Source organism: Trematomus bernacchii, unplaced genomic scaffold, assembly GCF_902827165.1.
Source record: "Trematomus bernacchii unplaced genomic scaffold, fTreBer1.1, whole genome shotgun sequence".
Taxonomy (NCBI): domain Eukaryota; kingdom Metazoa; phylum Chordata; class Actinopteri; order Perciformes; family Nototheniidae; genus Trematomus; species Trematomus bernacchii.
This window is the reverse complement of record NW_022987662.1, coordinates 2756804-2881814: the sequence shown is the minus strand read 5'-3', so window position 1 is coordinate 2881814 and position 125011 is coordinate 2756804. Positions and strand designations below refer to the sequence as shown.

The 125011-nt window shown below is 40.7% G+C and overlaps 3 protein-coding genes and 1 non-coding gene across 4 annotated transcripts in view; 2 read left to right on the top strand and 2 right to left on the bottom strand.

Annotated features, from left to right (window-relative positions):
* Window positions 1-3478: 3478 nt before the first annotated feature.
* On the bottom strand, window positions 3479-90250 carry sipa1l1 (signal-induced proliferation-associated 1 like 1). The gene is given in 27 exon segments (XM_034135597.1): window positions 3479-7068; window positions 8750-8828; window positions 9327-9438; window positions 9692-9868; window positions 10938-10968; window positions 10970-11127; window positions 11130-11172; window positions 11682-11850; window positions 12926-13123; window positions 14635-15251; window positions 15934-16031; window positions 18450-18583; window positions 19977-20126; window positions 21627-21917; window positions 22472-22647; window positions 23122-23220; window positions 25757-26336; window positions 32684-32841; window positions 33091-33194; window positions 35909-36083; window positions 36725-36913; window positions 38850-38980; window positions 39449-39671; window positions 40362-41972; window positions 42296-42426; window positions 61465-61518; window positions 90077-90250. Coding segments are annotated over 24 exon segments (5724 nt in total). The 5' UTR covers window positions 41850-41972; window positions 42296-42426; window positions 61465-61518; window positions 90077-90250; the 3' UTR covers window positions 3479-6924.
* An 11548-nt stretch (window positions 90251-101798) lies between these two features.
* Window positions 101799-115198, bottom strand: rab15 (RAB15, member RAS oncogene family). The gene is made up of 7 exons (XM_034135641.1): window positions 114919-115198; window positions 108026-108086; window positions 106886-106946; window positions 105688-105765; window positions 105031-105120; window positions 103863-103928; window positions 101799-103570 (listed from the first exon to the last, which is right to left on the bottom strand). Exons 1-7 carry the CDS (start codon window positions 115040-115042, stop codon window positions 103409-103411), a joined length of 642 nt encoding a protein of 213 aa, XP_033991532.1. The 5' UTR covers window positions 115043-115198; the 3' UTR covers window positions 101799-103408.
* Window positions 103651-103723, top strand: trnat-ugu. The gene has a single exon. It is a non-coding gene; the product is annotated as a tRNA-Thr (tRNA).
* A 1235-nt stretch (window positions 115199-116433) lies between the features above and the next one.
* The window catches only part of fntb (farnesyltransferase, CAAX box, beta), a 21515-nt gene continuing 12937 nt past the window's right edge, over window positions 116434-125011 (top strand). The window contains 6 exon segments of the mRNA XM_034135711.1: window positions 116434-116683; window positions 117844-117908; window positions 120389-120461; window positions 121427-121518; window positions 123562-123595; window positions 123597-123709. Of these exon segments, the coding sequence (XP_033991602.1) occupies window positions 116585-116683; window positions 117844-117908; window positions 120389-120461; window positions 121427-121518; window positions 123562-123595; window positions 123597-123709 (476 nt within the window). The 5' untranslated portion in view covers window positions 116434-116584.

Sequence of the window (125011 nt, the reverse complement as noted above, 5' to 3'; positions counted from 1 at the left end):
GAACATTTGCTTGAAGATAAAACAAATATTCGGAATTCATCCGTCCATTTTCTGCTACTACTGGGTGGTGGTGCAGTTACAGAGAAAGCAAAGTAGCCCAGATGCCCTTCTTCTCCCTGGCTCCTTCCTCTACCTCCTGCTGGGCGATCCTGAGGGGTTTCCAGGCCAGATGGGATGTGTAATCCCTGTGTGTTCTGGGTCTGCCCCGAGGAAATCCTTCCAGTTGGATGTGCCTCCACAGGCGTCCTGCAGCACACAAACCATTTTAACTGGAGCCTTTCAACGCAAAAAGGAGCTCTGTTAGACATCCTGCATATAGAAAACTCATCTCAGCGGCTCATGACCTACATCTGAAGGATAGTGCAGAATTAGGATGAAAACGTAAAGAGTGTATATGTCAGAAGAGTGAACTCTATCCAGCAAAAGAAAGGGGGTCAAACAGGTGTTTTTGATGGCTTTATCCTGCACTTCATTTCACTTTATTACCAAAATAATACAATTCTGTAGCAATTTTATCAGATTAAACCTACAGAAAGCATTTTAAATGATTCTTGTATCAAGTGTATCAATCCCTTTTTTCAAGAGGCATTCAAAGTCCTTGTTAATAGACAAGTCAGAGCTTTTCACAATGCTTCTCCTCTTATAAAAAGTGACTAGTGATTAGTGGAGATGACAAAGTGTGTGTCATTAGGAGAGTCTGCTGAATACACACAGCCATCAGAGACAGTGATGCATGCAGACAGTGTGAAATGGACAGATGAAGGGACTGTTAGCATCTGGAATGACAGCAAACCTCAAAGCCGTGCCTTCCGAAGAACAAAACACCTCGACTTTTCTCTGACTCTTTCCTTGAGTGCCTGATAAGAGCAGAGCAGAGACATGAAGCTGTGTGTGGGCTGCTGGAGAGCGTGGGATAAAAGCTTCGAGGGTCCACACACACAACACACACAAGGGAAAGAAAAGGGATGACCACACGCTGCCGGTAAACACAGAGGTTTTGTTTTTGTCCAGTCACCTGGCAGCAGTCTAAATGGAGATGAAGCCATCTTAGAATAAAAGTTGACAACCAAAAGTCAATATGTTGTGTGCACTATCAAAGTGTAATCTGCAAAGGTTTACAGTGATAGTGACAGATCTTTTTCAGCATTTCTTTTCAAATGGTTTGTGATGTTTTCGGTTCATTTATTGTAGCTTTTCCAGGTCAGATTGTTGTTTCCATCACTGATCATGGCAACAAAAAGTCTTACATTGCTAATTCTACTTACAGTGTAATGACTCTACACCATGTTATCTGTTGAATTATTTACATGTACATTATATACGTTGTTTCAAATTGGAGTAACTTAAATCAGGAAAGAGACTTTTGAACGATTGACAGAAATATTTTTATTAAATCATTTGATATTGACTTGCCATTTGGACATGTTCTAAGATTGGCTACACACTACACACTTGAGTCTCACAATATTACTGTTGCGCTACTGTATTGATTCTCAACTTTCATTTGTTACTATGCAAAGATCTGTTGCATACAGTAGCAGCTAAATAAAAAGTCAAATCTAAACAGTTCACACCTGTGAAAGATTTGTATTCGTCCAATCCTGCTGTGATGCTTTCGGCTGGCTATCAGCACAGGATTGCCCTAACATGTAAACACAGACAACTTCAACATGTTCAAACCCAAAAGAACACATTTAGCTCTTTGCAAATAAACTCTTTAAAGGCTAAAAAAGACCTAGCAGGCTCCAGCTCTCTCTGATCAGGCTTTAATTCAGGCATCACACACTTCTCTCCGTAGCCAAGCCTTGAAAGGAACCCCAGGTGATTCAGCCCACACATTTTCCACCTGTAGCAGAGATGACTAATCTGCAGCCTCCTCTGCAGTGAAGCCCTCCTCCTCTGCACCCAGACTGCAGTCACTGCCTCAAACAGCCTGAACATCGCTGCAGGAGGACAGGGAGCAGCACAGGGCGAACCAGGTCACAAACAAACACGTCCCATCAGATTTCTCTCAGCTGTACTTCGCCTTTCCCCCCAAATTAGGCAGACATTTATTCTTCAACAGTTGCATTGTAAAGCCTTATTTGAAGTGATATTTGGAAAATATTTACTTCAGGGGGAATCTAGGCAACTAACTATGTATAACTATGTTATCAATGTGTTGGTATTAATGAGTTACTATGTGATTATGGCAGACTATACACACTAATCCTCTGGCTGGTTAAATCCTCCATTGTTGAATTCCCTGCCAACAAAAGAGACGATTAACTTATTGTCGTTGTTTGGTATTAGCATAAATACCAATATCTTTTTTGTCTTGATAATAAAGGAGCAAGGATGTTTTTGTCATGGGGATTATTTCTATACTTTCTGTTCATGTGTAAACACAAAAAGTAAGCATCCAAGGTCATTATTGGTTGTGGAAATAGTATTGGACAAATATAACAAAAATCAAGGTACATTCAGTAGTCTTTTATAACTGTATCGCACTAAATTGAGTTTACTCAGATAGATGGATGGACATGTGAGCTCTAGCTGTAATCCACTGCACTTCTAGAACATTTGGAGCCTGGTAATATCCTGTAAAACAGTGATGCAGTGTTGCACGAGAGTCATTCAGGCTGAGCTTTTCAATAAGTTCATGTGAACTCTAGAATAAAATAATACTATATATGTTCCTATCTTCCTTTTCAATCCTCTCTTTCTGTGTGCCAGAAGTGACCAGATACTGCTCATTGGTTGTAGAACAACACACAGGATAGAGAGGAGTTTGTGTCTCCGGCTGTGAGTTAAAGTGCAATCAGGTGAGTCAGAGAGATCAGGAACAATGGGAGCCTGAAGCGAACAGTCCTGATCCCAGACCTGCTCACTCTGCGGTTACTCACCGCTCAATACTGTCAGACAACGCTCTGCACGAAAAATCAAGTAAACCCACTCTGACGAGAAGCTGTAGTCACTGTATGAGAAAAAACATCATGACAAATTATATTGTTGTCTGTTCACCACGCAAGGCTGGACACATGAGCAATAATTGAAGATCAGAAGAAAAAAAAAAACAGCTGTTAATTTTTGAAATGATTTTTTTTAAATTTTTTAAATGATTTGCAAATGAGGTGTGTAGTTTTCTGGCGTTATGGCAATTGAATTCAGTTCTCAATAGTGGATTCATTAGAAGGAAAAACATGTGTTTAATATACTGTCATATCACATATACCATAAAACATATTATCTTTAATATTTGATATAACCATTTTCAATACATGATGGTGTGCTTCTCTCCAGCATATCTATCACTATCCCATTGGACTCAATGGTATGGCAAAACTGCCAGAAGTAGCTAAAATAAGCCTTTAAGATGTGTGCTTTATATAGCTTTCTAATTTATAAGAAGTATTTTAGTTTGTATCCTTGTAGCTCAAGATCATTAACATATGTAGCCTACAGATCAGAAACTCACAGAAGTCAAAAACTCCACAAATTGATACGGCATTTATTTATTTCAGAAACTTTAATACTGTGATCACTGCAAATGTCTTTTTCATACCTTTACATTTTACAAAGACAATGGACCCAGGATGTAAACAGTATTTCTATTCTATCAAACGCTTGGTCCTCTTGAAGGTTGTTAACCTCCGGTCAGAGCCAACCACTTCACGGGTTAGTTTGTTCTTCCAACGGATCAGCTTCGTGAAACCTTCCAGCAATCACCAAGCTCTCAGGCTGGAAATCAGCATCCCTACAGAGAAAACAACCTCAGGCGGCTCTGATCAGTGAAGCTTGAGGAAGAGGAGGGTACACGTGTTGAATAAAGTCAAGCACCTTCCTCTTGTCAGCTGGCAGGAAAACTACGGAGCAACACCAAGACACGACGGCACAGGAATGGATCGATTCACCTTTCTCAACACAACCCTTTTTATAAAACATTGTGCAAAGATTCTTAAAAACAAATTACAAAATGGAACATTTGAACATTCACATTTCCCTCTGAAAAGCACCAAAAACAAAGCGAACGGAACAAAATATGCACTGTGAAATAACATCTTTCGCTGGAGTCACTGGTTTGTTTATGTCTTTGTATAAGGTGGACAAATGTATAACATCCCACTCGATGCACACTTTTAAAGATGCGAGCAAAACATCTACTGCACAGTTCGTCATGTGGCCATACTTCATTTGAGATACAAAAACTAGAGCACTTTCCATGTACAATAAAATACCAAACATTAGTCATCATTTAAGCAAACTGTAGCTCTGAGCAATTCAAAACTTCCACCTATATATCTCGTTATATTGTGTGTAAGGATTTCACATTATTGGATGACTACTAGACTGCTTTTCACAACTGGCCGACTTCTTAAACTGTTAAAACAACTATATAATATCACCAAGCAAAACTATTGGGATGTTTTTTTATAATCCACAGATTTATATGAGATTCTTAAAACAGAACCGTCTTTTTTGTTATGACATGACACTGCTAAACTACAAAGCTGAATGTCAGTTATAGTAAACATCACATTTCTTTAGGCTCGTTTATATTCTCTTTACATTCAGACCGGGTGGCGTTCTGGGTTTAATTACATCGATTTAAGACACAAATTTACTTTTAAGAGATTCAAAAATTGGGAGCTTTTTATCAAACGTTTGATAGCACAGGACAGGGAAGGAGTTAAGGCTTTAACACCACGTTTGTGATCCGCATTTCCAACATAGACGACCTGAAGTAACCCCAGCATGCACCTGGCTGAGGAAACGCGCTGTCTCCTCGGGGTGTAAGTGGCTTTGTGATTTAGGGGGAACATTTCTATCAACACACTGTTATTACAGGGGCCAGCTGCCCTGAAAGATATACTGCATGTAGCTGAATGCAAAGGCACACACACACCGTCACATTTCCATACACTTCACACACACACATTCGTCCCTGCGTCTGGAGGCTGACGCGCCTGATTGTGTTCGGTGCAAATATTCATACGAAGAGAAGCCTCGCACCACAGACATTTATGAGGTCTACAACTGTGAGTATGAAGCCGATTAAAACTCAAATGTGTTTATTTTTCGGGATGAAAAAGACGAGCCTTTCCCTTTCATCTGTTCCCCAGGTGCTGTTTCAAAGGCACGTCCCTACTCTGAGAAAATGGCCTAAATAAGTGAGTGTAGGCATGGCTGATGTACATTCACACACTGACAACACACACTGCCACTGGCTCATCATGGGGCTTTATAATCTCACCATAGAAATACTTTTTGTTAAATTACTATTCCTACAAATACTGAACCTGAGGAAAACTATAGATGTTAAAATGTAAAACACACCTACATACACACACCTAAGGTTTGCTTCCTTTTATCTAAAATCCACCTTTGATTGTCTGTCAAAGCTGGCGTTTGTTTCCTGTTCTGCTTGTGTGTGTGTGTGGCCTCCCGATATCTGACTGATTGTTGGAGAGGCGTGGGGAAAATACAGAGTGACTGGCGGCACATTTAATAATCATGACATTTCCACTGGTCATCACTAGAGGGCACTGTAAGCAACACGACAGCAGGCTTGGGCACCACAAAACACAACATAATACAGAATAAAAAGCATATAATCAGAATTGAGAAAGAAAGCCATTTAAATAATATAGCTAGTGACCGTTTTTCTTGAGGAACTAAACACTGATGTCAGTTGTACTTTGACGAATAGAACAACTTGTTTATTTGAATTATAATACAATGAAATAAATTAACATAGGGGGAAAAAGTCCACTCTTACTTTTCCCTCCCAAAAAATGTCTCTGTCATTACTGGCTCTGTGTATTCCAGATGGGACGCTGCGCAGAGTCCTCTCCGTCCTTTTTCCTAAAGCATGATGTCTTCTGCTTTAACAGAAGAAGATGGAGGCTCTTGTGCAGCAGAGTCTTTTAAGTGTAACCTTTAAAATTTCTCCTCCCACATCACAGGTCTCCCTTATTCTTTTATGAGAGAGACAGGAGTCTTCCTATTGCTTTTAAGACACATACAATTTGGATGGACCAAAGCACTCTGGATTTCAGTCATGTTTGATGGCACCACTTGCCGATGGCTTATAAATACACTCCTCCGTCAGGTGTGGGATTGTGCTGACAGACAGGATGCAGTAATCCAGATCTGAGGGACGAAGAGGAGGAAAAATGCTGTACAAATCCATGTTTCCCTCGCGATCAGAGGCGACCTGCTTCCACGTCGGTGGCTGAACTTCCACCATCACCCTTCAGTGGTCAGAAACTTTAGGAAATGAAACTTCTTTACATGTGAAGACAACAAAAAGCTCTCCTTCGTCCAGTCAGAGGTCTTGAGGCTTCGGATTCATTATAGGTGTTTGTGTTACAGCAAACTCCAGCTGGCAGATTTGTCGCGTAGTACCTGTCGGACTCCGAGTGGCATTTCAGAGACGTCTTCTCTTAAGTCACATGGATCTCTCTGCTACCCTCTGCTGTGGCACAAACACTCTCCTCACCTCAGAGGAACAAAGATGAAAAAGCCAGATTTCTACTGCAGCTAGGTACGGTCCCTAAAAAGAGAAACACATCGAAGTGAGAAAGCATTTCAGGGGGGGGTCCACATCAGGAGGAGGTAAGGCTGACCTCTTCTGAAGGAGAAGGGAGGAGGAGAGCTTCCTCTTTGTCGCTATTTTATAAAATGATTTTGGCACAGCATAGTCTCTGGTCCCATTGGAGAGTAGAGGACAGTCCTTCATATTTACTTATTCTCATCCTGAGAAGTGTGGAGAGGGAGGCCGGTCACCAAATATCAGCTGTTGATGTATGAAGCCAAAGAAAGATGGGCGCATAAATCACGTCCAGGTTCTTCCCCTCTGGTCTCTGGCCAGTGTTGATGTGTGCATTTGTGTGCGTGCGTGCAAGAGTCAAAGTGTGCAGGGGGAGGGGGGGAGGAGGGGGGTCAGTTCATGTCGATGGTGTTGAAGACCCACTCTGTGAACTTCTTCAGCTTGGTGGCGGATGTCTGCGACTCCTCCTGCAGCCTCTGGTTGTCCTCCCACAGCCTCTTGACCTGCCCCTGCAGCCTCAGCTTCTCCTCACGCTCCTGAGGAGGGAGGATGGGGGACATTTATACAATTGAAGCAGTTTTTAAGCAGTGCAACCACTACTATTTAGAGATATTTATGGCTATTTTACTTGCATCCTTTGGTTACTATATAACGCTTTATGAACACACAGTTAGTTATACAGTTTTGTACATTTAACGTTTTTAGACTGTAAGTGTAAATATGCACATTGAATTTTATCTCGTTGCACTGTCATCGCTACTACCTCTGCTTTTACCACTCTTATTTCTTTATTTGTGTCTATTTTTTACTGCAGTGAGAGTTGCCAAAGACATTTTGTTGTACTTTGTATGATGACAATAAAATATATATTCTATTCTATTTAGAAGAAAACAATATTGCCGTGACTGAAAGGAGTGTCTTACAAATAAAATCACTGAACACTCAATATTTAACATCATCTCCCTACTCTGTTTAAATATAATGAACACTTTAAGTTTAGTGTTTACATAAAACGTCTCAGGTCTGCCGGCAATGAGTCGCACAGCAACAAGTTTTCAGATTTTATCACTTGACATTTTGAATACACAGAACAGAACATACATTTATATCCAGTTAAAGAAAACAATGAAACCCTCTGAGTTGTGCTTCTGGCTTCGGGGTGGTTGAATGAAGTGTAGCATACTAGTTTCCCAGTAGAAGCGGTTTGTTTGTGGAGCCTTTTCTGAGGGGATGGTTGAAAAGGACAGAGGGTGCTGTACGCTGTAAAACCCCCTGAGGCTAAATGGTGATTTGTGATAATAGTAAATAAAATCTGACTTGACTTGAATTTCCTGGTGTCGAACTGATCTACCGCTTACAACGTGAAAAATGCAGACGGGTTAATGCCTCCCAGTATTTCAAAGACAGCAGAGAATTTACTAAGAATTGCGTAAGAAATAAATCACAACCAGACTGCAGTGTTTTTGAGAGGGAAAAGTCTTCACTGTTTAGAGGTCGAAGTAGTTAAGAGGCGACAAAGTCTGCAACTAGCAGATGAAAAACATCAAACCTTAAAAAAAAGAACGTGACCTTCAGTTTTCACTCCTTTAGCTAAAAACTGGAGGAACTTAAAAAGTGTTCACTGCGGCTGCTTTTGATATTAAAATGCTGTGTAAATATCTGCTCTGGGGTCGTCTTTTGAAAAGTAAAACAAGATTTTTATAGCATAAATGAGGCGTCAAAAATAAGCAAGAATTGTTTGACACTGGAGAGTTAGTCTATATTATCATAGGGAGGTGAAACGCATCAAAAAACACAAATTGAAAACAAACAACAGGTCGCTTTTTAACACTCTGGACACAGTGATGGAAAGACAGCATGAGAGGATGGGAGACCATTTGCTTAGCTTTAACGATTCTGATCAAAAATACAAGAGTAAAATGTCACTCATTCTAGTGAGTCGAGTGAAAGGTAGCACCAATGAGCTGTAGAGCAGAAACAAATAAACAGTGGCAAGACCAAATATCTATTTACACCCCCTGCTGTTCCCTGTTCCGCTGGATGCAAATAAAGCATGGACTTTCATTCTTCATTCCTAGACAATTCTCTTTTAGCACAGAGTGAAGGTTGTACACATGCAGATAACATATCTCCATGAACTGCCAAAAAAGACAAATCTATAAATATGTATTCGTGCAGTAAGTGCATATGTGTGTGTGTTCCCCCTCACCCCCTCACCTTCTTCAGGTCCTCCTGCAGCATCTTCACCGTGGCCTCCAGCTTGGTCACCTTCCTCTCCAGCCCTATGTGACCCTCGCTGGGGATGAGAGAGACACAGAGAGGCATCGTTCATACTCACACTCTCTCCTTTGTGAATCTACTTATTTCTTGTGCACTTTTCTAGTTTTTAAATGCATTTCCTTGTACTGGTACTCACTGCGTGCCATGACAGTTAACAGCAATTTGCATTCAATTAATTAAGACCCAAAAGGACGTGAATGTATATGTATATGCCATTTTCTTAATGTCTTTCATTTTTTGTAAAGCACTTTGAATTGCCTTGTGTTGAAAGGTGCTATATAAATAAACTTGCCTTGCCTATAGCTTAAAAACACGATCAAATGAATGAATACAGTGATTTTTGCAGTGGTTTACTATGATAAGATTAAGTAGTGATCTATGTACTGTATTTTATTTAAAAAGAGAAGGCAAATCGTTTTTAATTTGAGTCTTATTTGGCTGCAAAGTGAACAAGCTGCAGTCTTGAGGTCACATGTGTACCCTGAATATTTCCTGTGTGTGTGTGTGGTGTTACCTGGACGAGGGCCGGGACAGAGGGGCCGGCTGCAGCTCGATGTGGGACTGCTGGGGGCTCGAGGCCCCGCTGCTCCGGTGGTTTGAATCTCCAAACACATAACTTCTCTGGACTGGAGAAGAGAGGAATAAACAAAAGGTGAAACCAAGACATAGTTATTTATACAAAAAATAAGTAGCAGGCGAAGGCAAATGCTTAACAAATTGAAATAATAATGAATGTCTATGCGTTATATATAAAACACATACATTGATATCCCACAATCAGGACTATCTAATCACTCTCCCTCTTGATTGACTCTCTGTTAGGCTGGTTTATATACTTTAATAAAGACAATGTGTGCATTTAATAGAATTTGTTAATACCGTAGTGTGGGTTTCTTTCAGTGTCAAACGTACTGGCCACGTCCACCAGGTGAGTCCACTCCAGAGGGCTTTCCCTTTCCTGGCCCTGAGAGGGGAGGGGCATCAGCTCCTGAGGGAGGGGGCCGCGGTGACGCTCCACCAGATCCACCAATGATGTGTCAGATGCTGAAAGGTCACCTATAAGCAGAGAGGAGTGGATGAAAGAGCTGAATGTTAAAGAACTTATTTTGCCATTATGTTTTTTTTACTCAAAGGGGGGCAGGCAGAAGGTACACATCCAGAACTTAAGCCAAAAATATTTACTATATTTATTTTGACACGACTTATTGTGCATTAATTAACCTCCTTGGGTTGCACTGTTGTCACAACATGGATACAATGGCCACACAATACAGTCTTTTAAACAATGATATAAAAATAAAAACATAAAAACAGCTGTTGAAAGTTAATAATGCTGCAACTAATGATTATTTTCTTTATCAATCAATCTGCTGCGTATTTCCTTAATTCACAGATTAATCATTTGGTGTACATAATCAGGGTTCCTGCAGGTTTCACCAACTCAAATGTAAGACTTTTTAAGACCACTTTGAATAGAATTTAAGACCTATTTCACGGCAAGAAAGTATGAAGGAAAATTGCTGTGAAAGAAGAAATACGTCCCATAATTACTTACATTAAGTAAATGTATTCATGTTCAACATAAGAACGATGACTGAACATAACAGCACACTGAACTGTGTTAGCGTGTTAGACAAAAAGTGTGTGTGTGTGTGTGTCAGTCAATAGTAAAACATTTCCCAGTTTCTAAAATCCATGTTAATTACTTTAGATCTGATGTTGTGTCAGTCTCAAATCCCAAATAGCTATTTTTTAATGATATATAACAGAGAAAAAAAAAGAAATCCCAGAATTCTAGTAATTTTTTGGGGCATTTTTGTTAGAAAAATTACATGATGATTATTTTAAATAGCTGGTAATTTGTCAATAGTCTTACCACTTATCACTAATTTGGTCAACTACACGCTACAGCTGTAACTGTGATGGATATATTGTGATTTTAAGGGTGCCCATTATCATCTGGCCGGGGACAACAGCTGGAAATTAGCAATGTTTGCTAAAGCTTCCCCATTTACTGTTTTGTGTGACAGTTGATCAATGGGGACTGTCCACGACACTATCAACAAATAAACTAAACTCCAGCTGCTATACCTACTTCCACTCTTCTAGAAACCTACACACTTACCGTGGAGTTTGACGCCCAGTTTATAGGAGGGGCCGTCGCAGGGGAACCCCGCGGGTGGTGGGTGAGCGTGGGAGGGTGGAGCAGCTGAAGAGGAGGTCTGCACCGAGCGCCGGTTCGGGCATGGAGTCTAAGAGGGGGGGGAGGCGCTGGCCCCGATAGATGCTCTCGTCTGAGAGGGTTCGATGCAGGGGCGATGGCGGTTCAGAGGCGGGATCTGCTGGGGTTTCTGCCCGTGCTGCACAGGGTGGGGAGGTGATGGGGAATGTTATTGTATTATTACTAAAATAGGATCCAACCAAATGCAATATGTGGATGAACCCCGAAAGAAAACAACCGCAGAAATACCTATTAGAAAACATAGTCCAGGTTATTTTTAAGCTATTTCTTTGTGAGTTTAGTAAGTAAAAAAACGTGTTGTCTAATTTTTACTTTGATATGTGCAAACTAAACCTAACATGTATGGTATGTAAGACGGATTGACGAATGTGGGGTAACTTTCTAAGTGAACCTGTCCTTTCGCAAATATTTAAAAGAGACACACATTAAGTGGTATTGTGTCAGGAGACGACTTCATTTACCTTGTCCAAATTAATCAACTTTACTCATTTTAAAGATTCACTGAAATATAAAAGGTGAAGAAACCTGATTAGCAACAGTTTTGTTATTTTAGGATTTGGTTATATGTGTCCATCAACCAGTTGTTCTTGTAAAAAGATTTTGGGATGCATATTTCTGCAGGCGTACCTTTTCCTTATGTCTGCGTGGTGGTGGAGGGCTGTCGGGGGAATTGTGTCTCTTTATGTCTTCCTCCATAGTGGATTTGGCGTGAGGCTGGGGCGAATGCATATCCCGAAGAGAGGGCCTGGCTGCTGGGACGGGAACAACCTCCACCCCCCCCTCTCCTGGAGACTTCCTAATACACACACAGACAGACAAGGCCGCACAGATTAACCCTTGTTTTGCACTTTCAAAAAAGTGACTCAGATTACATTACATTACATGTCACTTGTTAGACGCTTTACCCAAAGTGACTTACATACTCAATACTGTGGACAATCCCCACAGGAGCAATTTGGGGTGAAGTGTCTTGCCCAGGGACACAACGACATGCTGACTGCAGTGGGGTTTGAACCTGTGCCACACGCCTCCCTCAGATGTCCTTAGAAGACTAAATAAATTGTCCAAAACACTGCCATAAAATTATAAATGAAAAATATTTCCCCCTTTCATCAAGGTAAACTTTAACAAACTAAATTATCCTAACTTCCAAATATTCTGAATTCAAACCCCAATTAGCATTTTATTTACATAACGGCACTGTTGTTTGGTAACACACAAATGATAACACTGATAAATAATAGAGATATGTGTTCATTCAGCCTCAACAGCAGAGCATTTCACCACCAACTTGCATCCAGGTCGTGCCATTAATGTAATATCCTCTTCAACCACAAGGGGGGAATAGAGCAGTATGCATTTTCTTCCAGAAGATATTTAGTGCAGTACAGGGATTAAGTCATGTGGGTGGATAAGCAATGGGATCAACGCAGTGTTATGTCGCATCCCTATATTGAATACTGTCATAGTAAAGCTAGTAATGTTCAATTCTATCCCTCCTATATACATGCAGTGATGAAGAGCAGCACAACAACACTGCTTCATCACCATCACACGAATGCTACATTATCAGCTTTACAAAAGCCAATATGGATCCAGCATTGTTTTTGAATTAATTGGAGTATATTGTCCTTGTGTTAATTTTCCCACACCCTGAAGATAATGCTAGGTAAACCTTTTCAAATCCACTAGGAGCCGCTTGCTTGGAATATTGAATGTTTTAAGGGGCCACCTACTGAACCAATTTATTATAAACGTTGCCCAAACTTGTGGCAACATAAAAGTAATATAACTGTGTGTACAGTTTAAACCCACTGCCGTACTGCGAACAATAAATAAAGACCAACTGTATTGTCTAAATTCCTCCTTACTTGCGTGTGTCTCCAAAGTCGACAGAGTTGATGGTGGATCCGGGTTTCCTCCAGCCGATCAGGTACTTGGACTGAGCTCCCTGGCGGGGGTAGAAGCTCTTGGGCCCCGGGGACGAGGAGGAGGAGGACTGGGACGAAGGAGACGTTGTTGAAGAGGACGACTCGTCTCTCGGGGAGCTGTGGCCTGAGTGCCTGGAACTGATGGACCAAGGAGGGGAACACAGGGGGGGGGGGGGGTTACTCAATGCAGCTCAATACAACTTTGAGATACATGTGCTTTATTATTTCCATTATATGCCATTTCAAAAAACTACTCGACTACGCTAAGAGGGGGGCAAACTTTTTTTATTTTTTTTTAACTGAATTATAAGATAAGATGAGATGGAACTTTATTTATCCCCTGGGGGAAATTCAGGCGTTAATAGCAGCAACAGGGTCAGAGTTAAAAACAGGATTCACACAAGGTAAAAAAATAAAAGAATAATACAAAATGTTTTTAAAATAAAATGATAATGTGATAAAGTAACTGTTGAAACAAGATATCAAAGTAAAAAGTTGAGCAATTATGTTTGTCTGACAACATTAGTAACTAGATACAGACGCTTAATACCAAATATTTAACCACTCATAAAGTATGATGCATAATTGAGTAACATATCATTATTAGGCATGTAAAGTAGCATAAATTGCAGCTTTACCATCCGTAACATTCAAGAAGTAACACATAAATGCATCAGTATTATTAATCCATTGTAATATATATTATTCTGAAATAGGCCGTTTAGCATAATGAGTACTATTACTTTTGGTACTACAAGTACATTAATCCCCCTAATCCCTGCTCCGCCACTTTAGCAGAATACAAATGCGTTTGAAATGCCGGACAGATGACGGGTCGTGAACTGTAACTCCATCTGAAGCTGTGAATTAAGACTCGCTCAAACAGGAAGCGCGTGACGCTGGAGTTCTCTCGGCTGTGGACACCAGTTCAGCTGTGAAATGTTGGACACGTGTTTCACATTTCCTGAGGCCTAATGTGGAAAGATAAGAGGGAGTACAGAATTGCTCCCGCACTTGGTTTCCAGGAGAGACTTAGTGTGTGTTCTTCTTGGGCCAAGAAATATTGGCGTAATGAGAGTTGGAAACATTCAGCAGAGGTCAGGAAAACACGGCACGCCTGTTTGTTTGTTCAACAGAATATATCAAATACCCAATTTGATGGCAACTTGGTGGCAGGGGTCAAGGAAGAAGGCAATTTTGGAGCAGATCTGAATCACATGGCAGATACACAAAAAAATGTTCACTCATGGAAACAGCCTTGGTCTGCACAATAAGTGCTATTCTCCTTTTTGTATGAATCACATGTTTTTTTTGTTACTGCCCAAAAGTATGTTTTCTGCTATTATTAAGAAATGATCAGATGGCTGTTATTCAGTCTGACAAGAAATAGGCTTATTTCTGACGTTTTTCATCATATTTTAGTATTAAGTTTTAAGTATTTTATTTATTTATTCAAAAGCTTTTGATACTGTTTACATCAGCCTCAAGCTAGATACTGTTATTTTCAAGGTGAAAGGTAAAGTATAAGTAATGTAACCGAGCAGTTGGTCTCAAGGAAGATACATGTGTTACTTCATATAGGATATATTAGAACCACTGAACACTAGAAGTAGTGAACCATACTTTAAGTCTCAAACCCACAGACTGACCTGGAGTGTGACCCGGCTTCGTTCAGGCTGAAGGTGCTGCTGTCTCTCACCAGGAGGTGAGTGGGGGGGCTCCGGCCGGTCCCCTCCAGGCTCCTTTCTCCTGGAAGGCCCGGGGACTCTGCTGCAGCCGGAGACCTCTCCAGCATCCTGCGGCCCCCCTCGGTGGGGCTGTGCCACGGAGACACTGATCTCTCCCTGCTCTCCCTGCTCTCCCTGCTCTCCCGGCTCTCCCTGCTCTCCCTGCTCTCCCGGCTCTCCCTGCTCTCCCTGCTCTCCCGGCTCTCCCTGCTCTCCCTGCTCTCCCTGCTCTCCCTGCTCTCCCTGCTCTCTCTCCCTCCGCTGGGGGCCAGCAGGGAGGTGGTGCTGCCGTGATGGGAGTGGGGGTGTGTGTGGTGGGAGGCTCCAAAAGAGCTGGTGTCGATGCCGCTGTCGGCCGACGCCCCCTGCAGGTAGCCTCCTCCCCCCAGGCCGTTGGGCTCCGGCTCTCCTGCCGGCTCAGTGCTGGTTCCTCCACCCGCTCCCATCTCGTACCATTTGTCGCTGTCGCTGTGGCCCCCGCTGGAGGCGGTGCTGGACAGAGTGTTACTGCTGGAGTGCCCGGAGTAAGGGCCGTCCGACTGCCAGAACAAACAGAAAGGAAATGAGTGAGGGAGAATTCCATGTGTGTGAAAAAATCTGTTTTCTTTTTATTTGGTGACTTTAAGATTACAATGTGACTAACTACAACAATTACATTTTTCCCATATGCCAGAAGCGATGCAGAAAAACCTTAATAAAAACAAACAAGTGATCTGAGCCCCAGAGGATGATGGGTACTTGTTGGGAAAATACTGAATGTTCCTTCTATATCAGAGTAGCACGTGATAACAGAGGCCCTACGTAGCTGTGTACGTAGCCGGATGTATGACTACATGGATGACGCTCATGAGACACTGTGTTGAAGTCATGATAGCTATGTTCCTAAGATTGGTGACACAGCCCCTAGAGAGATAGCCATATGACTGTCATGTGTATTGCTTACGCAGGTCTTAGCTAATCTTTACTAATGTCAGAATACTGCTTTGAACCAGTATTCTTCCATCTTGTTGACTGTAACACCCTCTCTTGTATATAAGCATATCAAGGACTCTACTCTGGGAACTATTTGTCCCACGCAGCCCTGTGTGTGATGACTACTTCCATTCTTGCAAGGATAATAAATACATGTATCCTGATATTGAAAACCAAGCCGGTGACGAGTGATATTTTTCCAACAGTACTGTACGATCAGAGTGGTGGTGTAAGTAAAAGTGTCCTGACCTGGCTGCCCTTCTTCGGGGACACGTGGATGACCTGCTCCTGCCTCTGGATGCGGGGAGCTCCAGAGTAGCCCTGACCCGACTTGGAGACTGGAGACTCTGCAATAAATAGACCAAAAAAACTGATGTTGGTGAAAAACACATGAACAAACCCTGAGGTACAAACAGATGTTTTCCTCTGTGCTCACTTGAGTGTATTTTGCTACGACAGAACTCTTGCTTCCTTGAGGTTTATAACGATTGTTGTTTTAATCGTGTCTCTACCGTGTGCATAGAATAAACCCAGATCACTTGTCACCTAATGCAACGCACATCAAACAGAGCATTTGTCCACAGACGGCTGGCTCTGTTTGTTCTGGGCAGGCTGTTGACGGTGGGGTAATGTGACGAGGTGTCCTGAAGCAGAACTGGGGTTATAAATGGTACTGTTATGTAATTGTGTACATGTTATGCAACAAAGACACACAGAATAAGCAGCTAATGACCACAGCACCATTAGAGTTAGAGCTAAGGGGGGTGTCGTAACATCTGCTGGGGTGAATCCAGAAATATAGTGACTCCCCACCCTTCACGTAGAATATTCATAACCTTGCTTGGCTTCCTCTTCATCGCAGCTCAAAGGGCTCTGCACTAATTAGAGACAGTTGCATGTGTGCATGCCTGTGCATATGTGCATAATGTGACAACAGTATAAAATACATTCCCAACACCTTGGTGGATTGTTGTGTGCACTCCTGTGAGCATTGTTAAACTAAAACACCTTTAAGAGGTCGCAAATCTCTGCATCTCACTATCCAAAGCATGAATGAATCATAAACGTGCCAGGTTAATAAAAGAAAATGAAGTACATTGTTTATTTAATAGTAGAGGAATAGACATATCGTGAATAGTTGCACCTTTAATGGCGACGTAATCCCTGTGCTTGCACCAGCGTTGAGGTTGTCTGTCAAAAAGCAGTATTCTTACAATACAGTTTTTATATCTTGGCCGAGCTTTCCTGCAGAAACACTTATTTGTGTCTCCGTTTACTTTCTTTTGTCAATGAAATTAATCACCGGGTCTGTTGTTTTGGAGAACCGGAGACCACCGGTAATGTTTCTACTCCTGGTAAAAAAAAACCTCCGTAAGAAATCCTAACTTTAATAGGTTGACACTTGACAGCAATGACAAACTCACACTACTCCACAATTTCATTAAACATCTTTTGTAATTATTTAGATTGAAAGACCACCAGTGGCAGAAAACGACATATTGTGAGTTAGCGTCAAGTAATGTCCCATTCGAATGTGACAGGAATTGGGAGATCAAAAGTGAGTATTCTGCCCTCTACATGACTTGGGTTATTTCTGGACGGCGCTCGGCCACATCATCATTGCTCCGGACTAACGGGTCAAGGGGGTAAATGGGAGGAAGAGGAAAGGACATCATCTCAAACCACAGAGAAAGCAGAATAGGGCTTGACAGTTGGCGAGCCTACATTGTTCCACCCTGACCAATAGAGACATAAGTGCTACAAACAACCACAAAATGAGAGACTAAAGCTGTTCTCTGGGATTTCGGCGGTCAGAAACAGGTTAAGGCTGAAATTAGGCCGGTCAAAAATCAACCAGAGAAACATCCGGCTGGGATTTAGAGGAGCGGCAGAAGAGAATGTGTTTCTTGTGGCTTTCAGAGAAAACAAGAAGAAAACTCCCAGAAAACATTTCATGCGTGAATACTAAATGAGAGCCAACGTACAAGAGAATAGAAAGATGAATGAGAGGCTAACATAAGTGGCATTTGTGAATGAGGAACAGCCTGGAGGAAAAAGAGAGGAAAAGCACACAAAGAGAAGGTTGGCCAACTGTGTTGACACAGGAAAGAAAATAATTTCTCCCCCTTTCTCTTCCTACGTTAGTAATATAGAAAGGAGTGACAAGTGACAAAGAGAAAGCCATTTACTTTAATGAGATCACTACTTGATCTCAATTCCCCCATTCAATAATTTCTTTTCGCTGCATCATTATCTTCCCACCTTGCAGAGACATTAAGACCCGCTCTGTGACGGCAACATAATTCACAGCCTGCAGAGGAGGTGGAGGAAGAGGAGGTGGAGGAGGAAGAAGAGGGGGTTGTGGATGCTGTCGGCACGCAAAACTGTCACTGGCAGACGAGGAGGCACACACAAACTCCATTCACACACCTTTCTGGCTACCTGTCACATCAAAGGATTTACTAATATGGATGCGATGTGCCTCCCCTCCCCCGCTATTCTAAAGTCAAGTGCCTTCATCACACACACACACACACACACACACACACACACACACACACACACACACACACACACACACACACACACACACACACACACACACACACACACACACACACACACACACACACACACCACACACACACACACACACACACACACACACACACACACACACACACACACACACACACACACACACACACACACACACACACACACACACACACACACACACACACACACGTCCCTATTATAATCACCTGTTGACGTTCGATCAGCTCCTCCCCCTTCCTCCATTCTCGACCAATTAGGAGTAGACTTTCCACTGGACCCGCCCTCTCCAACCACATCTCGTCTGTCCCCGGACATCGGAGAGTGGCGGCTGCCTGCAAACCTGTTGAATAAGCAGACAAATATAGCTTTTATTCTGCTGTTTTATCAGCTAAATGTGTGTTTCCAGCTAAGAATAACACGCTAACAGATCATGAAAGAGATTACATTTGACCAAAGGCTGTAGTGGGTGGAAGAAGAAAAGAAAAAAGGGCATTAAAATATACAAAGACACCATCGCTATCACCTCACTCTCCTACACTGTTGTGTGTAATACAATGTTACAACTGTGGAAATTAATAAACCAGCGTCATGAATTAAAACTCTAGTAAAAATAGTGTTACAAAATCTGTGAATTCATTGTATTTTGTTAGAAATATATTATGCTTTATTAACCCTTGTGTTGTGTTCAAAAGCTGTTACCGGCGTTCATGGTGTTCGTGGGTCAATTGTCAAAATTGGGTCAACCATGATTTATTTCAGTCCAAAACACACACAAAAAATGACTATCATCCAATATTGTTTTAACTACATGTTATGGCCCCAAACACACTACACCACATATTGCACACGTGCATGTGTGTGTTCAGGTTCAAGTGTTAGTGTACATATTCTTTGAGAAAGGTGGAGTTCCCGTGGGGGGAGGGGGGCAGAGGGAGGGGAGACCAGGTGCATGTTGCAAAAAAGTATTGTTACAGTGGATGAAGGGGGTGGGGGAGGGGTGTCTGAAGTCAAAGATGAATCTTGATTGGGCCAAATTTGACCCCGAGTGACCCACAACAATTCTGCTGGGTCTCCCCAGACCCGAATACCAAATTATACACTTTCTTTTTTTAAGAGACCTTCAGACTTGGCAAAAATGGTCCAAATCAGTTTTGTAGAGTTTATGTGGAGGATATCATGAAGCCTTGTTCCCATAAAAAAAAACTAGAGCGTAGTTATTATATCATTTTAACTTGAAACGGGTCACGGGAGACCCGAACACAACATAAGGGTTAAAGGAACAATTATACTGCACTGTTACATTTATATTTGTATTTCGTATAAGTCTTATCCTATTTGAGCTTGTTTAGCTTGTTCTATCTTGGCTGTTTTGAATTTGTTTACCGGTAAATGTAATTTTATAATGTGTTTATTTTTGCACTTTGTCTTATAGATTTCTTAAATATCTTTTGTAAAGCACTTTAATTGCCTTGTTGATGAAATGTGCTAAGTAAACTTGCCTTGCCTCAAATTGAAAACTGAGTATATGTCTTTGTAACACTTTATTGCATCAGCTCATGAACACGCAATCATGGAAGTTAACAGATACATTCCCTCAAAAAACAGGAAGTACCTCAAGGCAGCGTTATACTAAGGGAATTAGTGGCTAAAGATATGCTTTTAACGATATATCTTAATTAGCATAAAACAATACTGAATCCCAGCCACAGAAACCCCCCCCCCCCCTTCCTTACTGCTCAGGCATGGACTTCTGCCTCCAGTGAGCAGAGCTCCCCGAGGCGTCGCTGGAGCAGGACAGGTTGCTGGGAGAGCTGCGGTTGTGAGGGGAGCGACCCAGCGCCATGGCGGAGGCCAGGCTGTAACTCTCACAGCCCGGAGACATCCTGGAGGAGAACAAACACGTGCACATACAGGAAGTGTGAGAATCTACAGGCATGTGGAAATGGAGGATAAACACAGCAAAGCGTTGAAGGAGCAAAATGTTCCAATTTGTTCCTTCAGAGGAAATTCCATTGATTGCTACTTCCCACGCATTCTGGAGGACATGAATACTTAACACCCGGCGGCTGAAAAATCAGCTTCCAACCCGACGGCTGGCTTTTGTGTGCTTTGTTGATACACTAGCTTGCAGGATTTGCTTTGAATGTTTCATTTCAAGAGGTTCAAAATGTGTTATTTTAATGAAGAAATAAAAGCAGTAACACTTTAGTTTGTATAACTTGCCTACAAATGGTTTATTTATAACATCTCACAACCATACCTACTTATATCGTCATATTTAAGATATAGATGATCTGTTAAACCTCTTCAGGCAAAGCAACACAGTTGAATCGATAAGCTTTTAGAATGTTAAAAATACTAACAATAAATGATGACTAAAAAGAAACTCACACAAATACTTAACCAAGGTTTAGCTGATGAGACTTCTGGCATAAAAATCCACATTTTCCAGCTGAACTGTACATTGTAAATCAGGGGTGTCCAAACCTTTTTCACTGAGGGCCACATACAGAATAATATACAAAGGGCTGGGCCACTCCCTAGAGGTGAGGTTCGTGTCATTAGTTAAGTTAAACTCTCCGTAGGGTTCCATTGGTTTTGTTTGCAGCTCATTCCTTGAAACAGAAGCCTCAGATTGTTGCTAATAAGTGGAAATGGGAAGGGTGTGTTTCAAGCTTGTTCTGCAAATAAGTGATTCGGCTTTTTCAATATCATCTAAGATTTTATAGAAAATCTTCTCAACTTTAATGTATTTGAAAATGTATTAGTAACACATAAAATATATTTAAGCAATAGCTCACGACAGGCCGTGGTATATGGTCATTATATCACAGCTAAGGGGCGTGGTTTGGCCCGACGCGAAGCATGCAGTTTGTTTTTCAGCCCAACTGTATACAGTTAAATCGACCGGACTTCTTTCTGCAGATGTGAGCGTCCTTAACAACGGTCAATAAGTCCTTGCTGCACATTATCCCTTACATGTTTCCATCTTAAGCGTTGTTAGTTAGTTAGTTTCATAACGGACGTAATGTAACAGTTGTAACGGTTGTAGCTTTTCTCAGACGCGGAGGGATACTGACTTGTTGTGAAAAGTAACTACAATTCTACCCGTGATATACGCTCATTATATCACGACTAAGAACCAATCAGATTGCTTGATTTGACTTGTCCGTTTTATAATTTTAGATATATTTAAGATGTTATATATAAGACAAGCACCAGTTTGGGCCATATTCCATTTTACTTTTAGAATTTCCCTGAGGGCCAATTAGAAATTGACCCCGGGCCATAGTTTGGACAACCCTGTTGTAAATCCTCTTCCCCTTCTCATATCAATATTTGTATTAAATGAATCAGAATCTAGCCGTGGAAGGGGCTCTGACCTCTTGGTGTCGAGGGGCCGGCCGTCACTGCTGACGCTGCGCGGGATGACGGCCCCTCGCTCCAGCCTCTCTGCAGACAGGGTCTTCCCCCCGGAGCTGCCCAGGCTGATGGCCCGGTTGGGGGTGTGCGGCTGCGGCGAGGCGGTCAGGGACTGCTGGGGGCTGCTGGACGTCCGCTGCCACTTGTTGTTGTTGTTGCGGAACGGGAACTTGTATTCGAAGGAGCCGCTTTCGCCGCTGCTGCTGCTCTTATAATCTGACGCAGGCATCCGATAGAGCTCTGAACAGCCCCTGTGGAAAGAGAGGGGGGGGGGGCGTTTCGTTTGAGAAGACAGTGATGTGGGTTTTTCTAACATTGAATGACAAAAATAATGCAAAGAAGAATATTTGCATATACATATATTTCTTAATTTCTGGGTACCCTGTTTTTTCACTTGGTCCCTTAAATGAATGTGCCACTGAACTTCATGTATAAAAAGGTGAGCAATCATGTTAACTGCACTCCAGATAACTGAGAAATTAATTAAGAAATACATGGTAATTAAAAGTACTTAAATATATATTTATATTTTTAGGAGCCAGCTCTTATTTGGATTGTATTTATTCTCATTTAATTATTGTAAGATTGTTTTATTCAGTGCTGTGTTTATTGACTTCTGTTGATGTTGAGTGTTTTAAAAATCACAAAGTTATGTTTTGCCCTGTTTATAAACCGGATGAGCAGTGAGTATAGTTTTGTATTGTTTGTTTGTTTGTTCACTTTGTGTTAACTTTTCAGTATAAAAAGTGCCATGTAAATAAAGTTGACTGATTGATTAAAGCAAACAGCTTGCGTCCCGTCCTACCTGCGTGGGGTGGCGTCATCATGTGGCGGGATGATCACAACCCGCACTGCCACTGAGGTCCGCAGGACGTCAATCATCTGCTCGTGGGTCAGCGTTGCTACGGCAACTTTGCAGATTTCCACCAATCGGCTTCCTTGCCTCAGTCCTGCCTGCCAGGCGTATCCATACGGCTCCACCTGTTGAAAACAAAGTTTGATTGCATTACAGCTGTCGGGGTGGGAAGCTTCATTATTCAAACAGTGATATTTAAGATAGTGAAAGGGAAAATGTAGTTTAAGGTAATGTAATAAAGTGCAATGATAATGTTTCTGTCTCCACATAATTGCTTGTTATATATCATGGTGTAACACCCTGCAATACTGATTATTGTTATACTGATTTTGAACGCAACAAGGTGGCAACAAGGCCACTTTGACTCTCTGCACTTTGCAACAAATGACTCATTACCAATACAACTCTTTAAAGATAAAACAAGGAATTAATCCAATAAAATAGCAATTAAAAAGGACAGAACATCCCAGCAACAGGTGGAGTAAATCTAATTAAGCATATCCACTCTCTTCAGGGTAGAAATGTGCTTCACTCAAATTAACTTGATTGTTTTATAGTTCATTTTCAGAGGAACATCTGAGTTATGTGCGGATAGATACCTCAGCCACGATGCCCTCGTAGTTCACGTGGAAGCCGAGCTGCCCCAGGCCATTTCGACGGAGCGTCATCTCTGATGTCTCACAGCCTTTAGTCAGGAACTTGACACATGAAAGATGCACAAGGTAGAGATCAAAGATTAATTAACACATATTAGATAAGAGAGATGATGAAAAAAGAGCAAAACAGGTCAAGAGGCAGGTGGAGGAAAAGTGATCTTAATAGGGTAGATAGCAATAAAGCTACCAAACACAATGTGCATATGTGCTTCGACCTACAAGTTGAAAAAGAGATTTTTTGAATAATTTAAGAGATCCCTTAGAGATTTATAGCCATAAATAAAGAGTAATTAGTGCTCCAGCTCACACACACACACACACACACAACACACACACACACACACACAACACACAAAACACACACACACACACACACACACACACACACACACACACACACACACACACACACACACACACACACACACACACACACACACACACACACACACACACACACACACACACACACACACACACACACACACACACACACACCACACACACACCCACACACACACACACACACACCACACACACACACACACACACACACACACACACACACACACACACACACACACACACACACACACACACTTCTTTCTTGCTGAAACACTTTAGGAGACCCTTTTGGACTTCATGTTGTTTCATGAAGGGATGCGATATTCAGGCGGGGATTGCTGTGAAGTGGCTGTCCTTCTGGGACAGGGAGTGAGGTAGAAAAGCTTAAGATGATTATTTAGGGACTAAGAGCCCAAATCGCTTGTCAATCATCATCTGACAAAGAATCTGTCAAAGCCAATCATAATTCCAGACTCATTTTAATTATGGTAACTCACTTATCCCTCTCTTCCTCCCTCTAATGAGTCTCCTGGCGACTTCAGGGCACCTTCCTTGCATTTTTTCTTTTTCTTTACACAGCCTTAGCAAAAGCTTTATTGAAGTCAAACTCACAAGGGTGCGTGAATAAATCATGCTGAAGACTGGCAGCTGATAGGAATTGTTATGATGCTCTCTGATGTTTCTGAATGTGTGCGTGGGAGAGAAGGAGTACAAGAAAAAAGGGAACGATAAAGAACAAACAGCGTATGAAAAGAGAGCAAAGAGAGGAGAAGAGAGAGAGAGGGAGACGAGTGGCCCAAGGCCTTCCCTTTCTCTCCCTGGCACCGAGGTAGTCCTAACGATTGAAGATTAACGCCAGATGCAGAAAATGCAACATGAAAGTTATACATTTCTGAGTCCTGAGCCAATTAACACTATGTGTGTTTTTAAATTATGTTTGTATACTTGTGAGCGAATCAAAGAGGGTGGACTCCATCCAGGTTACGTAAACATTGTAAAAAAAAACATCACACACACACACAATTTGAAGATAGGAAGAGGCTGGGGAAATGAATGTATTCTAAAGCACTGATGATTGCATAAGAATACACCTTTTTTTTCTAACCAGTTTCCATGGAAACAGATAAGGAAGAGCTAGCACTACTTCAGTGTGTGTGTAGGTGTGTGATGAGCCGTTAGGAGTATGATGTCCAGAGGTGTTTCTGAGGCCCCGGCCACACAAGGACGATAACGGTCGTATCTGCTACAGTTCACTATCAGATAGACGGTTCGTACAGGTTTAGGTACGTGATCAATGGCAGCCAACGGCACTCTTACACATTCAATTGGTTTTCCTCAGTATTTGGTTTTCACACATGAATGAAAGTATTTTTAAATAAACTTTTACCAAATCCTCCTGACAATGGTGATATGATGACATATATGTTTTTCTGCCTCACCCCAGTGCCACTCTGAGCATATGCAATTTTCTATGCAAGGAAAACAACCAATCAGATCCGAGGAGTCTCAAACACAGTGTCAATCACTGCGCCTGAACTCCCATCAGGCCATGTCGGCCTCGTGTGGCCGAACCGTCTATCTGATGTCAAACTAGGCAGTGCGAAAACATGAGTCAAGATTATGTTTTATGTTTATGACTCAAGCATTGTCTATTTTTCACCTCAAATGTTTTCAGAAGCATATTTAATGTACTGTTAAACTGTTAAATTAGCAAGTTTGCTCTAGCCGGTGAACAGTGCTTGGTTTCTAATTGTATATCCTAACAGTAAACTCAAATAAGTTTCGGAAAACTTTTTAGGAGAGAAATGCACGATGCAGTAGTCTATCAGTAAAAGTTTACTCTCTAATGCACTCACGTCAGGATATAGTGACAGCTTCAGCAAACCCAACAAAAACTTATTTTTAATAAAGTCACTAACTCGAGTCTGCATGTTTGTCAGAGCCTTTCTTTTGTGTCTTCAGTGTCTCAACTACATGGAGTCTGGTTAATTTGAAATTGAAAGTGGAGCAACCCATAAGCAGGTAACAGAGGCCAAAAATGTCAGCACTGAAACTATATCATGTTAAATCTCATGTCAAGTAAACTTGGCACGAACTGAGAAAGTTTTGATTGACGGGACCACCAATACATGTCAATCATTGACTTGAAAATTGTTCAAACAACTACTAATTTATCATGCAGAAAACGCAATATCTTGGCATGCTAAGCCGGCATGCTAAGCTAACGTCTCACCTCGAGACGTTTGACGACCTCTTTGAAATCCTCCGTGTTGTTACTGATACTCCTCAGAGACACACTTTCCCCGCGCTCGTAGAATATCCTCAAAGACGCAGGGCTGCTCGCCGTCCAGCCGATCACGTCCTTAGCGGCGCAGTTAAACACCACAGCCTTGGCCCCCTGGTCCAACAGGATGAGGAAGTCATTGGAGACGGCCAGCAGGGCCTCCAGCTCCCCCCCCGTCCCGTGGTCCTCCACCTGGACGAGCCAGGTGACGGCCCCCAGGCTGCGCAGCTCTGCTCCTCCATACGGCCGGCTCTTCTCCTTTTTCTTGTGCGCCAGCGAGATGAAGGGGAACTTTCCGGAGGGGTCGATGGGAGTGCTGGTGGTGTGGCGCTCGGCCAGGTCGCGCAGGTACTCCTGTCGCGTTCGGGTGGCCATGGCGCGGAACTTCTGCGACTTGTGGGCGGCGTTTTCTGCATTGATGACCTTGGCCAGCAGGAAGTCCCGGAACACGGAGGATTTGGGAAAGGTCACGTCTTCTGGGATGGGAGGACCGAATGAGGGCACATCTTTGGAACGAGTGACGGCCACACTAAAAGAACAGAGGATCAAACCAGGCAGAGAGAAAGAAGAATAAAGAAAAGATGGGAGGAGAGAAGAGAAACATTTTTTGTTAACAAATCAGTTGCAGTATTGACCACTAATGTGGATAACTTAGGGTGGGTATTTTGTTCTGACATCATAGATTATGGGGTTAGGGTTAGGGTGTTTTATTACGCCGTAAATCTTTTCAGAATGTCACATCTCATCCAATCAAGTGTTGTGTATATGCTTGAGTTTTAAATAAAAAAAGATGAAATATCAAACAGAATTTATGTTTGATATAAAGTCTCATGCTTTGTGCTCGCTCAAGTATGGGAACCTAACGGCCCGTCCACACAGCGGCGTGCGTTGAAGCTTGCTCCATTTTTTGGAATATGAGGAAATGACCTGCGGTGTGTCTCTCCCAGCATACACGCGGTTTGATTGGCTAGCGCTTGTACTGGCAGATTTGCATAAACGGGATTTGATTGGCTGACGCTTCCACCGAAGCTTCAGAAGCTTCAAAAGTTGAACATTTCTCAACTTTTGCAGCGAGCCACGCCAGCAAAGCTCCGCTTCGCTTCCCACAATGCAGTTCGGCGAAAAGTGACGTCACCCCATTCAAGTGAATGGTGAAGCTTTCAACGCACGCCGCTGTGTGGACGGGCCGTAAAAGGCAAAATCCTTGACAAGTATTTATAGTAAATAGATTTTAAATGTGAAAAAGGCATGTTTCGTTACTGCTTTAAATTGGCTGTCTACTCTCCTGCTCTCTTTATCTGTTTAAATGTTGTTCAAAATAAGTCGACACATTAGTAGTGTTAAGGCCTTGTACATTTCCTTTTTCCTAATACTGCAGTATTTACTTCAATTTCATTTCCTCCCTGTTTTCCTGCTCTCCACCTCCCTTCTCCAAACCCCTTTTTCCTTTGATTAAGTCTCTGGAATGGCTATCTGAGGCTCTGTCTGGTATGTCAGGAACTCAGTGGAGCAGCCGTGGAGAGGAAGGAGAGTCGAGGAGGATGAGGGGGGAGAACTATTCTAAACCTCCTGCCCAGAGCCCCAGTCTGAGGGAAAAGGAAAATGTGGCTGAGAAAGAAGGGCTGTGTGAGAGACTCTGAAAGGATAGGGAAAGTATTGCTTACTGGAAAGAAAACAACATGTGTGTTGTTATGTGAGACAAACAGAGGTACACAATGATCTGTTGAATGTCTCAGTCTGAAGCAGTTAACCAAAATAAGCACAATATCATATTTCCTCGTCTCAACCTCCCCATGACCAAATGAGCTCAATCAGAGCTCCTCTCTCAGGTGATAATTAGCAGCTGAGAATGCAGAGCCTTCATCCCACACGCTGACATGCATCAGCACACCAGAATTAATCGTTTTGTCTAATTATAAGCAACTAAAGTCAAAATGTCACCCACATATTTCTAAACATACACCCGAGACCCCCTGTTCTCTCCGGAGACGTGTGGTGTTCAATTATACTAACTGTCAAATGTGTTGACACGTCATTTCCCACCTTTCCTTGCTGGTGACAGACTGAGGTATGAGTGGAAACAACTGTTGACATTGCTTATGAGAGTGCACGCACATACTTTTATGGTACAGTTGTTGATAAAGAAAATGGGAATAACCTCAGTTATGATGCTAGTAAGTCAAAATGTGGCTTGCATTTCCCACAAGGCATATGAACTGCTCTCAAGGACATACACAAGGAGCAGGGAAGGAGGTTGTGTGTAGGTGGAGGGTCATACAAACATTACATTTCTCTGCAACTATTTGGATTTGTTTTCATTTAACCGCTAACGTATGTTCAATATGAACCATATTTCCCCTATTTCTACGTTAATGCATTACACGGTCAGTTCATGGTTCATCTGATACATTTCAAAGTTGTTTACTTTTCACGACACAGAGGAAAGGTGTGATCCCTAGAAGTTGAAAGAAGTTTAAATTGAGAATAACGTGCAACACATACTACATGCAGTGGGGGCAAACCATTGATTATGTTGTAATGTTCATGTGTAATGCCTTGAACAGACAACATCAGTCCTCCTTATGTTGACATCATTTCTTACCTCCCCAATTATAGGAAATTGTGGAGCCGTAAAGACTCAACATAATTGACTTATAATTAAATCAGCAGGTTAATACAAACTGTATGCTGTTCGCAGGTTGTTTTAAAGGATTACCTCACCTTAAAAGCAAAGAACATGCAAGTACTTGAATGTTCTACGTCCAGGTTAAAGTGGATTTCTTTCTAGTTAAATGGGCTGTGATAAATATTTTTTGATTTATGACATTGACATATAACTATGTGTATGTGAAGTTGCTCCTAGTGATGGGCCCCGTACTATCATCACCGGTCTTTGAGCTCCAAGAAAGAGCTCGTTTCAGCTTGTTGTTTTGGTTTTTTGGTCCACAGCGTTCACTCTTACTACTCTCAACAGGGTCATTACCAGCAGCAAAAAGAAACTGCATGCAACGTCGCCAGCTGAGCCCCAAATGAAAGATGGACAGTCAGGCACTCACTCGTGAACACGGAGCAGCATTAGGGGGTCTAAAGAGCAAAATCATTTTCTCAAGAATTGATGGACCCAAACTGAGTTACACAGAGACCGAATATTAGAAAAGTACATTCTTTGGGTGGCCAGAAAGTCGACTGATGATAATGGATAATAGATGTGTAAATAAGCATGTCTGCTAGCACGTTTGCAACATCATTTTATAAGTGATATTTGAGATTTTTGATAGGCCCAAGTATCCAAAAGTGTTAATGGAGGTTAAAATGGCACATTATATGAGAATACAGTGCACCGCAGTTTCACACTACTGATCATTTGTAAATCAGATCTAAGCAGGTGTCATGGCAGCAAGAAAATATCTGTGATAATGAGCTGCAAATGGCGCTCACAGGTTCACTATGTTGCCCGGGTTGAATTGCAATTGCACTGGAAGCCGGCAAATTGTAAGTACATTTCTCAGAAGACTATATCACAAGTACAGTATGTGAAATAAATAAGAAATTACCTAGAATTGAATTTTCCTTTTGCGGCGCTAGCATAGAAAAGCTTAATTTTAAAACGTGACAGCTCATATGAAGCACCAAGTAAACGACTTAGTCTGAAGGCAATATTCGTCAACGCTTTTTTTTGCAGATGACAAATGAATCATGCAGGGTATTTCAGAGAGCAGCAGCTGAAGTGCTTATAAGCAGGGCTGAACAAATGGTACAAATCAAATGTGACCTTTTATTCTTATTCTTCTCCATCACTACAAACATCACTCAATGCATTAAACTGGAGCTCTAAAAGCACTTGTACTGATCTCAATAACCTGTGAGCCAGTCAACCAATCGCCTGTGACTCACGCAGGACACAGAGCGGTGACAGAGAGAGAGAGAAAGGTGGAGGTGTGAAAGCCAGAGAATAAGACAGAAAAGCATGAAAAAAAACTGAATGACATAAAAAAAAGAGAAATTGAATGAGAAAAGAGGGCGAGGGTGAGAATAATAGGAGCAATAAGAAAAGAAGAATGTGGTGCAATTGAGGTTTCTGTGCAGTGCGGCTGCTGTGTGATCCGCGTGGCAGGAGGTTTGGAAAAGTACATTCCTGTGGTTTCTGTGATTTGTGGTCTTATAAATATCTACTGTGTGGGCAGCGCCGCTCTTCCAGTATCCCCGACCTGCTGCCCACTGAGACAAGTAAGAAAAAGAACATGTCAATACGTATTGGAGTGGGTGGCTAAGAGGTGTACTGTGGATGTATGCGGATGTGAGGAAGGTACATCAAATATGCTTTTGTCTATTTGTGACAATAAGTCCTAGGGAAACAGTATGTAGGCTCGCAGAGTGGCTTTTCTGGTGTGCCCTATCCATGTGTTGTATGTTCTAGACTAGTGAGACCTTTTCGAGTGGCAACCCCCCCCATCATAATGAGGTCAGTGTTCGCACCCCATACAAACGCATTGATCGCTGATAAACTGGTTGCACAAAAAATTGTGAATGCACTGTGTGCTGTTAATGCTTTCTGGTGTGTCCACATGTTGGCATATGATTACTGTACGCTATGCAAGTGGACGTTTGTGCTGGAAAAGAGGGAGTTGTGTAAATGTGTCACTCGATAAAATCTATTTTTATATAAGGCTATCAGTGGTAAAGGCGATTGTAATGTAATATCCATGCCCCAGTTGAATTAGGTTATTCGTTTTTTTGCTGGAGTACCCTCAAGGATGTTCTATCAAACCCCTTAGCGTACACTAAAGATGTCACATGAAATTCACAAAGTGAAATATAATAATAATCTGATCTAAATCCTCCTGCGTAAGGTAGTGAGTAATTATTCACACCATATGAAATGTGTACACTAAGAGTCACGTTCAGTGTCACCACATGGTATATGCTGCTTGTGTGTTTAGTCTAGCAAAGGTCTCATAGCTGTGAAGATGTGTTTGCATTCAGCAACGAAGACACCTGTAAACTGGTTGAAATGGTGCTGGTGATTCCAGTCTCCAGCAAAAGATGCTATTTTGTTAAATTGCATTGTTCATTAAATTGCATTGTTCATTATTTCATTAAATTGCATTGTTCATTATTTCATGGATAGGTACAATCGCTGCAGTGGTTTTCTTGGCCTCCACTGTCACCGCAGAAAAAAACATTTTCCTGTAAATGTTTTTAAACAAATAGATTTATGAAAATGTAATGACATAAAAATGTCTTATTATCATTTATGGTTTGAAAAATATAGACTTTTTGCAATTCTTTTTACTTTGAATTTTGTATTTGATTATATATGTTGCATTGTTGGAGGAGCTCAGGTCAGAAGAATTTCATTGCCATTTCTAAACTGTAACTTTGTGCATATGACAATAAAACCTTTGGATCTTGAATTTGAATTGAAAAAAAAGGAGTTTAGGTGCTGCATTAGAGGGCAGAAGATCAACAATGAAGAATAAATGACTTATATGAATTTCTGTACACCTGATGTTTCACCTCTACATTTGCAAGAAATTAGTATTCACCTCAGAAAACATTACAACGTGTACCGTATTTGCTCTATTGCTGGGCTCTTTTTTTAGCACGTGTGTGTTGTTACTCAGTAACGAAGTAGCCCCATGGGGGACAATTAAGACCTCACACAATGTGCCCAGACAGCAATTAAAACAGTCATTAGTGAGCGAGGGAGGGAGAGTCGTAGACAGCAAGATAAGAGAGAATGACAGAAAAGGAGATAACAAGACAGTTAGGAGTACACAGAATGAAATTCAGAGCCGAACAGGCAGAAAGTCCATTATTTCTTAAAAATGAGTCAGGGCTAGCACATTGCATTTCATATTGCACATCTCTGACAACGTGGTAATACATCAGTGAGCTACACGGAGGACTCTCAACTCTCTCAGCCTAATCACTGATGGAGTAATGGAACGGCAATCATTCGAAGCAACAGCATTATTCGCTCAGCAGTGATAGAAAGGGACTCATGAAGAAAAGTAATCTGCATAACAAAGACCAAAGAAGACTCTGCATATTTTAACCTGGCTTCAATAACACTAAGATAACAAGAGAGCTGTCATATTACTGAAGGGTTGCCGTGAGCAAAACAAAAAAAGATTGAATTATTAAAACAATTGCAATAGCTCTAAAAGGAAATAGGGAAGTAGACGGAGAGTAACAAAACTCACAAAAAGAAAGAAACTGAAATGATTTAAGAGGCAGTGGATTACACAAAATGTTTAGGATACATTAGGATTTTATAAATACTGCATTTTTCAAAACATCAAAGGTCATTATTTATAATCACCTGTATAACGTAACAGCCCTAGAGGAAGCATTAGAAAACAAATGCCTGTTAAATAAATAAATAAATAAATAATAAAAAATTAGGAAGACTTTATCAAACTATGTTTTAAATGTTTTGAACAATTGTACAAGTCAACTTTTTTTTCAACTCTGCTGCTTATTATAAAGTCCATTAAACAATTCCCTAAATAGCCTACTGTACCTTATTCCATTTTACCACTTCATAGAAAATCAGCATGAACCACTTAATTCAGCTTTAATTGATTTGAAACAATCTGAATAATTGGTTGGATAATGGGTATTTCCTAATTCCTTTTCTCAGTCACCTACACGCATTCTCTCTCGTCATTCGGGTGGATTAAGCATTGGCTTTTTTTATAAATAATGTTATAAAAGACAGCAGATATCCCCAATACTGAAGGCGAGAAACCAAGGGATGAAAACTCACTTTGTAACAGCTGGATATAGCATCGATGTTTGGGACCAAACAACCACAAAATTCAACACTCATAAATACGGTATATACACATACAGTATATGAGTATATCTCACCTGTAGGAGCTGTTTTCGGAACATGGGTTGTGAGCTCGCACAACCACAAAGACGTGCTGGAAGTGTGAGCGAATGTTTTTGGGGGTGAAGGGGAGCGCGCCAGGTTCCTGGAACACGATTGTAACAATATCGTTCCCAATATGCCGCTTTCGTAGTAACTGGAAAAGCACAAAGAAGGCAGGAGAAACCAGATTAGATATTAAGTTATACTAAATAAGATACCTGGAAAATACAGAAAAAACTATGCAAGACTTTTGAACCACAGTCCATTTGATATGTACAGTGCACTGTGAACATAGACATTGCTGGCATTATCTTATCTTATTATTATTATAGGATAAGTGAAACCGCACTATTATTATTTCAATGGCATAGTCAAAGTTAAAAATGCTTTTTCGTGAACCTACCTGTTGCTTATTGTTGGGTGTGTAGGGCAGCATGGTGGACACATGGAACATGATCTCATAGTCCTTGTAGGTGGTGTACATGGAGTGGGTGCCCGTCGAGTCAGCTGAGGGGAAACAACTACGTGTCAATTCTCATTTACACAGTTATTATAACCTGGATTGACCCAAGGTGGGATGGTTTCTGGAGCCAAACCCCAGGAATGTAATTGGCAAATGTCCAAAACCCCATGTGAATATAAAAGAAATACCACTTCACCGTGATCATATTCCACTCTCCTAAATTGTATTACTTTTTTTGTTTTAGTGGAACATTCAAAAACCAATCATTCTTCCACTCTAATACCACACATAGGGATAATTATAAGATGTATCATAATGGTGGTGGGTCCTCACTTAAGATAATCAAGTTTTTGACTTTGAAATTCCACATGGCTACATCCTCACAACAGATAATGCCCGAGAGCATTAAAACAGAATTGTTTTAGTGCAAAACATTTTAATAGCTTAACAATGTCAAAAGTATTCAAAATAATTGACTATAACATCTTCACTAAGTATAATTGTATAGTGTATGTATGGTATAATTCTAACTTCTTGTTTCCATACTATAAAGGTGTGTATTAAAGCATCATCTGTATGTTGTCCAGCCTTCCTGTGAATGCTGATAGGATGTGTTCCCTGAGCTCTGAACAGCCTCTGGCCCTAAAGAGAGCCCCTGCATGTTAATAACCACCACCAGTCTATTGATGGGCTCTACTCAGAGAACAGAACAGTCACAAGGTGTTTAAAACCTTGCTAAATTACCTGAATTAACACACTCCTTCTAATAGGAGTGTGTAGCATAGCTGTATTTAATTAACTAGAGGGTACTGAGGGTGTTAGTACATCCCCTGAAAAAGTGAAAGGGAGTGTCTGTCACAAAGAGCATTACTTGTATTGTTATAGGAATAGTACAGAGTTAAATATGACAACATGAAAATATAAACCTGGAAATTAGCATTAAAGGGCCCCTTTAAAGTAAGGTTTGTTTTCAGTAAATGCATAAACAGCAGAAGAATCAGGGAAAGAAAGAAAAAGGAATTAAAGCAGTCTTGGGCGCATTCACACCAGCCTTTTATAGTCCGGTTGAATCGAACCCTGGTGCGTTTAGCCGCTTGGTGCGGTTCGTTTGGGTCGGTGTGAACACAGTCCGAGACCTCTTAAGTGAACTAAACAACCGGACTCTGGTCCGCTAAAATAGGTGGTCTCGGACCGCTTGCTAGTGAACTCTGGAGCGGTTCATTGCTGGTGTGAACGCAGTCCGCACCAAATCATAGGATGCGTAGTATTTACGTGTCACAAGAACGCGGGGTGTCTTCAAAAAGAGTGAAGCAGAATGAAGTGTTGGACAGTGTCGTGTAAAGTAAAAACAACTATCAAACTAAAAACTATACATAAAAGTCAGAGCCACCTGCTGTCGGTGAAACCCCATCCTTACTGCAGAACGTCTCTCATTATATGTGTTACAATGTTTTGTATCGCACGTTGTCTGATTATATAATCATATGCGCCGTTGCTGTTGATCTGCTCTCCAGATTAACAACAGCATGAAAATAACCTGCCGATGCTCCATGGCGGAGGCTCCGGTGGAAATTGCCGGGATTTGCGTTTTTACCCCCTTAATGTCTGACCAATTGTTGAACAGCATTTCCGAGCACATGACTTGTGTTTAAAGTTTATAGTCCGTTTGATTTTTGCCCGTGTGAACGCAAACCGAACCTTCTGAAAAATGAAACAATGTAACAAACTGTCGTCTGGTGCGCACCAGAGAAGCGGACTATTAGGTGTGAATGCACCTTTAAACTCAGGGGAAGAAAAGAAAAGCAGAAGTTTCAAAAGTTTTTTTTTTAATTCATAAACACTGCAAAGGAAAATAAATGGGAAGATTTGTGCAGCACTTCAATCCACTTGAACATTTTAAGAACTTCAAATGTCTGCCAAAACCAATGCCAATGTAGTGAAACTATCCTAATATATTTCATTACAGTTTAGTGCTTTATTTTACTCCCCACATTACACAGCCTCCTTCTTCTGTGTAAAGTGGTTTTAGATTATTTTAGAGGGCATGTTCAAGTAGTACTGTAGTCTGTGAAGTGAATATTTTCTGTGTGCACACTTAGCTGGTTTACCCACAGCGGTTACTTCACCACAATAAAAGAGGTTTGTTTCAGCTCTGAGCAAACGGGTAAAACCTCTCCATCTTCCCTCAAATCAGACCTCATCGGAGAGGTCACCTATTAGGTCACCTATTATGCAAAATCCACTTGTTCATGTCTTTTCTACATCAACATGTGTCCCCTCTGTGTAAAGAGATTCTGAAAGTTTCAGGAACAAAGATTCTCTCTCTTTTTGTCCTGATCCATTTATATAAAAACCTGAAAATGAGCTGATCAGATTTTGGCCACTTTGTGATGTCATAACGATTTTTTGGCTTGTGTAACCATTAGCCAATCACCAACCAAGGTAACCCCCTCCCCCCACCTTATCACCCGAATCTCTTCTTTGAGCACCATTCTGTTTTTGTTCTTTTTAACCAAATATCTCTCAGAGGGGCGTGGGGAGGGGCTCCTTATTTTCATCTAAAGTAACAGACTAATTAATCAGCACTTTTGAAACAGGGCTGAAACAGAGGGGATTATGGGATGCTGCAATGATCAGTTTGGTGTTTGGAGCCAAACACTTCAGAGACATGTTTGTATATATCTGTGACCTATAAGATATTGATGAAAAACAGTATAATAGGGGACCTTTAAGTCTCTATTTCTGTGCATGTACGTACTCTTGGCGTCCAGCTGGGCCCGGTACTTGCTGAAGCCTTTGAGCCGGACCCTCTCCCCCAGCAGATGAAGGAACTCCTCCAGCGCAGGACCAGCTGACTCATTGTTGTACATTTCCTCCTCGCTGCTCTGGCCGGCCATGCAGTACATCAGCCCCACTTTCCGCTGGAAACTCAACTATGGAGAGATTGTTGCAATGAGAAGGGGAAACTTGTGTGTTACTGTGCAGAAATCATGTCAGAGTCACCATGTTGACATTTAAGGGAGAACTCATGTTGGCATTTTAAGAATCAGCACCTTGGGTTGTCATGCGGTGATCGCGGTGCCATTTACCAGAGAAATGATGTTGACATTTTCAGAGGTTCAGCTTTTGATGATTGCATCAGGGAGCATGAGTATTAAAAGATGTTTGGCATTTTTCACCTTTTTATGGTCAAGTTGCGTGTGAGTTTGTGTGTGGGTGTAGACAAATAAGGGAGGTAGTATCTCCACTTAAATCCCAAGTAGTCTGTGGGAGTGAATGGATAAATTAAGCATAAGTATAAAAAGAATATTGAAAATAAATAATTCTGCCTCACAGTGAAACATCCACTTTTAGGACAAATAACACCTACACATAAAATGATTAATAAAAAAACCAAAAGGAAAGATCTTTAGTTCATAGAATTATCAAATATGCTGAATGGATAACATTTTGAGGACTGACAACAAGAAGTCTGACTAATACTAAATAGAAAGCAGTAATACAAAAATATATATCAGCAATCAAAAGAATTAATCAGCCAGTAAATCATAATTGTTCTCACTCGCGTCCTTACCCCCTGCTCGTCCAGCTTCATCAGCTGCTCCGTGACCTTGGGCGTGTTGAGAGCGAGGCGCAGGCAGTGGACGTTGAGCTCGGGCACCAGGTACTCCAGCACCTCTTTGAGGGGCAGACCCCGGCCCAGACCGTGTTTGGACGTGGAGGGTACTGCATCTTCCAGGATGGAGCCCCTCAGGGTATTCAGCTGGAGATGGCAAGGGAGGGAGAGAGAACAAGAAAATAGGAAACATCAGATTATTGAGTTTGAATAAATTCTTTCTTAATTCTGATTCCTCTAGAGCTTGAATGTTTTTTGGTGACCTCCATTATCTTGGTCTGTGGTTTTCTTTATGGCAGTTATGTGGCCGCATCGTCAATTAGCAAAATCAGTCAAAAAGCTTCACAGTGAAAACCCACTGATACTACAAACTGTACTACTAAATAATTTGCTGTTGGAGATATGACAGCAGGTTGGATCCAAAATACACTAATGACAAGGTTATTCCTTTTCTTAATCCAGTACAGTATAAAAAACGACATGATTTTTCTTGGTAAGTTTTGTCACAACTACTGAATACATTTTAAAACTCTACAGTGGGACTCTACTGTATCTTAAGAGCACATTACACTGCAGTGCTACAGATAATAACAGATTCAGATTTAGCCTAGCTAAGTTGAAGTTTGTAGCTTAGATAATTATTGTGTTTGTTCTCAAAATGTTTGTCTGGTTTGGTTTCTTTCTGCTAAATATCTTTCCAGCCATTCGAAGAACACTAATTTGTTAGTCTACGTTTGGGAAAGCTAAAAGTAAGCCTGTGATAAGACCTAAAGGAATCTGCAGTTAAATACAATTCACAGCAGAAGAGGGCTATTTAAAAAGAATGCATCATGGGCTTAAGATAACTCATGAAATCAATATTTTTTTTATTTCAAAATCCAGGCTAAAAGTTGAACATGTTTTCTGCTTGTACAGGGAAAACAAAGTGTGGGGAACTGTCTAAGCAAGCACACACATAATAATGCTTGTAGGGTTTTTTGCTGCTACTGTTTCAACTATAAGCACTCTTAGGCTCGAGGCTAAAACAAACTGGAAGAGGACAACCATGAATAAATCAAGAGGACTGCAGAAGGACCAGGACCTGAAAATCCATCATGAACAAATAAACACAGTTGGATATCCTTAGTGGTCCCATGGCTCTTAAGAATCACTTATGTGTTGTGTGTCTTCAGCAGGCTCAAGGTCAGTGCCAACAGCCTCAGGTTTAAACACACTGGAGAGAAGTACTCTTACTGAGGAGAGGACAACAGCTGTCCTCTGTGGACACTGGACTTATCTCAGTGCATCCCACTCACTCCCACACACATATGTCTTTACCTGCCCACCTCCCCATTCTGAAAATAGCAATTAGAGAGCATAGAGGGAGTCAGGAGAAGGGAAGAAAAAGAGAGGAGAACACAGCACAGTAGGTCGTGCGTCATCCCAAGAGATCGGAAGGGCTATTACTCATGGTGCTCTTCAGTACGAGAGCAATGCTTTCCCCTCTCTACTCCAATCTCTGTGGCACTATTTTAGTCTCGTTTAGCTGTGAAATGGCACGGCTCAGTCCTTCACAGATGAAGGCTGACAAAGATGGTAGGTGGGTGTTCAGCTGAGAGAATGAGGACATGGATCTGTGGCTCTAGTCTCTATAGGAGGGGAAGGCAGTAAAGCTGAAGAGGGATTTATACACAAGCTCCAATCACTGCAGTTTGAGCATAAAGAATTGAGAATATGTGTTATAAATAGGATAAAACATGCTATTATTTGAGGTGGTGTTAAGGAATGGAGGCGGAGGCATCTAAGGTCTTGAGCCATATCCGACAACCTTGAGCCGATGCTTTTATAATGTCACACTCTGACTGGGTTTTTCAATCATTTATTACTCCTACACACTTTGAAATCATAGCGCTTCTCAGTAGCATCCCTCAGTACAGAGTGTACTGAATATTGACACGTTTGTGAACATGAACATTCATAGCTCCGGAGGGAACAGCTACAAATAGATTGTATCCTGATGAATGGGAAGATCAATTAAAAAACAATCAAGCAAAAAAACACAGAGTATAAAAGAGTGTAAATCATTTGGCCTTTTTCAATGTACCTCACTCATTCTGAAGATGACCCTGTAGTTGTATTGCTGGCCGTGGTCCTTGTGTTCGTCCAACTTCTCCCTCCTCAGACTCACTGCGACCGGGCCCAGGTTCTCATCCACCCCCAGATAGTTCCAGTGTTCTGGTGGAGAGAAGCAAAGGGATTTGAGTAATGGATGGAGAGAAAGGGATTGTGTGAAAGAGAAGAAGAAAATACAGAGAACTTGTGAAATTAGACGACGATTTTGTTACCGTGCATATTTTAAAGGTCAATTCTATTGGTAGGAAGGAGGGAAAACCAGAAACAAAAATACCAAAGCATTAAAAGAATAACTTTACTAATGATCCTCCACTGATTGCCAGCTTTTTTCTTACTCCTAGCGAAATACAGGATGCTGCATTTGCATGAATACTGAATATTGTGCCGTCTAAGGTTGAATCTTGGCTGGTAGCAGAAGTTGGCATTTTCTCTGCCAATGAGCTTCTTTTATCAACTGTTAAGAAATATACATCATACAGTCAACAGCATTTAAGAAAGGCAGCTTCCAGACCAGAACTAAATCAAGAACTATGAATTTAGAAAAGCCCTAACTATCCCCTTTACGCTCACCTCTGAGGTAGAAGAACTTCCGGTAGTAATAGGTGCCGAGGTCAACATGTTCCACGATGTAACGTTTGGACCTGTCAGCATGTTGGCCTGGCCCGTCCTTGCCAGCCTCCAACACAGCCACACCAGCGTTGGTAAAATGAGTAGTTAGGGTGGCATCCAAGGGTCCTTCCTCTGTACTGCCTGAAGAACTGCTCGAGGTCTCACCACTACCTATGCTGCCCGGCTGGGGGACGGAAGACCAGGAAAGGTAAAGCATAGCCATTGTGTAACACTTTGTTTACATTTAATCTTTAGGGTGATTTTTTATTTTGGTTTATAGTAGCCAGAAGGTTCATGAATTAAAGGTCCCCTATTATGCTGTTTTTCATCAATATATTATAGGTCTCAGATATATACAAAACATGTCTCTGAAGTGTTTGGCTCCAAACACCAAACAGATCATTGCAGCATCCCATAATCCCCTCTGTTTCAGCCCTGTTTCAAAAGTGCTGATTCTCTGTCTGTTACTTTAGATGAAAATAAGGAGCCACTCCCCACGCCCCTCTGAGAGATATTTGGTTACAAAGAACACAATGGTGCTCTAGGAGGAGATTCAGGCGATAAGGTGGGGGGGGGGTTACCTTGGTTGGTGATTGGCTAATGGTTACACAAGCCAAAACATCGTTATGACATCATAAAGTGGCCAAAATCTGATCAGCTCATTTTCAGAGTGAGCGAATCTTTTTTCCTGAAACTTTCAGAATCTCTTTACACAGAGGGGAAAAAGTGGGTTTTTTTTTCATAATAGGTGACCTTTAATATTTCAAACTGCTGTGTTACGTTTAAGATTGGAGAACCTTGATATATTTTGAGAAAAAATATGGGTTATTTTTCTTAATTGAAGTCTAATTATCTGTTCTGGCATAAAACCTACCTGTTTAGCAGAAGAGATGTTCCTCTCTCCCTCTCCACCAATCTCATTCCTGAAACAAGGGCAGCTGAGCACCAGGTCATTGGTCTTGTCGTCCCCGGGGTCCAAGGCAGGGTTGGTGCCGTGTCCTCCGGTCCCCTCCTTGCTCAGCTCCTCTTGTGAGCCACATGGTGAACCATATATTGCGCTCTGATTGGACGAGAGGGAGGATGTGGCTGAAGCGGAGGCAGCAGCAGCAGCCGAGGCACCGGTAGTAGTGTTCTTACGTTTGGACCCAGACTGCCTGCTGTGGATTGCCTCATTGAGGTCAAAAAGTAAAGACTGGATATCAAAATGGGCAAAGCCTTTTTGGCACGCCCAAGGTTTGGGAGGTGGGCTGCTCTCATCTGCTTTGCCCCCATCTTCAGCATCTGATCCAGCCCGAGATGAGTCCCCCTCCACCTTCACGCTGCGCAGTTTACGGAATATTGATTCTCCACCTGTCTCCGACTTTGACCTCCTCTTTAAGTGCTTCTCTCGCTCCTTCAGCCGACTGGCAGGACTGCCTCTTGCTGAACCTAAAGCACCATCAGGCAGGTCCAGGACCGCCTGTTTCGTTGGGGCCACGGTAAGCAGCTCCGATAGCTTCTCTGGGGCTGGGCTTCTCTGATCAGGGGCCTCGAAGGACTGGTATCCCTTTAGCATGTCAAAGAAGCTCTCCCCTGACACCCCATGTTTATCTATAGACGAAGTGCTGCCATACTCTCGGTGCATGGGGGTCCACCCGGAGAAGGACCAGCCCTCGTTGCCGTCCACATCCAGCTCGCTGATGGTGATGTCGCTGTTACTGCGCTGACGGATGCGCCTCATGCCTTTGCGAGGAGACCCCAGGTATCCATCCGGTGACAGGAAGCGGTTGTCCTTCCCCTTGCTGTGCATCTTGTTCTTCAGGGTGTTGTGGATGTTGCGCAGCATGGATGAGTCCTGCGGGCTTATCAGGTGGCCCAGCTTGGCCGACAGATGGCTGTGGGCTGTTACTGCAGATCCCCCTCTTTCTCCACTACCACTGCCACTGCCACCACTACCACTACCACTACCGCTCCCACTACTTCCTCTTCCTCCTCCTCCTCCTCCTCCTCCTCCCCCACCACCACCACTTTCTCCTCCTCCCCCTCCTCCTCCTACAAGTCTTTCTCTATCTCCACTTCCTGATCCTGAAGAGCTTGTGGTGTTGGTGGAGCTGGGTGAGTCTGTTTCCACCGTTATGTGCCAAATACCGCCTCCTCCCCCGTCTTTTCGTGGCGGCCAATCAGCCACACGAGCCCGAACCCCCATTTTCGGTACGGCAGGGTTGGTGCCGGTAGTGGAGGAAGAGGAGATGTGGGCGCTCTCACTGCGGGGGGGCGGGGCCCCTCCATTGGGCAGTCTCAGGCGGCGGGTGTAGAACTCATCAGACGCTGGCACTGAGCCCCCGACCGAGCGCTCTGTCTGAGAACGCTTCAGACTGGTCATGGTGGAGGTGGGAAAGGGAGTGGGGGGGGGGAGGTAGGGATGGGCTGCTGATGGGTTTAGATCAGGGTCAACATTATGCCCACTCAGTGAAGTGACGAGAGACTCTCAGGGAAACATTTGGTGCTGCAGAAAAAAAAACATGAATTGGTTGAGTTTAAAAAAAATCAAAGGTCAATAAAGAGCTTTTGGATCAATGAAAATACCAGTAATGGAAAATATTTTTAAAAAATAAATAAAAATGTACAGCTTAAGTGATGTTGAGAAAATGTCTGGCTTTTAACATTGAACATTAAACATTGGCATCAATAATCTACCTACATCAAATAATATTTGCTACTGCGACAGCTCCAAGTTTAGCTGCGGCAACCGGTTACTCTCATGAACACACTCAGCTCAAGACATTTAGTTTGCATTCTTTTCAATAAAAAATGACGGAATATGCTTACCTTGATGGGGCTTGATGAACAGAAGTGTGTTAATGGTAAGCTTTTTACAGCTGAAGTCTCTAAAAAGTAGTCTGCATTGCAACCATGTAAGAAGAGAACTCCATTCAGTCTGGATGGGACCAACTAAGGAACTGAGAAAAACAAAGAAAAGGGATAGGTAAGAGTAAGTAAGATATGAAAGAGAACATCACATGCTAGATAATATCAGATCTTTCATTAAAGGTCACCTATCATGCTATTTTTAGGCAATAGCATAGGTCTCAGATATATAAAAAGATATAAAAAACATGTCTATGAAGTGTTTTGCTCAAAATACCAAACAGATCACCCATTCTAGCCATGCCTCATATCCCTCTATTTCACTTCCTGTTTCAAAAGTGCTGATTTGGGGTATAAAGCTTAAGAGGTAGTCTAAACTAAATACTGCCGTGATGAAACGCCATATCATGGATTATCAAGGATTATTTCTGAAACAGTATGGAGCTCAAAGGCTTTCTCTTTTGCCGGTTATACCACAAGGTGAGTTCCTTTTTATTTCCTGCTTCTTCACACACATGCTCTCCAGTACAGGTTAGCTCTGAGTGTTAGCGATGCTAATGTAAACAAACACCGACCATATTACGTCCAAAACAGTCGGGCATTGTTTCTGATCACAACTTTCTGATAGGGCCGTGGGTGTAAAGCCAGCCTACATTTCAGATATTACGTCATCGGACGCAAATCTGGATGAGCTCCGTTGTAGCCCCGTTTTTAGAGATTTGGGTACGGAGGAAAAGAGAGAGGGTTATTATTTTCTGACGCTGCGTGAGTTCCCTGACACACCGGGGACACATATTTATGTATAAAAGACATCAAAAAGTGCATTTTGCATGATAGGTCCCCTTTAACTTTTTTAACAATAATTTATTCTGGTGGAGTATTGGTCCATCATTTTAAAAGACCTTGTACGTACGTACAGATGCTTCAGGATTTAATTCTCGCTGCCTTCCCCCGAGGGATCTGTGTTTTTTTCTTGTCTGGATTTCACTTCCTAACATCAAAGGATCCATGTCACACATGACCTAGCTGTTAAATACATTGCACAGCCCACACATGGTAGAAAGGTGTTCAGGAGATTAATGTAATGTAGAACCATATGTACAACAACAACATCTCAACCAACTGTAAAAGAAAAATATTGGACAGATTTTTCCTTCCTGAGCCATTATTGTAATAGCTGAGAAAAAAACTTCAGTATGCTTGAGTGTTTTTTTCTACTCATTTGTACATAACAGCGAACTACTTCTCTGTGCCAGACCATTTTGTATCACCATGGAGATAAGGACTTGTACAGTACATATTTCTGTGAGTGTGAGAGAGAGAGAAAACAGGACGATTGATTCCTTCCCTTCCTACAGACCCCCCTGTGAACAGTTTCTCAACACATTAGTATCGAGATTTTCAAATTAAGGATTTGAAGACTTTGAATCTCCAATAAAAAACGAAAGGAATCGATCAAAGCCACAACCTTTTTTTATTACCTTGGAACCAAATCTGAGGTATGTTGTTGCACCATCTGCATCTTTGTGCAGTACTCTACAGTATCTCCTCCAATCTAACTGTGTTTAAGGTCTGTTTGAGCAGCACAACATCCTAGTCTTTAGTTCGGCTTTAAATACTGAGCACAAACCTTTGAAGACTAATAAGTAGAAACACACACACACACACACACACACACACACACACACACACACACACACACACACACACACACACACACACACACACACACACACACACACACACCACACACACACACACACACACACACACACACACACACACACACACACACACACACACACACACACACACACACACACACACACACACACACACACACACACACACACACACACACACACAACACACACACACACACACACACACACACACACACACACACACACACACACACACACACACACACACACACACACACTGCTAAAGACTAGACAGGAAACACAATGTCAATTTATCTTGAAGCCTCAAACAACCTTGAGAGCTGGTGTATTAAAAAAACAGACACACAATTATAGTGTGTGAAGAAATGTTAAACACTTTCAATTCACTTTATAAAAGAGATTTTGGTATTGTGCAACTGAAAGGGCATTCATTTAGATGAGACTCTTTAGAGAGGATTTCTTCAATGCCACCAAAGAAAGCTTGTCAAACCCTTTTACTTCAGAGCAAATCAAAAAACATTACAAATCAATGAAGACTTGTTAAGTCCCCACTCTTTTTAAAGCTTGCTCGATTGGACTAAAATCAACTAATTACCACAAAGTCATTTGTACCCCCTTAAAATGAGACTGCAAAACTTAAGATGAATTCAGAAATATCTATTCAGACCTGAAGAAAAGTAAAATAAGGGTAGGATAGCAACACTGCAATGCACTCAAATTCAATGACCCCTTTGAAAACTAACTCCCAAATAAAAAGTGTGTAGTCCTGAATAACTACCTGCCTGCAGCTGCCTCTCTGATTCTCTCCTGAGGATCGGTTAGTGCTCTCTAATGAGAGTTTTGAACCGATGAGGAAAACAGAAAGAAAGAAAGCAATAGGATTATACTGTAAGTTTTGTAGGGAGACAGGGAATTGAAACAAATGAACGTGGAGCAGCATTCCTCTCTGCAGTCGCAAAGGACCAATTACACTGACAGATACTCAGTAACCTTTAGCAGTGTCTAAATGAGGTCGATTCCTGAGGTAAATATGTAGCATCTCTGCTCAACGTGCTGCAGAGGTTCTTCTAACTCAGTCAACGGGGACTTTCCATCTTACAGATAAAAGTGGCTTAAGTACGACATTAACAAAAAAACATTTAGTGTTGTAATTCTTAGATCTTGTAATTCATTGGAGACATAGTTCATAGGCAGTTCTCTTCATATGGATATTGTGCTAAAAAGACAACATGTGGGTGACGCTTACATAGTTTTATTAATACAAGATGCTCTGAAGAAATACAAATGTTGCACAACAGCAGATATGACACGAGTCCCTATTTGCAGGAGAAACAAAGTCCTCCATTGCATTGTTAAGACATACTTGATCCGATGTGAACATATCCTTTAATATATTTAAATGTGGCAGCTTTACAGTATTTTCTGTGAAGCCTTCTGCGAGCAGTATTTCAATGGAAAAAGAACAACGTCATTTCCAGGCAGCATCTTACTACTCCAATTGTACCTCAGTTAATATAATTCGTTACCAATTAAATTATTATTATGAGTGTAAATTGTTTGTTCGCCTCTTTACTCTTAAACTGACCTGCTGTGCAATAATGGCTAAGAGACAGGCTTTGCTAGAAGCTAATTAAAAATTTATTAATTGAAGTGTACCAACTGAACAACCTCTCAATTTTTCTTTTCTGGGAGCCTTCATATCATTTTCCTTAAAGGGCCCATGTCATGCTTTTCCGGTTATTACCCGTCCCCTTGTGTGTTATGAAGGTTTTTATGCATGTAAACGGTGTGCAGAGTCAAAACCCTCAAAGTACACCATGTAGCGAGTAAAACTCTAACACAGGAAATACCTCCCCAAATGCCTCGTTGGAGATACGTCATTGTCCATTTGATTCTTCCATTTCGTTCCGGGTACGGCATGATGTCAAGCCGTACCCGGAACGAAATGGACCAATCCGTGGAGCCGTTACGTTAAGCCCCCGCTGATTGGTCCAAATTGACCAATCCACGGACTTCCTCACACACACACACACTCTATGTGCAGGGAGCAGGCAGCTCAGCTGATTTCTCCTCCCTGGCTGCAGGCTGATAACAGACAGTTGGGATCGCGGCGAAATTCTCTCTGCAGACCCATTCTCACAGCGTTTATCAACCTTTTTCTTACTCAATATCAAGCCACACTTATTGTTTTTACTTCGGCTGTGAGTTTGTGTGTGCTCAGGATGAGTTTGGCTGTGTTTCGCTGTGTATCGCTAACAAGGAAACAACACCTCCACGGAGCTCAGCGCGATTCACAACGTCCCGACCAATCAGAGCACACTGTGCTCACAGGGAGGGTGGGGGCTGGAGCTATTGGAGCTACAACGAGCCGTTAAAGGCAGAGAGTGAAATTCAGTGAATAAACGTAGTTTACAGAGATGCTGAATGAGAAACCAATGTGAGTTTGGAAAATTGCACAATATAAATCTATTCTAGTAGACCTCAAGAATGGAATTATGATCAGTGGAAATGGCCATGACATGGGCCCTTTAATACAATCATAAGAAACAACAGAATTGATCAAAAGAAAATAGGGTATAACCTAAAATGTTGATGAGGAATACATTGATAAATTCAGGAACAATGTCTTCAGAATGTCATCACTGTTACTATGGTCATCTAAAACTATTTAAACCTCTGCTAACGCTCGCTGTTGTGTTTCTGGCAGCTACAGGTTGTTGTGGAGCTCCACAGGTGTGCCAGTATGGGCGCTGTGTGGCCATTAATCTGCTCCATGCACAGTGAGTCATGCACACCTGAAAATTACACAGCAGACGAGCTCGCTGACTAACTGACTGCAGGAGGCTGCTGCCAAACAATGAGAGGTGACACAGTCATAGAAATAATCAGAAAACAGAATGCAAAGAAAAGTTGAGGAAGATCAAATGTGTGAGTGCGAAACCCTTTATCTTCAATGTTCTACATTATAATTAGTAGGTCTGTCATTTGGAACCGGACCGGTTAATCTTTGTGAGACAATTGCCAGTAAGAGAGTGTTCGGTGTTCATTAATCAGATAGTATTGTAGTCGAAGAATACGGATCATTTGTTCCCAGGCCTGTGTTTAGTGAAGATCTCCACTTTGCAATCACACACAGGGGACTTGGAAAATGACAACCTTTTAGAAAAATTGTGTAAGAAAAAGGTAGTGTTTGTTAATCATGCTGTTTTTCATGTTACATAATGGACAATGGCGGTTTACACCTGTTTCTGCAACCAGACACTATTACCACACTGACTGGTGAGTCAAGACAAGTCACGTCATGTTTATCTGTAAATCCAGACAACATGAACAACACAAAAACTGTTTAATACCCAGCCCAAATTCTTTTAAGAGACATGGAGGAAGTACCAAAAGCCTTTGGACATGAAGAAACTAATAGATGGAACCATCTTTTAGGAGGAAATACACTAAGAGATTCCACCTGCTATGATGGCTGGAGGTGCAGTAGAAGTAGCATGTGGGAAAATGGCAATTATAAAAACTGAAAGAGAGACACCGACTTCAACTTTGACAGCTTGTCCTCTCAAACACCTGCTGCCAATATGCTCCTGGGCATGGATGTGACGTATACAGTGTGTGTGTGTGTGTGTGTGTGTGTGTGTGTGTGTGTGTGTGTGCACATGCATTTGTTTACAGCTGTAGAGCCACTGCAAGTCACACAAATAGCATTGGTATAAAAAAAACATGAATAATCTCCAGATAGTGACTCAGACATTAAGTGTGTCTCTGTCTTACACACTAATAGAAACAAACAAGGAATGTTGCATTACATTATTTTTCTCACCCAAGTGTTACTTCCCAGGAGCAGTGAAATTATTGTCTTTATTTGGTATTAACTTTATACAAGAAAGTATGAGAGTTATCTTAAAACTTCATTGAATATTAATGTGCAGCAAGAAGTCATGACAGTTAGAAATATTCTCTGGGATTTTCAAATTCACAAAAACATTAGCAATGACTGCTCTTCACCAACACTGTATCCAAAAGAAAAATATTCAAATGTAAGTTTTTCAAACCTTTTGTGTGTTAAAAACGTAGAAACGTAATGTGCTTAAATGCTTCACAGCCATTTCAAAGCCAAACAGCTTATCATATCAATTTGTCTGAGTGTAGATTAAGAAATGGCAGGCCAAGACACAGAGGAAAGATAAAGAGGGGGAAAAAAACAAAAACATTATTCTCTTTGAAATCTGCCAGGCAGCAGCAGGCAGTCCAATGTGTCGGAGTTTCAGCTCAGAGCATTTCAAAGTGAAATTGTAATTGTGTGGAAAGATAAACATGCTTTGCTTTTTCCTCTCCACCTGCAGAGCTGCACAGTGGGGAGGGGTCTCCTCTCTGGTTCAGTGAAATGTAAAAAAAGGGGCTTTTTGGGTGCTCTGGGTCTGCCGATGTTGTCTTTTTCTCTCAAGTGTGAAAAGGCGTTCTACAGCGTACACTCCCATTTCCCCAGCCGTCAAAGAGTAGCAATGGAGGCAGAGAGAGGAGATGAGCATAGGAAGCAGAGTGAAGTCTCTGTGAGTGAAGCACTACGTAGATGTCACTTAATAATGGGAAATATTAACTTGTGATAGTTTCAGGCCTATAAAAGGGTTTTATGTAAAAACATGAACGTCTTTAAAGTTAAAATATCACTTTAATAAGACCCCAGTCCTTTAATACTGGCAAGGGTATCTTAACTTAAAGGGGACCTATTATGCAAAATGCACTTTTTGATGTCTTTTATACATAAATATGTGTCCCCGGTGTGTCGGGGAACTCACGCAGCGTCAGAAAATAAAACCCTCTCTCTTTTCCTCCGTACCCAAATCTCTAAAAACGGAGCTGATCCAGATTTGCGTCCGATATGACGTAATATCGGAAATGTAGGCTGGCTTTACACCCACGGCACTATCAGAAACGTTGCTATCAGAAACAATGCCCGACTGTTTTGGACGTAATATGGTCGGTGTTTGTTTACATTAGCATCGCTAACACTCAGAGCTAACCTGTACTGCACAGAGCATGTGTGTGAAGAAGCAGGAAATAAAAAGGAACTCACCTTGTGGTATAACCGGCAAGAGAGAAAGCCTTTGAGCTCCATACTGTTTCAGAAATAATCCTTGATAATCCATGATATGGCGTTTTATCACCGCAGTATTTAGTTTAGACGGTCGCTGCCGGGTCCCGCATGAGCTCAGCCCCCTCCTTTTTTATTGTGTATCAATTTTTTTAAAGCTTTATACCCCAAATCAGCACTTTTGAAACAGGAAGTGAAATAGAGGGATATGAGGCATGGCTAGAATGGGCGATCTGTTTGGTATTTTGAGCAAAACACTTCATAGACATGTTTTTTATATATTTGTATATATCTGAGACCTATGCTATTGCCTAAAAATAGCATGATAGGTCCATTTTAAGATTTAATGTTGTACATTTTAATTTTGAGTACCATCTCGGTGAGCTACAGAGAGCTGTAGTCTAGTTTATAGGCTTTAAAATGTGTATGACCTCTGTGTTTTACACCTCCATTTTAGCAGCCGTTTTTGTGTGTCTGTCTCATTGCTTTCAAAAAGTATGAGTCACGAATATAAAACATTGCATTTCCATATTTGTAACTAATGTCTTCCCGACTCCATTGATTAAGTTCGTTGTGACTCATGGTTCATTTCTTGTATTTGACTGAAAGCTGGCATATGTACATTTATTTCTATAAACATTTGAAATATTCAAACCTGGCCTTGACGAGAGATGAAAAATAAAGCAGCTCTCCTCTGACTGCGGGTGTGTGGATCTCTTGTACATACAAAGCATCTAAGAGATGAAAGGAGGAGGGAAAGCTTCAGTGCTGCTAGGATCAACCTCTAATGGTTTAATCTAAAAGAAAGGTGTATTAACTGAGGGCTGCAATCAACCTAAAATGACCCCCACCTGGTGTTAGCACATTTTGTAATGTGTTTTGAAGATGTTTATTGAACCAAAGTAATAACTGTATGCAGGTTGTGTGCTTTTGGTTTGAAGAAAACAGTATCGTATCGTGTGAAGTTTATTTGTCTGTGAATAAATATGACTATTGCTGAAGATCGCCTGACTTTAAACATGGAGGTTAGCTGTGAAGCTAGCAGCTGCTCAAGCTTAAGAAGTGCTGACCTTTAAGGTGGACCAGCTGTTCTCATGTGGCACGCCACTTCACTGCACTTTGAAACGGTGTCATTCCATCATTATGGAGGCGTGTGGCGCAGTGGCTAGAGCGTTGGTGTTCGGATCAAGAGAGCACAGGTTCAAACCCCACTGCAGTCAGCATGTCGTTGTGTCCCTGGGCAAGACACTTCACCCCAAATTGCCCACAGTATTCAGTATGTAAGTCGCTTTGGATAAAAGCGTCTAACAAGTAACATGTAATGTAATATAATTATGCTTCAGAAATTATGAAAAAAATTACAATATTATTGTTCATTGTTATTATTTCTGGTACAATAAAGTCTATCGTCCAACACAACTAGAGGGAGACAATAAGATGGCTCACAGATTTAAACACTTCCTACTGTGTGTCAGGTGTCCAACAAAACAAATGCATAAAATGACGGTGAAGTACCAGTGTGAAATGCATGTCAATGTCATTTACCAAATACAGTAATAATAGCAACACCTTTGCAGCAATCCAATATAATAAGCATTAGATGAATAGATATGTTGTTTGTATACAACTGACATGAGAACTAAACTTGTAAATACTGTTGATCCAGATTCAAACAAAACTCCTATGAATTATTGAACTGCTGTGCTCTCCACCATCACGTTGGCTTCAAACCGCTCACACAGGAGGTATCTGGGTCGAGGGTGCTCTGATAAATCAGGTCCGTACAACCAATTGGCCTCGTAACAGGGTGATTTATTATTTATTGCAAGCAGAGAGGATTTTGGGAAGGTGGGGGTTGGTCTGTTTGTTGGTAGATAGGTAGAATGCCAGCCTGATACATCCTTTATGGACTATTTGAAGTCACTTTATTACACACAATTGACTTTCCTGCTAATTTAAACATCGCTATGCAATGCATGTTTGAGATGTTGCTGACACAGATAGCTCCACATTGCACTGGTTGATTTGGGAATAGAGTATTTCATTGATCAAATGGAGAGCTGCTGGTGGTGGTGTAAGATACTTGTTTTTGCATCTGCAGCCCTGATTTTACAGAACACTAATTGTGCATGAGGTTCAGCTATAGCATATGTATTGTTAAGATTTTGGGATATTGTGCCATGCCGTTCTACTTAGGAAACCCCATTCATTTCAGGCTGTCCATCCATCCATCCATGAGACAGGCAGGTGGCGGCTAAATGGACACAACACATGTTCAAACTATTCCTGGATCACAAAAACAGTGGGCATTAAACATCCATGGCACAAAAAAAAACATTTGTCCTAACTGAAATGTGAGGTTTTATATAACTGGTCTGTTTTTGTCAAAAGCTGCAGGGGTGAAACACTTTTACGCAATGTTCTGGCCTAAGCAATACTATAATTGGCCTGAGTGGAGTGGTATAAGGTCAAATTGAACATTGAAAAGTCACAACTGCTGCTCCACTGCTCCAATTTTAAAGAAACAGGAGGTATGACACATGACGCATGTCGGGACTAACCAGCCCAAGGGTCGCCAGCTGTTTTCTTTTCTGAGGACAGAGTGTGTTATGATATTTGATATCAAATATATGTGTACAACTGAGGTTCCTTTCTTGTTTTTACTTCCCTTCTGAATTGCTTGTCAGATGGATGTCTGTTTGGATGTTCTGCTCTGTGAAATTAAGCCGAAGCTGAAAATAAAAGTTTGCCATTTTTAGTCACCTTACATTTTCAGTAGTTAAGATACTATGCAGTTATACGTCAGCTTATTAATCACAATGTGACATAAAAAAAGCTGATCTGGATTCAGTACTGACTGCAATAACAGCCATATTTTTAGATGTGACTAATGAAACATTTGACTGTTTGCCGTCCTTTTTTTTTCTTAAATGGTCAAAAGTAGCTGCTGCTGATGGCAACTAAAAGCTAGGAATTAGTTGCCAATTTCTCCAAATGGATGCCAATGACAACCATTACTGTCCAAGCCTGAATGGATATTTAAATATAAAGATATAATTGATTATTACAGTAGCTTCAACTTCAGTAAACCCAACCTGCGACAGACACAATAGTGAAGAGTCTTCTGAATCTCTGCATTGAAAGCCTGACAAGCATACGTATCTTTCTCTGGAACACCTGGGCACTAGCTGACATTTACTTTAAAACGCATGCTGTCACACCTTGTTCAGTCTTGGGTGTCTCCATAAGACAATGTATGAATAAGTAAATAGTGGAGAAAACACACATGCACTCAGGCACACACAGCATGAACGAGGGTCCTATCTGAGAGGATCCAGTCCATTTGCCACTGCTCTTCCATGCCTAAAAATAAGCGACTGAAACTAACCGAGCTGCAGGCATCATATTGAAAGATCCTCAGAGAGATTTGTCGCACTAATTCCATTCTCAGCTCAAGTATTGGTGTAATAATAGCTAAAGATATTAGGTACTGAAATAGCAACAATTCAATTAGGACGTGATTTTGCAGCTTATACAGTATTTTCTTAACAAGTTGATTCATCTTGGTTAACTCAAGATCAAGGAGCAACATTTATTTTGCTTATAAACCTCACGTTCACTCAGTAAAACCTTTTCCACAAGGTTTATGAAAAAATAACCAGCCAGACAGAGGCCGCCAGCTATGGAAGATGGCAGATGACAAACAAATTGCCTTAGGGGATGTACAGAATTACAATTAGCAAAACTGTTTAACAGATAATTGCATTGCGCCTGTCAGGGCTGAAGGTCTGACAATGTCGGGTTGCAATGGTAAAAAGAAAACCATTAAATCGGATAAAAATGTAGCTTCATGTAAGCACTCAAACCATTAATATGTCTTCATCAATCAGGGGGTATAAAGGAATCCTGAAGTCAAATGTAAAACCTTTTAAGACCTTTTTTAAGACCCTTTCCATACATTTTAAGACCTCATCGCCACTTCGAGTTCTAACCGGTTACATTGGCGACACACCTTACCTCACATTTACTATATACAGTATTGATTGTCCTTCCTCCTTATCTTCCAACCATTTGGACGCAAACTTGCATTTCCCCATAACGATGTTGTTTAACAACCGGCGTAAACGGACCTTCGCGCGCTATCAAGCAGTGAGCGTGCGATGTCCTGTTCAGATGACGTCAAATCCAATGGGATGCCATAAATAAACTACACAGAATCACACTACACACCTACGCAATGATTACATTCAGGCACACTGTAGAATACAACCTCTTTGGACAATTTATATACTTATTGAAAACAAGCTACAAAATGTAATACCTTGGAAAATGCTGTTTAATACTTTTTAATAGCCTTAATTTTGGCTAAATTGACTTATCAACTTTTAATACTTTTTAAGAACCCCGCGAACACCCTGTCAATCCAATCACATTCAATAGAGCAAAATGTCAGTAGGATAATAAAGCCCACCCTCAGTCAGCTGTGCTCAGGCAGCAGCGATGAAGCCACTTGGTGCTCTGCGAGAGCCACCTCCGCACCGCCACCTCTAATCTGTGCCAATCAGATGATGCTAAACAGCCATTTGTTGTGGAGTTAGGCAACAGTGCACGCCCCCTCCTCATTCCAACAGCCAGTGCAGACCCGAGCAAAATGCTGGCAACGGAGCAGAAAAGCAAGGCACAGCAGTGATGGTGACAGAAATAGCAGAGTAGTGAATAATAGAGAAAAAGAACTGTGGTGTAATTAACACGGGGGCTCTGGGCTGATGCACTGTAGAGAGATAAAGAAAAGAAGTGAAGAGAGGGCGGTGAGGGAGAGGATGGAGAAGATGTGTGCAAGAAATTAAATAAATAAAGAAGTGGGGAGTTTAGGAGAGGAACATTCTGTAAAAAAAGGAAAACAAAAAGGCAAACTGAGAGGAAGTGAGAGAGAAAACTAAATTACAGCCCAGAATATGTTATAGGGCCTATTCAAATTACATTCTATGTTTTTAGAAATCAATATATACATAGATGATAACATATAACCCAGAAGCAAGTACATCTTAACACCTCACTAGCTCGGTTTCAATTCTGTTCTACCTAGTGACAGGGTACTTTTTCATTAATATGAAACAAGGTCTCAGAGTAAATGGGGATGTGTTGTTATCCATTGCCCCAACGTACAGGTGACTTCTTTAGCCACTGAGAGAAATCCATGGATTACAGACTTTACAAAAAGAGCTGCAGATTGTCAAAATGGCGCTGCTGTGCGTGGGCAGGAGCAGCACTGCAGTAAGGAGAGGAGTGAGTAGGAGAACTGAAAGCTGCTCACTCTTCAATGCGTGTGTTTGTGTGGCTTCAATGCCAGAGGACAGAGCATGTATCTAGACAGACAGCAGCATGGACAGCAGAGGAGAAATAGCATGTATGAAAAATGACAGGAAGTAAGGAAAGGATATGAATGAATGAAGCCACAGAGGAATAATACAGCTTCTCACCTGAGCTGTCAATCTTAGTATATGCACATTAAAGCTGAATAAATCTAGAATTCTTTTCCAACCGTTCCTTTTCTCAAACAATAAAATAAGCTTTTCCCCAAACATTCACTAGAAAGAATGGTTTGTTGTGTGCGAGGTGAAACAGAGATTTTGCAAAACAATGATGCATCCCTCTCCAGTCAAGTAATATTATTCTCGCCTCTAACCGTCTCTGTAATGTGTCTTGAATGTCAATATATATACAGTATATCATAACATTGCAATCATAAAATAATGATTTTATCAGCACTGCACACAGCAGTCATATAAGCCGTCAACAAATGCCAATGTTTTACCTTTTCCCTTATCGGATAACGTAACTTCTTGTTATTTATTGGTCAACATATACTCCAAAATGTCAAATATGCTTGAGGTCATTTTGGCCCGCCTATTTATCTCTTTGGCTCTGATGGAAACTATATTGCTTTTGGATCAGTTGATCATTAATCAGTCTGCATAATAGCAGCAACTCCATTACAACCTTAAAAGGAGCATTTCTTTTGACTCACAAGATGCAAATGGATGCATCTTATCAGAAGGGGGGGAAAAGACAAACTAAAGTGGCTTATTGTAACTGTTTATACCTTGCAAAAAGCTGTAGATAAAGTAAAAGTGTAATACACGTGGCTGTGACGTGCAGTGAACAATTAATAAGGAAACCTGGTTCCTTCCTGTTGCTTTCCAACAGCCTTTGCTTCAGCCAAGAAAGCGGTCTCACATCCCAACAGGAAACACATCTCTGCCACTTCCTGTTTCCCGTGAGGAAGGGACAGGGCAGACAGGGAATGGGTAAGCTTGTCAAACACAGGATTAAGTCTTGGTAGGCGTGACTTTCAAGAAAAGAAAAAAACACTTGCAAACTGGTTCTGCAATAAATGGCAGATTATCTGCTTAAGTGTTAATGTGTGTTAACACTACTCTGCTGTTTCTACAACACATGCTCTGTTTCCATTAGCGCTACCTGCTGCTGCTATTCTTAACTTGTACTACTGTAACTCAGAGAGACTTAACATTAAAGTGTGACTTATTAATTGTAAAAAGGAGGTTCCTATACTGTATGTTTCACAAACTATTTTTGCTTATAGAATCTGCGTTGTCTACTTATTCCACCTTTTACTGTTTAGCCCTACGCAACATCTGTATGCGACATCTATATAAATAAACATAGAAACATGGTAGAGGCAATAACAGGATGTACCATACCTGCAACAAACGTTAAGCCTGGTTTCACAAGCTGTGCAGGTTTAACTGCCACACAAACCAGTTGTATTGTAAAATCACAAGCATATCCTATCACAGTAGAGTTGTCCAAATGTAACAGTGATATTGCACAAACGTGAGACGTCATTCTTGTCATCATCTATTTAAGAAGGCATTTTAACAGTAGCAAATAATAGTGTTAAGCTTTCTTAGCCAAATGTTTTCATAATCATTCATTAAATGGGCCATCTGTAACAAAATAAAGAGTACCATGAAATTGTATTCTATGAATTGTATCTTTTTGTCCATGTAAATGTTATCTGTATTGAGCCTATCTATCCAGAACATTCTCCAAACACTGTGGGGAGAGCCCTGCACAAGATCATCTGTCCTGTCACGCCCCCCCCCCAAACAAGCAGCCCACGTCTTTAAAATTGGTCAAAAGGGAAAGAATTGCAATAATGAGCCGCAGAATCTTCCGGCTTGACCTAGAAAGCTGGCAAAGCAACAACGTACATGTCATACTTCTCTCTCTCTCTCTCTCTCTCTCTCTGTCTGCAGCTATTAGCCATAAGGCAGCAAAGGTGAATAATATCCGACTCCACATGATGCACCATTTACTGAAATTGACATTGGACAGCGGTGACCCATGGTGAGTCAGAGGCCATTGTCAAAACCTACACACTGATAATAGACCCTGTGGAAGTACGGAATACATTGCCGTATTTGTATTAGTGCTCCTGCTGACAGGTAGGCAGAGGTTTTTGCCCAATTATAGAGGGAAAGGGATGAAGCTAGATAAGGCGGGCCACTAGAACAGAACCTAATGAGGACGTGGTATGATTGCTACGGGACTGGATAGACACGCGCTCATTTTGAGCCCACAGTGAGCGCATTCGATTGGTAGAGAACGGCCGAGTTGAAGTGGCACAGAGCGATAGAGATGGATGGGGAGAGATAATGGAAGTGAGAAGGATTGATTCCTCACTCAGTGTGAGAGCATGTGGGAGGAGATGAGATGTTGAGACTGAAAGTGGGAAAAAGAGAAATGGATACAGAAAGTAAGTGAGTAGTCAGTCCATCCAGTCAACTACCCTCGCTCTCGCTTTTTTATCCGTCCATCCATCCAACTAATCACGCCGCAGCTAGCAGAGGCAGCGCTGGGGGGAAATCGTCCATAATGATACAAGTCCTCAAAGTATAGTCCCCCCCCTGCATGCAACACATTAAAGCCTGTAATACAACCAACACTTTGTGAAGGCCGTGCAGTGTAGCGTTTCACTAGAGAGAGAACAAAACCTGGAAAACAATGCCCAACACAAAACGGCAAGGGAGTGCTCAACGAGAGACCATTTCCATTCAGACATTTAATGGATCCGTGTGGATAGCTGTTCATTGTACCAGACTGAAAAGAGACATAGCTATCCTTTACATCCACATATAGGAATACATCCTTACGTAATCAGTGGTGCACTTTGTGAGAAAGGTTGGTCGGTGAATCCTACAGAAGCAGTACACGATCCATTTAGCGTATATCACTGTACACAAAAAAACATGGTCCTTGAAAAGGTGTTTTTTGAAGTTTGAGGTACAATTCCACTCCCTCCTGTTTTGACTATATAATACAATATGACTGGAAATGCTACTTTGCCGCAGACACGGTGACTCGATGCCATCTGAACTGACACTCACTGCCCGGTGCTGAGGGTGTCTGAGTGTGATTGGAATATTTTATACTGCAGTGCTCTCTGTCCAAGTGCGACACACATGTATCTGCTTTTAAAGTACAAAGAATACTGCAAATACATGTTTTAGGCGGTTTTTGTTCAGCCTTATGTATCAGTGCAAAATACAATCTCTTTCCATAGCTTGAAAGTTTCACGATAAAAAACTAAAATGCTTTTAATAAGCCTGAAACTGAACATGGCCTCTGTTGACTTTGCATGTAGAGGGACACATGATATGGAACCATCATGGATTTAAATTGGATCCAATGACAAACATGTTTAACTGAAATCAATATATCTTACTATCTAAGATCATATCTGGGCATAAATACTTGGTTTGATCCAGTGCATTCCCACAATTTATATAAAACATTACAAATAAAAACATATATTTAAGCGCAGTGTCATTATTCTCGCAAAATATTTGTTTACTGTACAAAACAAATGTGGATTTCATCTTCTTTGAGTGACTTCCAGACATCCACTGACTGTGATGACCAATGGCGTTACTTGAACCCCGGCAGCGTTTAATAAAAAGCACTCAAGCACTTCATTTATTTTTGATCTCTCATTATATTCCTTTCTTCCACTTGCTATTATCATCTCCATCACTCTTCCCTGGTGTGTTAGCATCACTCTTTAAACTATCTCTCCTTCCTGGTCTCTCTCCCCCTCCCTCTTCATACTTGTGTGAACATAGTAGTGTCTGTATCTGTGTGTGCGTGTGCGTGTGCGTGTGTGTGTGGGAGGAGGGAGGAGAGCAGCATCTCTGGCTGGAGGAGGAGGTGAGAGAGAAAGAAGCGACAGAGGGAAAGAGAGAGAGAAGCACAGAATTTACTGGAACAACACACGCCGTTTCAATCACATAGATAAGAGCCGCCTACTCACCATGTTTTATCTCAAAGCAGATTACTCCTCATTTGAACAATATATTACATTATAATCCCTAAGTATATTGCATTATTTATAACCTGGGACCACGAGAACATTATCATTTCGATTTTGCCACCCAAAAGGAACTACATTAGAGCTGCTATTCCCACCATCTGTCGAGTGTCTAGATAGATTAACTCCATATCTCAAGTAGGTGGAATTCACTTTTTAGTTACTAGGAAAGACCGGTTTACTTCATTTTGGATAATAGTATTAACAAATTGCAGTGTTTTTTCCTTGTCAACAGATACTAGTGATTAAGGTATATAACAAATGCTCAATAAAATGGGAGGGAGTTTTGATTTCTTATGGGGGTCAAGTGTTTCCCCTAGGATGGAGTCATAGCAGCGGTGCTAAGGCACGCGGGCCCAGCAAAATGTGAGCACGGAGCGTGTGGAATTTTTTAGTGTGTGCGCGTGCGAAGTGCGCCCTGCCAATATGTTTCTATGTGTCTGCCAGCACAAGAAAGGCTCTTGAGGCCTAGTACATACAGTGGCAATGTCTCAAGATTTAGCAAAATACACCTTTATTGAACATACAGTAACACAAATACTACAAATCCACATAACAAACAATCAAAAAGGGTCTGCGCCTCCAACCCATGCATTTCCCCCTTCTCCACCTCTTTACTTCCTTCCTTAGTCTTTTTTTTTTTTTGGTGGATGTGGTCATTTATTAGCTGCAGTTACAGGGGAATACACACACGCAGGATAATTGAATGCTCTATGGCAGGGGTGCCCAACCAGTCGATCGAGATTCCCAGTCGATCGCGAGATGTGTCTAAAAATAGAACAACAATATTCTGTTTTATCGTTAATGTCCCTATAACATAATCTTCCTGTGCCAGAATAATGCACTTGAACGCATCAAAGCTTTGTGATTGGCCGGCGTGACCCCACGTGTCGGGGCGTGGCTGGTGGGCAGTGGGCACTAGTTCGCTGACGTTGTCCGTGGCAACAGGAGTGACAGTCCGCACACACACAAGACCACAATTATGGCAGAAGCAAAAAAGCCCAAAATATATAATTTTCACTCCGAGTGGGAGGATGATTATTTTTGTATCTATTCCAATTCAAAGTCCATCTGTCTCTCATCTGCAATGCGAGCGTGGCTTTATCGAAGAAGGGTAATTTAGGAGTGGCATTTCAAAACAGTGCACAAACGCTACGAGACGGAATTCCCTCCTAATTCTGCCCTACGCTCCCAAAAGGTGAGGGACCTGAAAGGACAGCTAAATGCACAGCAGTCCATTTTCACCAGGCCCAACAACAAGAGCAAGGCTGCTACCATAGCATCTTATCGTGTCAGTCACGTTCTTGCGAAACACATGAAGTCTTTCAAAGACGGCGAAGTTGTGAAAGAAGCATTCCTGGAGGCTGCTGACGCGCTTTTTGGGGACAGTAAAAATAACAGTAGCATTTCAACAGGTTTTTGATATAATAAAAACTCAAGTTAGATACCGTTATTAATCAGCTGTAAGTTTTAGTTTGTTTGAACTTATTCATTATAATTATTGTACAAAATGGTATAAGAATGCAAACATTAAGATCTGTTCTGTTTAAATTGATTATAGTCTATTATCAATTCAGGTTAAGAAACTAGTGTTGCTTGCATCCTATTTTAAAAGGCATTTCTTTAAAATGCAACAAAAAAAGGGTTTGATTCTATTAATTTTGTCTTTTTTATTGCACTTTGGCAGCAGATCCCTGTGTAGCTTCAGATCTGAGTTGTCTTATTAGTAAAACTAATTTATACTTTTGTAGCAACACTATTTTTATATAATGGCAAAGAAAGGGTTCAGTGTCTTTTCTTTTTTCCTGTGTCATATGTGGCAGCACTGTTCAATGTTTCTTGAAAACATTACCCACTGTAGTATGTGACGTGTGAATAAACTCCAACTCTGTATCAACAACACTGTCGTGTAACTTCAGTTAAATACTTGTGTGTGGATTAGAAAGAGGTAAGATAAAGGATCTGCCGTATTTTATGAAGTATTAATCGTACAAAGGTCAGTTTTATACAAGTAGAAGTGTGTATTTACCTGGCTGTCAGTAATGGCTACGCCTCTCTATTTGGACTGGTAGATCTCGGCAGACTGGCAACTTTAAAAGTAGCTCTCGGTTCAAAAAAGGTTGGGCACCCCTGCTCTATGGGATCGTACAATTCTCCGCCAATCTCCAGAACTGCTGTGTAGTACAAAATAATAATCACTGGACGCATTTGGCTAGCTATACAGTTTAGTTACAGTGATTGTGTAGTGGATTAACTAATAAACTATTTTAGAAAATAAAACTTCCATTTCGAATTACAAAAACCTATAATTAAAAGAAACTATACTTGAGGTGATTGTGTCCAAATAAAGTTATCTGTCTGCTTCAACTTGCTGTTGTCTGTCTTGTCAGGCAGCTTTCCTTCAGCTGTGAAATTGACAGCTTTCCCGCGTATCGGTGGCGCGCAAAGTTGCCGCGAGCGCTAGGGGGCGCCACTTATTATTGCGCCGCCGCTATTTGTATATAGGGGAAACACTGAGGTCACTTTTTCAATATACTACGACTACACATGCAGAGCTACAGGTGGTTTGATGAAGAAAAAAGCAAGGAAATACATGTAAGAGATATAAAATTGCATGGAAATAGGAAAAAGTGGCTGGTCATTAGTTCAAGAGGGCATGTAAAAAGGAATGTCTTTCGATAAAAATGTAACAGTAGCCAAATGTCTATCGTCAGCAAAATTCAACCAAAGGTGGAAACAATGACACAGACTAATATTGGTGTTCTTTCTCCTGTAAACGCTCTGTAATAAAGGGTAATTTACTTCAAAAGTGGTCTTTTTTGGAAAGAATAAGTGCATCAGAAGAACAGTTTCCTTGACAACTACAAGTGCCACCTGACGAATGTACCCCAAACTAGGAAAATCCAGCTTATTGTCAGCAGACCCTCAAACCCAACTGAGGCATTTGGATACTCACTGATGATTCCTTGTTGAAGCCAGTAAACTCAGAGACACAGGCTCCCAGGTGACCCTGAAACAGAGACAGGTACTTATTAAGATTAAAATACAATAACATACAATACATCCCTTTGTATTCCAAAATGTTCTATATCTTGGCAGATACGTGCATTTTTTTAAAGGATTGGTAACAAATTACAATCCTTTTCTCCAACAGAACTCGACACTCAGGGGGGACTTGGTTCAGAGCTAAACATCTTCTCTCGAGCGATCACATCACACCAACTGGATTGATAGTAATAATCAGCTAATAATAATACTTTCAGCTCTAAAATAAGCAGAAACCTGACCAGTCCATGGCTATCCGTACTAACTGTGTTGCCTGAACTATAACATCCAGCCTAGACATATTACAATGCTAACAGGCACTGTGCATACCAGGACAGATTGTAATATTCCTCAAGACAAAACCTGTCCAAGTCAGAATTTGGTTTAGGTTTCAGGAAATACGTCAAGACTTTGGAGACTGGTTTTATTTGATACCCTTACCTAAAAGGCTAAACCCCCATGAGAACAATGTTCCACAACAGAGTCATGATGAAAAACATGAAAATAAGAGCCAACAACAACAAGAGCCTTTGGCTTTCCCTTTCAGATCGCAAATTCTGAACTGTAACCCATGGAAAAGTGTGCATGACTAAACGACTGCCTGCTTTTGTTACATTTCATCTTGTTATAATGGCTGAACGAGACACTCTGCATATCCCTACAACATATGGGCCACACTCCCTATCTTTTGCACAGTGACATAAGATCTCTCAGCTTGTTAAATCAGCTTTAAAAGCCTCTGAGAAAACATATCAGTGGCAACTTTGATGGAGTATCTAAAAGTAGTTGTGTTTATCCAAGTTCAGAGACCATCACAAGTCCACTAACAAGACTCTGAAACTCATCCTCATGACTGTAATGATGCATAGAGCCTAATTGTCACGGTCTAATGCATGTCATCCATTAGAGATGATACAGAAGGAACTGGTGCTCATAGCCAGCTTGTGTGAAAGCACAAAAGAAAAGAAGAGTGTGCAAAGTGAAAAAACACAAACCTGCGAGAAAAAACATGCATGCTAACCAGAACAGTTGGTGACAAAGGTTGACAAGAGTGCAAAAAAAGTGTATTCACAGCTCAAATATCAGGCAGTTCTTTCGAAACTCACACCAACACACACTTTTTTTTATCCTTCGCTCTTAGGTTGGCTACATTTCCTGGATAGCAGCAGCAGCAGTCGTCAACTCTTCAGACTTGATATACGTTTCATCTGTGAGGTCTTGTGAATTCCTTTAATTTGTACTCATCACAATCAACTTTAATATCTTGCTTTCAACCAGATATCACCAATCCAGTAACTATCGTGCTGGCCACAATCAGTGTTTCCGCCAGACCAGGGCTGAGAGCAAGAACGTTGTGTCACGTGACTTGAATTTTTGAATTGAGCCGTCCCTTATAGATACTATCTCTTTACGTATGCACACACACACACAATAGACAATAGTAACGTGTGTCAATACATGATACATCATTAACCTAGTATCAAATCACTGCTGCCGACAGGTGCGTATCGGTGGCGCGCAAAGTTGCCGCGAGCGCTAGGGGGCGCCACTTATTATTATTTTAATAAAAAAACTGCCCCCTAGCAGCGGTGTGCATATTTCAGCCGCCATTTTATATATCAAATGGCGGCAAGACCCCGGTTGCGTTCGAATACTCCAAAAAAACAGCTCCTAAGTTCTAACCCTATCGTCTATTCCTTGACCTCGGAGTGAAACGTCATGGGGTTAAGGGATAGTGGATAGGAGAATTCAAAAGGATTTAGGAGAAGAGACTGCGGCACTTTAGAGAATCCGACTGCACTTTCACTATCCGACGTGTTTATGATGCGCCAGCAGGTCATAAATGTGCGCCTGCTGCTGTGGGGAAACTATGGAAACTACAGTTTTCTATACAGCGGACTACAACATGGATGTTTAATAAGAACGAGGGACTACTGTAAACTCATCTAGAGACTCTGCACCGTGCTCTGATGCTGTTGTTTTATGCTTTATGAACGGGGACAACAGAGAAACATATTCTTCATGACCAAAGTTGGAATTGAAATAAAAAAGGAAAGTGAAACTTATGCTCGTCACCCTCTCCCTCCGGTCCACATTAATACAAATGATCCCAATACATATGATTGTATGAAAAGATCTTAAAATCAATACAAATGTATTTATTATAAACGTTAGTCCTTAACATCTATCACTGTGTATATCACCATTCAAACATCTTTTAAAAGTTGAACAAACCCCACACAGCTCAGTAAAGACTGTGAAATGTTGACTTTATTTGATCATTTCAGTAAAAACTAACGTTCATATTTCTCTTTTTGATTATAATACTGATGAACGTTCAAAACAAAGCACTTTGGCAACTTACCACATACGTTTTAAAATGCTTAATAAGCACCGTAACTTTCATGATATCATTTCTCGTTCATAATCGGTTGTTTCCGTGAACGGCCGACTGTTGTGTGACGGCAAATGCTGCGGCCGCAAGGCATTGTGGGGCAGCATTTTCTCCTCTCCTTTCGGTTAGGGAGGTCCAGTGGTTCCTAGGCTAAAGGAGGTTATAAAGGAAGTTTGAAACCTCCTTTCCTTTTAATTTAGAGAATTCGAACGGCACTTATCATGGCTGCCACTGAGGGACTTCCGGGTCATTTCACTCCGTTAGGAAGGTTCCTAAGCTAAATGGACTATTCGAATGCAACCCCCATTTTATATATCAAATGGCTGCAAGACGCCATTTTATATATCAAATGGCGGCAAGACGCCATTTTATATATCAAATGGCGGCAAGACGCCATTTTATATATCAAATGGCGGCAAGACGCCCGCCTGATGGAAACGCTGGCCACAATGCTGGGCAACATGGCTGACATATCTGACAAACATCATTTGTATGGACTGGACTTGACTTGATGTGATTGACAGCTTAATTGAACGAGCTCCATGAAAAACTAATTAATAAATACAGAAAAATTAACCGGTTAAGTATTATTAACATAAACTGGGCTGGCATAATATATTTCTTATGGAAGGTCAAGTCTCTTGTTTGACCAACCTTGAAAAAGGTCTTAAATTGGAGATTCTCTTCAGCGTTTTCTCTTCATTGTCTCATTCAGTAACTGAGATTATAACACACTTGAGTTACATATTTAGTTCCGAGGATATCATCTTGGAAAAAAGTGTTTAACAGCTAGTCTCCAAAGTCATGCCCACTTGCAATTTCAAATCATAAATCAACACCTGGTAATGATTCAGGAAATTGTTTAGCAGAGGTGGTAAGTGACGGACACGTATAACAAATCCCTTCCTGTCATCTGCTGAGATTAATTGGACAAACACTGACAAAAGTCATTAGTTAAGTCACTGGAGGAAGGAGTAAAGAGTTTTCTGAATCAATACATGTGTTTATACTTTACTGATTGATAGAGTGCCTCTGCCCTTTATTCTGAAGGTTAATGTCATATTTTGTAGAAGTGTAATTATTTCCTCTGACGTTAGCGAGGAGGGCGTATCGGCAAATACCAAGATACAAAGTTCTATGTATCGAATATGCTGTATATTCAAGGTCACCTATTGAGCAAAATCCACTTTTTCATGTCTTTCATACATCAACATGTGTCCCCTCTGTGGAAAGAGATTCTGAAACTTTCAGGAAAAAAGATTCTCTCACTTTTTGTCCTGATCCATTTATAATAAAAACCTGTCTGAAAATGAGCTGATCAGATTTTGGCCACTTTATGATGTCATCATGTTTTTTTGGCTTGTGTAACCATTAGCCAATCACCAACCAAGGTAACCCCCCCCCCCCACCGTATCACCTGAATCTCCTCCTAGAGCACCATTGAGTTCTTTCTAACCAAATATCTCTCAGAGGGGCGTGGGGAGGGGCTCCTTATTTTCATCTAAAGTAACAGACAGAGAATCAGCACTTTTGAAACAGGGCTGAAACAGAGGGGATTATGGGATGCTGCAATGATCTGTTTGGTATTTCGAGCCAAACACTTCAGAGACATGTTTTGTATATATCTGAGACCTATAATAAAGTAATGAAAAACAGTATAATAGGGGACCTTTAACATACTATACTACGTTACTCAATGATATGCCTATAAAAAAACTGTGCTGAAACTGCAAATCAACGTGTTGTCCAATAAAAAGCAGCTTCAGGATGATCACCCATTTGAGACAGAAAAAACTGCATTTCCTCTACTCCTAACTTCCTATTATAAATAAACGTATTCTAATATTCAACTCCTGAACTCGCTTCGTAGTCAGATTGATTCTCCAACTCCATTTGTATGTTGTTATTCTAAACAGTCGGCTTCATTACTATCTCTCCATATGCCAAGCTATTAGTACAGCCTCCTAACCGGACCTTGGACTGCTCGTAGTCTGCTATCCTCAGGCTGCGTTCAGCCTAATGAGGCTCGCTAATGGTCCACCCATGTCAATCTGGAGAAAACATTCTCCTCTATGCAAACTGGAACACAGTTGCTCAGTACACTAACTCACACTTTCCACCATCATCAACATTTGCTTAGCTGATGTAAGGACACACATAAGAAAAGCACAATTCAACTTTACGCAATACGTCTGTTTGTCATCCTATCATGCTGTATATTACACTCTGCATTCATCTTTCCCTTATCATTTATTTTCTACACCACTGCTGATTATATTCTTGTGTTTTAAACCTGTCTTGTTATAGTTCAGCTTGTTTTAGATCCCTATAATGTTGGCCCTTAAATAGCTGTATCTTACACTCTGCATTCATCTTTCCCTCAGCTTCCTTTGCACATTGTCTTAATGCTTTTGATGTTTTATGTGAAGTACTTTGAATTGCTGTGTTGCTGAAATGTGCTATATAAATAAACGTGCCTTTCCCTGCTCAACAGATCTGTAGATGTTAACTTGTGCTGGTATATCCTGTTTTAAGGCTGTTAAAGATCTCTCTTTTTAAAGGTCCCATGTCATGCTTTTCCGGTTATTACCCGTCCCCTTGTGTGTTATGTAGCTTTCTATGCATGTAAACGGTCTGCAAAGTCACAAACCCTCAAAGTACACCCTGTAGCGACTAAAACTCTAACACAGAAAAGACCTGTCTATGCTGCCCCAGAACGCCTCGTTGGAGATTTCTCTTTTTCCATTGTTTACTTTTTGGGCATAGTGACGTATTTCGGGTATAGTGACGTTACGTTACACCCGCGCAGCCGTTACGTTTGGACCAATGCGCGGACTTCCTCACACACACACACACACACTCGGCAGGACGTTGCGAGACTCGATGCTGCGAGGAGCGGGACAATGTGAGCTGGCTCACTGGTGTGGGGTCGGCGAGACAGCGAGACACCGCGGAACTCAGCCTGGGCACACACACAAACTCCCAGCCAGGCTGCGGGTGTGTGTGTGTGCCCAGGCTGAGTTTCGCGGTGTCTCGCTGTCTCGCAGACGGCCACTGGGCTCACAGGGAGGGGGGGGGCAGGAGCTCCAACAAGCCGTTTAGGACAGAGAGTGAATACACATACTATACAGAGATGCTGTATGAGAAACCAATGTGAGTTTGGACAATTGCACAATATACATTTATTTGAGTAGACCTCAACAATGGAATTATGATCAGTAGAAATGGCCATGACATGGGACCTTGAAGGTAGTGATTAATGTTAAGATGGCCAACAGTTTAAGCATTACTGACTGACATTTGTAGGAGATAATAGGAAAGCATGTAATGGCCATGCGCATTTGAACTGGAATGAGACATGCAGTACTGTAACTACGTGAATTACCTTTTGTTCAACCCCCCTTTTGTCCACCAGTGGTGACTAGTGCAGCATGGCCTCACTTCGATTGGCTTCACAAGGCCACACACTCACAGGGACTTGTCCATTAGTCATGCTCTGTTAATGTTACTAGTTAATGATTGTGAGCCCTGTTTCAACACATTTATAAAGTGTGACCTGTGTGGGTGCTCATCATGGCAAAGGGGAGTTAAAAGCACAGACTCCAGTTTGCAAGCTGTTTTATAGTTTAAAAGAAAAAATAAATATATGTCTGTGATTCTGAATAGCTGATTGCTAAGCTAGCTAGACCAAAAAGAATACAACATGGTCTACATTTTCTTTCATTATGCAGAACCTATTGTTCACCATCATTATTTTTTAAGAAATGTCTGGAATTACATATTTTAAAGCAACTGCATAATGCAATCAAGTTTGTGTGGGAAAGTACAGGGAGCTGCAGCTATGAATAATAGTGCTTCTGCTATTTAGGATAAACGAAAAAAAGTTTAGGACACAGACAGGGCAGACAGATGACAGAGAAATGAGAAGGAGATGTGGGTTTTGGAGAGCAGAGAGAAAGGAGAAAGGAAGAAAACGAGGAAGGCAAAACAGGTCGGAGCTGGTAAAGCCATTGTGTGGGCTGGCAGGACTGTTTGTGTTTTGGGCCAAAGCCACAGACTTCTCCAGAGTCTTTAACACACCCTGGAGCTACACATAGGGCTGTTTACTGTAACGTTGAAATAAACAAATACAGATATAAAGTTTCGAAAGGTGAGGGCTCTTTGAGAAGTCTGTTGTGATTCTCAACATCATCTTTCTCTTGTAAGAGGTTACGCAACACTTGCCTCTCAGTTGGACATTAAGAGATTTTGTCCATCTGGCAAAATCAAGTACTAAATGTCAAGTTCAATCAGCAAAACATTCAATAAATGCAAAATGTACAAGACCAAAGCTTGATTTCCCTCCTAAAATACATTCTTACTTTACATATTAGGCATGTTCCATCCATTAGCCATAAAACAAAATCCAATATGGCCGAATTAAACGCTTTGATTAAGAAGAATGTGTGCTTTGGCAAGATTTTTTAGGAGACAGCTTGACAATACAAATCATGCTGTGGCATACGGGACTCAGAGAGAGCATTAGCTCAAGTTGCAGGTCGTAAAAGAGACAACGTCCAGATGTCTGGCAGGATGCACAAGAACGCAGAAAAGGATTTACGGAGTTAGTTCTCTTCCCAGAAAGCTACTGATGGCTGTGGTTCCTCCTGTTTGAAAGATCAAATCTTTCTTGGGAACCATAATAAAAAAAAAAGCTGAAGCATTTAAAGGAAATTGATACATTTGGCATTGTTGAATATTTGTCTTGATGTCAACAAACCCCATGAATAGACCGGAACCAACACTTCCTAATACTAGTTTGTTTCTTCAACAGCTGGGCATTGCTGTTCTTAGTCAAATGTATGTTAATTGAAAATAAATAGCAACGTGTTGGGACCGTTCCTAGCAGCAGATTGACAAAGTATCAATAGGCGCTTTCACACCGGAGTACTTTTCCCAGGAATAGTTCCGATAGTTCCTGGGATTTTGCGTTCACACCAAAAAGATCTGGAACTAGAACTTTTTTTTGCGAACCTTTTCACCCCTTTTTAGTCCCTGCTAGAGAGCAGGTACTTTCCTGGGGAGAAAAAGGTTCCAATTTCTGAATTGCAAACCACGCCCCATAAAAACTCTGCGAAGCCGCCATTTTATTTGCTCGCATTCGCATTATTAGCATTAGCATTAGCCCAGCGCACCAACGGAGAGAGACTAACTTATGGCAACACAAAAGAAAACATGGGAGCGGTGGAGGGATGAGGAGGTGTCGGCGCTTCTGGCGATTTACTCGGAAGGCTGAAGCCAGTCCCCAACTCCGGGGACTTCCGGCCGGGGACTTCGGGTGGCAGTATACGCCGTGAAGTTGTTTGCGGCCTGCCAGTAAACCCAAAGCAGAAGAAGAAGAAGTGACGTCAGCGGCTTCCTCAGGGACTTATTCCGGTGTGAACGACTATTCTTGGGGAAAGTACTTGGTGTGAAAGCGCCTAATGGCACTGTATATCGGATTGACAGTGAAATGGTTTGGTTCTGTTTCTGGTCCTTATTGATGTATCAAGCTATAACTATTAGTATAAATAATTATTAGTTTTTCATGGAATTTGCTGACTTTAATGTTTCCCCCAGACACGTGTTGAAATATGTGAAACAAAACTGAAGCGGCTGGAAGAACATTTACTCCTTGTCCCTCATTGAGAATTATGGATGTGCCCTAGCTAGGTTGAGTAGTTAAAGAGCAGTTTGCATTACATCATAGTTCAATCAAAGGTTTATGAAGCTGTTTTTTACAATACTTCAGTTAATTTATCCAGACATAGAGAGATTTGACTGAATTCTTGCACTTTAATATAAATATGGTTGCTAGGCTGTTGTGTGTCATGTCACCATAGTCTCTTATAAATCATGCTGTCAAGGGCTCCGAGCGAGGAACAAAAGATGGATGACATGAGAGACTGGAAATAACCTTCCCCACAATGAGACACTTTTTTCCTCGTCTGGTCTAATCATGAACACTGATGAAAGCATGTGCCTCATGCAATACAGACTTGGGGGAATTAATAATCCTGAATATTGCCTTTTGTATTCTTTGACAAAGAATTCAATTGACATGAATTTGGTTGAAACCGAATATGCTTCCAGAAACTGCTGTTAATAACCCCTCTTCTTAGGAAACAAATGTAAGTGTTGCCATGTGTGTTCACTTCCTGTCTTGTTGAGAAGAAGCATTTAACCTGGAAATATAATTAGCACCTTTTAAGTTCTTCTTTATGTAACCTGAACTATAATCCTGCAATAGCAATGCTTTAAAGACAGTGGAAAAAAACTGAACTGCAATGATATTAAATCAACACCTTTTTTAAATGACCCATAAAAATACAAAAACGCACATCACACCCAATAGGAAGAGAATGCTAGGGCTGTGCAATTAATCGTATTTTAATCTCGATTACGATTTTGACTTGCAACGATTACGAAAACAATGTAATCGTAATATAACAATTATTATTTTTCATATTTTTTTTTTTTTTTTTAATTGGTTTTTCAGTTGAAATATACTTAAAGTTCAGGGTAATCAACTGTTAAAAACATATAGTTCAAAAAAAAAAATTCAATAAATGGATGTTTTCAAAGTAAATGGATAATCGTTTTTAATAATCGTGATATCAATTATTGTCCAAAATAATCATGATTATGATTTTTGCCATAATCGCACAGCCCTAGAGAATGCCCCACATGTTATGAGTAAGTTAATAAAGTATGAAAAGTGATACACAGAAGGAGTGGAGCAGGATACTCTATAAAGCCCCGTGAAGGTGTATGGGGAAGCTGAGGGAACTTGCAGAAATTTTAAATCTCCATGGATTTCATTTCAAAGCCACTGCGATCCAGCATAAGCAGCTTTGTTCCTCTGCCACCTATCCTCACTTTCGGCCCATTCTAAACCTATCTTTATTGTTTTGGCCAGCGCTCTCTACCAAGTCTCAGCTGCCTGCTTTTCACATTCCTCAGTCATGGAGACATAATCTTCAGTTTTTCCTCTCCCACACTCCTCAACCCCTTCAGAAAACGGGGATACAGCCTGGCGTAACCGCTGTATCAAATCTATTTGTCGTTTAAACCTTCTTCAGACTGGAGGCCGGATTAGGCTTGCTGCTGATGCTATTCAATGAAACCTGGCCAGTGAGATTTGAAGGGCCAAGCTTTTAGTAAAATGTCTGATTTGCCAGTAGGAGTTCACCCAACAGCCACAAAAGCCTCCGATTTAATATCATCATGGATATATTCATCAGAAGTGCGTACTCATGGCTGCTGCTTACATTAGAGGGTTTATGCAACTATGTTAAGTCAACACACTGAGAGCCTATCGAGAGAGTTGATGTTAATCCAAAGAGTATAGAGGAGATGTCATTTAAGTGCAACGGCAGAGATGTGTTTGCTTTTTTTAGCCAACTATCAAGCCATTAAGATGAGTAGAGCTGACGATAGAGGAGAGAAAGGGAGCAACAGAAAATAAAAAAGTTTGTGTGAGTCCCAAGAAGTCTGGGAATCATCTGTGCGAAGGGAAATTGACTAAATGTGGCAAGGAAGAAAAAGCATGACCAAAGTAGCAGATCCTCTGCTTCGACTGTAAATCACATCAGAGCTGAAGTCCAAAATGAAGAGACAGATTTTTTGGGATAACACCAAGTAAGAAAGATGGGTTGAGGACCAAAGAGAGTTCTACAGATAGAAATATAAAAAGTGAGTTAGAAGAGAGAATATTAACGGAGAGAGAAGAGTGTGAAGTCCCAACTTGAGTTCATAAGTTCAACTGGAAAAAGCTTTCCATTCTCTCCACTCCTCCCTGGTCTTCACTTCTCACAGTGAGCTAAAGGAAAAGCACACATAGGATTCAGGTAGCCGAGGAAGTGTGTGTATCTGTGTGTGTATCTGTGTGAAGCCTTGTGTTTGTGTGTGATCTCTAAAAGCCACCTGCACCTCGGCCCTCAAACAGACCTGGAGAGGCATTCATATTAAATCCTTGTGGTCAAAGCCTCACTTGAGGGAACTTTTTACTGTTCAGCACCTCTGTCTCACCACAATCTGGCTTAGTACAAGCTCTCCCAGATTGTGTGTGTGTGTGTGTGTGTGGTGTGTGTGTGTGTGTGTGTGTGTGTGTGTGTGGTGTGTGTGTGTGTGTGTGTGTGTGTGTGTGTGTGTGTGTGTGTGGTGTGTGTGTGTGTGTGTGTGTGTGTGTGTGTGTGTGTGTGTGTGTGTGAGTGTGTGTGTGTGTGTGTGTGTGTGTGTGTGTGTGTGTGTGTGTGTGTGTGTGTGTGTGTGTGTGTGTGTGTGTGTGTGTGTGTGTGTGTGTGTGTGTGTGTGTGTGTGTGTGTGTGTGTGTGTGTGTGTGTGTGTGTGTGTGTGTGTGTGTGTGTGGCATCTATTGGGAACTGATGGGGTGTTAAAACCTTGATAATAAAAGTTATAAATCACAGCTACCATATGCCCAGCCTCGAAGCTCATAAAACCCCAGCCTACAATAGCTTGACAACAACAACATGCTGTTTTTAGTTTCTTCTCTTTGTATTTTTTAGCATTCACACAATTAACAACAGCAGTGGAGGGGTAGCCATGGCATAGCCAAGTTAACGTAAAGACTCCTGCCTCTTGCTTCACTCCACATTTCTCCAGACACTTGGGGAAGTATCTTGGTAATCTTTATGTAAGCATTTTCACAGCACAAATTAGCACATAGATCCTTGTTGGGTTATTTTTCAACAAATGTCATATGTATTTCCTTTCATTGGTTATTTGATCCATAACTAGCCATACCTTTGCTATCTATTTTGTATGGTTGCCCAGCCCTGAAATGTTGCTTTCCACAAATCATGATGGGGTTTATTGTTCATGCATTCATGTGTGGATGTTTGCCTACATTTGGGTTGCTGAGTCATCCAAGAAGAATTGTATAAGTATATGTCTGCAGACTTTGTTCATTTGAACCACATTTATTGTTCATTTGTCTATTTCAAGTAATAGACAGATCTGTATTTAATTGACATCCAGAGGAATCATCTTTGGAAATGAATCCAATTCTGTTTCTTCACAAAATGATCTGATTGTTATCCTACAATTATAATCAAATTCATTGTTATTGAATTAATGTGTCAATGATAGTGAGAGTGCCGAGCAAATTCACAAACCACAAGCATACCTTGGCAGGAATAAAAGCTCCTAAACAAAACAGGCACAACTGCAGCTCCATCATCAAGGTAAACAAAAGACGGAGAGAGACAAGTGTTTTCTAAAGCTTTTAATCCTGACATCTGAAGACACAAGCCCAGTATTTACAGCAATTAGCTCTCTCCTCAAGTTATGTGTATTGTGCCAACAGTGTAAAGTATCTCAGAGCACCAGACAATGTACCAGGTAACATCACCGACAGTCAAAGCCAAAAAACGATTTAAGGATCTGTGGGCAGACTTTTTGATTGGCTATGTAGTAGGGCTGTGCAATTAATCGTATTTTAATCGCAATTACGATTTTGGCCTGCCACAATTACGAAAACAACATAATCGAAAAAAACAATTATTTAGCTTTGCTAGGTTGTGACAGTGCACTGCAACATATTTGATCTAATTAATTTTGGTCTAATTTATTTGTATTTATCATATTTATATATGTTTAGTAGCTTGGGGAAGTGCGCTCCAATCTTGTTTATTGGTATTTATTATTTTGATATTATTTATTTAAATGTATAATTTATTTTATTTATTATTGTATTGGTTTTTCAGTTGAATTATACGTTCAGGGTAATCAACAGTTAAAAAGATACTGTTCAAATTATTATTTGTATTTGTTTTAAAGTTCAATAAATTGATGTTTTCAAAGTCAATGAATAATCGTATTTAATAATCGTGATATCAATTATTGACCCAAATAATCGTGATTATGATTTTTGCCATAATCGCACAGCCCTACTATGTAGTTCTTCCTTTAAATTATTGGTAGTCACATACAGTATGAAGGTTGTGGGATTGTGTCACTAAAATCGCCAAATAATGAAGAGCCAGCTATATTTCTCAGCCAATTGTCGATAGTAAATACAGTTTTCCAATCGCCCAACCATGAGCCATGAGTACTTGTTTACATTTTTTTATTCCAACACAACTCAACAGCAGCTGAACTAAAAGGGTCATAATAACTAGAATAGAAAAACGTCTGTTAAAAGGCACATGATTGGAGACCACTGAGGTAGAAAATCTGCTCTTGTATCGATAAGGCCTGAACCAGCTGAGAGTCAAATGGCTGTTAACCTTCAGTCACAGGCGCGGGGAAGATTGACAAGTGCATGTTTAATGGCCGTGAGAAACAGTGTGCAGGGGTTTCTGGGTAATCGCTGTTATAAGGGAAGGGAGCCGGATAGGGCTGCAGACAGCAAGCCTGTGACACTTGTGAGGCTGTGCCCCTCCTAAAGTGGGGAAACAGCCTTTGAATAGAATACCTACTGCTAAGCTTTCTGTGCCCTCAGCCCTGCAGTTCACTACCAAAGAAAGGGTCAAGCCGTTGCTTGACTTCAGGCATTTCAGGCTTTTCGTGGCAAAACAAAACAATTAAGTGCGGGGGGGCTGGATTTGCTTGAGGTCCACCTTTCTCTATTGTGAGCTCATCGTTCTGAAACCTCTGCTCTACTAGTATTTCCCTCTGCCTTTTCCCCCTGTTCTGATCGAATTCTACATTCATTCTTCTCCACTAAACTTAACTTGTCTGCATCTATCTTTCCCTGCTCATCTCTACCACCTTGTTCCTAACTATGTATCATTATGTAATTTGAGTTGCTAATGTGAAAGGTGGGGGAAAGCCAACATAAGACAAGTTCCTGTTGGCTGTTTTCAGGCAGCTTTTAGCAGATTACTGCTACATGGTTTATCCATCTATCAATCACTTGAGACATGTCTGTGTTTAAGTGAAATTGTGTAAAGTGCGTTTTAAATAACAGTGTGTTTCATAGCTGCTGGCTTACAGCAATCTGATAATGTACTGGCATCCTTGAACTTTTTTCCAGCCAATTAAAATGTTATCAGAAATAGACATATTACACTTAAAGCTTTTCACACAACATGTCTACCAAACATCAAAAGCTAAATATCCTATTATTTAGTTAGGACAATGCCTTTGGATATCACACAGAACAAAATGCTATACAACACGGACAGATCACCACCGACGGTGCTGCAGACATTTCTTTCAATTTGTTATATTCCCTTTATGGCTGATGTGTATGAAGAAGTTTGGGTTTCAGCGTGTGTTTGTTTAAAACAAACTTCGAATAAATGGTCAATTCTAGTTTGTTTGTGTTTCTAGCTGTAACGCAGTATCAGAGACGCAAAGTTTAAGATAAACTCAGACGCCTCTTCCTTTAATTACAGAGGACTGGGAGGGCAACATGATGAGCTTTTAATGATAGTGACTCTGATATGGGCTTTTTAAAAAGAGCTTGCGGGGTGATATGCCCGTTCCTGGAAGACACCTGCAGTATATTATTTAAGTTTATATTCAAAGTTTATGCTTCTTGCAAAGTCTGCCAAAACAAGCACACCAGCCAGCTGTGGAAATGAATCGAGTCTCCACAGAAGTTCCTGTCCACAATCACTGTGTAGCAACATGAGCAGAGAAGATAAAACTAACTATAAGCTTCCTTTTTCTACAGACATGATGAAAGGATATATGTTTCCTTGGTGCATTGCTCCATGGAAGGTAGCTTTGGCAAAAGAAAAGGAAATTCTAATTACCGTTGTTAAAAACCTGCCTTATCATTAGACTCCAAGGTTTTGTGACAACACAACAACTGTGCTGCCATGGCAACACACTGATGGAGGACAGGATGTTGGTGCCGCCGATATTTCACCCATTTTTTATTCCATATTTTATTCCATTCCATTGCAATGTAAAATACTGTTATATTTTACTATATTTTTTATTATTCTTAATATTGTTCTAGTTCTCTACCTGTGTTTTTAATTCTTCTTTTACTTGTATGTATGCACCACGACACCAAATCAAATTCCTCGTATGTGTAAACCTAGCTGGTAATAAACCTGTTTCTGATTCTGATTCTGATTCTCTCTGATGCAATCAGACTACATGTGATTAGTCTGGTCAGGGTGAGTCTGTTTATGGAGCCGTCCCCCCACTCAGAGCGCAGGTGGACTCATCAGAGGGCTCGGCTGGCACCACTTCAGCCATGGGCTACACAACAGAGCACAGCTGGGTTCATCTGATATTATGTAACGCGGTAGCAGCAGCAGCAGCGCCACCCCCGCAGGCCCTGTTCACACCACACTACCCCTCTCCTCCCACTCCGCCTCCCACCTCTCTGACCGGGCAGCGGTGCATTGCGAGAGGAGAGTGCTCTGACACAACCTGTTGGGAGGACTGTGGGAGATTCAGCTTTGGAAAACTACAATAGAAAGGTTCATAGTGATGCATTGATCAGCGGCTCAGTGTAATCGGGTTTTTCATGTTTAGTGGCTTGTTACGAAGGTTGTGTAACAACCATTGATTAACACTTCTATCTCTTAGTTAGACTATTTAACTGTAACCCAATCTGTAAATAACAGTGCAATATATACTTTACTTTCACTACTGTTATCTGGCTGCTATTACACTACTTCTACACTTTACCCTTTTTTCCCCTTTGTAAAAAAAAATACTGTTTCTGTACTTTTAATACTGTAATGGATTTTTCTAATATTTGATGCATGCCTCTGAATTCATATTTTGTCTCTTTACTTTGCTGTGACAATGTAAATGTCCCCTCTGATGGACTAAACATGCACTATAGTATAATAAACGTCTCCTTTGGTTCATCAAATCTTTGCAGCATCTGAATGCAACAGGACACATATGTTGATAAATCTGCAGGCTCCTAGAAGTGACGCCAGAGCGCAGCGCCGTTACGCACGGCCCTTCACTGCATTATTTCATTAAATCGGCTGAAAACGACACCAGATGGCCACAGCAGAACCGTGCAGACCTCTTCACATCAGACTGGTCGCTAGTAACTGGATATTCTGCTTTTAATGAAGAAGACGTACAGCAGGGTGCATCATGCTCTTCTACAATTATCTTTTTTTAGCTAAAGTATCGCAGTTCCACTTTTAACTGTGATTGGCACAGCTGTTTTAGAGCTATGAGACAGATGATGTGAATGCCTGAGAGAGCATAATGATCCATACATGCATATATGCACCATCTACATATTGTCTCTCTTGAAACTTTCCTTTATTATAGGAAAAAGTGCACTACACATAAGGTATTCTGTGGGGTGCATTTATTCCCTTAGTTGAAAGCCTCAAATGGGTGATTAGATTCCAGGGTTTTTATCCGTTATTAATCCCACCCGTGATTCTGCCTTTACTTCACGGACACACATTTTGTTACTAAGCAATCCTTGCCAAAAGTGGAATTGCACTCGTTGCCTGGCAACATTCGCTTATTGAATCTCGTATCAGGAAGCAGTGAAAACCCAGTGGTGCTTTGAGCTACTGTACAAGCCTCGAGATACTCTTTTCATCCCGGGTACATTCTGTGATGTCCAACTACAATCGTGCTATTCATGTCATCTGATAAGCTATTACATCTCCACACCTGGCCTCTCACAATCATTCATGTAATCCTACACACATGCAGAAAGCTGATACATAAATTCATAAAGTAATTTATGTATCATAAAGTCCATTATTTATTTTGTGTGTGACAACCAGTATACAAGCAATGAGACGATACAATACAGATAGTCATTAGGCGCTTTCACACCAAGTACACCAGAAGTCCCAGGTAAATCGCCAGAAGCGCCGACACCTCCTCATCACTCCCACGTTTTATTTTGTGTTGCCATAAGTTAGTCTCTCTCCGTTGGTGCACTGGGCTAATGCTAATAATGCTAATGCGAGCAAATAAAATGGCGGCTTCACAACATTTTTTTTTTGTTTTACGGGGCGTGGTTTGCAATTCGACCAGCCAATCAGAAATTGGAACCTTAGTCCCTGCTCTCTAGCAGGGACTAAAAAGTGGTGAAAAGGTTCCCGAAAAAAAGTTCTAGTTCCAGATCTTTTTGGTGAATGCAAAATCCCAGGAACTATCGGAACTATTCCTGGGAAAAGTACTCCGGTATGAAAGCGCCTATTGTTTTCCCCAAGTGCGCTATGGGATGTTAAAGGCAGTCTCTTCTTTAAAAAGCACTCTGTGGGCCCTTATCGAAGACACTTTACTTCTTAGCCACCTCTCCTCCCATGCACCAGTAGCTTCTTAATGAAAAACAGACCTCACATCTACAAACGGAGCGTTCCTCCTCCCGGTTGGAGAGACTCAGCGGAGGCATTACATAGAAGTTGTCAGAATGCCACTGGAGTGGATCAAAGCTCAATGTGGTGAATTACCTCCAATGACAATTTTAAGCACTCTTAACGCCAGAGAAGCCCAATCTATTTCAGTGACTTGTAACAAGGCAGTAACAATGTGTTGTGATGGGGATGTGATGGGGATGTGATGGGATGGGAGGTGAGACGGGAGGTTTTGTGACAGACAAGGTCACCGTCACTTGCTCCATGAGTCAACGTTTCCTTTCAGCAGAATTGAGGGGATGACAGCCGATTACTCTTAGGTGACAAAAAAGCCTGGTTTTGAGACTATTCGGAAATAAAAATAAGTTGGATGAAACTATACTTTTTCTCATTACTTATTAGTCTTGATTAATTGTTTGGATTATACATTGTTTAAAACAGTAGAAAACCAGGCCGCCACAATTTATCTGAGCCAAAGATTATATTTTCGAATAGCTTGTCTTGTCAGAAACTTCAAAACTCAAGGACTTTCGGTTTACTATCGCATCATAAAAGCAGATACATTTCACATTTTATGATATTGTTCCTGATTATTATACGGTTATTCAAATATACTATGCAGGCCATCCTAACTCAACAAGTCTTTGTGACTGGAAAATAAAGCATTCAAATAGATTTTCCCTCAGTGAACCGTTTATTTGAACAAAAGTTCATAAAGGTTGTCAAGGTTAGGACTGCATTCACTTACTGACATCAGGAACAAAGCCCATTGGAGCTGGCTTCTCTGAAACAACATACCAGAGCGTGTGTAGCCCAACACTTACAACCCTGCCTGTCCAAATAATCATTAACCAGTTCAGCCCTGAGTAAATATTAGAAGAACCCCTGTAAACTACAATGTAAATACACACCCGGGATAGGGACGTAAACACATAAGGAAGGGGAGGCTTGGGTATTGTGGCATGCAGATTTTATTGTTCTTGCCATGTAGATACAGTTGAAAACAATGAGGTCATCTCTATTGAGAACACACAGCATTCTCACACATTCTGCTGCATGCCATTGTACCCCCAGCTGAAAGCATGGTGGGATAAACTAGTGAAAGGCTCTTTTTTGCACTCTAGCCAAATATTTGGTACGTACTAAGCCATGAACCTGAAATATGTTAAAGCTGAGGACGGAAATTTGACTCAGGCTCTCAAGGCCATCACCTTAAATGCCAAAACACTCCCCCCTCTTGGATGAGCACCGCGAGCAGAGAGGAGCACTACAGATCGGACGGGCCACTTTCCTGTTTTGGTGAATGCTTCTACCACCTGCGAACCAGATGTTTTATTCCTGGGCATTGTGACCTCATTTTTACTGCTTTTAAAGAAAATAGTCTGCAGGTCTTTAAGCTGGTCCAAACTTCTAGCCTAGAATGTGTCTATGGAATATGCAGAAGAATAAATGAGTTGATAAACAGACAATTCAGAGAAGTCTTCAATGAAATGTGAATTATCTTAATTACCTTTCATTGAAATTCCAACATAAGCCAGTTCTTCTTTCTTACTATATCATTGGGAGCCTTTGTGTGAGTGTCTGAGTGTTGAACTAAGGTCAGAAAATCAAACGACACAATGCCTGAACTGAACAGGGTATTTCTCAGAATTGTTTTAGATTGTTTAAACATTACATTAATAACAAAATAAACGTATTGCTACAAAGAAGCATCCTACCCAGCTCCTAACAAGTGACAGAGAGGAATTCACTGCCATCAGCATTATGTCTGGTTGTGTGTCAGTACAAGGATCTGCCGAGCAGGAAGACTGTTGAGGGTTCAGCCAAAAGCTGCTGCTGCTTAACGATGGATTTATACGTTAACTCCTCTGGCACAAACACTAGGACCTCCTTGGAACCCAAAAACCCAACAAGATGACTTTCATTATGAGGATCCACCAGAGCTGTATTTCGTTCGCACGAGGCAAGAATGCTAAAGCCTTATTCAAGATTCAAGGCTTTTCTTGTCATACGTACATAGCTACAGTGTAGTTATGTCGATGAAAATCTTAGGTCACAGGCTCCTCCAACAGTGCAACACAATAAAACAGATAGAATAGTGCAGGTAAATACAAATAAAATAGAATAGAAATAGTGCAAGAATAGTCTATATAAGTTACTCAACCTGATAGCAAGATTACACCGATGAAAATGCACTGAATATGCCTAACTGTTTACCAAATACAACTTTTCTTACAGTTTTCTAATGCAGATGCAAGCTGCTTTGTACAAGACTTTCATACCACTCCGAACAGGGAGTTGACACACGTCGCTATTTATCTTTAAAAAAATTAAAAATGTAATGCCCTTGGTTTTTCTCCAAGGTATTAAAAAGGTATTTGTATAAATGTTCAATTTCAGAATTGTGACTATGCCATTCTTATATTGAATTAGATTTATTGAGAAAATGATACACACAGACATGAAACCACCCCTAAAGCCTGATCTCAAGCAAGAACCATCTATATCTAACTATTTGCTGACTACTCTTTGCAAGGTCATAGGCTGGAGTCTTTACTATACCCTGTTTATATTCAGTGCATGCTCGGAAAAGTTCAAATTCATACTGGGATACCATTTTTATAATCTGGTATTATAAACCTGTCAATCAGATTTGATCACAACACTTAGACATCGCGCCAAGGGACAACATTGATCCACTATGGTAATTATAGTATGTTTATGTAGCATCTATAGTATTATAGTCAGGTGGTGTGTCATTACTGTCCACTTTTTTTTTTTTTAGCTGTTGACAGACTCCCAATCCCTTTTCATGACATATTAAAGGATCTTGAGCACTAAACCTCATCTCTGCTTAAAATGTGTGTTCAAAGTGTCTTAACATAACTCCTTCCAGGCAGCCGCATTACCAGAAACATAAACATGGCCACAAGATTATCTGTTTGGTTTGCTGTGGCTCAGTGGGGCATTATAGCCCCACTCAAAGTGACAGTGAAATCACAGAGACTGTCAATTACAGCACTTTGGCTCGACCAAAAATGTGCTATATAAATAAAACTTGATTTGATTTGAATTACAGCTCACTTATGGCGCTTTTCCACTGCAGCACGTAGCGCGGTTTAAGCGGGCCGTGCCAAACCCGGTCCATTTTTTTTTTGCTTTTCCACTAGGGGTAGTTCCGGTTCAGGGCTACTTTTTCACCTTTTTTCTGGCCCTCCAAAATCCAGGTTCTTACAGGGTCAACATTCGGGCTGAATATGCTAAACTAGTGACGTAAACACTCTTGACTGCTGAATGGTCAGAGAGAATCGCTGCCAAGGGGGCTACAACTACAACAAAATGAACATATTTTACCGTGATTTAATTGTAATACACGTTTCAAAATGATGCCGAAGTAACAACACACTGATACCGGTCTGCAGACAAGACGGCTGTTGAAAAACCTTTTAAAATGCGTGTTTTCTGAATGGAGATCGGATCGATCAGGCTAAGCTAACGTTGTATATGCTCCGTCCACACTCACAACAACAGCCTACAGACACAAATAAACCAGCGACTGTATTCACCATGACACAGACAGTCTGTGGTTTGTACTTGTTTAACTTTTGTCTAGTTTCTGAACAGATATGAGGAGCTGTGAGCTCTGAGTGCTAACAGCTAACAGCTGATGTTGGTTTTGTGGTTCGCATTGAAGATGACGTCACGGCAGTTTTACGCAGCGTCGCTCGGCCCGCCGAACAGCAGATCGCCCCGCCTACACTGCGTTACTATAGTTACTATAGTTACTATAGTTACTACCCCTGTTACTAAACTGTAATGGAAATGCAGCATAAAGTGAGCCTGGCCTAACAAGGCCTACCAAGGCCTAACCATACCGTACTAAGCCGGGCTAGGTCCTGCAGTGGAAATGCGCCATTTATGAATCAATTCTAAGGACGGGAGAAAACTTAAAAGCCTGTTGACTTTAGAACCAGAATTGTTTTCGCTCTGAACCACTTCTTTACGCAGTGGTGGATCTGCAATGTGTGGTATGACAAAGAAAAAGACAGCAGTGCTTATATCATCTTCTTCTTCTACAACACATAAAAGGGCAGCCGCTTCAAAACTTGATGATAGCTTTATACATAGCATGGAGCTTTAGATCAAAAAAGAAAACGTACTGCCAACAGATGACAGCCTCCCACTTCAAGTAGTAACAATTTTCCTTTAGATCAGACAATATGTTTTTCTTTAACCCTCTGTCTACACATGTGTGCTTGTCGGAGGAGGAGGAGGAGGAGATTTGCGGCGTGAGAAGAGCAGTTAAGGGGATCTCATATTTTACAAAGTAAAGAAATAAAAATGTAATAATGTAGAATTCATAGCCTAATGATTAATGGACTGAAAGTAAAAACTCCAAACTGAATTGCAATTGCCTGATTAAACTAGTCCTGCTTGAATATATGAATATATCTCAAGTTATTCAAGAGGATGATCTTATTTTTGGAGCGCTCTCCTCCATTTCCATCGATTTTAAAACAGGGGAGCAGACTACTGTATGTGTCAGCTTGTACTCACGTAAAGAGAGATATTACATGTGACCACAGCCATTATTATAAAGATACCGTAGCATTCATCAATCATAACATAGTCAGAGTCTACAACACATGCAGAAGACATGTTTTTGTGCCTCTCCAAATATGATTGGGGAGTTTAAATGAGTTTCTTTTCACTTAAACAAAATATTCACTCAAATCTTTCTTTGCACCCTACACAACTCTGTAGAGCTGATGGAACACTTAAAATATATTTACAAAACTAGATGTCTAGTTAGCCTTCCCCTAATTATCTTAGTTGAAGATCCACTAATCGTAAAAATGTTTCACAGTAGCCATTTAGGGCTCGACTTAACACAGAGAGAAGAAAAAGACTGAACTTGGATGACTATCATTTCCAATTACAGAGCTTCCCCAGGTGAAACCATAATAAAATCAAATAGATTGTCCTTTGCTAATTGCAAAAACATTCTCCATTATCTTTTATCTCTCTTCATCTCTATTCTTGACTCAATATGTTTAATACAAAGTAAAAAGGTAAGCTAAGGCTAAGGAAGGCAGCTGGAGGGCATTGCTGTTAGATTTTATGATTGTTTGTTTCCAGATTTGGCTCCAGGGACCGAATCCAAGTGTTGTAAAAGTAAAATTGAACTCTGTTAAAGTGTGGGTTGCTTGTGTCAAACCATGATGAGCAATCCAGGGTGACTAAAGCCCTTTTAGGTATATAGAGCGTAGTTTGATAACATTGACGAATGGAAAAAGTAAACGCAAGAGGCTGAGCTGCTCTAAAAACTTTCCGTCACACAAACTGCACTGGGGTTCACCTATTTGAATAAAACGTGGGCTTAAGGCAGGATAAAAATATTGGAAATCCCCTTGCTAAGCCTGTCTTAAAAGATTGCAACAAACATGTAATGATGAATTAGGATGGAGAATAAACTCAATTTAGCGAATATTATTTTCTGCCTGAAATTAATTCTGGTTCCACACTGACAACAATCAAATCACATCACACCTATTTGAATGTTGAAATAGCCATGTAATTTCCACAAATAGCTGGCATTATTAATTTCATGTTGCTGCTCCAAACACTCGTAATAATTTCCCCAAAATGGCACAGGAGAGACGGCATCAATTAACAAATCCAAACGGGTCAGAAAAGCACTTCAAATCAGTAATAGCAGCGCAGGCAGCAAGCAGCAGGAACATCCTTTTAGTCATCCAGCAAGACAGACATTTGAGAGCTGTCTGCGTGGAAACAGATGGCAAGGCAGTTGGTGGGAATTTCGGCAATGCTCCCATACATATTTGGGGATAAGATTTACAGTTTAGCACATTTTTGCAATGTCATCATTGTGGTGAGGAGTGGAAAACATCCTGAGACAATCATCCATTTCACACACACACACACACAAAAATCAATTTTTGATGCAGATACATGAACACATGTTCCACCTGCAGTGACTTTTCAAACTAGACAGATGCCACGTTGTGTTCTCTAAGTTCTGCAAACATTTTAGACAACTTAATCACAGAATCACACTCAACTTCGTATGTAAAGTCCTACGAAATGTCTAGTGCTTTTTGCAATATTTGTACTAGATAACTGCAATTATGTTGCAGGCATTTCGTTTTTCGTTTACACAATCATTTACCGGGGTGACATCACGTCGTTTCACGTGACTTGAATTTTGAATTGAGCCGTCCTTTATAGATACTATCTCTTTACGAATTAGTGATGGGAATTCCGGCTCTTTTTAGTGACTGGTAAGAGCCGGCTCTTTCGGCTCCTAAACGGCTCTTCATTTACCACAGTTTACCACGGAGCCTCAGTTTTGCCGCTGCGAGGCTCTGACGTTCACGCGCGTGCTCCAGTAGCACCCCCCGCCAAGGCTCGCCGGCAGTACACTTTCCGTCACAGGAAACACGCTTTGCTGGTGGCGAAAATAATCCCACCAGACTCCTTTGCCCCTCCAACAGAGGGATGTCCTTGTCCTTTTTCCTTTTCGTCATTTCAAGCGATAAAAACTCTCGATCTTCTCTCAAATTTTTTTTTTTTTTTTTGGTCAAATGACGGCAAGACGCCCCCCTGGCGGAAACACTGCGTGTTGTTGTCAGTTTTTGTATTGAAAGACACACGATTTAAGGTGTTGGCATCAGATATAGTTGGACCATTGCCTCCCTAAAAGCTTCAGTTGTTTGGTTCCAAAATAGCCAAAAAGTGTGCACAGTATCTCCATATCTGCCTAGCAGTATTTGTAGTTATGCTAATGCTAACAGTATTAAAGCAGGGTTCTCATAACATCAGGCTGTTCTCTCTCTCTCAGGGCTCCAACCGTACAGTATGTTCCTTCTGTTTACTTCTGTGAGGATTAGCCTGCCGAGTCATTGTTTCATGATGTGTTTATAGATTTTTTTGCTCATCTTTCACAACTGAAGCTTTTTTTATATAATCCACTTCACTTGCATGCGCTGTAAACCCCTCTTACAGTCCTAATTAAGAAGTGATTTCACCAGACAGAGAGGAGAAAGTGGAGAGAGAGAAAAGGATCCATTACAGGAAAAATGTAGCTTTTAAGTCGCTTTACCTCAGGTGGAACTGCTTAACTGATTCTTCTTGTGCCCTCTTTCCTTTTCTAGCTGCTATTAAAAGGCCCTGACACTACCGACTGAAAGCCTGAACAGGGTTCCTGAATTATCCCCTGCAAGAGAAACATGGATCAAAAGAGATATGCAATGCCACATATCAAGAGAAAACACCTCAAGGGATGTTTGTTAGGCGGAAACAATATGCTGGCTTGTGCTTCAAATGTGTCAGAGTACATAGACCTAGGCCTTCTAACAAAGCTTTAATCAAGTCTTCCGGGATGAAATATTTTTGAAAATACTTTCTGGATTTTGCAATATTTTCCAACTATCTGTTGAATGGTAACAAGTTCATCTGGCTGTATTATCAATCACGACTCAAGACAGGTGGCTGTTTGAAATGTATTAAACCCAGCCATATGAGAATATTTTAGGTATTAACTTAGTGTTAATCATCTTTGTGTGATGGTGTGAAGTTTCTGACTTTGTTTTAACATTCACAGTGCAGCTCGATATATTTACTCAAGTGAAAGAACACAAAAAATAAACTTCAAATTGAATGGATAAAGTTGAAGACCTTATAAATGGACCCTAAAAGTACAATAATGGCGCAGTTCCACTGCAGCGCGGAGCTCGCTTTAAGCGTGCCGTGTCGTGCCGTCCCCTTTTTTGGTTGTGCTTCCACTAGGCCTAGTTCTGGCGCGGCACGGCGCGGGGCCACTTTTTCACCTCTTTTCTGGCCCTAGAAAATTGTGGTTCTATCGGGGCCAACAAACAGGGCTGAGTCAGGCTGAGTATGCTAAACTAGAGAGAGGAGCGCTGGCAAGAGGGCTAGAACTACAACAAGATGGACATATTTGACCGTGATTTAATTGTAATACACGTTTCAAAATGATGCCGAAGTAACAACATACTGATACCGGTTAGTAAAAACCATGAATTAATGCTTTGTCAAGTCTGCAGACAGACGGCAGGCGAAAAACCTTTTAAAATGCGTGTTTTTCTAGATGGAGATTGGCTAAGCTAACGCAGTATATGCTCTGACCGTCCACACTCACAACAACGGCCTATACAGACATAAATAAAGCAGTGACTGTATTCACCATGACACAGGCAGTCTGTGGTGTGTACTTGTTTAACTTTTGTCGAGTTTCTGAACATATATGAGGAGCTGTGAGCTCTGAGTGCTAACAGCTAACGGCTGTGTTGTGTTTCTGGAGTACTCATTGAAGATGACGTCACGGCTCCGCCTACACTGCGTTACTATAGTAACTACCCCAGTTCCTAAACTGTAATGGAAGCGCAGCATGAAGTGAGTCGGCCCTGTTAAGGCCCAACGCAGCCAAGCCGTACCGAGCCGTACCGAGTGTGGCCGAGGCCGACCGTGTAGTGGAAATGCGCCATAAATGCATCACAGTTACGGCCCGTCCACACAGCGGCGTGCGTTGAAGCTTGCCGGCGGGCGTGTCTGAAACTCGACCAACAACCAATCACATGAATCTCCCGCCCCTGACACACAAGCAGCGGTTTGATTGGCTAGAGCTTGTACTGGCATATGATTCGATTGGCTTCTGCTTCTGCCGAGGCTTCAAAAGTTGAACATTGCTCAACTTTTGCAGCGAGCCACGCCAGCAAAGCTCCGCTTCGCTTCCCACAATGCAGTTCGGCGAAAAGTGACGTTACCCCATTCAAAGTGAATGGTGAAGCTGTCAATGCACGCCGCTGTGTGGACGGGCCGTTACGAGTTCACCGCTCTTCCAACAAGCACCTCAATAGACAAAGTGTGCATTTCTATCCCTCTAGCCCTTCACTAAAAGTTCAAGGAAAGTTACCAGCAGTACTCCGACTATCCCTTATTCTGTCTACTGTCAAACCTGACAAATATACCATGTTTGTTTGTAATATGAATGATGCTAATAATTATCCATGCTAATTAGCTGGCATAACCTCCTGGAGTGTTCCTGCTGTTGCAATTGTAGTTGGCAGTGATGCATTTAACATAACACTCTTGAAAAAAGTGTTGATATGTTCAGGTTATGGCTAGGAAAAATGCACAGTGTTTGTGCGAGAAGGCCATCTTTAAATTCTCTATACAGGAATAACTTTGATTTACAGAGGCCTAGTAGTTTTATTTAATCATTCTGGCCTGCGGTGTGATCTATTCACTGGTAAAGAGTACTTCTTGCTCTGCTATTTCTCAAGAGACAGCCCACCCCAAGACCTTAAACAGAGGGAACTCACATTCCAATCTCCAGCATGCAGAGAGACAGAGAAGGAGGGGAGGGAGACAGAAACACGGAGAAAAGGGGGAAGAAATGTAAACCACAAGGACGGGATAGATAGATAAGGTGAGGGATGTGGACAGAAATGGGGAGAGTGTCAGTCCCGACATGCTTTCCACAACAGGAAGGAAGCCCGAGACGAGAGGAAAAGGCACTGCTGGTGATGGGAGGAGGGAGGAGGGAATATCGTGGGAGGTGGAAAGTAAAGAAGCAGCGACAGAAGGAGAGGACAAGGCAGAGATGATAGAAAGTAGCTCGGCAAGGGAGGGGGGCCATAGCAGGGATAGCTTGGAAGATCGTAAACAGCTAAGACTCTGTTTCCAGCTCCTGCATGCAGACGAAAGTGCGAGTTGGCCAGCTATGAGATTAAAGTGTCCTCTTTTTTCTGACTTTGCACTTGCCAGATTTCTCTCTGTTCGCACTGCCAACAGCCTCGTCTGTTCCAGATAGGCCTAGGCTACACATTAGAGGATTTTTGAATGAGTGACCACGTCCTGATCACAGTACATCTGATACACATTTACAGTAAAAGACTTTGCTTGCAAGCAATTACAAAAGGCAGTGGAAAAATCTTCATTTGAAACTCCTAATAAGAGCCCCTACTGTGCCAACTCCAGCTGCTTAGTGCCGAGCACCTAGAAAGATGTTTCAATGGCTCTACAACCCCAAAGCCCTTTGATACTCTTTTAGCAGCCCAGCAGCAACCCTGACATTTTCATTTTCCGTATCCGTTTTTCTTTTCTCCCACCCCCCCTTTGATTCACCAGCTACATGTGTTACAGAACGTGTGTGCCTCCACCTACACACTCAATTTCAATAGCCCACTTATTATTGTAAATGCAACACAGACTCCAGATCTGCTCAGCCTTGGCATTCAAACGCACCGACACGGGAAGGATGATGGAAAGAGATGTCCGAACGCTAATACGTGACAGTTTTGGGGGATTCAACACAGCGGTTGCAGTAGCCAAAGCAAAGTGGACAAAGCGGTTGAATTGCTGTCCTGGAGAGAATATATTTATAATGCCGCTGTTGTGTTTCAAGTTGAGAATCTGACCCACCCCGGCCAGCCTATGAATAGAGATGAGATCTCTTTGACGTGTCCATTTAGGACTTCTCAAAGGAGGATGCAGTGTGTTTCTGTGTGTAGGCAAGGGGGTGTGTGTGAACCCCCTGAGAGGCTGAAGCTGGTAGCCTGGGGACGGACTCCACAGGTTGAGATGGCAGCAATAACAAGAGACAGAGCAGCTACAGAGGGTGGGGGCACTTACAATGACAATCCCTCTTAGGGTGTCATTAAGACAGAGGAGAGCTCGTCAGATGAACAAACTTGCATGAGAAAACTTAAGTGAGTGTTAGGACTTGTTTTAATAATCTTAAACATAACTGAGTTTTACCAGAGTAATGTCATTTGTTTAATCTGTGATATAAACCTTCATCACTTAAATGTAGCAGTGTTACATCACTATTCAAACCTGACTAGATTACTCAGACGGCCATTTTGATTAATGAGGCTGGTTTTGACAGAGCACTGGGCAGAAATTAGGCTTTAACTTAATATTCGATGTCATGCACATTCCTTAACAACTGCATTGTTGTCTTCAGTAACATATCATGCATTATGAATAACATTCTAAAACCTAGAAGTTTAGTTTGCAAAGGAACAGTTCATGAACTTTCCCTGCAAAATAACAACATAGAGATGTCTATGTGCATCCTCAGTTCTCACTTAGAAGGGATTTGGTGAAGCACTGCAAATGTCCAAACTCATGCAAACGACAGCAATGCATGACAGCAAAATACACCTTAATACAACATTCATGCATTTGCACAAAAAAGAGCTTCTTCACCAGATATAAGACAAGATTTCTCTGGTGGCTACGATTGCGTCATCGTTCACAAGTAAATAGATGGGGGGCATGGTTGATATGAACAGGAAACCCCAAGAGCGACTGCAGCTAGCCATCCCAATTACTCAGCAGACACACAGGGACTTAACTCAACAATTACCTTTATCTGATGCTCGTCTTGCAGGGTTTCCTGTTTTTTTAGGAGCCACGGTGTCTGAATGTTAAACTGTGGTTTGTCTTAGGGGGAGGCATGACATGTTAACTGAACGTTGGCTCGAAATCCAAATGCTTTGCATGGTTGGTAAAAAGAGATATTAGCGAGAATATAGGCGATGTATCAGCCGTGAGTCACACACAGTACTGACATTACCCGACTGCTCGCTAACTTTTTAGGGTACTTTTCCTTCCCTAGTGCTACCTGCAACCCGTTTGTGGGTGACATGAACGTTAACTCAAATACTGAAATGCACAGATAACAATTCAACCATTACAAAGTTGACCGTTAACGACAAACTAACGGTGTTTTGATATTGCTAGTGTGCGATTTGGGAGACCAACGTAGCAGAGAGCGCACTCACCTTTAGTAATTTCCACCTTGTCGGCGTTTTCGAGAGGGAAAATAACGCTCTCGCTGCTCCGTTACTGGCATTCACAAACTGTCGCGATAAAACGAACCGGTTGTAAATACACTTCGTAGCGGAAAAAGCTCTAAATCTCTTCACCTTTAGGGTGTGTTGTTGTCCGTGCAGTCTGCCGACCGCCTCTCGGTTTGTTCAAATAAGAAGTTCATCCAAAAAGTTGCAGCGATTCGCTCCGCCTTGCGACGACGATGAGGTAACCGCCTCCCTCTCAAACTCTGGCCTCTAGTCTCGCGATAGAAATCAGAACGGTGTGTTGAATGGACTCAGTAGTCTCGCGAGAGTTTAACTAAATCAACGGATTGCTGGTGAGAGGCGGATGGGAGAGAGAGAAAGCGTTGCTCTGGCAACAGAAACGGAACGGCTTTTTTATTTTTATTTATTTATTTTGTATATGAACATCATATATTTTGTATACAAAAAACATGACAACAGGTGTAGACAGATAAAGTAATAAATACATTAAAAAAAATACTTAAAATACAGTGTCATATTTCAGATCAAATATTTGTTACAATTAGTTTTGATTACCTTTTTATTCGTGATGTTTTTCATAGTGCTACTAGTATGTTTACATTTTTGGTAGGAATGTTGAAAGGTTCTTTTACAGCGACAGATATTCTCCAAATGCAACTGGTGTTTGTGTGTCAGGTGTTTATGAATATAGCTCATGATGAACCCTCTTTATCTGCTATTACATCATCTATTGCAGTTTGAATCCAGGTATGGCAAAATATGATCACAGCCATCAGAAGCAATTTTTTCTTCTTCAGAACCATCAAAGTGACGTCACTTGAGGCAATCAGCTTTCACACAGCTTCGTCTAAAGTCACAATAGGCTTTATACTATTTTTTCAGTTTTGCAACAAAGTAGGCTCATCATCAAGAGTTATATACACAGCTAATTTATAAGACTTAATGAAAGGAAAATACATTGGTTAGGGGATAGACATATGAGGCATTCAGTGCATACGTTTACACCCAGCATTTCAAATTCCACCTGCTTCCTTTCCCCACATACATTAATTATTTCAGCATCAAATTTTAATTAGATAAGAGAAAGATCACTGCTTTAATTAAAGCAGCTCTGCAGGTACCGGCATGAGGAGGGGGTGAATAGTATAGGAGTCACAGGAATTCATCTCTCTCGCCTACATAATCACCTGTGAATAGCAACAACCTTGTTCTCTGTATTCTCTGTTCACAGTCTGTCTCTCTTTTCTTTTCTATAATTATTATGTCTGTTCCGAGGTATGACAGGACTTCATATACCCATCTTCATTTAGTTATTCTTTCCACATTTACCTCTGCCTTCGTCTCATTTCCACTTTCCATCCATGCATCCATTATTCTAAAATGTCATCCAGGATTACATAACAATCTAATAAAGACAAAGGAAAAGAGATTACCATCATTAAAATCCTCTCTATTCCTGTAGCTCTGTGGGTCCTCACACTGCCCACCCCATTCTGTCATGGGGCGGATATTTGTGTGGGCGGTTTGAATTGTTCTCTGGTGAAAAACTGTTCCCCCGGGATTAACTCAAGTAGTGTAATTGGCTTAGCCACAGAATGAAATTCAGTAAGGATTAAAGCATAGGACACATCAATGAAAAAATGACTTTGTTATGCCAATAAAATAATGAGACATCAGCTACTTGGGCAAAAGTAGTGAAAACTTAAGAAACACTTTAGTCATCTGGTGGTGGAAGAAATCAATATTACTGTTATTTATGAGAACGACTAAAAAGGGTATTTATAGACACCCTAAACCGCCATAACTTCACTACTATATTAAAAGAAAAACCATTCATAGGAAGAGCTATGCACAGAGTAGAGGCATATGCAGTCAGTCTGCTGATATTGTTTCCCGATATCCATGCAATAACGGTGTCCCACTTCCATACCATATATTAAATATGTAAGTATGACAGTAATTGTATTGCATCTTGTTTGTTCTGTTAGCACCCAGCAACACAATCACTGTGTAACAATTCCTTACTACATACTAATTGTATCTTCTGTTTGTTATTACTGAGTGTCACAATGCTGTTGTTGTGGTAGTTACACACAAAAAGCTATGTTCCTGTTTTAACAGGAAATGATGCAGTGTTCTGATCAGTGAACAGCTAACATTTACAAAAAGAAAGGGAAATGTTTCCCCAAAGGTGAAATATGTGTTTTTTATTTCCTGTATCTTCCTGGAACAACTTCGTCAATTTGTGGGAACGTTTTGCAGCTATGAGTAACTCCTTCACTTCCTTTGTGCATTGCATTGTGGGGCAGCAGTATAGGCAAGGCAAGGCACGTTTATTTATATAGCACCTTTCAACACAAGGCAATTCAAAGTGCTTTACAAAAATGGAAGACATTATGAAAATGGCATTTAAAATCAGTCATTAAAAAGAAAAGATAATAAAATAAACATTAAAAGAAAAAATACATGGATAAAAGTTAAAAGTTACAGTGCAGTTTAAGATGTGAATAGTTCAATTAAAAGCAGCGGCAAAAAGAAAAGTCTTCAGCCTGGATTTAAAAGTAGTAAGAGTTGCAGCGGACCTGCAGGTTTCTGGGAGTTTGTTCCAGATATTTGGAGCATAATAATAACTGAATGCTGCTTCTCCATGTTTAGTTCTGACTCTGGGGACAGAAAGCTGACCAGTCCCTGAAGACCTGAGAGTATATGTCAACATCTCAGTCTTTTTTCTACCGATCTTGGATATACTTGAATATATCTATTTTCTTGAAAATCTTTTTTTAACATGGTCTCATTAGATTTCATTACAGTAACTAGATATAGTTTATAGTGTGAACCTTGTATAAAATGAAAGAAAGTGTTGCAGTTCCTACCGAGATCTTTCATGTCATGAGTTATAGAGGCTGCCTTTGCACTTGCAGCATCTTGAACTTTACTCCCACTATTATCTTTCATGTTCTCTCTTGGTGGTATGACAGACTGATCTGTGTGGAAAGAAGAAACCTTAATGAGGGAGGGTGTTTTTGAAGCTCAGTCATTGACCCTTACTCTCTTACAGCATGCCCTTTACATCACAGCATCAATCGTGATGTTATCACATGGTGGCCGTCTGAGATATATTAAGATGTCAAGAAGTGAAGTCAGTCATGGGTCGACCACCTGTAGGATACATGACCGCTGTAACCCAGAGAGGGAGAGTGCGGGAATTCCTGTCTGTGTTGCCCTGGAAGCAGAGGAATGAAAAGAATGGGCCCCATTCACAAAGTTCCACTCAAGCGGCGCTCCTACACTAATAGAGATTGACATGAAGAAAGGCGACAAGTTGTTTTCACATACACTGGCTCTTTTGTCTCCTTTACTAAAGGGGCATTATGCAGACAGTGGGCTCTTAAAATAGACAGAATTTGATGCGCTTGTTTTTCATAAGTAGGGACCACTGTGTGTAGATTGGAGTGTGTTCGCAATTAGGGCTTTGTTGCACAGCGTTATTGTGAGAGTAAACTGGTGGGGTTTTATTCACAAGGCTGACTGATTGGCAGGCATTTTAGGATAGAGAGGAGGAGTACAGCAACTGATGATGTTCACTAAAACTGCTACATAAAAAGATTGAGCAAATGATTATAGATTGAACTTCTTCCTATCTTTCTTTTTGGCCCTTGGAGATATGATCCTGAAATGCATTGATTGCACATGAAACATTTTCAAACTAAATACTAACTTTAGCTTCCCACCATATTCACAATGACAATGCTAACATAGCAGTAGCAGGTAATGTGTACAATGTTCACAATCTTAGTTGAGGGTGTTAGCATGCTAACATTTGCTATCTAGCACCACACTCAAACTACAGCTGAGTCTTATAGGAATGACATTGTTTTTGCATGTAATCCATCAAAAACATGCGTATTGGACAAATCATTCCAAGTTAAAGGTGGGGTAGGTAAGTTTGAGAAACCGGCTCGAGATCGCTAGAATTTGAAAATACACAACCGGAGAAAATCTGCCACTTCCTTATAGAGCCCCTCCTCCAACACACACGAACGCGCACATGACCAATGAGGGCACGAGATAAGTTTGTGCACAGATGGAAGGCTGACAGGCAGGTAGGCCATCCAGTTATTTTAGCCGGGCCGGCTAAAATGATTGGTCGTACTTTTTACAGTACTACGGCTTCCACAGATGACATTTTTTTATGGATTTTTTGTCAAAGCACTTAAGATATTCATTGCTATCAGGATGTTAAGAGCATTCCATGGAATACAACAAAAAGTGTGTCTCGAGCCGGTTTCTCAAACTTACCTACCCCACCTTTAAGTACGAAATTGTACTTAATTATGGTGCTGGATAAAAAGTGATTATGTTGATAACAGATAACAGGATAAGCATTCTATAGTATGGACAGATTATGGGTTGACCTTGGCATGTCAGCGTGAAAACTATGGATTTTTAGTTGAACCGTGCACATCTTGGCATCTGAGTCCTGTGGCATGTGCCTTGGACGTACTTAGTTTGAAGCAGTTAGAGTTAAACAAATAAACCACTTGAACACACGCCCTACGTAATCAGTTTTATTTGAACACGCCTTAAGTCTTGCCCACCAAGTTGAATGTTGCTTAAACAAACTCAAGAGAAGACAAAGAAACGATATGTCATCAATTATTTACCATGTGTATATGTTATGGGTGTTGCTTCAACTGTATGCCAGGAGCATATTCTATTGAATGAAAGTAAGAAATAAAAGCAAAACAGAGGCAGGCTTTCCTCCCTGCTTGTATCTTTATCCCCCTCACTTTCACTCTGCCAGTGGGTAAAGAAAAAACAGTAATGCATGCAGAGAGTTTTGGCTGGGGTTTTCTGTATGAAGCCATGGAATATTTCCTATGCAGCTAAAACAACTCTTTCTCCACAGTTCTTCAGTTTTTTCTCAGCATAAGGCACATGCAGGTCTGTCCCATGGGAGATATTGTGCATGCTCCATGCAAACTCCATTACCAGATATGTATGAGTTATAGACTAAAGTGCAGTATATGTTCTCCATATCTGCATGTGATAAAGAGGCAGGTGGTTTAACATCCGAGCTGCCTGTCAAACGCTGCGCTGCACTGTGATCCTCGCAATCGCAGCCGTCCTTTGTAGACTGCAGGTACTTTTGAGATATGTTTGAAAAGGCAGAGGCAAAGACAGAATTCAAGTTCAAAATACCCCCCCATTTGGCACGGTATGTACACACACACACACACACACACACACACACACACACACACACACACACACACACACACACACACACACACACACACACACACACACACACACACACACACACACATACACACACACCTCCCCATGAAGAGAGCTGGAGCGCTGTGACTCATGCTGGTGTTAAACAGCGTAGAGGTGGGCGGATGACATCACAGCACCCTGCAGTAGATCAAGTGCATAGGAGATTGGTCCCAGTTCAATCACGCACATATAAGGGCACGTATACACACACCTAACCGTGTATATATGAACACACACTCCTCCTCTGCCGCCTCTCAATAGCACTAACCGCCCCCGTGCCACGTGCACACAAGCACTGAACACTTCCTCACCAGAAATAACGTTGGTTGTCCTAAGGAGACATTGGAGTTGTGATGTTATTGGTTTCCAACTTAGCATGGGGGGAAGCGTGGGAAGAGGCGAGCCAATGGTTGGCCAGGATACGGACACGCTCTGATTGGATTTGGGGGCAGAGGGAATAAGATATTGGTAAGGAGATGGAAGCATCCAACTGAGATTCTGGTTCTCCATCAATCTGTTGCATGTCGGTCTGTACGTGCATGCTCTCAGTGTATGTTCACCCCCTGCTGCTTGGGCCCAGCTCCAGCTTGTATAATGATAGCACAAGTAGAAGAGAAGGAAGTGTGATTAATTGTCAAACAGAAATCCCCCACTATACATAATGCATTCAAATGCAAGAACACGCACATGCTCAGTGCTTCTAACGCGATTGAAAGGAAGGAGGCAGGAGTAAAGCCTGATCTGTGAGACAAGTTGCTGATGCAGTGATTCACCAACAAAAACACATTTCACCATGCTTCCGACAAGCACTGTGTCTTCCTTTGCTGATTAAAAATAGATGAATACACATTTGAGTCATGCAAACTCGGTTGCTTGCGACAATTTTTCAGTCTGATATGGAACCTTTAATCTTAGGACATCTTCACTAGCTGATAGGAAATGCTCAGTTATCATGGAATTGTAGATAGGCGATACAAAACAAACAGTGATTCAGACGATGCTCAAAAGCTTTTAAGAGCCAAGGGGAACTGCAGAGCTGAGCTGGTTCAATGCTATACAAGTGGCTGCTTTCACAGTACACATCCAGAGAGTTGATCCCTTTTAAATATTGATAGGAGCAGCTCTCTTGTTTATGTTGGAGCTTCTTTTAAAGCTTCAAATGTTACCTGTCACATGTTACCTGTTTGTGATGCAATTAGTGCAATCAGGTGTGTCGCTTGTGCATAACAAGGTGGGAGAACATTTGAATTGCACTGGCTTTTTTTGTGTTTCTAGGAATGATCTTATTCTTAGTGGGTGAGTCTGAAGTTCAAGTGCAGTGTAGAAACGTTAACTAGATGGACAAATGGTCAAATGTGGGCAGCAGTGGCACAGTCTTAGAGAGAACATGTATCATGTGATTGTTGTCTAAAGCAAAATGAATGAAAGATTTTGTGCTTTTGTGTACAGGCATATTATCACCTTTTATAGTTGAAATGCCATTATTGTGAATAAACAGTTACCTATACTCATCTAGGAGACATAGCATCATGACATTTGAAGTCATGTCCAACCTTTACTCTTACGTAACTATTAAACCCTCCTGTTATCCTCAGATTTACTTTACACCCTTTATCCTCTGGGGTCAATTTGACCCCAGTAGTTCTCAAGACAATGATCATATTCCAAATGTTAACCAACATGTATGTCTCTGGAGCTTTAGGTATCTTAGTTGACTACCTAAATAACCATTTAAATAAAACATTACCCCAACCTCCCCCCCCACAGACCCCTTTATACATCCAGAATTCCTATTATGTGACTATCGAAAAATACATAAATCACCATAAAATCTCACTGACTGAAATAAAATGTTAAAGTTAGATCTTTTGGTACCACTTTACAATAAGACTACCCTTATAAAGGATTCATAAAGAGTTTATAATTAGGTTATGAATTAGGTTGTAAACACTTTATTAATCATTAAGAACAATTTATAAATCAGTTCTAACATAGTTCTCATATATCAACACAGGCTCACTATTTGGCAAGATGACTAAGCCTCATATTGGCTACTTAGCGAGAATCAACTCAGTGAGCAACAGATACCAAGGATGCTGACTAATGAAGAAGACGAAGTAAGCTAAGTAGCCAATATAAGGATTAGTAGTACAGATACCTGTGGGCTCACTATTTGGCAAGCAACCGGTCACAGTTGCCCTGTTTATCTCATGTCTTATTAATGATTTATAAAGTGTTCATAACCAAATTAATACATTAATTACAAACTATTCGTAAACCCTTTATACAGTAAGGGTGGTCTTATTGTAAAGTGGTACCGATCTTTTTGATGTTGTTAAAGGACCAATAACTAAAGCAGAGGGTAGTTTCGTTTTACAATGATACATTTGCATTTAATAGTCACCTCAATATCATCCTACACAATCAACACAAATATGTGTAAAATGTTGACATTTGTATATGTTTTATACTACTAAAACAGCCGATGCGTACAAAGTGCGTACAGGACATTTAAAAAAGATCTTCATGTTCATTTTATGTTTACCCATTAGTCCTCACTAAATTAGGAAAAGTCATGAAATACTAAGCAAAATAAATAATGTGAACCATTTTTTTAGATACGTTAAACATTGAATGGGGTCAAATTGACCCCCGGGATAACAGGAGGGTTAAGCTATTCAACTACTAGATGTTTGAATATGTTGTGAAAACAGAACCATGCAACAGTTAATATTCTTAGAGTAATATACATAGTAAACATTCGCTACAACATTAGCTGCATCATTTATACCCATATTTTACATTATTATCGTTATGGAAATATATAAATATAAACATAATATTATACTAAACAGTGGAAAAAGTCAGTCAGGTAGATTTTCTGTGTTTTTGGTGGAAGATGTTTCTGCAGCAGACTTCCCCTTCCCACTCACTTTGTCTTTTAGACATTGTTAAGGAGGATAGATGGAGGTGGTTCTCGAGAACAGGTGTCTTTAAAAAGCACACTGAACCACAGGTGACAGGAGAAGATGGAGGATAGCATGATTCAATGTTAGATCTGGCTGCACAAGAAGCCTTCCACCTACACTGCTCCTTCTGAATGTGTGATTGAGAATCTATTTTCTCTGATGATTTTCTGGCTCGCTGTGAACACAAAGCTATGGCTCCATTCGGAGTGGAGGCCTTGGCGAGGATCCTGGGACGTGCCGAGCGGAGGGAGGGTGTCTGAGTCTGGCTTGGCAGGGTGCTACCATTCTCTTTATACAGCCATGGGTGCTAAAGCGGTTAATTAAAGCTGCCAAGCAGGTATTTCAGGATTAGGAGTGGGTGTGTAGAGAGGGCTGCTGATGGCCGTCATATTGTGAGTAATACTGACTGTGAACACTTTATTGTGCTGATTGTGACTGTAAATGGAAAATGTTGTCATTCTAATAGCATTTATTTTATGGTATTTATTTATTTATTTTTTACAAAGGAGCACTAAGAATGTTTGCCAGTCATACATTCAATGTTGTAAAGTCCTCTTGCTGGCCAGAGTATAGTATATGGCCAGTCACGTCCGATCTGCCAACACTCTCACGTCATTCAAAAAAAGCCCTCAAAACTCACCTTTTCACTCTTGCCTTCAACTCCTAATCCTCTAACACCTCACCCCTATTCCAACTAGCTTTGCACTTTTTTTTCTTTACTTGCTTCTATAGCGCTTTCAGCACCAGAAAAAGCGATGTAGAAAAAACATGTATTATTATTATTATTATTAAACCCAAATACTTTTCATATTCGTTCAGTGACATGAACTTGCAGCAAAGCAGCTACAGAGAATACATTTTCAAAATGGACTAACAGTCACATTAAATCAACCTTTCACAGCTATGTCTCATTTCCTATTGTGGGTGTTGCCAGCTATAGTGGACCTCCGTGTTGACAGACTTCTACAAATCAAAGCATGTTCAGTGTAAAGATCAAGGGAGTTCAACTGGCTCTCCTGTGTGAACATGAATTAACTAGTACCTTTCTGTATCAGGGACATTGTCTGTTTTTCTCCTTCTTTCTCACTTTCCCACGCACACATACTGTTCCATCATCTCCCAAACATTCAGTCAATTACACACGCACGCACGCACGCACACGCACGCACGCACGCACGCACGCACACACACACACACACACACACACACACACACACACACCATATGGCCAAATGTCAGCCAGCTGCAAGACCTGGAGTAATGTCGTTGAGGGGCCTGTGTTGCAGAAAATAATAATGATCATGATGGGCTTTCTGGTCACAACACTGAGTTTCCTCATTGTGTACATATATGTGTGTTTGTGTGTGTGTGTACATGTGTGAGCGTGGGTGCTATGTGTCAGTGTGCAAGTTGACTTGTTATTCTGTACGTGTGTCCGTGTGTCACTCATCCGTGTGATAGATACTGAGCTGTCGTTTCTGTCAACCAGACAACAGTTCCACATGCATATTCATCGTTATGCTAATTCCCCCCCAAAGAGCTTTTAATGAGTTCACAACATTAACAACTTGGATGAACAAAAGCTTAGCAGCTTTTTTTTCCTGTAGTTCTCACTAAGAAAACCCCATCACAGACATCTAAAGACACATTTATACTACTACAAATATTGTGTACAGTAAATCCATGTGTGTAGGGGATGATAGGGTATTAAAACCTTCAGGCTTCAAATGGCTATTTAAAGTATTTAAGTTATAATTAAAGTGACCACCAGATGGCAATTTTATGAATCTGTGGTAATAAGCGGTTCTGTTTATTGTTGTATTTCCTATATAACACTGTAAGTGCCTAATAACTCTCTCAACATGACACATTTAAAGGGCAGGTTACTTTAAAATCAGCTTCTGACAAACACAAAGATAATGAGGTTAATCTGTCATCTAGTGGCCAAATTAAAAAGCAACATGAACGTTTATAAATGACTAAAACCTCTTTGTCATTAGAACAGTCTTTATTATTATTTTTTTGTTGTGATAAACAACAAAAATGAAGTGTTTTGTGTTATCACAGTTGTAACTACCTGTTAGCAAACTTGTGAATCTTATCTGGTGATTTGATTTGCAAAAGGTTTTTTCAATTACATTTTTCTATAGTTTTTCTCCATTAACTTTATCATAACATATATTATTTTGATGTAAGATTAGCTTACCTACAAGATCATGTCACTATTTGTCAATATTATATTCCCATACCAAAATATATCAGTATTTAAAAAAATATTCTGATACATTAACCAGATATGTATTCCAGCCATTTCACCAGTCTTTAATTTATGTCTTTTTCCATTACCATTCCATACATTTATTAAACTGAACCAATTGCGACATGTTGTCACTCATCACTTCTCGTCCCCCTTTTAGAGGATAAACACATGAATTAAAAGTATTCAGTTAATGTGAATGCATTCAGTAAGTCCTACCGTAATGTACCAATATAGAAGAATACCAGATTATACATTTACTGATTTGTTTCCTTCCCGATTGCATCTGCTGCATATCTGTATTCTGTATAATGTTACCTAATGCATTCACGAGCACGGATCAATGTGCCGTCAAATACATGCTGTACTCTCTCATGCTCAGTATACGTGGTGTTCAAACACGTAGCTATAGGAAGTTTGATGTTGATCTATGGATGTGGAGGATAAGCACGTTTTTGTAGTTATATTGTATGATATTCTCAAGGGACATCCAGTGCTCATTACTCAAACACATGGATGCATTATATTCGCTATCTCCATCTCATTTCCAGAGATTACCCTGTTGCAATTTATTCAATAAGACACGCTGGTGATGAGTCATACTGTATATCTGCAAGTTTTTTACTCATAAACATCTGACATCTTTTCTCCAAGAATAACATGTTGCATTTTACATGTTGCATGTAATATATTTCCACAAATACATGTTAAAGAGGTCTAAAATAACAAAACAAAAATAGTTCTTAAAAACAACACAGAAACATTTGAATCTAGAGCTTACTCCAGAACATCATCCAGTACAACATACTGCCATTTCACACAGATTAACAACCTTTTTCTTTTTTTTTTTTTTTTTTTTTTTTTAAAGGGGACCTATCATGCAAAATGCACTTTTGTACATCTTTTATACATGAATCTGTGTCCCCGGTGTTCCAGGGAACTCACCAAGTGTCAGAAAACACAACCCTCTCTATTTTCCTCCATACCCAAATCTCTAAAAAAGGGGCTGCAACGGATCTGATAAAAACTGATCCAGATTTGAACACTGTCCTGACGTCAGGACGGTGGCGCTACGGCTATTGGGCCAACTCCACCAATCAGGAGGAGACAACCACGGCATTGCCGTTCGAAAGCGCTGGAGACGCTGTAGTACATATGCCAGGCCTGTAGATGGTGCTGTTGCTCACAGAATCAACCCTTGCAAAAACAGAGCTATAAATTGTCAAATTGAGCGAAATGAGGCATGGCTAAAATGCATGATCTGTTTGGTATTTTGAAAAAGTATAAATAAATATGCCTTATATAGGTATGGTCCTACACTATATTATTCAAATATAGCATGATAGGTCCACTTTAAAGTAGCATTTAGTATTACTAGGTTGCAAAAGAAAGTAGCCGAAGTTAGTCGGACGATGGTCATTCTGTTTAAGTCTCAAACAGGCAACTCTGGTCAAAATGCTCTCCTTGTATCACGGTCAGATAATTATTAACTTCATTGAAGTTGCAATAAAAGAAAGGAGAGAAGAGTAGATTGCATGCAAAACTCTCACTTGTCCCTTTTTAAGTCTGAGGGGAAAGGAAAAAGAAATGGCTTCTACATTGGACTCTTTACAAAACAGTGAGAAAGGACAGAGTTATCTTCACAGAGGGAATAATTCAGACCACCTAGAATATCACTTTTTATATACTTCTTTATACAGCCCTATAATGGGAATACATTAAGTGAATAGCGCATTTTCATGATTCTACCAATGTACGATAAATGTATGTCGGTATGTACAATGCAAAAGGAAGTTATCAAACTATTCGTACTATAGTGTATTTTTTTTCTCCTATAAATAAAAACTATAAAATGAAAAATATATCGCATTTTGCTACAATGTTTCCTCAGTTAATGACTTATACTGTGACTTAAAATTATCATGGTCCTACATGGATAATATTACAAGTTGCAAAACCTCCTCTGTAGCCAGTATTTGCATGAAAAAAAATTGCTGCATATATTTTAAATCCTTTCATCGCATTAAAGGTAGTCATTGCGAATGCAAATAATCCAAAAACAAACAGATAAGTAATACAGGAAAATAGATTATCACTGAACACCTCTCCAGTGCTGTTTTCGCAATGCATGTAGCCCCCTCTTGTGGTCAAACTCTTACACTACATCTAATGCATTAAAAGGTAGAAAGGCTATTTGTGCAGGAGTGCTAATACCCACACACTAAAGGGGAGGATGAAGGCAAAATTTGATCAATCAATTTGTTGATTTCCAAGGCACCCAGCTCTATGATCAATATCTGAGACAGCGCTTGGAAAATAATGAGAAATTCAACACTGTGAAAAGTTTCAAGTCAGTGGCGGGTAATTCACAAAGTCATTCAACATCCTCTATATCAGGGTACTGTACAAAGTCTGTATAAAAAGAATCTTTATTTCCAGCACTCCTGGAGGTTTGTGTTTAGCGTTATCAATTGTAGAATTTGTAGTGGACATGGATTTGCATTTAGTTACATCTAAAACACACTAATCTGAGCAGGAATTGCTTTTGTTTAGACATAATAATTCTGTCTCTTTGACTGTGGCACTGTGTGGCAAAATGTTTCCACCTTTGTCCTTGAAACTGCTCTGAGATTGTGCGTTAGCGTTTCTGGTTTAGCAGGTTTCAAAGTCGCAGCTTGATGTTCCTTTTTGTTTCAACTAACCACCAAAGCAGACACACTTTGCCCAGGGTGTGTAAAGTGTCTAATATAATATTAATAACAAGAGTTTCTAAATCAAACAGTTCCTTTAACACCAGCAGCCTTTGCTCTCGTCGCTTGTTGCGCGTTCATAGAGTCCTTCTTCTTCCTCCAGAGCAGCCAGATTAATCTCCTCATTACCCGACATCCGGAGAAGATCCAGGTCCTTTTTGTTGGCAGCTAGAACCTGTTCAGCCAATCTTGTGAAAGTCTTGTAGGGAAATAGAAACACCATGATAAAGATAGATAAGTAGTTATAAGTAGATTATAGTTTCGTTTCTACTTCATCAAGGCCCCATAGCTCAGTGGTTAGAGCACTGGTCTTGTAAACCAGGGGTCGTGAGTTCAATTCTCACTGGGGCCTGAATAATTTAATTTAATTAACCGTACTCAATGCGTGCATGTAACCATGTAATTTCCTGCCATTATATAATCATGACTGCATTCATTGTTTAAACATTGTTGGAAACCTGTACATGGCTATATATCTTATTTAAACTCACCTCTGTTATATTATGGTTGGTGAAGGCACTTGTCTCAAAGAAGTCCATTCCATAAGCGTTGGCCAGCTGCAACATAAACAACAGTGACACATTTTACTTTCCTGAAAGAGAAATGTTATGCTTTGGTCTTTTTGAATTAGAAGCAAGAGAAAACTGACTCATTATTTACTTTCAAACAGGTCCACCTTGAATGGAAAATGTGTGTTGTAATGTGAGGCGACAGTAGTGAAGCATTAGTGAGTCTTTGTCTGAGGTCGGCTTAATGCTTTGGGGGCTTTAGAGCTGACACAAATGCCTGACAGAAACTAAGCCCAAAGTGTCTATGCAAGTATTGACACCAGAAAAGGATTATAAACGTTGAGAACTAAACATTTATTAATTAGCTTTTCGCAAAGCCCGGGGTAGGAACTTCTAGTAAGTCCAACATTACATTACATGTTACTTGTTAGACGCTTTTATCCAAAGCGACTTACATACATTCAGTACTGTGGACAATCCCTGCAGGAGCAATTTGGGGTGAAGTGTCTCAGGGACACAACGACATGCTGACTGCAGTGGGACTCGAACTTGCTATCCTCTGATTTGAAGTCCAGCACTCTAACCACTGAGCCACAGCTGCCCAACATTTTGGGAAAAAGGCTTATTGAGTTTCCTGCCAAGTCCAGATCGAGACCACTCACACAGAGAGACCAGGGAGGCAATTACCCTAGCTTAGCATAAAGACTTAAAACAGGGGTTGACAGAGTAACTTGTTGTATAAACAGCTGTGACTTTCACAAGCTTTTAGTTTAGCTTAGCTACAGTAAGGCTACTTAGCAATATTATCAAATACTGTTGTTTTAACTGCACATTTAAGCAGGATAAAAAAACAAGATACACTTTGGAAAACGAGTAAACTTCAGAGGTAATTATAGACAAAGCTAGAGAAGCTGTGTCTTTCTGTTTATGCTAAGCTAACTTTCTCCAGCCCTGTCTGAAATGCAGATGTGCAAGTGGTATCAACCTTTTCATCCACATTTGAAAACATTTTCTTACCTTCATTTCTTACAGAACACACTGAGCCTAATGGTTACACCCTTTTGGTGGAGAAAATCAGCATTATTATGACGTGTTTTAGAACATTATTTTTGCTGAAATAGTGACAACACAGAGCCAGTGTTTGACCCACCTTGATACCCTGCTCTGTGGCCACCTGCCTCTTGTCCACCTCGTCTGATTTGTTCCCTACAAGGATCTTCCGGATCTTCTCCGGGGCGTACTGCAGGGGTTTGTCGTGTGAACATAAAGAAAACCAGGGATATATAAAGACAAGCATGATATAAGGGTAACAGAGATAGGAAGAGAGATTTCAAATGTCAACAGAGAAGAGAAAACACAGCGCTCAGGAAATGAGACCTAGATTAAAAGTAAATGGGAACGTGCCAAAATAAATAGAGTGTATATATTCAGTCAGACCCAAAGAGGAAATTAGGTCCATCATGACTAAATTAATCAAATAAAATCATCTGGGAAATGTCAGGGAGAAGCAGGCCAGACGATGAGATTGCTTTGTGAAGACTCAAAGTCAATAGAAAAATGGGACAAAGCAAGATGATAAAATGTTCTCCATCCAATATGTATGACTACACTTTCAAATGGTATTTGAAAATGAAGATGGGGTACGATAAAAACAGCACAGCCATATCCGTCAGGTTGTTTTTTATCCCACCACGTCAGACATCTGTTATTTGTCAACCTGAGGCCTTTTCACAGTGAGTATTCGTGTCAGTTTTGCTCTTTTCGATAATGCAGGAAAAAAAAAAAATCCCCAATCTCTGTGACTCACCTCATCCACATCACTGGCCCACTTCATGATGTGCTGGAAGGATCGCTCACTCGTGATATCATACACCAGGAAGATTCCCTGAAGAGAGATGTTTAAAAAAACAAAACAGATGAGAACCAGTGTACTATCGAGTTAAAAGCAGCATTTCTAAATCAATACATCTGCAAACAATACCACGATTCCTGTAAAAAAAATCCAGACCACCACTTAGGAAGTTGGCAGCCTCGACCAACCATTTATTTTACATTGTTAGCCACCGGCTGAATGAAAATCTGCTGAATTACTTTATCGCACTAAACAGGAACAGAACAACATTTATAAGGTCGTTTCTGGTAAACGGACAATTCAATTTCAGCAAAGGCATAGTTCATACACAACAATGTCAGAGTGTTGGTGGTTGTGTTTGGCAAACATCTTCGTCACTTACAATGCCAACGCTGGGATATACAATACTTTCACAATGTGGATGGTTTAAAGCGTTAAAAACTTTAAACCAATAGATGTCCTTTTAAAGGTCCCCTATTACACTGTTTTTCATCAATATATTATAGTTCTCAGATATATACAAACATGTCTCTGAAGTGTTTGGCCTCTAAACACCAAAGAGATCATTGCAGCATCCCATAATCCCCTCTGTTTCAGCTCTGTTTCAAAAGTGCTGATTCTCTGTCTGTTACTTCAGATGAAAATAAGGAGCCCCTCCCCACGCCCCTCTGAGAGATATTTGGTTACAAAGAACACAATGGTGCTCTAGGAGGAGACTCAGGTGATAAGGTGGGGGGGGGGTTACCTTGGTTGCTGATTGGCTAATGGTTACACAAGCCAAAACATTTGTATGACATCATAAAGTGGCCAAAATCTGATCAGCTCATTTTCAGACAGGTTTTTATATAAATGGATCAGGACAAAAAGAGAGAGAATCTTTGTTCCTGAAACTTTCAGAATCTCGTTACACAGAGGGGACACATGTTGATGTAGAAAAGACATGAACAAGTGGATTTTGCATAATAGGTGACCTTTAAAATCAACTTAATGGTTTTCCAAAGTGTTGCGCATGAATTATTCCAGACAAATTGCTGTAACAAATTCAATTTCAGAGATAATTGTGATTTAATGTGTTATGTTACCGTGGCTGTAGTGATTATATGTATTCAACTTTCAGCAGCAGAGTGATGGAGGAGTGCTAAAGGTCAACTACCTGGGCTCGTCTGTAGTACTGCTTAGTGATGGTCTGGTATCTCTCTTGGCCTGCAGTGTCCCTGGAAAGACAACAAGTATAAATAAACATAAACATACAAAATATATATATATGAGATTATAATATGACAACATGACTCTGGGCAGTAGCCAGTACACCAGACACCTAAAATGTTTAATTATTAAGATGTTCCTTTCAATGAGCAGTCTTAGGCATGTACTGCATCTCCTTAATATTCTTTTTCATGATGGATTTAAAATATATTTGACCTATTTCTTTCTGAATTTCCAACATCATTATCTCAGAATTCTAGGACACGTTTGATAGGAAAACAGTACTGCCCTGTTTTTCTAAATTAATGAGACTCCAAAATCCTATGAGAAGCTCTGAGCTTCATAGAGTACAGTTTCTGCTGCTAATCAGCCAGACCCTTCAATAGCATTATAGTATGGGATTTATACAATAATAAAATAACAATACCTACTATATAAGACACACGTATCTCCCAATGTCTCAAAGACAAAACAAATCTAAATAGTGATTGAACCAATCAAATGGGACATATTTGCTTTCATGAAATGGAGCTCTCAAGTAATTCAGAGGTCTTTTGGGGATATTGAGGTATTTCAAATCTTAAATCAAGTGACATTTCTGTCGGTTCACGACTGAATACCTGCAAAAAAAGACATTCCTATCCCCCTCATCTGTACTATGTGGTTTAGTTCTGATTACCAAACGCTTACAGGCTAAACTGAGACGGTAAACACGGTAAAACTTGCATTTCTTCTCGTCACAACTACATTATAATTAAGTTGAGACAAAAATATCATGGTTCTAGTTTTTAAAAGCTAGCCTAAATTAAAGGTTTTTTTATGAAGGGACACAGACTCCAGTCTCCTGCATGAAAGCATTATTATTTAAATGTCCTAGACTTGGTGACATGTTAACGTATTAAGTCTAAAACTACTGGAGTGACTTAAAAATCCTCTGGGTTTCAAAACAAGTAAAAAATACAAAATACAAAAGGCATGACCTCACTGTTAGTAATGGTATCTATTGCCTTTATCAAAACTACTGTTGTGTAATATCCTTTAACAAATGTTTAATATCCTGCACAATACCTTCCATCCAATATCTTACCATATCTGTATCCGTACTTTGATACCATCTATTTCTAGAGTCTTCATTTTGAAGTCGACTCCTGTAGGAGAGAAAACACACAGGTAGTAAATATGCCATCCACAGAGGGGCTCTACATGTATTTGATGTGCTGTGCTTAGACCAAGGCGTTTACACTTTCCACTCAATAACTGAAATCAATTATCCGGGTGTGTTTTTTTGAACAGGTAGAGGTTCACTGGTATCTGCTGCAGTAACATCACAGAGAGCATTAATGCATTGAGACCCAATCACCTCTGTATAATCTGCCTGTTAGAGGATAGGACTAATGATCGGGTGATTCTGTCCTCGTTTAGTTCAGTCTTTTGCATTGATCACACAAGAGGAAATAAGGGAAAAGGGCAACGACAACAAAAAACGATAGCGTAGCGCTGCATAACACCACAGAAGAAGAGATGAGAGAAGCTGAGATGGGGAGGGGCTCGCTCACACCTCACTGATCTCTGTTCTATTTCAGACGGCTGAGTGTGATATTGTTTATAGGCAGAAAATAACAGGCAAGACTCAACCACTTTTGCAGTGAACAGAGAGAGGTTGCTGATATTTAATGTGTTCTGCTTATTACGCTTTTACTACGTGAAGTAAATCTACAGTATATATTGTTGGTTTCCCTATTGTTATATGTTATCAGGGTGGGGAAAAGACCAAAAGAGTATTTTAACAAAATATAAATGTACCTTTTTATGTATATATTTGATAAACTTAGCTACGGTAGCTAGCGTTAGCAAAGCTAAAAGGAGTGTAAACAATGTTGAATTAGCGAGATTTGCTAAGAAAAGGAGAGAGTTGTTTGAGCTGTACCAACATGCGATTAGATTTTCAACGTGAAGTTAACTGAAGTGATAAAGAGTTTAACAACATTGACAAATATATACCAGCAGCATAGATATCACCGACTTGTCTGGAGGTCTTTCGGAGGAGTATTTTCTGCATACAAATGTAACCCTTTCACCGTGTGTTTCCAGGTCATGAAAGTCATTTTAGTCCGTTTTTTTTCCATTTCAATAAGTACGTTCAACCATTAACTCTGCCTCTATTAAAGTCTTTATATCTTGTCTCTTGTGTCCATGACTGTCTCCTCAGACTAAATCGATAATGAGCAAAACCACAGGCTTCAAGACCACACTAATCCCCGAGAAATCAATTAACAGTTCATCCCAATTAAACTGACATAATCACGCTCCGAGGAAGAGAGTCCAATCGATTGAGATAACTGGAAGAAACTGCAGTTTGTGGTTTTAACTTTTTACAGCTGCGTTTCTGCAGGGTTTGTCTTTTAAGAGACTGACATAAAGAAACTGCTGACAGAGCGGGGCTGATGTTAGTCACTGTGCTTTTTTTTTATAAAAACAAGCTGGAGTAAAGCGAAGACTCCACGGAGCTCACTGACTTGACAGCATGAGGCCTCATTTAAGTCGTCAGGCGGTCTATGGCTTTGACTAGAGAGCATTCACACTAAAAGGTCAGCATAACAATCAGTGGTCTGCCTTGCCTGAGGCTGCAGAGGAGAGAGGAGATGGTGAAAAAGAGGCTTTCTTCTTGCGTTATTGTCCAGCTGTATTAGCACTGTACAAAAGACTAGTCTGGAGTGATCAGTGCAAACAGGACTGATTTCAATATAAAGTACAGACATGGACTAATGGATATTCCAGCTGTACAGTAAAATTCTGTCTACAACAAGGGTGACCCACTCTGGAAACCTGAAAATAAATCAAGATGTCTCCAAAGCCAAGTCATATGATGAATAAATACAACTCAGCAGTAAGCCTCTCTTACATTTTGAGAAATATTTACAAAAACAAAAGGTATTTCAGTCCCCACTGTCTGCGTCCTGTTGATAAACAAATATATTGTGTAGTCGCCAATCTGAATACATTGTTCTATAAAAGCCGAGGAAAATGGGCCTGTTTTGTAGAACCAGGTGCTCTCTTAACTAAAAAAATGCAAACAAAAATAATTACCCAAGGGCTGTCGTGAAGGTCTAACTCTGTCTATTACAAGTTAATTATTTAAATTGTTCTGGGTGCTTCCATCACAACAGCAGAACACTTGCTGCACAATTTCTCAACCTGCATGAGAGGATGTGTAGAAAGTCTTAATTGCTACTGTGTTTAGAGAGATTACAGGTGTGTGCTCTGCAGCCATTCAATAGCAACCTTCATTAATATGGTGCCTGTATCAGGAATAAGTCAGACAGGTCTGCAAGGGAACACAGTGTCTACGTTAATATGTATTGTGAACATGTCAATTCCAAGGTGATGTCTTTAAATGCCTTGTATGCACAATCCAAAGATATTCAGTTAAATATGATACGAAGCAAAGAAAACGTGAAAATATTTGAGAGGGTCAGGGAAAATCGAAGTATAAGAAACAATGAATTTGACACCCCTGCCCTGTAATTTGTCAATTTTTAAGAATAATTCAGCTGTTATGGCTTTCAGAAAGGTTCCCTCTTCTCTTCTTAGAGTAAGGAACCGTGACAATGGAGACAAGCACAAAGAGCAAGGACTGACAGCAGTTAATTTAACATGGCAGCCTTTAACAATCAGCAGTGTGAAAGCCATGTAAAAACTAATGGGTACACACCCAAAATTGATTTGACAAATTAGCAGGATGACTGTGTTCGACTACGCAAGACGGATTAGGCGGTGACACGTGTCAGTGTGCTGTAGGTAATGACGACAGGCTCACTAATGGATGGACGGATGGATGCTCTGCCTCTGACACAATTTCACTGGGGAATAAGTCTGAGATCCATGACTATCATCACAAGCCGAGGACAGCCAACAACCGTCAACAGCTGCTTTCTTTAGAGCACAGCAGGACAGGTTTTCAATCATGACCTTTTTATCAATCTTGACTGAACAATTAAGCGTTGTATTAACCTCCTGTATTGGATGGAAATGGAAATGACTCTTTCAAAAGGGTGAAACCAAATGAACACAGAAGAGTAGACCATCAGTAAGACAATTCCAAATCCATGACTACCAGTACAGAAAACGCCAAAGATATATATGTCTGACATAATATAATATAACAAGAGATCTTGAGGAGTGCTACTGCATATGTTAAGGTGTGTAAAGTGTGTCGTGGCTCCAGAGAATAGGCTTTGTAAAATAAATGGGTGTACTGAATGTGATGTCCCATTGGTTTTGAGACGACGGTATAAAACCTCTGCATTTGTTTTTTAGTCGTTGCCATCTTGTTTTTTGGCATCATAATTAGAGGGAGGATCGAGCCAAGTATAACTGAACACTGAACATGAAAACACACTGTTAAAGGGTTAAAGTTGTTCATGGAAAACACAGAGAGCACCCAAAACTAGGAAACAGTGTGAGAGCCACATGTCAATCACACAGTAGCCACGCCCTAAAGCATATCTTTATCCTCTATTTCAACATAAATGGCAGCACGAAAACTTGCTCTTTTAAGTAAGACTTTAAGTGACTGATAGCCTTAACCATAAACTCTTTAGGAAAATGCTAACAGAGTAATAAATCATGTGAGGAGTGGGGTCATTTTCTGATAGACTTCTATAGACTTATGTTTGCAGCTTCCTGGCCATCAGAAAGAATACAGGTTTAGGGCACTCCTACATTGGCTTCACTTTTCAGACCGCAAGTTGTCAACTTGATGTTCAACTAAAATGTCCAGATTTGGTCGGGCTACAACTATAACTTTCAGAGATATAGGACACTTTTTTAAGTTCCTAGAAAGCCAGGAGGAAATCAATGCTATGACAGCACCACTGATTTCCCTGCTTACACTTTATGAGCTCCATGGAGGCTGTGAACCGACGCACGGCCCTTGAGACTCGCCAAGCAGCCAGGTGGGCTGAGTGTTTGACCAGGCCGTGACCATAGCACCACTGAGACCACCAGCATGAAGACAGCTGCTGATAGAGCTGTGATATAGGGCAGGGCCGGGCTCGAACTTTATGGGTTTTGTGACAGCCAGGATCTCCGAGGGCGAGGGGAGAGGTAACGGAGAGGAAGATTAAACCCAGCAGTGTGACTGAATAGCATTAATAAATCATCTCTACAGCTGCTCTTTGCCAGAGAATGTGTTCTGAGTGAGGGTGTATTATCCGTCAGGTAAGATCAGAATTCCTGCTGCCAATGATTCTGGACTAGTTAGATTTTCTGACACTGAAGGGTTAGGGAGTAAAAGTTTGATTAGTTAAGTTTTACTGAGCTGTAACCAGGGAAGAAGTCCTTTTTTAAGCCAGGTGTGCTTTTTTTGGTTAGTGCCCAATGAATATTCAAAATGCCTTTGTGACTCAGCGACGGTGGATTTGAATGAAGATCTCTGCAGTTTCTACTCTTCATCTTGTGTGGGAAATGTTTTGATAGTCTGAACACAAGCCCAGAACATCCTTCAGATTTTAAGAGGATTACAGAAAGAATGTAGAAGTCTGCAAGGTTAAACTATACCGTAACTTGTTAAGACTGTTAACTAATGTAAAGTGTTCCCATTGATCTGTCATCGAATGCCAAAAGACAACATGAAAATGCATTCATGTACATCACAAGGATCTTAAAGAAAAGGTTTCCTGAGTTTGGTGAAGACCTTGAAGGGCCTGCAGAGCCTTTAACTCAACACCTTCCAACACCTTTGGGATGAACTGAAATAATGTTCCTGTGGCTGAAAGGGAGCGAACCCTTCATCCAGAGTTCAAAATCCTGTACAAAGTGTTGAAAGAAGAGTGAAGGGCCATGGTTTTGGAATAAGATATTCATCAATCACATAGAAGTAATGTTTGATTGTCCATAATATAGTGAATCTGCGTCTAGTTATCATCCCACTGCTGGCTGAGTGTATGAATTTTTGGGGTTTATTATTTATATGCTAATCTGCAGGAGATGCTAAATAAGACTCCCATCAGCTTTTCATCCTCTGATGTTTACGGAAAAACCTGCTTTGATTACAACTCTCTATGGGGTGCGGGATTTTGAGATAATTAAGAGAAAAACCTGAGCGAGTGGACTGTGTCGGAAACGGATGAATTATTGAGCTTCCCATGAGGGGGACATTGGAGAGAATTTATATCCCTCTGTCCCCATGAAGGTTGGGAAATTATGTATTGATTCTCCTCAGGAGAGCACAGGCGGTGGTCACTCTTGATCTCTCTGTCTCTTTAGATTTTGTTAGGCTTGTTTAGTCTGAAGAGGAGTTTGAATTATCGCATGGCTGTGAAAAGACCTCCCAGGACGGCTTACAGACACAGTCCGCTGCCCTCAGTCCAATACAAATATCTAGAATCCACCGCCGGCACCGACACAAGAGACGGATTTATAAGCATCCAGCTGTGGTTGTGAACACTCGGTAACAAAAGCACAAAAAGGTTCACTACATGCAGACAGGCTGGACCTTTCTTGTTAGAGACATTAGAAGGGCTTGGAGTTATATGAGCTCGACTCCAAGGGGCGGAAGTGTCCTGTAGAGCGCTATAGGTGCTTGACTTAAAATAGCATACTGCAGTGTAAGTAAGCCTTATGAGCTGCAGGTTGGAGCATTGGGCACAATAAAAGCCTTTAAAGTGCAGCGTGATGAACATAAAACTTGAGTTTGAGCATCGTGCTGTGGCTGTGAAGTGTTTTGTCCACTGAGCACTCAAAAAGCATGAAGACTTTGAATTCAACATTAAAGCTTCCAAATGATGTTAACATGAACAATTAATGGTGGGATTGTGTTATTGTTGTCTTTTCTGTTATGTTTCCTGGACCCATCTGTCAGCGTCATGATTTATCTTCTTGACCTTATTATGACAACATGTTACAGCATATCTCTCCAACAAAAAGTCATCTATCCATCACGACCATGGAGGAACGTTTCCTGACTTTGCCTCGAGCCTGTCTGCGTTTCGTCTTCTCCACATCACGGCCAATTACTGCACACAGCACAGAAACAGCAGCTTTGTTGCCACAGGAGAAGAAGAAGAGATAAGTGACACAACCACCGCTTGGAAAGGAAAGAAAAACACTGCTTACTGTACATCCTTATTTCCAACACCTCAAAGTCAGAATGGTAATGCGCATATCATCCCCTTCACTGAATCCTAACTATGGAGGTAGATATACTGCACAGCCCGCCTTCCTGTAACTGTGAAAAACAGGATGGTTGCATGTGGCAAATCCATGATTAAGGGTGGGCAGATAAAGTGTTAGTTTGCTCTATGTACTCTGAATTAAAAGAGCAAGGAACTGGACGTGTTTCCTTTGTTAATTGAAAATGTTGGTCAATGTAATTTGAGAAAATAGTAAAAAAAGGCCAACAATAGTTTACCAGATCTCAAACCGATGCCTTTAAATTGCCATTGTTTACTGCATGGATATATGGGAATATGAAAATAAACTTCAATCACAACATCATATTTATTCCATAATTATTGAGCATGAAATAATTGAAACTAGGTCAAGGTCTCCTCAAAAATCTCTTTAACAAAACCACACCGAGGACCTTTATTTAACCAAATGTGGCATGGCACTTGCTTACACTATCAGTGCCAGATGATGATAGTTGGTGTAAACTCATCTGCATGGCTGCCAAGTGTTAGATATTCCCCCTGAGGGCTTCCCCACTTAATGCAATTAAGCTGGTTTTATAGATAACACTCTGTTTATTTCACGTAATGTGCTGTTCTAGTTAAATGTGAACAATTCCTTTTTACATTCCTTATCACATCTTAGTTGTGGGGTTTCAATGATAATTGCAATGGCTACAAAGGGAGGTTGATGCGCCAATAACATCAACAGAAAACGTTATAAAACCATGCAAATGAATGGGATTGTTAATTAACACATGTGGTGAATAAGGATCCAGAAATAAGTCATGGAGTTAGTGCAGAGTCTTACCGATGGTCGAGATGTGAGACGGGTGAAATTCGTTGTCCGTGAATCTGCATAACAAACATGTTTTCCCAACCCCAGAGTCTCCGAGGAGCAGGAGTCGGAAGAGCACATCGTACTGCTTAGCCATAGTGTTGGATGTAATGTTGAATTAAAAAGAAACCCCAGTCAGCTAAGTCAGCGATGGATGACCGATCCCTCCCCACCTGCATCCCATGTCTGCTCAAAAACTCAACATGAGGCTCTGGCTCCTCGCTTCTTTGTGTTCTCTGACGCTGGGTCGGTATGTGACGAGGATGCTCCAGCTTCACAGGCAGCCTCTAGCTCCAGTGGGTGCGGTGGACCAGTGTCAAGTAAGACCCCATCAAAAAGAGGATTTCCGGTGGTGCATTTCAACATAAAAGCCTTTAGTGTTTGAGAACATGTTGGTTTATTTAGTACAAAGAAGGGATATTCGATTGATGTTTTTTATGACTTCAAGATTGTCATGATAATGTTAATAACTATTTTCACATGTGGAATTACTGAATGCCTGAAACAAAAATTATTAGTAAAATGTAAAAAGTATTAGCATAAATGTAGCCTACTTTAAGTACAACATGTGAAAGTACTCACTTTAAATAATGTAGCTTAGAAATTCCACCAATGGATCAATTACGTTTAATCTTTAATCCTATTCTATTCATATATCATCAAAATATATCATATATCATCAATTATCATATTTAATCATTATCATATTTTGGATCATTAATCTGAAACGTCAAAGTAACTGAGCCATCACATAATTGTAGTGGAGCAGAAGTATAAAGTACCAAGAATGGTACACACACACACACACACACACACACACGGACACACACACACACACACACACACACACACACACACACACACACACACACACACACACGCTGTATTTAGTCAAATGCATTATAAAGAACATTTGTCATGTATACAATTAGTATTTAAGGCCTTAAAACATTATTTAAAATAGTGGCTATCCTACCTGAAATAATACTATACCCTGATGATTCAGGTGTTGCAATAAGACGATGGTTTTCAAAGAAGCCATGATCCAGTGATATGAGACTTCAGGGCCCCTAATGTTCTGGGGCTGCATAACACTTAAATGTTGTGTCTGGTTGGCAGTCATACGTTTCCAAATATATGAAAACAGAGATTTTTATTGAAGTGAAAGGTTTGTTACTTTTCGGAGCAACTTTGAGCTTTTAATTTGAAGGATAAGTCAAACTACTTCCGGTACTTGTTTGTTGTTACTTGATGCAGATCAACGGAAGAACTACCGCGTGTGGTGGCATTGCTTCTTTCGACGTCAATTTAACAACACCAATAGCAGAATATGAATTAAACAAAACGGGACACGAACATTGGCTCACCCATAATTTAATAATATTTAATAAAACTCACATGAAACACTTACAAGCGGCTGTGTGTGTTACTTTGCTGTTTCTCGCACTACAGTGACAGACTGAGGTTTTTGTTCCCTTGGACACGCCGTAGCTGGCGCTCGCGCAGTTTCCGCCCCCCCTGCAACCTGAGCAGGAAGTGAGCGGAGCCAACTGACACTAAACTATCAAAACAAACCTACAGCATCGTTTTTTAAAACTTGCAGCATCCCCTGCAGCTGACGGATCATATCATCATCATCATGGACGGTGTACCGACGCCTCTGCGGTGCTTCAATGAGTATAATTCCGCAGAAATGCTGGTGGATGACGGGGTGGAGACGGTGACTTCAGTGGAGCAGGTGAGCACAGATTAGCTCCGTAAACTAATGTGGCTAATGCTAATGCTGCAGCTACTGAGTGTCACATCAATTACACTCTCATACACTTAATTTCTATACTCTTGCTTTCATCGGCCCTTCGTTTAGACAAATGATCGGAGCCTGCTTTCCAGTTAGCAAGCCTTTAAGTAGCTAGCATTGAACCTTAATGAGATTATGCATTCATTGAGTTAGCTCTTAACTAAGTAACTTAGACAGTTAAACCTGAGTTCCCCCCACACCTATAACCCTTGACTAGACTCAGAGGAAAAGATCTTTGTAAATTAACCTCAGAGGTGGAAAAAGTACTCTACATAAGCAAAAGTAGAAGTACCAGAGTGTAGGAATACTCTGTTACAAGTAAAAGTCATGCATCAAAATGTTACTCAAGTAAAAGGACAAAAGGATTAGCATCAAAATATTCTTAATGTGCCTACGAGCATAATGCATACAAGTAAAAGTATACATTATGCAAATTTGCCCATTTCAGAATAATATAAATAAAGGTGCAGTTCATTTGAATTGCTTTGTATACTGCAGGGTGAATGTTGTGAATGTTACTCCAGGTGTAACTAACGTCTTATTTAGTAACTAACTAAAGGTAAAAAATAAATGAATTGTAGAGTAGAGCAGACGTACAAAGTAGCAAGTAAAGTAAAGTACAAGTCCCTCAAATGTGTACTTAAGTACAGTACTTGAGTAAATCGACTTAGTGACTTTACAGCACTGATTAACCTTACATATATGTCATGGTCTTGATCTATCGTTAGTGTGTGTGGTTATATTCATCCAGGCCAGTAGCAATTAAGAGACCCCTGAAACCAAAGTGACATTCCAGTTGAGCTAATAAAGGTCACAAACAGGATTAGCATAAATATGATTGTGTTAACCTTTCATATTTATAAGGGACCATGTTGTCAAACATCTGTTGAGGTTAGCTCAACAGCTCATTTGCATCCATCAGCTGATTAGTACCAACATACTGCCAAAAAAGTTGAATGTAATAATATTAATTATGATATTAAGGTTTTTAAACTGTAAGTAGTGTTTAACATGCATGCTTTTTTATATTCTTTCTCTCGCAATGACCTTTATATTGACTGTTTTCACTCTCCTCATTCCACTACTTTTCTTTTCCCCAGAAAAAAGTGGAACGCAGCATTAAAGAAGTCGTCAGTGTTTACAAGCAAATGCACAGCTTACCACAGTAAGTATCCAGAAAAGAAAGTATTTGTGCAGCTTCAGCTGACGTTTCTTAATTAACAGCGATTAGGTTTGGTTTTTAATGCTTTTCCATTAAGTCTCAGTTGTTTTTGCATCAGTGGTTGTGACGATGTTATTCACTGCTTACTGCTTATTGAGATATAACTGACATCTAACAAGAAAGTATTTTTAAGGAAATATTTATTTACAAAAACGTTGCCCTGCAGATATTATTAAAATCTTATATATTATAATATATGTATTGTAAAATAACCTGAAGAACATCCAAGCCATTGTTGTTCTTTAATGGATTGATATCATAAGTATGAATGTATCAAGTATTGTATTGCATTAGGGTCTGCTGCAGTGATTTACACTTTTAAATTTTGTTTTACTTTACAATGTAAATGCTAAATCAGTGGAGTACATGTTTTAAGAGATTCAGAACTGCCTTGTCTGATTGTATAGAAAGGAAATTAAGTTGCTTTTCTTTTTCTACGACATGTGTTCAGATAGTAGTGCAACAAATGAGGGAAATCAGGACACTAAATTGGCCTGACCTGAACTCAGTAAATCATAAAAAACATTATAAATAAAATAAAAACTGCCCTTTAAAACCAGCGGTATTTAATTGGTCAGATAATTTGTGGCTTTAGTTAGGATCATTATCTAATCACAGGACTCATAATTTAGAATACACTGGCTGCCATTAGAGCCGTGCTCATTGGTTGTTTGTATCTCCCCCACCTGCTGTTAGCCTGTAGCGCCGGCTGCACGGTGATGTATGACGGCTGTTTTCTAATTGGTTTGTGGGTCAGCCCACATACTTTGCTGCTTCTATCAGCTGTCATCGGCCTCTTCCTAGTGGGGTGACTCTCATTTCATTTCTATGACAACTGCGTGGACCTGCATCACAGCCAAAGGGAAAATGTACTACAAGTAAATAAGCAGTATTTCTCAGTAGAGGTCCTGCAAGTAGAGATAATGTGTTTCTGTGTGGCGTGGACTACAGAGGGTTAGTTTTCATCTTTTTTGGATTGTAGTTATATGAAAAGGTTATGAGGTTAATTGCAGACATAACACATGAAAGGAAAGCGTCCAGGCTCTGGTTATTTCCTGACATTTTATCAGTTTTATTTTTACATGTAACTCATATTTTCCACCCACATCTGCCAGATCAAATATGGATTATCATGAGAATCTTACAAAAATAAACACTTGGGCAAACAGACTTTATTTCAAGTCTTTTAAAACAAAGCAGTTGGTAAGTGTGTGTGTGTGTGTGTGTGTGTGTGTGTGTGTGTGTGTGTGTGTGTGTGTGTGTGTGTGTGTGTGTGTGTGTGTGTGTGTGTGTGTGTGTGTGTGTGTGTGTGTGTGTGTGTGTGTGTGTGTGTGTGTGTGTGCGTGTGTGTGTGTGTGTGTGTGTGTGGTGTGTGTGTGTGTGTGTGTGTGTGTGTGTGTGTGTGTGTGTGTGTGTGTGGTGTGTGTGTGTGTGTGTGTGTGTGTGTGTGTGTGTGATGAAAGCTACTGAGGAGCACGCTGACATTCTAATGATAAAAGAGAACAGTGTGTGACTTTTCTATCTATTGCTCCCTGCGTGGGATCAACAATGTTCTTTTATTTTTATTTCATGTTTGTTTTTATAAATACGTTTATATGATAGATGGATTTATGCCACATAGGAATAACCCAGGCGAGACAGCAATTCTGAAATTGAAGTGTGTTGGATTTTATATTCCTTTTTCCTTTTTGTTCCTAATCATCATTTCCAAAAATATTTACATGTATTCTTTTTTTGTTGAATTTATTTTGAATAGATAATATTTCTAAAAAGCCGTGTGAGTGAGAAGTGAGCTGAGAGAAGATGATGTGTTAGAAACTGAACATGAACATTAATGAAACAAAAAACGTTTATCATTTTGTGTTATGACTTAAAGGTGGGGTAGGTAATTTTGGAGAAACCAGCTTGAGTGCGCTAGAATTTGAAAATACACAGCCGGAAGAAATCTGCCACTTCCTTACAGAGCCCCTCCTCCAACACACACGAACGCGCACTTGACCAATGAGGGCACGAGATAAGTTTGTGCACGAGATGGAAGGCTGACAGGCAGGTAGGCCATCCAGTTATTTTAGCCGGGCCGGCTAAAATGATTAGTCGTGCTTTTTACAGTACTACGGCTTCCACAGATTAAATATTTGTATGGATTTTTTGTCAAAGCACTTAAGATATTCATTGCTATCGGGATGTTAAGAGCATTCCATGGAATATAACAAAAAGTGTATCTCGAGCCGGTTTCTCAAACTTACCTACCCCACCTTTAAACATGAAATTCAAAATAGAAAAACTAATGTGTCCAAGAAGAGCATTTCTACAACGATAGTGATTTGGAAGTGAATATTTTGTAGGTGTTTCTTAAATATCTGTTTTAACATTTTCTGCTGCCTATTCTAATGTATCTTTCTGTCCTTTGTTTTTGTCTTCAGGCCAACGTTGCTGCGGGAACAACACTACCAATATCTCAAAAAGGGCTTACGTCACTTATCAGATGCTTATGAGGTACCGTATTACACCTGCTGTGCTAACTACATGTTTATGGATATTTGTTGATCCTGTGACACATACAGTACATCCTCTTCTCATACTTGAGCTCCTGTGTAACTCTCACTGCCTCTGGATGATTATCTCCCTGCTTTAAATAGAAATACCATTGTATTCACTATGCAAAGGAACATGCTTGTTCACTCTCAGGAAGGTCACCTCTCTTTTTGTGTGTCATTCTCTACTCTCTCCTGAAAAATAGAGAGGAAAGCATTTGTTGTCAGCAACACACTGATCTGACCTCAAACTGTTTATTTTGATTGACAGCACGGTGCTTTTCCGTGCGTAAACATCGCAGCACTGTCGGAAAAGGAAATTAGAAGCTGAGTCATGATATTATGTAAGAAAAACAACACAAAAGATATCAAGTCACTGTTTTTTTTCTCATCGTATATTTTCCCAACACTGAGAATAAGCAGTGTGATATTTGTGCTCGTCTGTCAGCCTGTTTTGCTCCTGAAGGCCCGGCCTCTGCTGCTCTGTTTCCTCTCGTCTCCGTCTGACCGACTGATCTTGTTTATTGCTATAATTGTGTGTGTGTGTGTGTGTGTGTGTGTGTGTGTGTGTGTGTGTGTGTGTGTGTGTGTGTGTGTGTGTGTGTGTGTGTGTGTGTGTGTGTGTGTGTGTGTGTGTGTGGTGTGTGTGTGTGTGTGTGTGTGTGTGTGTGTGTGTGTGTGTGTGTGTGTGTGTGTGTGTGTGTGTGTGTGTGTGTGTGTGTGTGTGTGTGTGTGTGTGTGTGTGTGTGTGTGTGTGTGTGTGTGTGTGTGTGGTGTGTGTGTGTGTGTGTGTGTGTGTGTGTGTGTGTGTGTGTGTGTGTGTGTGTGTGTGTGTGTGTGTGTGTGTGTGTGTGTGTGTGTGTGTGTGTGTGTGTGTGTGTGTGTGTGTGTGTGTGTGTGTGTGTGTGTGTGTGTGTGTCCGGGTAGTGTCTGGATGCCAGCAGACCGTGGCTGTGCTTCTGGATTCTTCACAGTCTGGAGTTACTGGAGGAGCCCATTCCTGCTGCTGTCGCCTCAGAGTGGGTCTCACATACACACACACACTCTCTACAGCAAGACTGCTGCTGAGAGGCACTGCCAAATGCTTTTTGTTATTTATCACCATTGCATAAAGTAGTTCCCATAATTAGTAGTGATGAAATGCTGCTGCAATGCAAACACTTGGACAATGAACTGCAGCAGCTACTCATAAACTCATTGCACGCCATGCTAGTAATTGTTGTTTATTGTGTCATAAAGTAATGCAATATGCATGCAAGTGATTTTGTTATATCACACTTCAGAAACGAGGCAGTTCAAAGTGCTTTACGTTAAGAAAATAATCAAGATGAAATGCAGAAATAACAACAAGAAATGAATCTTAAAACTAAAAACGTCATTGGTGCAAACATATACCTAACATATTATTATACTGTGCATGAACACACACCGCTCATGACAAAATAACCTGTTCCAGTTTTACGAGTGTCTTCTTTCCGAAGCTTAATAAATCAAATATGGCTCTAAAACCCCACCAAGACAATCCTCAGAGATTCAGAGGACACTTTTACAAAAATAAATACCTTAAATAATCCTATAATGACCAATAATCCATGTGTGAATCCATTTTTCCCAAACCAGGATTGACATTTGTTAGGGTTGTGCTGTTAAATAATTTCCTGCCTTTCTAGAAATGACTGCAATAATTCATCTGTCTTCTCATCTGTAATTAAACCCCCATAGAATTGAATACTCGTGTTAAAAGTAAGAGTCAATTCATGTTTTTCCTCCAATCATAATGGCCCATCATTTTGATTGGTCTAAACAAGCGAGTGTATAATTTTAGAAATGTTTGTGCAGCAGTAACTTTAAACGCTGATGCTTTTATTGCCACGGAAATGTCATTTGATTAAATTACTGCCAGTCCAAACTAACACTCCCGAGGCAACGACCATGCCAGGCTGCCAGCCCACGCTCTCATTACGACTGAGAGGCGTGCCAACACACCGGCTGGCACTGCCCCGCGCTCACACACACACACACACACAGACACACACACACACACACACACACACACACACACACACACACACACACACACACGCACACACACGCAGAGAAACACACAGGCCCTGTTTGAGGATTCATAACAATACAGCAGATTGCTTTCTCCGTCCCATGAAATGCACACTGTTCTCAGGTCAGTGTTGGCCAAAGTTAACGTGGCGTTCTCGTCCAACTCACTTGGCTCACGACAGAGGACATTTATGAGGGAAACAGCTCAATGCACAGAGGCTGGAAAGATATGAAACAGTGGGTCAGATGCCCAGTGCCACGTCAGCTCTAGAGTCTGCTGACTGAGACGTAGATAGCAACTGTGTGTGTGTGTGTTTCATGTGAGGAAAAGCTGTATCTCCATGTTAGGGTATAAGTCGACAAGTGTTGGCATTTGTTTTTCGAATCTTAAAGGACATTTTTAATCTATTTTTATATTCTTTTCGAGCGTCACTCTGCTAAAGTAGATACACAAATACACACTGGGTTCTGTCCCAAATGGAAAGGGAGCAGACCCATTACTTAAGAACATAATAATATTTAGCTGTTCTTTCAGTATAAGTAGGAAAAAGTCCTGATTCAATTTTCAACATTTCCTTGAACAAGCTCAGGTTTTCTTATTTGTTACATCTTTTCAATCTTTATTTCTTTATATAGCACATTTAAAGCAACCTCAGTTGACCAAAGTGCTGTACAGGGAATAAATACAATATCAAAATAACACAATGAGAGTCAAATAATAAAACAATAATTAAAAAACGTGATAAAAAGCACAATAACTAGAAACATATAAAAACACATTAAAATGTAAAAATGTTATGTTCAACTAGTATTAAAAGTCAAATACACTGACAGGAATTGTGCAGCAAATCTCCATTGGTTACGGTTTCATAACCAGTGCAGATGCATTCATCAAATATGCAAGAAGCACTTCCTGTTTTTCTTGACTAATATTTCAGATTTCGTATAGTGTCATTGTTATAGTGTCTGTCTGTGTGTGTAAGTACAATTCTTCTCCCTCTCTCCAGTGTGTGTCAGTTTCTGTCTCGCTGTCAGAGCCCAACGGGGGGGGTTCTCCGGGGGTCCGGGCCAACACGCCCACCTGGCCCCGACCTACGCTGCGGTCAACGCCCTCTGCATCATCGGCACAGAGGAGTCCTACAATATTATAGACAGGTACCGTCACCCCACTGCCTTTGTACCGCACCAAGGTGAACATAGCACACGGGAGAGTTTCTGTTGAAGCAGAACTCAAACAGAGTTCACTTGTCTGTTATACAACTCCTTCCAAGGCTGCACTGAAGGGTTAAAATTATTCCGGATTTATTTCATCATTTGATTGCAGCGCCGCCTTTACTCTGTATTTGTGCAATAAAATAATGCGGCCACGCTCATAGTGTTAGTGTCAGCAGTACTTTAAAGTGGACCTATCATGCTATATTTGAATAATATAGTGTAGGACCATACCTATATAAGGCATATTTATACTTTTTTTTTTTCAAAATACCAAACAGATCATGCATTTTAGCCATGCCTCATTTTGCTCAATTTGACATTTTTTAGATCTGTTTTTAGCAGGGGCAGATTCAGTGAGAACAGCACCATCTACTGGCCTGGCATATGTACTACAGCGTCTCCAGCGCTTTCGAACGGCAATGCCGTGGTTGTCTCCTCCTGATTGGTGGAGTTGGCCCAATAGCCGTAGCGCCACCGTCCTGACGTCAGGACAGTGTTCAAATCTGGATCAGTTTTTATCAGATCCGTTGCAGCCCCTTTTTTTTAGAGATTTGGGTATGGAGGAAAATAGAGAGGGTTGTGTTTTCTGACACTTGGTGAGTTCCCTGGAACACCGGGGACACATATTCATGTATAAAAGACGTACAAAAGTGCATTTTGTATGATAGGTCCCCTTTAAGCATATACCTATGACTCACAGAGTATCTCATAAGGACACTGTAGGAGAGAGATAACACCATATACTCCACATAGTAGAATATACACAACACTGTTTATATCAACGCCCCCTGAAGGTATCACTGGGTTTTTATACTGTGGTCACATGCCTGCCTCTATACTATGAATAGAATAATATGTACATATCTATTTCAGTTTGACAGCATACAAGAATATAGTGATACAGAGACAAACAGTGCCAGTATAATATTTGAAATTCATGTATTTATTTCAGCCTTTAAATCCCTTTCAATATAATGTTTAATTAAAAGTACTAATATTTCGGTTATAGCAGCATGTTAGAATTATCATGTTGATGTTATAATTTAATAAATACCTTATTTTGACGGTTGTGTTGACATGAATTCTGACTCTGAGATATTTTCTTTGCATTTATATCAATCTTTTGATGTATCATTTGTCAATTGTATTCATAAGGTGCAGCACTCACTCTGACTTTCCTCCCACCCCTCTGTTCTGCCTCTCCTTTCATCCCCTCCCCTTTACCCTATATATTATTCGCTC

What these genes read in the sequence shown, in the direction of transcription:
- rab15 (XM_034135641.1), bottom strand. Translation starts at nt 115,042, where the DNA reads ATGGCTAAGCAGTACGATGTGCTCTTCCGACTCCTGCTCCTCGGAGAC. An exon ending in AAAGTACGGATACAGATATG is followed by an intron (nt 106,947 to 108,025) that starts GTAAGATATTGG and finishes TTGTCTTTCCAG; the next exon opens with GGACACTGCAGGCCAAGAGA. An exon ending in GGGCCAGTGATGTGGATGAG is followed by an intron (nt 105,121 to 105,687) that starts GTGAGTCACAGA and finishes AAACCCCTGCAG; the next exon opens with TACGCCCCGGAGAAGATCCG.